The 125,822-nt window shown below is 35.6% G+C and overlaps 3 protein-coding genes across 8 annotated transcripts; 1 reads left to right on the plus strand and 2 right to left on the minus strand.

Moving 5' to 3' along the window:
- Nucleotides 1–1,318: 1,318 nt before the first annotated feature.
- On the minus strand, nt 1,319–75,781 carry LOC111518208 (ras-related protein Rab-37). Of its 6 annotated transcripts, none has more exons than XM_023174591.2 (7): nt 75,577–75,781; nt 67,235–67,441; nt 57,078–57,188; nt 17,580–17,688; nt 12,261–12,371; nt 8,884–9,025; nt 1,319–1,701 (listed from the first exon to the last, which is right to left on the minus strand). In XM_023174591.2, exons 2-7 carry the CDS (start codon nt 67,430–67,432, stop codon nt 1,593–1,595), a joined length of 780 nt encoding a protein of 259 aa, XP_023030359.2. In that variant the 5' UTR covers nt 67,433–67,441; nt 75,577–75,781; the 3' UTR covers nt 1,319–1,592. The 6 variants fall into 6 exon arrangements, with proteins under 6 accessions (XP_023030359.2, XP_023030389.2, XP_023030385.2 ...); XM_023174621.2 differs by lacking the exons at nt 57,078–57,188; nt 67,235–67,441; nt 75,577–75,781 and adding exons at nt 20,573–20,683; nt 30,577–30,843; nt 51,776–51,947; XM_023174617.2 differs by lacking the exons at nt 57,078–57,188; nt 67,235–67,441; nt 75,577–75,781 and adding exons at nt 20,573–20,683; nt 30,577–30,873; nt 51,776–51,947.
- Nucleotides 75,782–97,654: 21,873 nt separating this feature from the next.
- Hpd (4-hydroxyphenylpyruvate dioxygenase) lies at nt 97,655–116,022 on the plus strand. Its single transcript, XM_023174579.2, has 11 exons — nt 97,655–97,769; nt 101,572–101,598; nt 101,652–101,714; nt 101,770–101,874; nt 104,048–104,173; nt 107,881–107,970; nt 108,032–108,132; nt 111,825–112,017; nt 113,129–113,248; nt 113,385–113,624; nt 115,768–116,022. The coding sequence occupies exons 1-11, from the start codon at nt 97,767–97,769 to the stop codon at nt 115,840–115,842; spliced, it is 1,143 nt and encodes a 380-aa protein (XP_023030347.1). The 5' UTR covers nt 97,655–97,766; the 3' UTR covers nt 115,843–116,022.
- On the minus strand, nt 115,913–125,619 carry LOC111518199 (uncharacterized). The gene is made up of 8 exons (XM_023174564.2): nt 125,396–125,619; nt 125,252–125,336; nt 124,428–124,465; nt 123,875–124,370; nt 122,642–122,875; nt 119,247–119,337; nt 116,221–116,323; nt 115,913–116,080 (listed from the first exon to the last, which is right to left on the minus strand). Exons 1-8 carry the CDS (start codon nt 125,523–125,525, stop codon nt 116,052–116,054), a joined length of 1,206 nt encoding a protein of 401 aa, XP_023030332.2. The 5' UTR covers nt 125,526–125,619; the 3' UTR covers nt 115,913–116,051.
- Between the last annotated feature and the right edge of the window lie 203 nt (nt 125,620–125,822).

A 125,822-nucleotide genomic window follows, 5' to 3' on the forward strand; every position in this document is an offset into this window, starting at 1 on the left:
TGCGAATTTTCAATGGCCTCTTAGTTTCACCGATGTATGATTCTCCGCACTCGCAGGGTATCCGGTAAATGCAATTCTTGGAATCGCAGTCAGCATTTGGCGGCCTGGGTTTCGTGAGGCTGCTACGGATAGTGTTTCCAGATCTGAAGCAGGTCCTGATGCTATACTTGATGAATATGTTAATTATTTGCATTATATGCCAAAACGTAATTAGATAATTAAATAATTTCAGCAAAACAGGTGAATTTTGAAGAAACAATCACAATACAATGTTACTTCTAGAAAAACAGGTAATTTATGAATATGTTAATTATTTGGATATCATGTCAAAACCTGCTTAGATAAATGATACATTCTGGCAAAACAGGAAAATTTTGAAAAAAACATACTTCTAGAAAAACAGGTAATTCATGAATATGGTAATTATTTGCATATTATGTCAAAACCACATTAGATAAATGATACAGTCTGGCAAAACGGGAACATTTTGAAAAAAAAAATACAATATTACTTCTAAGAGAACAGGTAATTTATAAATATGTTAATTATTGACATTCTATGCCAAAACGTAATTAGATAGTTAATTAATTTTAGCAAAACAGGTAAATTTTGAAAACACAATTACAATACAATATTACTTCTAGAAAAACAGGTAATTTATGAATATGTTAATCATTTGGATATCATGCCAAAACCTGATTAGATAAATGATACATTCTGGCAAAACAGGAAATTAAAAAAAATACAATATTACTTCTAAGAGAACAGGTAATTTATAAATATGTCAATTATTGGCATTCCATGCAAGAACCTAATTTGACAGGTGAATATTTCTGGAAAACAGATAATTCATTATTATGGTATTTATTTGCATTTTATGCCAAAAATTAATTAGATAATTGATTGACAGCTAGATTTTGAAAAAATAATTACAATACAATATTACTTTTAGGAAAACAAAAAATTAATAAATATGTCAATTTTTGGAATTTCATGCCGAAACCTAATTAGGTGAATAAACAATTATGGCAAAACAGGTTATTTATGAACATGTTCATTATTGGCATTTTATGTCAGACTCAATTAGACTGATTCTGGCAGAACAGGGAAAATTTCATAATATGTCAATAATAAACATAATTATAAATGACCTGTTCTCACCTGTGTTATTGTATTAAAATCGTTTTTTCAATATCTATCTGTTTACCAGAATTTACCATTTATCTAATTGACTTTAATACTTACCTATTGTTAAATAGAAGGCATTGCAGAATAGTTTGATGTACCGTGTAGCCAAATTCGTCTTAAATAAAATTCATTGTGAAAATTGTATAATTTTAATCATGTAATTAATTTTCATCACGTGACGGATCAGTGTATTCATAATTCAATAAATCACTTACTTCTGATATTACTGTAAGCCTCAAATTGTTTGTTATCAATATATTGCAATATGTTTAATAGATATGCATGAATAAATAATGAATTCTTTTAAAAAATAAACAAGATATTTAAGACACAAACTGCTCTAGTAGGCAATATATCATCAGTATTGGAAATAACTAATTCATTTTTATTATCATGTTGGCGGTCTAAGTGTAACAAGGCGGACATTGAGGTTTTTCCGTTTGTTGTCTGACGTAGTCCTGCACGTTGAAGGTATTGGCGTCTTTTTGGCCGTTTTGTCGGTGTTTCAGTTCTCTGCAAAAAAATAATTGTTAAATGTATCATTATCAATTAGTCAATACATACAGTACATTCCAATTAAAACAAGCCACCGTGAATAACTCTTTCAATACTGTGAAGTCAGTAAATTAAGTCCAGTTTTTAAATCAATCAAAATGATAAATGTAATTAGCAATTTCTGTCTCATCAATAATTTTGCAAAACTATTCGAAAAATCTATCAGAAATTGACCAATAGATTTCTTCAGTGAACATCATATAATAACTCCACAACAACTTGGGTTCATAAACTAATCAAAAACTGAAAATACCGTGCTCGACTTCGTGGAATAAATGTCTTGCTGTATTTATGGCAAAAGTTTTTGATACTGTGCCTCATAAAACTCTAGACGAAAAATTGTGTAATTATGATATTGGATGCCATGCTTTGGAACTAATTCAGAATTATTTAAAAGAACGAACAGAAATTGTTAAAATTGGCAGCTAACTCAGTGCAACATTACAAATCAATGTGGATATACCTCAAGGAACAGTACTTGGTCCGATCCTTTTTCTTGCTTACATAAACGCAATAACGTAGATTAATACATTTTATTTCTGACCGGGATATTATAAGCTTATATCGTCATAGTTACGCTATCAATAAAGAGGGTCATAACTCCCTTGGGACATTATAGATTTTATAATTCCCTCTATGCCAGAAATACAGTTTCAGTGACATCTTTTGGCATAACATTTTTCCGTGTCAGCCAGTCCAGATATATCTTGTATTCTTTTTGGTATACGGCTTCACTTTTCGATGGAATTAATGATTCTCTTGCTTGTTCAGCTTTTTTCAAAATATCCTCCATTATATTTGGGGTAGAAAACACGTTTTCACCGCAAACACAGCTTGATAACAAAGTTCTGTTTATAAACAAGTAACATAGCAACAACCTAGCAACAAGAAAACTCTACTATAATCAACGGTACCTGATTCAAATATACCGGGAAGGTAATGAATTGGTACATTTTTCCGTTTCAAAAATGAACAAAATTTTATTGAAATCGGTCAGAAATAAAATTATCTATGTACCACGGGAATTAATGAGCCTTAATAACCTCAGGCAATTGCTGTCCCTCGGGCCAGAGGCCCTCAGGAGGCAAACTTTGCCATCGGTAATTAAGGCCCTCCTAATTCCCTTGATACATAAATAACTATTACTGTCAAATGGTGTGTTAAGCTGATGATATGGTTATGATATTCACTGGTGAAAGTCAGAAAAAAGTATATAAAACTTCTGAAATAATTGTGAGAAAATGTTTCTCTGGATGAATAGGCTGCCTGAATAGGTTTATTGAATCTAAATGTAAAAAAAATATGATTTTCTCACTCCATTCAGACGATCAGCCGCATATTAATGATCTCAATTTGCACAACTGGTACAAAAAGTTTTAATTCAAAATGCCCAGTTATAGAAGGAACATGGGAGATGAGATAAACAAATATCAAATGTAACACAAAACTTTTATTTCCTCCATTACATTTTGGTAATAAATTATAGCAATTGGTAATTTCTTTTCGTAATTTATCTATCGTTGACTGCTTCTCGTATACTTTTTATTTCGATCATTGTCATAGAAAAGGTCCAGAGGGGTCAAATCAGGGGATTTTGGAGGCCATCCTCCATAACTTCTCTTTTCAATGCATCGACCCGGAGAGTCAGTTATTATATAGGAACTGACGCACTTGTCTATCTTGTTGAAAAACTTCCTCATTTCACAATAGATGGAAGAATTGGTTGCCCTATTGGTATCGCTCAAATATAAAAAAGTTTCGAGTTTGAAAAAATGGATGCTTTTTTGAGTAAATTTTTAGGTTGAGACGTATTCGTAAGGATTGTTTTCTGAAATATTCTTAGTTGAATGCATGGTAGAGAGGATCAAATTCAATCAATGTTATAAATGACACAAATATTTCAAATCCATGACTGAGACTTTTATGGTATCCATTTTGTCTCTGTCCAGAAAAAGCGTTTCATAGTTTTAAAATTCTGTTGTGGCGGTATAGTTTTCAATTTCTTTATCATATCATCACTTAGAAGAAAATAATAGATGTAAATCTTTCCCTAGCCTTCAACTATTTTACCATTTTTATGCATTGGAGGAAATAATCTGAGATGGATATTTTAATAAATGTTGATGGCCGAATACCTAAAAATGTTCTTTAGGTTATATTTCGTGCTAAAAAATTTGAGAATCAATGAATTTGGTATGACGAATATTTGCGAAAGACGCATTGAAAGAGACAGAGATAATGAAATAAGCCATTTCATTAGGCAATCTCCTCCAATCAAAACCCTAACCAGAAGATCGCAATTATCATTTCAATACGTTGATGTGTTATTTCAATAAAAATTGTTTTTTTAGGGTATACCTAACTTTCATTTTAAAAAATAAAATCATTTTATATAGCTGAAATTTTGAATATGGACTGAAAATTACATTTATGAAAACTGTTTTTCATAATTTCTCAGATATTTTCAGGAGTAACCAAAATGTCAATATTGTTGAGTGAGTAATGAAAATCACAAGAATATTTTTCATTATTTCGCATCTCAGTCAAAGCAGAAATTATTATTGGAGTAGACTTTTTGATTGAAAGGGATATACTTACTGGGTGTCAATTTGAAAAATTTCCACCCTCAATATCCTCCTTCCAGTAAACAATATTAGGAATTTTTGGAAGATTCCCTCATCCTTTTTTTGTATCAAGATGGAGTAGTAGAAAGCCAAAAACTTTCTTTCCCAAAAATTAATCACTTCTAAAAATATAACCCCTTCAATTCAAATGTCAAAATGTGTTTTTATAGAAATAATAAATTCATCTATTTCATTATGAAAACAGGACAGTTGTACAAAAAACTTTGAATGATATTTGTGTTAAAATTAAGTTTTATTTTGTTCGTGAAACTTTTTCACTCACAAAATAAAACCTTACTTTCAACACTCATATAATAAAAAGCTATTACTAGCTTCTGAAAATAATTTCGTGAAGCATTTTCGAATCAAATCGAGTGTTCATGATGGAAAACGAAGCGTGATTGGATATGCATACAACAAACGAAAATTAAAAAGAACAAAAGGTATACTGGCTTTGGCAAATTATTATATACCCCATACTAGACACACAATGACTGACTATCGATAATCCTGATATTGATGGTGAAACGTGTTTGATGCCTTCGGTATGAATAGGCTTTTGTAGAGTTTGATAAAAACTCGTGAAAGTGATCATCAATATATGAATAGACTCCAAATGAATATTTCCAAAAGGTTGTTAGCATAAAGCTTTTCAATGAAGTTACATGGAGGTGAAAATTATTAGAATTGAGAAATAAATTGTAGGAATGGTGATATGCAGAAAATATACAGCTTTCGAATAGATGATAATAATGGTAGTATCTTATGTGGTAATTTTTTGCCCAAGGCAAAAATTTGCCGACAAACCGGTCGATTCAGGAGGTATTTTCGGGCAAAACATCGTGAAGTAAATCTTCTTTGCATGGTTGCTGAACTGTTTTATTCTCTATAGCCCAAAAATTAACATTACTTTTTTCCAGGACACATTTTTTATCTAAAACATAATTGAATACCAATCTCTATATTACAGGTTCTTACCCAACACGGAGAAGTTCAAGCATCTTTATATCATACTCAGTTCACAGAGAAGGACGTCGTCCAAATGACTCCAACTGTCCTTCCTGTATCATCGGATCACGAGTAACAGCTTCTCAGTTCCAACTATTGATCCTCTTGAAACTCAGGAGAGTTTCAAGTAAAGCAAACTAAGTAAAGCAATTCATCGCCTCCTTAAGAACACAATATTATATAAACCTGTCTTGTCTTGAACCAAATGCAGTGAAATCAGAATCTGCATCAGGAGAGGAAACAATCTCCACCTGGGTAGGTCAGCAAACAATCATGCTCAAACGACGATTCATCCACCTTGCAGCTTGATTTTCTCAATATCTCTAATATCTTCAGTATGCCGTTGGAGCTAAATAAAATAGTCCATAGGTACGATTTCAGAGCTCCACATTCCAGCTTGGGTGGCTACAGGATAGTTCTAGGTTACCTGAGAAGTTCAAGTAACTCGAAAGGATCGGGTAACATATAGCATGTTACCTGAGAGGATCAGGTAACAGGTGACAGATTACCGTAAGGGGTTAGGTAACCTGAAGCAGCTTACCTGAAAGGATCGGGTAAGCCGTAACCAGCTGCAGCGTCTCCTGGTTGGTGAGCGTAGTTTACTACCCAGCAACCATGGGAGAGCGCCTATTTCAGTTCCGATGATTATATCTTCACTAGATGGAGAAAAATGTACCATGGTCTATCAACCTTGGAGTGTGTAGTAGTAAGTAGTTGGAGGAGTAAATATATATTGAGAAAAATGGCATTTTGCCTTAGTTAAAATACATGTCTGATAAGCATCAATGTCCACAGAATGTGGTCTTCAGAAGAAAGTAGCTACCTTTCCACAAGTTTTTATAGCCAAAAAACCCATTGAATATTCGAAGTTTTGAATCTTCTGATTATCCATATTTTCAATTCACATAGAAAATATTTACTAAATTCATCTCAACATATTCTCTGATTGATCACACCAACAATAATGAATACTACACAATTGCATATGCAGATGACATAGTTATCATGTAGACCGGCAAATTTGTGAACACACTGTGCGATAGAACGCAGGATGGGCTCAAATTAATAGAAACATGGTGAAAGGAACACTCACTGTCGATCAATCCCAAGATGACTGAGATGGTCCTTTTAATCAGGAAAAGAAGTTTATCGGGCTTGAAACCTTGCGAAATCTTCAAAACCAAACTGAACTTGAAGAGGTGAAATACCTTCGTACTATCCTCGACAGAAAGCTAACATGGAACTCTCACCTACAGAGTAGAGCAAAGACTTATGAATAATGACTTATGAATGACTTATGAATAATGTCGAAAGACAGTGGGACACGCATGGGGTCTTTCACTCCGTGTGGTCACCTGGATCTACACTGCAATAATAAGACCTATGTTAACGTATGGAGCAATTGCATGGGGACTGAAAGTTCTACAAGCAACGGCCATCCAAAAATTATATCAAACTCAGCGATTGGCTTGTTTAAACATCACAGGAGCCATAAGAACAACACCAACCGCGGCAATTGAATTAATTACAAGCCTGACCCCTCTGGACCTGTACGTTAAGGAGGTTGCGTTAATGTCTATGTTACGATTGCGCACGGCTAATGTAAACCTCGAAATAGGAATGGGTCAATTGAGGCTGAGCCTATAGCGCTCACTGCGCAACTTCTGCTGCAGGCAACCAGTGATGCAATTGAACCCAGGTTTGTGTTTAATAAACCCTACAAAATACAAATAAAAGAGAGCACAGAGTCAGATGCTACAAATGCAATGATCATTTATACAGACGGCTCAAAAAACAAAGAAGGCTCAGGATGTGGAGTGTACTCCAGATCACTAAGCCTAAGAATTATGTGGGGAATGGGAAAAAATACCACTGTGGTTCAAACATAACTGGCTGGTATCTCAATCGCCACCAAAAGAAATAACCATGAAAGGAATTTCTGGCAAAAACATCTGCACTAATAGCAGACAAGCCCTATTAGCCTTGAACAGACAACGTATTACCTCAGGGCTAGGACTAGAGTGCCACCAAGATTCAGCCAAAGCCTCGGTAGATGATAGCATTATCCTGAGGTGGATTAAAGGGCACGACAGGAGTAAAGTTGATCGCATTGCCGACTGTTTAGCCAAGGAAACGGCTGGAAGGAAGCGGCTAGACTAAGAATTTTTGGACCCTTGACACCTATGGCCTAATGACTTTGACAATTGCGGAACTAGCCAAACGTTACACCCAATCCCTGGAGAGATGGGATGAAATCAAAGGATGCAATCTTGCCAGGATCACTCTGAGCGACCCTGGGAAGCTGGCGCCAAAGAAATGACCAGGAAAAATCTACGCTCAACAGTAGGCCACTGTCAACTAAGGAAACACCTCCATAATATGGGGCTAGTGGACACACCTCTATGCAGGATGTGTGAACAGAATGATGAAACTGTCAGGCTTGTCCTGAGCGAGTGTCCAGAGTTATCGTCAATAAGAAAGTGTGTGTTCGGCGAGTCTTGGCCTACACCTGCCGATATAAAGGAGATGTCTCCCAGCGACCTGTCCACCTTCCTGGAAAGGACAGGATGGACGATGACCTAGGAGGACAACTCCTCGGGAGGATGTACAATGGGTCACATGTGGCCTAAGTGCGTGGGCTTACACTCACCCTCCCTACTCTACAGATATAGACACGAATGTGATCTTGAAAAGAAAGCACCTTTTCACAAGTTATCACAAGAATATTTGAGGTTTTAACTTTTCTGAATATCCATATTTTCAATTCACATAGAAAATATTTACTAAATGTATTTCAACATATTCAATTTATTCGAGAAGAGACTTTAAAACATATTGAAAAAATAATATTTTCGAAACAGGTCAGTTTTTGACTTTCTACTTCACCATCCCCAAACGAAGTGTGAAAAACTTCCAGAGGAGAAAAAATAACTACAAGTTTCCCAGAGTATCTGTTTGATAAAGGGGAAATATGAATCCAAAACGCTTTCTCACAAAATTATCTGACTGTATTTGGTAAAAATTGAAGGAAATAGCGTCAATTTATATTTCAAGTAGATTAAAATTATCCACATAAACCCAGTAGATGTATTTCGGGTTGAATAAAAACTTTCACTCATTCAAGTGATCTGACCTGTGTTACTTGCGTAACTTCTTAATTTTTAAGATCACAAAATATACAGGCCGTTATTTTTAGCAGAACAATCACTGATATTCTTGAAAAGAGATTATTCAAGTTTCCCAAAATAGGAAACCTTTGTTCAATTCAACTGACCTTGTAGGTCTTACCGTTTTCGAGACAGCAATAGTGCGATCAACTGAATATACGCCCTGTATACATATTTTTCAGTGTTGTCAATACCAATACGGAACAATTCATCCCGAAATAACTTCCATATTGATTTTATTTTCACAATTGACGATATTCTCAAAGCTAATTCTGAGGCCATTGTCTTGACGAATACTGACCAGAAACTTTGTAAAACAATCCAATTTCTTTGACACTCACCTTGCAACCGCAACAAAGGCCAAATCAACGTTTTGTCCGCTTTTCGCCGAGGTTTCCATGAAAGCCACATTGTATTCCCTCGCCAACCTCTCCCCGTCCTCTCTTCTCACAGTTCTGTCGTGGCCGCAATCCGCTTTATTTCCTAAAAACATATTCATGAGATATTCAAAGAATTATCTGCCGATTAAAAAAAACTGAGAAGAACAAAAACGATGGGATATAAATATCAAATGTATTCAATAAACTGGGAGTCGTATGTTAAAAGACAAGACCTCGTTAATCATTAGCTCGTTTAGACTTTTGAAGGTTTTGGTTCGTTTGGATCAGTTGGTTAACGAAAAAACCCATTGTGATACTACGTGGTACAATGATCATCTATTTATACAGGGTGTATAGTCAGGTCTAGTCCTATTTGAATCATAAGATTTGACAAACAGCTTTATCCAAAATTTGACTTTGTCGTCAATCCAATAGAGATGAAAAATGATCATGAAAGGTAATTCTAAAAAATTCAAACGTGAAATTATCAAAATATCAAAAATATAGAAGTTTTTTCAAAATGCAATGTTCAGCCCGTGCAAAATTTCAACTGCACAAGGTGATTTTGAAGGAACTAGTTGTCCATTTCAAATTTATTATATAGCTACAAAAATTGTTTTTTTTTCATCGACTAATTATTGATTTTGAGTATAACAATCTCTATATCTGTATGTAGCGTACTGTTTCTTTGGATAGCTAGCAATAACGAGTCAATTCTCATATTAACATTTCTAAGAGCTAAATATTATGTATAGTACTGCTTTGGAAGAGCTCAGTGAGGGGAGCAAAAAAACTGCCTGATGGTGTGAAGGTTCAACGAAATAATTACTATACAAAATAAAAACATATACTCTGTTACTGGAAACTAAAATTTGTGAATGTGAATGCTTCAAGATAATTAACCACCAACATATCCTTGTAGCTGGCAAAAAAACACTACTATGCCATGAAATCTTTGCAAATAGGTGTTTTCAGCGAATAGGTAGGTTTTTTAAGCAATTTTTTCAAAGCCGGGCAGGGCACAGGATTGGGGATGAATAGCGGCTCAAATTGACTTCAAAATCTTGACACTCTGATAAAAGTCCATATCTTCTTCAAGTCCATTTTGAAATCATGAGATAACCCATTGGTTAGCCATTATTTGTGACCAATCGCACTATTTTGCAAAAAAACATTGGTTTTGTCAAACATTTGTTTTGATTAAAAGACACTAAAATATATTCGTGCAAAATTTCAGCGGTTTTAGCGAAATGAAAAATACTTGACATTTCCGCCATTTCGAATTTTTAATTGCTAATATCTGGCCAAATTTTCGTCGAATTTTCATTTAACTTATTTTTCAAATTGACCATCTTGAGAAATTCTACCGACCTTGGAATTTTAGTACTGCTATATTCAAGGAAACTTGAACACTATTGAAAAACTCGTTTTCATCGTTATATCCAAACATAGTTTAACAATATTTCCATTGTTTGCAACGGAACAACATTTTGGGAAGCCATTGAAAACATTAATGCCAACCGTGAAAGCCAACATTCCTATATTTACATATTTTTATTGTTTTTTTTGTTGTACTATTCTCAGTATGGTTTTTAGTCAATTTGTATGTTTCATTGTCTCCACTATAAACATGTAATGTTTCTTGGGATTAATAAGTTTATTATTATTATTATGAAGAAAAGAGAATTAAGACTTTATATGTTTTTTACCACTTTTATTTGTAACTAACGTTACTGCAGTTTCGTCCTACAAGGACATTTTCAAACTTATAGACCACTATAGTAAATTTCGACCTGGGTAAAAAAAATCATTTTTGGTACAGATATGTACACGATATTCTCACCTGTTTCAGAGGTACCACACGACAGCTGAACCAATTCATGACATTCATGAATAATCTCAATAGCAACATTCAGTTCACACTCGAAACAGAGATAGAGAAACAAATAAATTTCTTAGGGCTAACCATTACACACAATCAGAATAAATTTCAGTTCAATGTTTTCAGAAAACCTAGTTATACAGATATCACCATCCCAAACGATTTTTTCCATCCAGACAGTTAAAAATTAGCAGCCTACAATTCAATGTTGCACAGAGCATTCTCACTGCCTTTGTCTGCTAACAATCTAGCTAGAGAAATTGATATAATTACACAGATAGGTCATAATAATGGTTTCAACGCAGATACTATCCAGAAGTTAGTCAGAAAACAGAGCCGTAAATTCACTTACAGATTAATATACCCTCAAGTCAAACAACCAGAAATCAAGAAATGGGTAACTCTGACATATTTTGGAAACAACGGAGATAATTGCGGGTTTCTTCAGAAAAAACAATGTGGAAGTGGCATTCAGATCACATGCCAGGTAATCTGATTTCCTTTTCAATGCCAAAGATAGGCTGGACAAGTTGGAGAAATCTCGTGTTTATAAGCTTATGAGTTTATAAGTATCCGGAGTGTAATAGTGTTTATGTGGGACTATGTGGTCAAAATTTCCAAAAACGGTTTGCAGCACATGAAAGGTCCTTCAGACTAGGAAAAAATGATTCGACGTTTTCAAACCATTCCTTGGCATGCAACCACAAGTTCCCGAATCTAAACGATATGGAAATTTTGTACTTTACAAGGAAGGGTTACGAACTCAATTATTTAAAATCCTTGAAAATTCACAAGCATGAGCATTGCGGGTGCAACCGCTTAAATGACCAAATCGATTTAGTTCACTCACCGGTTTTCAAATTAGCTCATCCGCATTGTGAATTGTTAATTCAGGTACTCAATCAAGCCAAGTACCTCTATTATTACCTAAAAGGGTGCTACATATAATGTAATCAATCATCGTTAGTTTAATGTAAGTTTGAAAATGTCCTTATAGGACGAAACTGCAGTAACGTTAGTTACAAATAAAAGTGGTAAAAAACATGGATAGTTTCAGTTCTCTTTTCTACATTTAGATTTCCTACCACGTAGACACGGCTGTTATTATTACTATATTTTGTTTTTTTTGATACCATACTTGGTTTATAAGAAAACCGGAGATTCACGAACAAAAATGGCAGGTTTCTGACTCGTTTTTAAGTTCCACATCAACTTATCAAGTTCGGTTTTATAATCACTTGACAGTTAATTATCTTCCGTTGCACCCAAATCTCTAATTCTCTGTCCCACTTAGCTTTCCAATTAGTGGAATCAGAGCCTGCCAATTCCAGACAGAAATCAAACCCCGTTCCGCTTTACGCTTCGTGGTTTGTCAAAACAACTTCATTATACATTGACAACACCGTTGATGCAGTTCCAAACCGAATCAGAAACTAATTTCTAATTTTCCACTTACCTAGAAGCATTATGACGACATCGTCTTGTGCGTATTCTCGAATCTCCCCCAACCACGCTCGAATATTGTCGAAGCTTGTTTTATTGGTCACGTCATAGAGCAGGAGCAGTGCTGGAAAAATTTGGGAATCCTTTGTTAAGAACATATATTACAATATGCGATGCTAACTGCAATTGCACAATACTTAATGAAACTCCAGAACGTATGGAAGTAAGTATTTCAGTTGTTCACTGAACAGGCACAAAACCGCAACACGTGTTTCACTATACCATAGCTTCCTCAAGCGAGTTTATACACGCCTGAGGAAGCTATCGTATAGTTAAACACGTGTTGAGGTTTAGTAAACTGTTCAGTGACAATCTCCCAATAAAGTATTAATTGAATACAATTGCATTTTCAAGCATGTTCATGCGCTGTTTCATGAATTTTCATTTTTCTCAAAAAAAGTAGTCCCCCTCAGATATAATGCATAAGCGGTATGTCCTTGAGCTTTCTCAGCAATTCGGTATTCATCTCCTCAATCGTCGCCGTCCTTTCATGAGTTTCTTCAATATTTGGAACAGTAAACGTCGCAGGGGGTTAAATCTGGTGAATACGGTGGCCGATGCATGATTACGGTGTTGTTTTTGGCCAAAAATTACAAACAATCTCGAGTGAGCAGGTGCATTATTGTGATGCAAAATCCATGAATTGTTTTTCCACAATACCGAAAGTTTTCTTGGTATTCATTGTAGCAAGCGGCGCATAACTTCAAGATAACACCCATTATTGAACGTACGACCATGTGGCAAGAACTCCTGATGCACTATTATATATGAGGAGGATTACTTTGAATGAAACAAAATGAAAATTGATAAACAAATGAATATTTTTTAAGAAACATGAAAATTCGCCTTATTTTTTGAACAGACCTCTTAGACTATCGAGTGTGAAAAAATGAGACATGTCAATCTTTTGACATTTGTCTCCAAGTAAGACAATCTTCAGTTTCTTTTCAGGTTTAAAAAACGGGATTATTTTATGAATTGTTAACTACTTAAGAATGTTTATTTGTACTTAAGTGAAATGATGAGCAGAACGTGATTCGTTGAGAAATTATGGCAAATTTCACCTTTCTCTTGTATCAAAACGTACTCATGGTTCCAATCAACATGTCACCTTCACACATTGTTCCTCCTTGCTTCATACATGTTTCGCACAAATTCTCTTTTTTCCATAGGAAATATTTTTCAGGAAAACCAGCAAATCAGAAATAGCAGAGCATGTTTGGACCCATCAACATACCATGGAGTAGTCCCAAACTGAGATCTTACACAGGGAAGAACACTGGTTCAGTAGGAAATTCAAAGAAGCCGCATACTTGTTGTCCAACAAAGTATTCAGCCAAGCTAGCGTAGAGATACGCAACATATGGCCAAACAGTCCACCCATAAATAAAATCATCTAAAAGAACAATTCGTTCAGGCCAGTCTCAACACCCTACACAGTAGGTTAATGGACTGACACCTATTAGAAAACAACGACTCCCCTGGCTAATACCATGAAGGGCGTTGAATTATATCCGACAGGTGTCAGTGCAGGATTCTTCACTGAAGTTATTCCTGCATATGCTGTTGGCGATACAACTGCCGCAATAGATTTTCAATTATTGGAACACACTTGCAGACCGGTTTCGGGCTGTTTGGCCACTCGTCAGTGCAAGATATTGTATATCATCAACATAAAGTCGATGATTTCCGATAATTGAAAATCGAATTCCGTCAGAGTATCATTGTTGTAGTCTTCAGCTTAGTTCTTTTAGATGATTTGATTTATAGCCAGTCTTCAAGTATGCCTACTGACTATACGTGAAACACCCATAAATAGTCATCTCTCGGAGGAATAAGGCCAGTCATCATTCGAAGACGATTGGGGATACTATCAATCGAAACGTCGTGAAGTAACTTGAAATAAATTATTTTTTATTTATTGTTCAATTGTTCTATTTCATTTCAGGGTTTTTTTGCTCAAAATAATTTTTTTATTTTCAGCTATTGATTTTAATTTTTCATTTGTATCGTTTCTTTTAGGGCAGAAGTTCCCAACCGTTAGTATGCGTACCACTGGTGGTACGCCACACCACACACCTGCATTATCCCGTCTCACAATATTGGTAGTGATTGTGCAATGTTTTTATGTTGTTGTAATGGTTCGTTGGTTAAGGCGTCATACCTTCCTAGTTTAAGAATTGTAAAAGATGGAAAGCCTCTCACAATCGGTGAGTTGATTTTACTGCCGGTCGCTGTGGATATGGTCCAAGACTTGTTAGGAGAAAAGGCAGCCAAAAAAATTCAAAAAATATCACTCTCAAGTAACACAGTGAAGACTCGAATTGTCGATATGTCTAATAATATTGAATATGTATAATAATATTGTTAAACAGTTGTCTTCAAAACTCCAAGAATGCACTTATTTGGCACTTCGAGTGGACGAAAGCACCGATGTTACAAACATGGCGCAGCTACTTGTTTTCGTGCGATTTGATTGTAATGAAGAGGTGATAAAAGAGTTTTTGTTCTGCAAACTACTTGAATCAACTACCACAGCGAAACTCATTTTTAGGTGGTTGATGAATATGTGCTCAAAGTAGGCATTTGCTGGTCCAAGTGTATTGGCTTGTGTACAGATGGGGCAAAAGCTTTGTTAGGTTAGGTTAGGCCAGGTCGATTGGCAGGGCTAGCAGCAAAAATTAAGCAAGTTGCTCCTGAGTGCAAAAGTATGCATTGTATGCATTGTATGCATTGTATGCATTCATCGAGAAGCTTTAGCTGCTAAAAGTATGCCGGATAATCTTAACTCCGTTCTATCAGATGCTGTGAATGTTATTAACTTCATAAAGGCTAGGGCTCTAAACACAAGAATGTTCTCCTTGATGTGTGAAGAAATGGGTGGCAATTTCAAAACTTCACTCCTGGATACAGAAGTGAGGTGGTTATCTCTGGGAAAAATTTTGAACCTGTTCTTTGAACTGAGATGAGAAGTTTTTATGTTTTTAAGTGAAAAAAATCATGACATGAAAAAACTGTTGGCTGATGAAGAATGGTTGTCAAGATTGGTTTATCTATCCGACATTTTTGACAAACTCAACACTCTGAACTTGGGATTTCAGGGACCAAACACAACAGCCTTCACAGCCAGTGACAAAATAAACTCCTCCAAGGAAAGTTGGTTCTGTATTGTTCACAAATACAGGAGGAGAATTCATCTGCATTTTCCACTCTATCATCATTTTTTGAATGCCAGATGTGGTTGCAGATATCATTGTTCACTTGGAAGGCCTTTGAAAGTGGACTGGATCTGAAATTCTTTTTCAGAACCTCACCAAATGAGTTGGAACTAAAAGAAGGTTTTAACGATATTACAGAAAATAGTTCCATGAAAGATTATTTTGAAGAGAAATCTTTAATTAACTTCTGGATCGGATGTAAAACCGGGTACCCTTTGAACTTCCGGCAAGCTCTGCTATTTTTGATGACATTTGTTATGAGTTAATTGTAGATAGAGTGGATTTTCAGAACTCTTGTATAAAAAAAAATAACATAGAAGCAGAATAAGTGTTGAAGAAGACTAAAGAGTAAATTTGAGTTCTATTACTGTTAATGTCGATATTTTAATCACAGGCAAACAACAACTTTTGCACTAAAGATGATGATTAATTTTTTGCTGAGTTTGTTCTAATTTTTTATCTGTATGTTTTTAGACCTAAAAGTAATAAATGAAATTGTTGATTAATAACATCTCGATCTTTTTATTCATCCTTTATTATAGGCATGGTATGAATAAACAAATATCTAACCAATAAATATGAACTTTTCTCAGGAATTCAATTCAAAAAACCTTTGAACACTTTTATAAAAGTAAATATTATACGTTTATTAAAATATTTAGGTTTGGTGGTACGCCAAAATTGCTCAAAGAGTCAATTGGAACGCAGGTGCAAAAAGGTTTGGAACCCATATTTTAGGGTATTCAAATCAGTTTATATAATATTAGACAATGGAAGTCCGAACTAATGAAATTCATCATGGAACATTGTCAATCAGCTTCAAACAAAGAGCTGTTCAATTGTATTGTTCAATGGACCGATTGATTTCGGGTTGAAAACTGGCATTGGTTAGACTGTTTTGCTCGAATATGAAAAAAGGTGAATGGGGATTGAATTGAAGAAAACAAAATCTGGGCTAGTAGGACATGGCCGAATGGAACCTTCAGTACCAAAGTTTCGTCTGCAACTGCGGCACCATCGAATTAATTCAATAGTTTTAGCCTAGGCAGTATGTCGTCTAGAGTTAGTTATATGTCACTGACTACCATATATAGACAATCTGTCCATGAACTTGATATGTGAGCTGGAACTCTTGCATACATTATTTCCACAACTCGACCGCAGTATTCAAACAAAGAGTCCTCAATAATGGAGCAATCTCAAAAATATCAATATATCGATTACAACCGCAGTTTCGAATGAATAATCAAGAGATAGTGGAAGAAATGTTCGTCCTTTCTTTTCTTACCTCAGAGATACTGAAATATAATCATGCCACATTTTTGGACGTGTTCGGAAAGAATCATTTCAGTTTTTTTTTCATACATATTGCATCGCAAAAAGATCTTGCGCGTTGATAAAAATACGTGTTATTGCAATTTAAGAAATGTTATTCAAATAGTAGTATTCAAATAGTTGGAGATCAAAGTTATGAGTGAGTCTGAACATCACTGTCATTAGTCCATATTGAAAAAGAAACATTTGAAGTATCTGAAACAATTTATTATCCGAACTGATAAATCAAGTCATACATTCTATATTTTATCATGTTTTTAATTGAATCTTCTAGTATATTTCATGCTATAGACACTTTTTAAATACGTTTCAATAAATCTGAGCTTTGGGTCAAGTCAAAATTTTTGCATTTATCTGTTGTAAAGGTCTGTGGCCTGAGTCGTTTTACGTTTGCTTCGTAATAGGACTAAGGTTTAAAAAGCAGTGGAGTTTAATTTTACGATAATTTCTAGAGTTATTTATATTGCAAGAAGTGGTTACATAAGTGAATGACAAGTTTGTAATGATACAATTTTAATGCATACTTTTTATGATGTTCATATGACGCTATTCGCCATACGCAAAATTTCCATCACATTCTGTACGTACTTCCCGAGACGTATATATGATTCAGGTTATACAAGCCGGAAACTGGAACTTATCAATTGAAATAAAAGAACTATGAAACGTATCATAAAAAGATACAAAAACATACGTTCACCTGGTAATTTTACACTCACCATGGGCATCTCTGTAATACGCATGCGTAACACTCCTGAACCTTTCTTGACCGGCAGTGTCCCATATTTGTAATTTTACTTTTGTGTTATCGACTGCGACAACTTTTGTCTGAAATGAGAAAATACGTTTGAACATCATGTCCTCAAGAAACATATTACTAGAAAAAAGTGCACAATATCATAGTTCGAAAAACCTTTCACTGAATTAGTAATTGAAAACTTGTCAATTAGCTGAATTCCGGAAAACTCCTGCAACAGTATCTTAGTTTTTCTGTTTGAAACATTTAGATGGTTCGAAGGTGAATTCTCACACAAAAGTTTTAGCGATTATTAATCATTTGGAAAGTGATCTATGATGAATTTCATTAGTTCAGACTTCCATTGTCTAATAACAAATAAAATAATTTGAAATCCCTAAAAGAACCAATACAAATTGAAAATTCAAAAGAATATCTGATAATTACAATTATATTAAGCAAAGAAACTCGGAAATATAATTACAGTGAAATGAAATACAAGTAAAAAATAGTATAATTGAACAAAAAACTGAAATAACAAATTATGGCATTCCAAACCAAGTTACTTCACAAGTGAAACAACTTGGTTTGGTATCTCTTAATTTCTTATTTTTATTTTTTGTTTAACTGTTCTATTTTTTCCCTTTTTTATTTTTATTACTTGTTTAATTGTTCTATTTCTCTCAATATAATTGTTGCTTTCAGATATTCTTTTTGATTTTCAATTTGTATTGGTTCGGTCGGTAGCCGGTCGGCTCGACGTGGGTGCTTTATTTACTCACTCAAATCGACCGCCGTGTTGGTCGGCGGTTCAAGCCCCAGGCTGAACAATCGATTTTCACTTGCTATCGTTCAACCCGTGTTAGGAATCATACGTTAAAAGGTAAGACCTCGTTAGTCCTTAGCTCGCACAAGTTTAGACTTCTGATAGTTGTCGTTCGTAGGGATGCGACAGCTGGTTAACGGAAAAACAGATTTTGAAACTGAATTTTATAGGAATTTCCAATCATTTTATAAATTATTATTAGACAATGGAAGTCCGAACTGATTCGTCATGAAACATTGTCAATCACCTTCAAACATTGGTCTATGAGTTAATAACAACTATTTTGGGAAAAAAATGTATAGATGCAAATGATATTGCATTTCTTCAATATTCGGAAAAAATAATTTCATTGCAAGCAAATATTGATTTTCTGCTCCTATATTTTCGTGCACAAGCATTATTAGGTTGAATTCAAATTACTTCATTAACATTATTCATGACCTCTATCCTGAAAAGGAAGAAATCATCATATAGGAATACATACAGGGTGTTCAAAGATTTTCTGCTATAAACACATTCTAGGTATTCAGCTCTATTTACTAAATTTTATGAACTACACTTCATCAATTATGAAGTGTATAGTTACAGTATACCTACATGAATAAATGAAGAAGAGATATTATTCAATGAAATCGAAAAAGAATGACTTTTGGTAGGAATCTCTTTTGAATAATCTGCTTGGATAGCATATTTACAAAATTGATAAGTCGACATGAAACCCACAAAACGGAAGAGTTGGCAATCCATATTTTGAAGTGCTAGTCCATTGCAACGATATTGTATCATAATAATGATATGGATTCAAAAAATACCTTTGATTGTTCAAAAAGTCGAAATACAGAAAATACAGTGTATCAAACTAAGTCTATATAATCATTGTATGAAAAATACTAATTACAAAACTTCTCTTGAGAATGACAACCTTTCAATTAATCACCTTTCAAAAATTATTGTTAGAAATGTGTCTATCAGTTGAATTCCTGATAATAGTGGGAAGACGATTCAGATTCTACATTTTGTTTTTTTGTTAAAATACTGACCGATTAGGAATACTCCAGAGAATTGTGTTATTTCACTTGTGATTTTGGAAATTGATTTCAAAAATTATCGTAAAAAAATGTAAGATGTATTTCAAATAGTAAATCCCATTCGATTTCTATCAGAATTCGAAATATATGAAGACCTTGACATCTTCACCATTGACAAACTGCATATGCACCAATGCTTGCTCTATATGCATAAAAAACAAAACCAACTATTTATCCCAATAATTCAACCAGATTTATCACTAACCAACCGATTGATATACCGCTATTTAGGAAAAACCACAGCCTCTTTTATATTGGTCCGATACTATATAACAAACTATCACTTCAAATAAAAAAATATATATAAACACAGTTCCTTGAAATACGAAATTTAAAAAAGGTAAATGAAAATAGAATATACCTATAAAAGAAATGAAATAAATGAAATAAAAAATTAAACCAAACAGCACCCCTCAATTTTGCTCAAAATACCCATATATCATTCATTCGCCAATATTTTCTTAACAAAAAAACAAATTTCTCAAATCCATATAAAAGCAATCAGTTTTCACTTCTGCAAATATTGAAAAAAATACTTTTCCTCGTGCAGAAATATGCACTACAAGCATTTATGCTTAGGTACAGGATTATATAATCTATAACAACGATATAAATTGTAAAATTATAAATTATAAAATTGTATGTTCTGAATTTTGAAATTGTAAATTTATCCATTTATTCATTTTACAAAAGTAATAATTGATTATTCGTTCTCCTTAGCGAATTGTTCGTTTTGTTTTGGTAAATAAATGTATCATTTATTATTTATGTACTTCATTGGAAAACACTGAAACACTCACACTATCGGGCATTCCAAAAAATTTGGAATAATGTTGAATCATTATTCCAAATTCCCTTAGTTTTGTAAAAAAAATATTATTATCGTCAATGTCAGTATATGTGTTCATCTATGTTCGTTTTAACTACTGTCTTCATTAAAAAAAATATAACATTTGCTTAGACATATTTCCAACGATTCCAAGACAGTTTATATATCAAAAAACCAATATCACTTCCAAACTCACCCTACTCTCCATAATTTCATCACCTGTTGTTCCTTACCCTGAAGTCCACTCCAACAGTCGATATGAAATTCCCGCAGAGAAAAAGCCCCTCTCGAAATCTCATCAGAATGCAGGTCTTTCCTACGCCGGAGTCCCCCAGGAGCATAACCTAATCAATTATTTCAAAACATTTTGTTAGGCCAGTGAAGGTTGAAGAATAACGGTTGAAATGAAAATAAAAATGAATTATGAGATATCAAGTTGAAAATGGAGCCTACAACAAAGCATTTGTGACCCAGCACCAGAGGCCACTGTTTCGATCCGCCGTAAGTCTCATAAATGGTGTAGGCTGAACTACGAATGCATTTCTGGACTCAACAATTTTGAGTAAGTAGAGGCGATGATATATTTCCTTAAAAAACGCCATCTATGGGATAGACAGAAGACTCAACCCACCAGGCATTGTCTATAAATCTTTAGAGAATGCACCAGGTTCAATTCGAAAACCCAGGCATCGGTTATCTTCAAAAAGATAAATGTGTCCGAAATGGACAGACAATTCCGCTTCCTGCTTGGATATGTTTGTTGGGGGTAAAATGGACACCAATTTGTCTTAGCACAATCATGTCGATGGAATTGCAAAGGATGCTTCTCAAAGCTTGGAAACCTGTTCCGAAACAGAAAACTGTACACACCTCAGCGACTTTTGATGATTCATAAAGCTCAGATCAGACCTTCTTTGGAGTATTGTTCTCACGTATGGAGCTTCGCCCCAAAGCATTCCCTGAAGCTACTGGATTTCATTCAGGAAAGAGCCATTCACCTGATCGGAGACAGGAACGTCTCTTGCAACCTTGATAGTCTGGAATATCGAAGGTTGGAGATTTATCACTCTTTTATAGATACTTTCACGGGAGGTGTTCTAGTGACTTGGCACAGTTGATTTCACCAAGAGCGGTACATATCAGAAATACGCGACGGACTGTCACTGCTCATCGCTATGAGGTTCAACTCAGTACACCTCAAACTTCACTGTTCCTCTTTGATTTGGAGAACTGTTTATGTGAAATGAACTTCCTGGGAACGTTTTCCCAAATGCACTTAATCTCCAGCGATTCAAATCTAACGTGAATCCCTACTTTCGCACGGGCATCGCTTTTAGAACGCCTCAAGGATTTTCCTGTAGTGCTTGTGTTTTGCCTTTAAAAAAAATCAAAAATAGACAATACTTCTGCAAATTCTATTGATGGCGTTCTTCTAAGGGGATATGCTCTCACTTCTACTCAAAAGATATTTATTGCCTTAATTCAATTTTTTTTGTAGAGAACAAGTAAAATTCTTGGCTGTTTTTTGAGAAACTTGACAATCCCCAATCTGAAAATATTATGCCCGTTCTACTTAACAATATATGAGTCTACTCTAAGAAGTTTCTACCATGACCAGAAAAACTGACTTGCAATGAAGAAATTAGAGAATTAATTGTCAATTCGGGAAAGTAAGCTGGTTTTGGAGCCATTTTTGCGTACAAAAAGGTGTAATGTAGGGATTAATTCCATTTCTCTTATATCCTGATGAGTTTGAATTCCCATCGTAGATCAATGCGATATATGGTCGACTGGAACGACCAGTATACGAAAAGAAGCATTGTAAATGTCCTAAATAATTGTGTATTCCTCAATAAGGGAAATAAACACATCAAGAGGCTTCGTTTTGGTGTCTCTGGTTTCCTGTTGGGTTGAATTCGAGACTTTTCAACAAACAGATCTCAGTGAATTTCAAAGAAAAGGTTTCACTATTTGCCGATGACACAGAGGAAGGCGTATACAAATACCTGACTAATGACCTTCAGCTTGAACAAGAGTTATGACAAAAGTGTCTCCTGGGTCAGAATGAACAAAAATACGATGTTTTTCATGTTGATATCGATAAAACAGAAGAACAGAGGCTTGTACCCGTGAACGAACAAAAACAATCATGCCGTTATGATGAACCGTGGCCTAAAATGAGAAACATACACTGGAAAAACTAGGTATGAAGTAAGTCAGTCGGTACGACCAGTCAGCCTTACATCCTTCCTGTAGAAAGGACTTGAGAGGATACTGGACGGACACATCACGAGGGTAGCATTATATGCACCCCGCCTGAATAACCACCAGTATGCTTATCAAACCAGCAAATTGATAGATTTAGCATTAAACAACCTTGTAGAGAAAATATCCCAATACCTTGACAACAAGGAGATTGCGGTTGATGTATTTTTTGATATTGAGGAAGCATTTGACAATGCGCTACATAAATCTATAGGATCGCCTGTGGCTAAGAAAGGTATAGAATCGACCATAACTGTCTTGAACTATGACTTGCTGGTAGACAGAACTGCAACTGCGACTCTTCAAGACGAAGCCATTAGGTTCAGGGTCACCAGGGTCTGACCTCAAGGTGAGGTACTATGTCCCCTTCTGTGTTCTTTCCTGATGGATAATCTGCTTGATGCCTCTGACAGAAGAAAAGTAGATTTACAAGCTTATGCAGATGACCTTGTCATCTTGACAAGGTCCACGTCGGGTAGGGTAGCTTGTAATATCCTCCAAAGCGCGTTGGACGTTGTTCACAGTTGGTGCCTGAGGGAGCAGATGTCTGTCAACCCCAGCAAAACGGTGATAATCCCCTTCACCAAGAGGAAAAAACTGCATGATCTAACGTCACTTTCCCTCAATGGTGAGGTCATTCCATTCGGAACGGAGGTGAAATATCTTGGCATTGCCCTTGATAAAAGACTCAGCTGGAACGCTAACTTGGAAAAAGTTTTACACAAAGCCAGACTGTCAGCGGCCATGGAGATCCTTCTAGATCTACGCCCTCTTCACGTTTTTCTGAAAAGAGAGGCTAGATGGATTGCATACAGACTTGTGCATATTTCCAATTGCACAAATCAATTTAATGCAGAGTGCAACAGACTATTGGTTGACACATGAAGTCGCAGCATTCTGGGAATGACCTCTGAATTTATGCCTCCAAGTGTAAACTACTAACTGCCTTATAAAGTACTATTCCCGACTAGAGACTAGGATCCTCTGGTAGAAGGAAATATTAAGAGTAGTAGAGTAGTTGGTTCACAAATGGATCAAAAACACCTTCCGGTTCTGGTGCAGCTGTTTTCCGTCGCAGCCCCAGCACAAAGATATCTACGTGACTAGGAATCTATGCGATTGTATTTCAAGCGGAAATTTACGCTATTGAATTGAATGCAGGGCAGGCAAGCGGCGTTGGAAGCTCTTGGCTTCTACCGAGCAACGTCTAAATTAAAAGCAAATTGCCAAAAACGACTCTCCTCGACAGGAAGACTAAACAGATTGTCTCTGATCTGGATTCCTGGTCATACTGGCCTAGAAGGCAATGAGCCTGCTGACTCCCTTGCAAAAGAGGGTGCTGCAAGCAGCTTAATCGGACCAGAACCTGTCATTGGCATCGCATTAGTCTTTGCCAAACAAACACTGAACACCTGGATGGCAAGAAGATGTATGGACTTCTGGCAGAATTTTTCAGGATTGGGTCACTCCAAGGCATTTATTCACCCTTCGAAGCTTAATACCAAACAGTTATTGGACTACAGTAGGGATGAACTACGATGAGAGGTCACTGTCATTTGAATCATCATATGCAGAGACTCGGACTGTCGGAAGACAGTGTGTGTCGCCTCTGTTTGGAAAATGATGAAACAGCAGAGCATATACTTTGTGCCTGCCCCGCTGGGGACCGAATCAGGTTTTTAGAGTTCGTCAGAGCCGTACCTGAAAGACCACTCACCATACAAACTAATCGGCTTCGTTGAGAAGCTGTGTTTATTGGTTGAGTGTGAATAGGTGTGAACCACAATAAACCCTTGCGGGTTGCGGTGTAGGATCGAATAGACTCACTCACTTTAGACCTAACCTAACCTGAGTCAGTCGTATTTCCCTGACGGTAACTGTCTGCGAAAATTGAACTTTCATTCCATATTTTGAATAGTCCACGTATTTATCGTGAAAACACAATCGAAAAATGTAGTCGAATATTGCACCAGTACAATTTCCATTTGGGTATATTTGGTTCACGTTTCTTCTTCATTTGTTATCAAATCATATTCTTGGTTCTGTTCGCTCCAAAACTGACATTTTGTAAGTTGGGAGGAGGAAAGTTGCTCTCTTTGTATATTATGTCATACGAAAGTTCTAATTTATACACAAAACACTCAGTTATCTACCTGACTTTGTGAAGGCAAGAGTGTCTGAAAAAGTTATCGCAGGGTTCTGAGTTTCATCTCTGGCTGGCAAAAGCTAATTGAATAAAGAGAATCAAACGAGAAATTTAATGAAATTCCATGGATAAAGTTGATATATAATTAAGGGATCCTTTATTGAATAGAATAACTTTGAATTTTGTTGACTCATTTCTTAATTTATTCATTCATTATGCTATATTTTTCAGAAAAAAAAAACGAAAGAATATGACCTGCAGGTTTTTCTGTTGCTGATTTTGTAGACCTGTCAGAAACCGTTAATTGAACTACATAGGATTTGTAGATTCAACATCGTAACTGTTTATAGGTTATTTTAATGGGCTTTGGTTTCAACTAGGTGTATTGCAGTGAAAGCTACAGTGAAAGTAGAGGACGAATCTCATTCGGCGGTCGATGTCAAAGATTTGCTTCGCAATGGACCGCCTTGGGAAGCCTAGTTCATTTCTGATTTTCGTGGATCAAGTCTTCTGCTGATTTAATTGATGACATATCAATCAAGTTTGTCCTTCAAGGATAGTAGAGACCAGCAATGCATTCGTGATTCAGCCTAACATCACTGATAAGATCTAGAGCGGGTTGAAACAGCGCTGCGTGATGTTGGATACGCTTTAGCAATCAACCAGCGCAGTTTAGCAAAATTGCAAAAGGGCTAAAATGGATCTTTCCAGGCTCTCTCACAAAATCAGCAACCTAAGGCAATTCTAAGGTAAATACCTTCAGGTCATTACTACGAGGAATTGTCCAGAGAAAGGAGTGTTATCTATTTTGTTATGATGTCTTCTTGGTTGAAACTGCTCTACTTTGTATGGAATTTAGCCATTGAAATATTTCGAAATCATTTCATTCCCACGTTGAACCAGATTGGGTATATTGGAAGGTCCAAAAGGTCTGAGCTGTGTTTGGGTATGCAATAAAGAAGTGAAGACTTGGTGCAAACGACCCCTACTTGAAGGTCAAAATTCATCAAACTTGTATGGCTGTTAAGTTCCTAGGTAGACAACTAGGTATCTGCATGAGAAAATGTGATTTCCGTGTGATTGAATGTTCATATCCTCGAAAGTAGTTGTTTCAGATGAAATTTTAAGAGTTTTCAGAAAAAATTACTTCGTCTATTCCTTCGAAAGTTTCTCGCATACCCTTGTATAATGATGGAGTAGAACACCAAAAAGCTTCCTCCCCGGGAATATTACTGAATATCTCCTAAAATCTATTGCTTTTTCAATCTACCTGTTCTGTATTCTGTCGTACACCGTACACCGTCGTACACCGTCAAAAACGATTTTAATTTACGTATTTCATTGAAGTACAATCAATTATTCTGTTAGACTTTGCTCTGTAGGGAACAAATCTGTCGGGTCCTGTGTACATGGTCAGTTTCAAGTGTGAACATAAGGTAGATATTAAGGACAAAGAACTAACTAATACTTGCTAGCTTTCTCGAAAAACCTAGAGGCTATTACTACCTAACACACATACTCGGAAGGCTAAAAATGCACGTGGATCCTTCCTAGTTAACCAGTCCCTACAAGTATTGTATTCGACTGATGAGATCAAGCTCTCAAGGGTTTTAGACCCTTGTCATGAAAGAGTTGACTTTTTGGACCAAGAAACTTCGTCAGCAAATATATCCTCCTAAATAGAGTCCACAGAATACCGAGAACTTTTTTAATCAAACAACTTAGTCTCCAAAAACAAGCCCTTTTCCGAATCGCTAGAACTTCGATTTGTTTTGAAGATAAAACACAAGCACTACAGGAAATCCTTAAGGCACTATTAGGGCGGTGCCTGTACATTTGAAAAATGTATCTTGAATATCGAATATGAGAGAATGGTCCATTTCGCTCATGGAGTTGCTTTACTTGGTAATACTGAATTTCTAGCATGATATTTTTTGGTTGTTTTTTTGTCAGTTTGTTGATTCCTGATTCAAAATTGCTCACTATGAATGATCTGATGAATCCAATTCGATTCCTAAACAGATACAAAGGAGCGAATGATTTTAATAATTTTGGTAAAAAAAATTGTTATCCTACATTTCTAAAGGGAGGGTCGTACTTCCCGAAATCCCCATGTTTACAAAAATGTTAATGATGCCATAGACAGCATGTTTCGGTTATTTATTTGACAATTTTTGTACAAAATTCGCGAATCTTTTCCGTTTTTCCAATTTTTGGTTTTTCACACGTATTTGCATAAATTTATACAGTTGAAACGATAGAATGCCATAGGATTTCCAGAAATACATACGAAAAGAACTTAAATAATTATGTATCAGTCACTATGTCGGATGTTCCAACATTGCAAATTCGCTGGATATATCGATAATGCTCATACATATGAAAAAAGGTAATAAATATGATCACATTTTGTGAATAATTCGAGATACGCAGATTAATGATTTTGAAATAATCCCTTCTTTCACTAGTCACAAGATATGTTTTCCAAGTTACGGTGCTGAGTGTTTTTTTCGAAAAAATAGGAAATGATGCAGGCTTTGAATGAAATAACTGCAATCAAGCTGGTCTTCAAAGATCTGAATTTCATCTGGTGAAGTGACGATAACGTAGAAAACACTACTGTAATATGTACTGCTCTGATCATTATTTATTACCGCACAGGATGCTTCAAATAACCACTTCTAAATGTGACAATGTGATTTTTACAAGTGGAATACTCTGTACATGAGTTTGTTCTCCTATTCTACAGTGCTTTTCTTTAATGTCCTCTTTTATTTTTTGAACGGGTCAGCTCAAAAAATTGAAATTCGGGATAATGAAATTAATGCATGAATACTTTATTTTGAAGTGAAATTGACAGATGAAACATCCAAGATGGCGAATGGGCGCCATCTGACAAATGCTTCACAACCCTAGAATATAACGTCAATATCTTCAACAAAATGGCGAAACTTTTAATTATTGCCTGAATACATTTACATTCAACTGCACAATATGAGATAATAATCTTGAGGTCAGTTCAGAAGATGCTCGAAATGATTGCCTTGAACATCTTGACATATGAACAGCTTATCCGATATTTAACACCTAACATTTTAGAACACAGTAACGTTAATATCTCCACAAATATTTATTATTCTCTGCCGTATATCCAATATTGAAGCAGGTTCAGTTTCGTACAAATTTTGCTTCAAATAACCCCTCAAATAGTCCAAAGGTGTCAAATCTGGCCAGCGGACTGGCCATTCTGTAGGACCTCGACGGCTAATCCAACGACCGGAAAAAGTTGTATCCAAATAGTTTTTTACTTGTCTGGAGTAATATGGTGGTGTTCCATCTTGTTGGAATACAATATCCATATCGAATTAATTAGGATTTAGTTCGACGATTTTAGTGATGAGAGGGTCAACAGTAGTTTCCAGCATATTCAAATACAGTTCCCCTGTTAAATTTTGATCGATAGAAAGAAAGAAAGAAAGAAAGACAGAAATTTATTCATTCATGGACCAACTACATGGTATCGAACATGTCAACTTATACTAATAAATATGTAAACAAACAAACATGTAAATATACATTCAATACATATAAACATAGGACCATAAAATACAGATATATATACATATATGTATAAATAAAAATGTAAAAACGTATAGATGTACAAGTGTAAAAATGTAAGATTAAAACATAAAAGAATAAGATTATTCACACACAGATATCCACAAAAACTCAATCAGCGAAATACTCTTGTAATGTATAATAAGATTTAGCCAATAAGAAATCTTTTGATTCGATAGTATTACAGGCCATCATTAGATTAGGGAGTTTTATTTTTACCCCAGCATAAGTTGGCGATTTTTCAAATGCGGATGTTCTGTGAGTCATTGTTATTAAATTTGAAGCATTTCTAGTGCAATATTGATGGTGGTAATTGTTTTTTATTAGCTCATTTTCATGCTTTTTAATGTGTAAGCAACTTTTATAAATATAAATGCAGCAAACTGTCATAATCTTTTTACTCTTAAAAATGTCCCTGCAAGAATCACGTGGCTTCATGTTGAACATCATTCTAACAATTCGTTTTTGAGTAACAAATATCCTATTTATTTCTGTAGCATTTCCCCATAACGTGATGTGAAAAGATAGTGCAGAATATACTAATGCATAATAAACTTGGATAAGTATATTCTCATGAAGTTCATACCTCAATTGCAGAATTGCGAAGTATGATTTGGATAGTTTTTTAGATAAACCTTCAATATGCTCAGACCATGAGAGTGATTTATCAATCATTACACCCAGAAACTTAGTGGAGTTATGTGTCTGTAGGACTTTACTATCGATCAAATTGTTCTTATTGAAATATATAATTTTTGTTTTCTGTGCATTTAGCATCAGTTTATTGGAATGACAATATTTTGTCATTTCACTAATACAGAGTTCGACCGATAAAATCATATCCTCCATAGATGACTCAGCTATAGCAAATGTTGTGTCATCAGCAAAATTGATTAGATAAAAGCGCCTATCGACATTAATTGGGAGGTCATTGAGAAATAGTAAGAAAAGCAATGGTCCCAGAATTGAACCTTGCGCTACTCCAACTCCAATAAGTAGAAGTCCTTCAATATGGCTTCCTAATATTTCTGCCCAAACGTTAATTTTTTCTGGATATTGGATATGTGTTTCCCGGAAAACTTGAGGCTTGGTGTCACTCCAATAACAGAAATTGTATCTGTGAACATTGCCATTTGAAAAAATGTACATTCGTAACCAAAGCAAATATTGTGGAGATAGGTAGAATGCCTTGCAATGGTTTCCGTCATGATTCGCAGAATTCTGTTCTTCGATCAAGGTCATCTTCAGTTAATTGGTGTACTAAAATAATTTTGTATAGATGATACCTATTCCTCTCCAAAAGTCTTCACGCAGTAGAAGTAGACACCTCTCAAATATTCTCGACGGAATAAGTAGACTGTTCAGGATTTACTACCATCTCACCAATTATTTGCACTTGCTGTTCTTCCGGAATGGACGGATGACCTGGAGGCTTTTTGTTGTGTACACTACCGGTAGTTATGAATTTGGATACAAGTTTCCTCAAATATTTTTCACAGATAGGACGATTCGGAAAACGTTTATTGAAAATCCTTTAGGTTTCTTGAAAGTTACGCATCGCATCGTGAATAAAAATCGCTTCAATTTTTTCTCCCAATGGACAAGAATTGACCATTTCAGATATTGTTGACGTGGTACCTTTCTACAAGTAAAACCGAAAAATAAATGGGAATATTCTAACTGAACAATGATGTTCATTGTCATATTGACATTATTTGTCATTTTTATAAACAAAAAACAACTTAATAAACCTTATCGGGTTGTTGGAATTTCCATATGGCAGAGAAAGCGGAATATTTGTAGAAATATCGATATTAATGTGTTTGTCTTCAGGAAATTATTAAATGTTCCGCCATTTTGTAATAGGAGAAGATATTGACTTCATATTCTAGGGTTATAAAGTATTCGTCAGGAGCTTCAAAATGATGTATCACAAGGCTCCCCTTTTCATTTAATTTTTTTTCCCAGATGGCGTCAGTCGCCATCTTGGAAGTTTCAACTGTCAATTTCACTTCAAAATGAAGTATTCATGTATTAATTTCATTGTCCCAAATTTCAATTTTTTGAGTCGACCTGTTCAAAAAATATTAAAGAAATGCACTGTATGCAGACTTCTAATACAATATGAATTTTATATATGACTTTTCTCGTATATATCAGTAAATTAACAGTGTTGAAACATCCGGTGTATTATACTATTGTACCAACCTTGCCACAAATATCATACACGTCATTCTTCAAGGACTCCCTCCTCTTCTTAGTGAAAGGATCAACCTCTTCGTCGTCCACACCGTCCATTTCACTGTTCAGCGTTTCCTCACTCGGTTCATTTCCAACGTGCTGTTTAGACCGCACTTTCACAGTTTTTTTACAGTTGTCACTGTTCATGATACTCTTATTCAAAATTAGTTCGTCATTGTTTGTAGCTATTTTGCTATTGTACTTATGGACGCAAAATTGTCAGTGCTGAGGCCACTAATCAGTTGCGGAAATGATAAGTAAATGCTAAAATCGACTAGTTCTGTCACGATTGGAATTTCAAGTATTTGGTCGTTATATTAACTATGTCACTGGATGGAATTTTCAAATACAATTCAAGAATCTAGAAATGAATTTCCAGATAAACTACAACAGTTTCGCTTTCTGTAAAAATCATAGTTCGGTGAATTTTATTATATGTAAAAATCATAATTTCACTGGTAGAATATATTAGAATACAGAGTAAATCTTCTGAGTCTCATTCTATCTCATTCCAACAATCTTGTGCCCTGTACTAGTTTGTATAGCTGTTTTGTTAGATGTTTATCATAATCTTTTTCGTGATTCAGTGTCTCGCATTCTCATCCCATATTATGTATAGTTGAAGTAAATGATATTGTGCATATTTAAAGTTTGCGGCACTCTCGAAGGCCAAAGATACCAATACATAGAAATGAACCGGCTGCGAACTAATCTACGTGGACTATAGAATTGGCGATTCGTATTGGATATTTTTTACTAACCGAGTTTCATGATTGGCTGAAGAGTCATAAAATGAAATTTGTCCTGATTCGGTGACGAATAGAAATTGGGGAATGCGGGGATGGTTATCGCCGTCGTGTCATCAATGTTCAGTTCAGAACTGATCGCGATTTGAGTGTTGAAATTCGATATTGGCGCAGTTATAATTACTTGAAATTTTCGTTATTTGTCTAAAATGTGACGCTCTTGGACAAGTAATAATGAGTGTAATAACGAGTGTAATGACAACGCATACTTTTTCCAGTGTAGTGATTCCAATAGCGATGGTGAACAATGCGAAACGTTACGAAATTCATTCCTATCAGAAATGACAATACACCACACGGAACAAACCCGAAGAATAATTTCAACATATTCCTGTCTGTGAAAACCTTCGATTAACATTTAAAACCTTTACGGGGAGATGAGGTCATATCGAGAAGAACAAGAACTGAGGTACCAAAACATTCAGGGACCAAATTCAGGCAATCAAGAACGGTATATATGTAATAACATCACTGTACCCGCACAGTAAGAAGTTATCTGAGTAGAGTCAGATGACTTTCGAACACTTTACAAATAATCGTCAGACGATGACAAACGTGATTTTGACGAAACGTTGCGAAATTCATTCCTATTCAGCCCATTGGGCATCGTCAGTACCGGGCAGGCGGTCCTCGATTGAAGACAAAATGAGAAAAAAACAAGAAAGTACTTGATAAAAATAGCTGCGTCAAGCGAAACATAAGTGGAACCACCTATTGGTGTGACACCCAAGTCAACTTGCCAAGTTTTTATGTCAGTGTTGGTGGTTTGACCAATCACCCGACAACTGCGGTAGCAGAAATTTGGGAAACTAACCTAAAATGCCATCGGAAAATGATGTTATTTGAATCCCTACTTTCCCACCCACCTATATGAACGGAATATTTATTATATACATTTTTATTTTATATACATATCATACAGATGTTGTGATTCTTATATAATCAGAAATGATTATTGAATAACGAAATTATTTAGCTCCTTAACTATATTATTGAAGGGGAGCTGTTGAAAGGTATGTTGCATTATATCGTTTACTTGAGTCATACAGGTGTCAATGGACAATGTCCAGTGATTAGCCTTATAGCCTTTCATGTGATACATGTCCCTTGTAGCGTGTCATTACAGTTCTCTCAGTTTGACCAACATACATTTCATCGCAATCCTCACAGCATATTTCGTAAATCCCTGACTTTTTCTATTCCAATACTTGTTGAAGTGTAGGAGCAGCTTTGAGTCTTAGTCTCTTAAAAAATTTGAGGATTTATGAAGACACCAAATCTTTGTTGTGAATAATAGTAAGAGCTGTGAGAGTGAAGTGAAGATATGAAGTTGCGTGCTGAAGACATACTAGTGACCTTCGACGTGTTCTCCTTATAAACAATTGTTCTCAGCAGTGAGATGGTGTTTGTCACGAACAAACGGAAGGTACTGTAATGGGCTGTTCATTGTCCGGTGGAGAATTTTGAACAACGGGCCTTAGATCAAGCGGTCGTGGAACCATTATGTTGCTTGCGTTATGTTAATGACACCTTCGTAGTATGGCAAGATGGTGAAGAGGCAAGAAACGATTTTCTATCATATCTAAAGTCTCTCAAGCCAGAAGTTCAATTCCAAGGGACTCTTGCCTTCTTGGTTATTCTTGTGAACAGACGTGAAGATGGTACATTGGGTCACAGAGTGTACAGGAAACCAATACACACACACAGGTACCTGAACAAAAACTCTGACCATCAGCCACAACAAAAACTCAAAATTACCATCCAACAGTATATAGAGAGGCAAAAGAAATTCAAAAACACATGGGATAATTTGAATAGGAAGAAGAGGCAATGAACGCCCACTAATAATAATACAAAACCTTTGTCAAATATCAGCATTGCAGTTAATGCGTTAAGAATGACAGTTATAACAACACGAGCTCTTCAGCTTCCTAAAAGAACGTTCCCTGCAAGTGGCTGTCGATGGATATCTCTCGAATACCTTCACCATCAATGCTGGTGTTCCCCAGGGATCCATATTGCCTCCAACCCTCTTTTTATTGTATATCAACGACTTATTGGTAAAAATCAAGAATCCAATACAGGGTGTAACATAAATACGTTGAAATATTTCTGAGACAATTTTAAGAAAAAATGTTCATATGAACCGAAAATGCTTCGTTTCGCAGATAGTGGGTGTTGAAATTGAATTTTTTTGTTCGCTTTTTGAAAATAGATCTTGCAAAACATAAGTTATTTGCACGAAATTTGGTACGCGGGGTTTTTTTGACCTGGGAAATCATAATTTCGTATTGATTTTCATGTAACATCTATAGGGCGCTGCGTACGCTGTCATTATTTATTTCAAATTGCCCTAACTTTTTTAACGGTAAACTTTTGGTACTTTTCATGAAAAAACCTGATTCCCACACTTTTTCCAAGTAAAAAAGATAATCCTCCTCAACAACGCTGGAGGTGATCGTTTTCGAGATATTTACAGTTTTATATATCGATGCATATTACTTAGCATCTAGGGCGCTAAGTGAAGTTGCTGAGAACATTACGAGAACTAAGTATGTGATGGATCTCGTCAAAATGAACAACTTTTTCCTATAAAATATTTAACGAAAAATGATTCGTTTTCGAAATACACATTGTTGAAATTTTCCAAAACATTTCATAGGAAAAAGTTGTTTATTTTGACGAGATCCACCACATACTTTTTTTTTGTAATGTTCTCAGCAACTTCACTTAGTGCCCTAGGAGCTGAGTGATATGCATCGATATAGAAAATTGTAAATATCTCGAAAACGATCACCTCCAGCGTTATTGGGGAGGTGTACCTTTTTTACTTGGAAAATGTGTGGAAATTAGGTTTTTTTCATGAAAAGTACCAAAAGTTTACTGTCAAAAAAGTTAGGGCAATTTGAAATAAATAATGACAGCGTACGCAGCGCCCTCTAGATGTTACATGAAAATCAATACAAAATTAGGATTTCCCACGTCAAAAAAACCCCGGGTACCAAATTTCGTGCAAATAACTTATTTTTTGCAAGAGTTATTTTCAAAAAGCGAACAAAAAATTTCAATTTCAACACCCTGTATCTCCGAAACGAAGTATTGTCGGACACAAGTTCATATAGACTTTTTTTCTTAAAATTGTCTCAGGAATACATCGAATACTTTAACGTATTTATTTTACACCCTGTATATTGCTTTGCTGACGACGGCACACTTGTCTCGTCATTTCATTTGTATTCCAGAACATCGGCTACGGCACATCTTCACCGACAGCAGGAGGTTTCATATATTAATGAGGATCTAGATTTCGAATTAGGATGAAAGTAACCACGTCCAATACAATGCCACAAAAACCCAGGCATCGGTTTTCTCCAAGAAGATACATTTCTCGGAACCGAATATAATGTCAGGACAGACAATTCCGCTTTCTGCTTCAAAAAGTTTGTTGGGAGTTAAAATGGACACTAAAATGTCTTGGCACAATCACGTCGCTGAAATTGCGAAGGCTGCCTCTCAAAAACTTGGCACACTGTTCCGAACCAAAAAAACTGTACACACCTCAGCAACTTTGGATGCTTTATAAAGCTCAGATCAGACCTTCTTTGGAGTATTGTTCTCATATGTATGGAGCTCTGCCCCCAAACATACCCTGAAGTTGTTGGATTCCATCCAGAAAAAAGCCACCCGCCTGAATGGAGACGCTAACATCACGTACAATCTTGATAGGAAGTGTTCAAGTTACTTGGCAGATTTTATTCCATCAAGAGCGTTACATATCAGAAATACGCGACGGACTGTGGCTGCTCACCGTTTTGAGGTTCAACTCAATACACCTCGAACTTCACTGTTTAAGAACTCTTTAATCTGGAGAACTGCGTTTATGTGGAATAAACTTCCTGAGAACATTTTTCCGAATGGATTTAATCTCCAGCGATTCAAATCCAATGTGAATCGCTACTTTCGCACAGGCACCGCTCTGAGAGCGCCTTAAGGGTTTTCCTGTAGTGCTTGTGTTACTAAAGTGTTGATATTCTTCGTATATGCATCAAATTATAATTCCTACCAACGTCTCACCCTATAAAGGAATTGGAGTTGATCGTGCGAAACCCGTGTTCCAACTCTGTAGTCGGGTTAGTCACGTGCTAAAACATTCAGTGTTCCTGAAATATCATACAAATCAATTCACATGAAAGAAACATTTTCGAATGCGCGGTCGACTCTCGATCAGATAAAACATAATAGAGTCGTCGGATTCTTTGTAAAGGGGTTACTTCTCCAATGAAAGAATTTATGTTCGTGCGTAACATATTCGCCTAAGAAGATTTATTGAGTAGAATAAGGATGTACATTTTATTGGAATAAAAATGTAATTTTTCCGGTATTGAGTCACGTGACAACAAACATCAGTCAACGTGCATTAACGAAATTCAATTTACATTACAATAATGAATGAATGTTTGAAGGCCAAAGTTATTAGAGAATTGAATATCACTATCATTGAAATCCAAAACAACATTTGAGAAACCCAAATGAAATATCAAAACTTACTAATCATGTAATATATTTTATGCTCTGTCACGTTTCTTGGTAATTTTTTAATATATTTCATGTTATGGATACTTCTGTAACTGGAACTGAAAATGGAACTTTTAACGGGTGATGATCAACTGTATTGCCAAACATGCGCCGAACTAACTGACTATTATAAGAAAACAAGTATATCTGAGGCACCAGTCAATCAAATAATGACACTGATTTCCTTCAAACATGACTCAACCTCTGACGGAAGCACCAAACTCTTACGAAGGTTCGAAATAGATGAACACCTCAAACTAGCAGACCACTATTATAATCTTCATGCAGTTATTATGTGTTTCCGGCGTTGAATCTGGTAATTATTACACACTGGTCAAAAACGATACGGACTGATTTAAATTTGACGATATTCGTGTCACTAAGTGTTCTGATGGCGATGTCTTGAATTTATTAGAGCCTCTTAAGGCACTCTACATTTTGTTTTACGGAAGAGAGGACATTGGCAGATCAAGATATTCAGATGATGTGGTGCTGCAGGTTTTTCCGGGTTCTCCTGCAGCTGAAAAAGCAAATGCGCCACTGGAAACAATGAACTCGCCCCGGTGCGCCAATTAATTTTTGTTGTTTCATAATTTTATGACTTGTATTACTTCCTTTTTCAATTCAATACTTATATAAAGAATTACTACATCATATCTCCCAAAGTCACAAAAAAAATCACTCTACAAAAAACATATCTTCACCTAGAACTTCGACGTCGACGAAATAAAAACTATAAGAAACACAGATAAATTCAAAACTTATCTGAAAAAATAGATTTTGAGCAACAGCGTCTGATGATAGAAGACATTTATGAACTTTTTTTTTATTCAATTGAATTCAATTCATTTCGTATCTGCCTACAGTGGAGAATATGATTTTTACAATATGCATGTATACAAATTTATAGACATATAATGAGATGATTTGTGCTGGCGCCTCCGCCTAAACCAAAATGGCTTGTGGCGCAGTATCACCACCATTAATCTTATTTATAATAGTGTGAAAACAGATATGCAAGTCTGTTGAGTGAATGGAGGGGAGGAATAGAATCAAGAAGTATTACCTAGAAAAATTTGTTTCGAAAGTGGCTATGTTGAATAATATATGCTTATGAGTCTGCTTCAAATTTACTAGGATTTTTACATTCTTTCAGTTCAAAAAGAAAGAGAGTTCAAAAGAGTCTGCAGACAAAAGCAAAGAGAAGTCTGGAAAGCCCACTGTGAGGCAGTTGAAGACTTCCCACTAGCTTCTAGGCTACAGAAGACACTGTTATATGAACACCATAAGAGTATCGGCATCCAACCACCAAGAGAGTGCTTCCCAGGTTCAGTCTTTCATGAAATGACCTGGACGGAAGTACCAACAACACCCTCCCAATACGACTGCAGATGTGGAATTGGAAGCGGTGGTAGTGCACCCGACTCACCGGAAAACCGTGGGTTAGATTCCCGCCTGGACCAGATATTTTTCTCAAAAGAATTTATCTGGTTGAAGCTGGAATGATTCTGCAACCGTAGGAATCACATGTTGAAAGGTAAGAACTCGTTAGTCCTTAGCTTGCACAAGTTTCTCAACTTCTGAGAGTTGTAGTTCGTAGGGGGGGCAACAGCTGATTAACGGAAAAACAGATTTTAAACAGATTTTTTTCAAACAGTAATTGATAAGTACGAGATAAGATGGGCCATATCGGGCTTTTCCCCCTTCAAGTCACAAGGACCTGACGGTATAAGACCAGCCCTACTTCAATGGGGACTGGATATTCTTATGCTGCACCTGGTTGGAATATTCAGAGCCTCTCTAGCTCTGAGGTATATTCCCAGTAAGTGGAGTGAAGTTCGAACCCGGTAGGATGAACTATACCCTACCAAAAGGATTCTGACCAATTAGTCTCACATCGTTCTTTTTAAAAACTATGGAGAGGCTATGTGATCGGTACACAAGAGATGAAGTACTAGTTCATAACCCACTTCATCCAAATCAGCATGCATATACTCCAGGTAGGTCTACTGATTCGGCCCTACAACATGTGGTTGGCAAAATCGAAAAATCATTGGACAACAAACAATCCATCCTGGGTATAATCATAGATATCGAGGGAGCGTTTGATAAAACAACCTTTCCAATAATTACCCAGCAACTAAACTCCAGGAATGTATCTCTGGTAGTAGGAGATGGATACTCAAGATGCTCTCTAGTAGAGCAAAAAGTATCAATGTAGAAGACATCACAGTGAGAGGACTGGTCATGAGGGGATGTCAACAGGGAGGGGTCTTATCACCCCTTCTTTAGAACATATTTCTGAATACCCTGAATAATCACCTCAACAATAATGGATTCTACACAATTGCATATGCAGATGACATAGAGGTCTTGTAGGCTGGCCAATTTTTGAACACACTGTACGATAGAACGCAGGATGGGTTCAAATTATTATAAACACGGTGTAAGGAACACTCACTGTCGATCAATCTCAAGAAGACTGAGATGGTCCTTTTGAAACGCTCTGTATGATACAAATATTTTTCAAATGTATATCATCAGTCTACTCAGTGACTCATAATTCTTTGAGAAAAAGTGTTTCCGTTATTTGGCCACTATAAAATTCTGGGATTTGAATCAGGAGTAGATTAGTTCACTTGTGGTACTTGCCCAAAACTACACATTGGCTGAGCAAGGAGAAACTTTTCAAAACGATTAAAAGAGCATATGAGTGATTTCTTGAATGTGAAGAACCATCTTTTGGCAGACAGACATGAGTTCAATCATGACTATGACGTGTTACGAGGGAGGTTTGAGACTCACTCTTCTCGAATGCTTGAAAATCAGTAGATTCGAGAGTTCTTAAAATTTACTGAATGACCTAATTGAATACTTCCCCTCTATCATTTTTTTTCTAGTGTGGAAATCGGTAATACGTGAACTTAGGTATAGTCGAAATAAACGGTACTGTGTACTCTCAAAGGCCAACAAACCAATACATAGAAATGAACCGGCAGCGAACTCGTCCACGTAGACTGTGGACTTGGATAATTTTTACTAACCGAGTTTTATGATTGGCTGAATAGTCCAAATTCAAATCAATAGATATCGTGTTCAGGTAAGGAACTGATCACTATTTGTGTGTTGAATTTCGATATTGATGCAGTTATAACTACTTAAAATTTTTGTTATCTGTTTAAAATGTGGTGCCCTTGGAAAAGTACTAATAGTAATAACGAGTGTGATAATAACGCAGACTTTTTCCAGGGCAGTGATTCCAATAGCGATGGTGAACAATGCGAAAAAGAGATATAAGTGAATAAGATTCGGATGCATTTGAATATTGAAACACAGAGAGTATGTTTCAATGTATATAAGAATCTACATCTCAAGTTTGGTTTCGAGGGAAACAAAATATTACAAGCAACATCAGATTTGACAGAAATTCCTTTCTCAACTGAACGTAAAATAGTTACAAACAAACATTATGAACGCAAGACGCGATGTTACAGGATTACCAAAACCTTTAGATATTCATCTGATAATATCATTATAAAAAACAATATACGACTGTTACAAAAGTAATGAGATTCCTACAACTGTAATTTCAGTTGAAAAAAACTATATTAATGTTGGAAATAAATTCATTATTGATTTACATGACGACAGTGATAGTGAAACAAAGAATATGAAAGAGGAATTATCAGAAGCTTTTGAAGAAAATTAGTGGAATGTTTTTGAAGCCATCGATTGAATTTATATGTGAGTAAGTATTTTCAATTATCAACCTGTTATTGGAGTCCCTACTTTCCCACTCACCTATATAAACGAAATATTTATTATTTATATTATTATAAATATTTTTGTTGCACTATACTTGAACTATACCTTCATTCATTACATGTCCATTTTAATGAGTTTGCAAAATATCTTTGCTGATGTTTGAATTTTCAATTACTTCATACGAATACTCAGGTAAAATTATAAGTGATTAGAAAAGTTGAAGGTCATATGATTCAAATTGTTAAATTGTATTAAGCACTGAATAGGTAGAATTCAGTTAATATAAATGCACATGAAGAAGCTATTGTATAGTGAAACACGTGTCCTGGTTTCGTGAACAGTTGGGAGAAAATCAAGTGTTACTTGAATATAAATTTGCAAAACTTCAGATATTCAACGAGATGAAATCTTACTTCAACGTGGAACACACTCCTCAGCTGAATGAGCTGAATTTCAAAAAGGAATTTTGTCATAAAAACAATGAACTTTTGAAAATATTCGGATTTTCAGCAACGCTGAAACAATACTCTTGCCTCACACTGTATAAATCATTCACCACCAAAAACACTTCACAGCAAGTCCGTCACCGATAAAACAACACTTCCAATTCCGCTTCAACATGTGCCTCTTTGGATAAATAGATTGCCAATGGCAGATTAACGAAATCTTTTTGATTTTGCGCCATGCACTGTTCCCTCCAGACCCGTTTTCACGTTTCTATGGCTACTGTAGTCACCTGGAGCGGCTGAAGACCACTGGGGCTCATGTGAAGAGACGGAATGGGAATACATTAAAACTTGGACCGCGTTGGAGTTACATCGAAAGTTCCAAGGTGGGGGGAGGAGGTCCATTCTTGGATCCATTGAAGATGGTCTGGAACACGACTAAAATATATTTGAAGGGATAATTGTATCAAACATAGTGTTAAGCTAACCACATTTCCAACATTCTAGGCAGGTTAATGAAAACTATATACAATATCAATTAAAATTAACGTGAGTGTCAGCAAATTTTCCAAGTGCCTCATCGAAGTTTGAATCTGATCAATTCAAGAATCAAGCATAGTATAATTGAGGATACAATAATAGATTTCAATGTTTTTTTCAGGAAAAAAGGTTTTGCCTTTCATTCAAGAAAATGTGTAGAGTTGATATTTTTAAATTGATTTCTTCCTCCCTTCTTTCTTTTCAAGGATTTCCCCTTTTTTTGTTTATAGATGGAGAAGTCGAAAGCCAAAACCTTTCTTTTTGAAAAAAAAAAACGAATTCATAATGGAACATTCAAATCTATTTTTGTGTCCTCAATTACACTATGTTTGATACAATAATCTCTTCAAAGAAATATGTTAAAGTCATATTCCAGACCATCTTCAGTGGATACAATTTATCTTTCCTAAAACTTTGAACGAAATTGCAAATTGAAAAGCCTCCTCAGTCACCCGATTTGAGTCCTCCATAATTATCCCTGAAGACAACGAAGTGTATCGCAAGTACAACGGTTTGGATCAATAACTTCATTAATACGATTTTAAAAATGTCGAATGACAGACCCACTTATAGAGTTGAAAGTTTAGCAATGGTTATTTGTCAAAAGTATACAGCCTCACGAACGAAATATACGTGGTGAATTTTATTAGTTCGGACTTCCATTGTCTAATCTATGAAAGAACAAATATAATTAGAATAATTAGTTGAAATATCAATTATATTAAATATAACGTGAAACGACAACACATTAATACGATTGAAGAGAACATAATATAGGCTGGTAGGCTGTGTTCGAATAGAACCTTAGGTAACAAACGTTTCGTCTGCCAATGCGGCAGACATCATCAGTGGTAGGTGCGTTGACTGCGAAAATGAAAGTTATATGTCACGTAGCACTGATGATGTCTGCCGCAGTGGCAGAAGAAACGTTCGGTACTTTAGTTTCCCTTCGACTCCGGCCATGAAAGCCTATGTTGTTATAAGAGTGTTGATTTACATTGTTGCTAACGATGAAACAATGCTCCAGAGAGGGATGCTATGATTCTCTTTCGTTTTCTACCATTAGAAAGAAATCAAGAACAGTTTACGCGATAAATCATTTTATTCCATCATGAGGTAAACAAATGACAGTCTCTAATAGCAGCACTTTTCTATATCTATATCGAATAAATCTTGCAATAAATGCAATAAAATATGAACGGCCGCGTGATTTATGATTTGAAATCATTATGGTGACAGTTTTCCATTGGAAATAATGTATTCGAGACAAATAAAAATCGTTATTTGAAATGAATAAATCATATCTCTCACTCTTCCAACATTTCTATCAACTTAACGTAATCTTTGGAATGAAAAGCGAATCCAGAAAATTTACTTATTCGAAATGGTTTCAGGTGTTAGTGATTACCATTTCAGGATGGATATTTCTTGTGAGTTTTAATGTATCAACTGACGAAAGGAGAAAAATACTTCTCTGTCTTTCACCACTATTCTAAACTGTCTTTTTTATTGTAATCTTTTAATTTTAGCTACCGTTTTGTCTCCAGTGGTTAGATGTGTTCAACTTCAAATTATTTATACGCCATTCGAATATACATATAATGTTAATAACAAGTCGCAAAAATTAACTCCATATTTATATATATAGTTATATATATATATATATATATATATATATATATATATATATATATATATATATATATATATATATATATATATATATATATATATATATATAGAGAGAGAGAGAGAGAGAGAGAGAGAGAGAGAGAGAGGTAGTCTTTGCTGACTAGTTACGAACAATTCCTTGGAGTTATTTGGGATAGCAGCGAAACGCAAGTGTACTCTTATAACATTATATTTCCAATATTTCGACAATGGTTATTGTCATCATCAGGGAGCTACGATGATAGATTTTGAATTAATACAGAACTTAAGTTAACAGACAGATACTTACAATGTTAGTGAGATTGGTCGCAATTGAGTTGAGTTAAAATTAAAATATGAACGTTGTGATCATGATAAAAACACGTAACAACTGTAAAATTACAAGACATATGAAGGAAGTGAAAGCTACAAAATATATACGTTAAATGAGGAATATTCATAAAATTGTGTTTTTTTTTAAATTTGAGAATGAACGTGGTGATCTTAGGTTAGAAACACATCACTTGTCAATTTATTAAATTTTGAAGAAGAAGAAATCAAAGAGTTACAGTTGCCTCCAGAAGAAAGAGTTATGTTGTATAATTTTTTTGTTGATAAGTTGATAAATGAATTTAAGTAATGTCAAATGAGTTGTCTTTGAAGGAATTCCAATTTTTGTCTATAAAAAGAAAATAGGAATATATTTCACTTAAATGTTGTAAGTCTGTTTTTTTATTCAGACAATTTTGTGATTGCGAAATGTAAGTCATTTCAAGGAATAATCTTTTAGAAACATTCCTCTCTTTGGTCAAAATTTTTACTGAGTTAAAGTCCATTACATGTCCATTATTATAAACATGTTCACTAAGGGCACACCTTTCTGGATGAAGTCTACAGTCACTTTTGTGTGCAGATATTCTGTCTTTTAATAATCTGGCAGTCTGACAATGTATTCAGCACTGCAACTTATACAAGGGATACTATAAACCACTTGAGATTGAAATTTTGTTGGGATTTTATCTTTTAAGTTTGAAAAAAGGGAATTAATTGTTAATATAGGTTTGTGTGCAATTTTTATATTATCAATATTTTTGAAAATTCGTGTGAGTTTGGGTGTAATTTCAGTGGTATATGGTAAGGAAGTAAAAAGATAATTATTTATCTGAATTTCATTATTATTATTATTGATATCATTGTCCTGACTTGGAGAGATTGAAGAACGAACGTTATGATCTATTTCATTTGGGGACGTGTTAAACAATATTTTGTTTAATAAGGTTTTAGGATATGAATTTTGTACAAAGAGGTTTAAAAGGATTTTGAAATTTTTTAAATGAAAGGACGACTCCGAAATTCTGATAACACGTTGTTTCATCTGTTTGACCAAATTGACTTTTATTGATTGTTTATGTAGTGACCAATAGTTCATGTATCTACCTGAACTTATTGGCTTTCTGTACCAGTCAATAAGTACGGTATTAGTGGAAGTGCGAATGAGTTTAGTGTCTAGAAATGGAACACTTTGTTCATCGTCTTCCTTTTCGATGGTAAATTTTATATAGGGGTCATAACTATTAAAGATTTCAACGATTTTTGTGACTCCTGTATAGGGAAGGGCAAGGATTATGTCATCGACATATTTTTTTAAGAAAAAAACATGGTAAGGAAGGACATTTAGGACATTGTCTAACAGGTCATCCATTACATAGTTAGCTAGAATGGGGCTTATTTTGGCTCCCATTGGTGTACCAAAATTTTGTTTATATATTTTGTTATTGAAAGAAAAATATGTATTATTGAACAAGAAGGTCAGAAGATGCATGAAGTCATCTTCATGAATATTACAAAAATTACTGATACGATTCCAATTATTATGTATTGTTGTTGTGACTTGGTTGTCACAACCAATAGGTGTTTGCAGTCAATAGCTAGGCTGTTACAGAGAAAACTCTTTGTTATATGTCAAGCTTTCGGTATATTTCACACCTTCGTCAGGACAACTACAATAATAAGATTATATATCTTGTAAAAAATATATAAATATGGAGAACTTGAGATAACGTGAGAATAAAATACAAAAAGGTTTAAAAACAGATAGAAAAACATGCAATAATGACAGTTGATAAAAATTTTCATTTTATTTGGATGGTAGGAATGGTAATTAATAAATCTATTACTTGGTGTTGGTTTTCTGTACCATTCAGTGATGATAATATTTTGTTCTGATCTCAATAACTTCATATCGAAGAAAGGAATAGAGTTGTTTATTTCCTCTTCAATAGTGAATTGGATATTAAGATCATATGGATCAAATACGTTCAAAATTTCTTCTTTTCCATCTGCAGGTATGGTCAGAATCAAATCATCTACAAAACGTTTGATGAATGGAATACGGAAAGATAATTTTTGAATACATTCATCAATAAGCTCATCTAAAACAAAACTCGATAAAATTGGTGAAATGGTGGAACCCATAGGTGTGCCAAATATTTGTTTATAAAATTTGTCTTCGAATGTAAAATATGTTGAATCAAAAATAAAATATAAAATATTCATGAATGTAATTTTGTCTAATTCATAATGTTCTTCAATGTTAGACCAATTTTTGTTCAAAGTTTGTTTCACTACTTTTAACGGTAGGTTTGTGAAAAGTGAAACAACATCTAGACTCATCAAAACATAATTTTGAGGAAGCTGAACATTATTTATAAATCCACTTAATGAAAGAGAATCTTTAATATAATAAGCATTGTCTGTTTTATAGGAAGTTGTTAAAATATTCGTTTGAAATTTTGAGTTAGGTGCATCAATGGAAGATACAATTGGCCGCATGGATAAGGCAGGTTTTTGAACTTTAGGAATGTATGCTATGGATGCTATGGAATTGTATATCGTGGGTGGGGAGAACCAAAACTCTTCAAAAGCCTTTGCGAAACATGCCACCAAGACCAGCCTACCCAAGCTAAGGTGTAAGGAATCGTGCCAATCGCTGAATGGCCGCAGGGTGATATGCGGTCACGAACAATCCCCTTGGGGAACTGAGTGAAACCTCATTGTAATCAGTCTTCCTCTATTAATGCGGGGCTCTGCCAGAGTGACCCCTGCTACTCGTGGAAACACACATGAATGAAACAAATACAGAAATAGACGCAGGAAGAACAAAAACCAATCCCGAAGCTGGACATAAATGCTCACCTCAATCCATGGCAGTGGCTGGAGATAAACAGAAATGTCCACCCCAGTCTACCACTTGGAATGAGGCTGAACATGGCAAATCACCTCGTGATATAATACAAAGGCCAAGGCGTAAGCGCATTTGCGGCGCCGAGGCCAAAAGAAGAAAGAGAGCAATAGAGGCAGGAGTGGCAGCAACTATAAGTGCACCCTCTTCTTCCTCCACTCTACCTTCAACAGCAGAAACATTTCCTGCGGCGGGTGCCAAGAGCTTCGCCTTGAATAAAGGCAAGGAACAGGCTGCCTTGCAGAAAAGCACCCTTACTTGAGCATCTCCAAGGAGGGAATCTCAAGAAGGTGGAAGAAGCCACGCAACGACAGTAATATCGCTGCACCTTCCAAAAACTTTACGATGGTCGCCGTGACACACCTCAAGTTTGCCAAAGAGAGTGTGTGTTCAGCTAGTTTTGGTCTCCACCTGCCGATATAAAGGAGATACCTCCTAGTGACCTGTCCACCTTCCTGAAAATGTCAGAATGGACGATGACCTAGGAGGACAACCCCTCGGGAGGATGTACTATGCGTCACATGTAGCCTAAGTGCTGTGGGTTTACACTCACCCTCCCTACTCTACAGATAAGATCATTAATATCCTTGAACATATGTGGTTGAAATTAACTAGTTATTTGAGGTGATTAGAAGCTCATTTAGCCACAACTAGATTGAAATTATTGGCGTCCAGTGGCGTCGCAGAAAATGATATTGAGAAAAAAGTACGCTACTCTCTTATTTTTTGTAGTTTCTCATTTTTTTAGATAGAGCAACAGAAAAAACAACGTTTTGGTCTCCTGTGTTTTGTTCATACCTAGCTTCGTTTTCGAGACAGAAAATGAAAGTTACTTCAACTCATTATGAAAACACTCCATGGACAACATAAAATAAAAATGAACAATTTCAACTTCGAAGTTAATAATCGAAAGGTCCACCTACCGATGAAATGTACGACTGCAATCGATTCATCATCAATTATCTAGCACGTTAAAAATACCTGGAGTGTTCCTTGATACAGAAGTTTTATGAACAAGAGCGTCAGGATGATTCCATACATAGAAATCTAGAGGATTCATATCAGGACTGCGAGCAGTCCAATTTTAAAGTTATGCAATCCAGCGATTAGAATATGTGATGTCGAGATGGTGACAAGAAGAAGGCTGAGCTGTACCTCGTCGTGCATAAACCACATAATGACTGTCACAAGTACTTTCTCTAATAATATGTATAACAAATTTCGCAGATAGTTTATGTAGAATTCGACTGTTAATCTTGCTAATAAAAAAAAAGACCAATTGAGTAGTCACCAATAATTCCTACCCAAACTGCAGTTTAGGTAGAGCCTTGATGAAATGAACCAACCCCGGGAGAAATACTTTTTGTACTATAGTTAGGAAACATCTTGTTTTAACAATCATATTTTACATTGTACACACTATAAAAAAATATAATATGCAGCTGGAAAAGCTCTTCGAATTTATCTGGCAATAATAACAACGCTTAAAAATTAACCTTTAAAGTCAACATCAATCGCTGGGGAAAATTGTAAATCGATAACACACAATTCAATAGAAGTTTCTAAATATCCCATAATAAAATTCCTGTCTGTTATCTGACGTGTTCAACATTTCCATAACAGCGCGTGATAGGACAGCATAAACACAATTGTAAAGAACGTGGAACTTGTATATTCATGAGTGGAAAAGGTGACGTCACACACGGCATAATTCTGGTCAATTTCAAACGGAATTCAAGCTGAATATCCCCTCATTAATTCTCTGGATTCCAGTCCTGGCTACGTATTAAATTACAAGTTATATTCCGCTTGGGTTTCGATATTGTAGCGTCCCACAATGATTCAATTAAGTCGATATTAGCCTTTCATATTTGCCACAATATCGAGCTAGCTTTCCAGCCAAACGTGAAACTTTCAAGTTCGCAACTTCGTATGGTAAAGAAACCCTTGAAACGTGATCCTCTCTAATCTAGAGCCGTCAGTAAACACTACTCGCCAAAATGAATGCTTCGGGGTGTAACGGGATTTATTGGATTTCATCAGTTTTTCATCAAAAAAGAGTAACACAAAAATCAACGTGGCCTTCCAACATTAATAAGTTGTATAACACGAGGTTGGAGAGTAATTATGTTTCATCATCAAAGTAAAGAAAGTACACGTATTTGTTTACTAAACTTCATTCGAATTGAACAACTTTGTCAAGAGACAAAAAGACTGAAAAAGCTTGTTTGGCTTTCCGTTCGGTTTTTTCGCTATATGAAGTCACATGTCAGTCTGATAGACCTCATCAACCATATTTTATTACATAAATGATCACTAAACTGAAATAATAAAGGTTTATCCCGCTAAAGATTTGTGCAATACGGAGTGCCCCAGGGATCGATTTTAGTTCCAATTATTTTCCTCATTTTCATAAATGACCTGTCAACTGCTTCACTGGACATCGAAGACTCATCTACTCTCCGCTAACGAACTACAATCTTTAAATCAAACCGCCAATAACTTCATCTCATTTATGAATAATAAGTTTTTATGGAAAAGGCTCAAAATAAATGATTTTAAACCTCAAAATTAATACTTTTCATCGACCTCCTTTGAGCATTTACACATTTCACATCTATCGAGGAAGTTTAAAATGAAATTGATCAGCGATGAAAAGGGTGCGAATATCCTTAGCTTTTTTCCTTTTTTTTCCAAAAGTTGATCTCTTCTTAAAATACACCCCTTTCACTTCAAACAAGATTCTCATGGCTGGGAATCAAATGAGCGAATGAATGTCATTAGGTACTGTCATCGATGACATGAGTTAGGTTAGGTCCAGAGTGAGTGGGTCTATTCAACCCTCCACTGCAACCCGCAAGGGTTTATTGTGGCTCACACCTATTCACACTTGATCAATAAACACAGCTTCTTAACGAAGCCGAAGTCTAAAAACTGATTCGGTCCTCAGCGGGGCAGGCACAAAGCATATGCTCTGATGTGTCATCTTTTTCCAGAGGCCACACACACTGTGTTTCGACAGTCCAAGTCTCTGCATATGATGATTCAAATGACAGTGACCTCTAAGAAGGCCTGTTAGACATCGTAGTTCATCCCTACTGTAGTCCAACAACTGTTTGGTATCAAGCTTCGAAGGGTGAAGGGTGAAGAGTGAGCCAATCCTGGAAGATTCTGCCAGGATTGGATGTTTTGTCTTCATTATTTTTAACTACCTTTCCCAACGTATTACTTGTTCTATGTGCAATTTTAATATCTCGTTTCCTCAAAAATGAAGCCACTTTTTTCGTTGTTTGTCCAAAATACGTAAAAGCTCTATAATTTTGATTATCTACCTTATGAATAGGAAAAACGTGTGGAATCGCTTTTGCGTAGAATTTCTTAGAAAATATTTTGTTTATTAATTCGGCTTTAAACCCATTGTTAACCGCAATTTGCTTGATGAATTTAAGTTCTTTATAGAAATTATCTATTGAAAGAGGAACATTGACTAATATGTGAATCATGCTCTCAGAAGCTGCTACTTTGTGTTGATAAGGATGGGTAGAATCGTAATGTATATTAATATCCGTATAGAACGGTTTGTGATAAATTAAAAAAACATGTTTGTTGTTCATTCTACTAATTGTTAAGTCCGATAAATTGATTGAGTTGTCTGCTTTTACTTCAATAGTGAATTTAATGTTTTCATGAATTTTGTTAACATCCCTATGAAAAGTATCTAATTGTCTCTGTGTACCTGTAGTATACAACGAAAAGTATTCACCTTGCTTTTCTCCTTTTTTTGTAACTTAACGCAAAAATGCTCGGACAGGTCCATTTTGCTTTTGAGGGGGACACATTTTAGATGTATTTTTCTACCTGTGCCTTCAACCCCGTAGCGAGGGTGAGTAACAACCCTAAAATTTTAAATGGAAAGTGGGGTCGAGTGATATATCATTTGAAAGGGCACAAAGTTCTCTTTCCAATGATATCTAATTTGTTGTATTTACTTCAATAGTTATGAAAAAAGCAAGAACATTTACTCGATATTTTTGGTGTTAATGAAAATGCGGAAAAAACGGCATTTTTATCACTACTACATTCCTTAATTTCTCTCGTGCGTTTTTTGGTTCAAATAACACCAGCAGATAAGTGTACAAAAAGAATTTAGGCAAACGTTCATTGATTCAGTTCGGTTGCTTTTGAAATTATTCCAACTTTACTGTAAAAATGGTTTATTACATTCCTGAACGAGTTGCAATTGTTAAACTTTATTATCAACATAATAGTTGTGCTAGACTTACTGCTCGCCTCTTTAATAACAGTCATCCCGAGAAAAATTTGAATGATTCGTACATTGCCAAGTTAGTCCAAAAGTTTGTCGATACCGGATCTGTCTGTAATGTGAAACACCAGCCACGGAAACCGATCAGAAATGAAGCAGTGGAAGTCGCTGTTTTGGGACATGTTGAATTGGATCATACTCAAAGTACCCGTCAGCTTGCTGCAGCCTCAGGTGTCTCCCGTTCGTCCATAATACGGATATTAAAAGCCTATAAATTTCATCCGTACAAAATTAAATTAGTACAGGAACTCAATGAAGATGATCCTGATAGAAGGCTGCAAATTTGTGAACAACTGAGCCAGCTACTAATTGATGATCCGCACCTATCATTCAACACGTGCTTTTCCGATGAGAGAACATTTTTTTTGAATGGAGCTGTGAATAGGCATAATTGCCCTTACTGGGATGACAGTAACCCACACTTATTCCGAGAGGTCCATACCCAGTATTTTCAAAAAATCAATGTCTGGTGTGGCATATTAGGTAGTCATATCGTAGGGCCACTTTTTATTCCTGGGAATTTAACTGGTGAGGTCTACCTGATCATGCTTGACGATAAAATTGATCCTCTCATAACAGAAATAATTGAAAATGACCAAAATCATAATGATGATCGGCTTCATTTCCAGCAAGATGGAGCACCTCCTCACTTTGTTGCTTCGGTAAGAGAGTTTTTAGATGACCGGTTTCCTGGACGGTGGATTGGAAGGAAAGGCCCCATCGAATGGCTTGCCAGGTCACCTGATTTATCGCCTTTAGACTTTTTCCTTTGGGGACACTTGAAAAATAAATGTTTTGCTACACAGCCCGAGTCCATAGAAGATCTTCGCCAACGAATTACAGCAAAGTGCAGAAGTATAACACCTGATATGCTACAGAATGTTAGGAATAGATTTGAACAAAATCTGTATTACTGTATGGAAACAAATGGGTCACATTTTCAGCACTTGCTGAAGTCAATTACACATTTCAAAGTACTGGGTTGTAGTTGTTTTTCTTCATAATACCTACATGTTTGAGTGAAATACGACAAATTAGGTATCATTGGAAAGATAATTTTGTTCCCTTTCAAATGATATATCACTCGACCCCACTTTCCATTTAAAATTTTGAGGTTGTTACTCACGCTCGCTAGGAGGTTGAAGGCACAGGTAGAAAAATACATCTAAAATGTGTCCCCCTCAAAAGCAAAATTGACCTGTCCGAGCATTTTTGCGTTAAGTTACAAAAAAAGGAGATACGCAAGATGCATACTTTTCGTTGGACCACTCTGTATAAATATTAGTGTAAGAAGCAGATGTTTTAGCGAAACATGTTGTATTTTTCAAATGAAGTTTGTGGAGATTAAATCGTGAGGAGTAGTTTATGAAGTTTACTTTATCGTGTAGAAATCGTGTGAATGATATCTGATTCAATTCCAAAACGAATGTTTGGAATACAAATTGAATAGAGAAAAGTGTTTTTTGTATGATTCAATGTTCATATGAAAGTAGTCGTTTCGAAAGAGCTTTTTCTTCCATTTCGTTACTTCACAAAGTTACTTCTTTGCATTATCTACACATCTTTGTAAAGAGTTCATTTTGAAATTATTGCTTTCTTTCTCTCTTTGGAATGTTCTAACATTTTTTCACATGAAGATGGAGAAGTAGGAAGCCAAAACCTTCCTTTCCCAAAACTTAAATACGTTCACTATGAGTTTATCACTAAATAGAACTCACTAGTTAACCGAAACAGCAGTTAAATATGGAAACCATCAATAGATGGCAGCACATGAAAGAGAAAATAGCGAAAATTTCAAATTATATTTGATTATCCATACCAACAGAAATCCTCTCCTCTCAATAACTGATGGCAAAACTAGCACAACGCACGAGGATTGAATTGAATCGATAGTAGCTTATCACGTTTCGAAATACACCGAGAATACGAATGCCTCTAAACAACTGAAAGCACAACTTCCAAGCCGAAGCCTACATTAATTCATGAAGTATTGAACTGGAGCAACCAAAGGTTCTCGCCGATTCTGTTTTGTACTATTGACATAAGGGGGAAATTAACGTCGATGCTCTTGATTCCATTCAATTTTCGATAAGATATGGGCAATGGAGCTGCCATCGAGAGGGAAATTATTTTTATCGCTTTTTCATTACGGTGGTAAATATTTACTGCGCCTATTTTAGCTTCGATAACTTATTCTCAATTTAACATTTGTCATTATGGAATCAGATGGTGGATGACTTTGCATAGTTATTTTTTCATTTGAATAGGTATTTTTTACTGCATGATGTAAATCTATATAAGCGGTGGAAATATATCAAAAAACGTGTTGGCTTTATATTGCATGAGCATTTGACTATGAGAAAGCTCTGTTCAAAGTGGGTGCCGCGCGAGCTCACTGTTGACCAAAAACAAGAACGTTTTAATAACTACGACTACGACTACTACTAATAACTACGTTTGCGATGGTTAAAGTAAAATATTATTTTATTCATTGAGATCGAGGTCGATCATCCGATTCTTCGGTATCGATATTTCCCCAGATAAGAAAAGCGTTTGAACTACTTTATGACTGTCGGACCTTCGAGCGTCGTTGTGGTCATGTGCAAGTTGGGCTAGACTAAACAAATGTATATATTACACCCTGCCGATGATCATACGCTTGGGAAAAATAAAAACGCTGAGATGAGGTTTTTGTTGCTAGCGTTGCTGGGAGTTTTTTGCGGGAGACACACAAAGTCAGTCACCGGAGCCCATCGAGATGAGATCGGGGGTCTCATTCCTCAGCCTTCGAGGCTGAGGAAGGTGGCCTAGATAGGGAAGTTATTACGTCTAAGCGCGGGGTGCGAAATTTAAGGAAAATCGGTACGGAAATCGTAAGCCGGTATTGGGTACAGGGGAGTTTGAAATAAAAGTGTTGGTGTTGAAGACACCCCGGGTCAACGAAACCTATGAATGACCATGAACCACCCAAAGAGGCGTTATGTGAGTGTTTGTTTTTTTTACTAACCAGTTGATATTGAGAGAGAGAGAGAGAGAGAGAGAGAGAGAGAGAGTTCACATATTATTTTGTCTGAGCTCACTTTCTATTTGCAAAGAGGTTATATATTGTTGGGTTCCTAGTGCTGATAGTTTAGCTAGAGTTCAGATATTACAATTACAAAAAAAGGGCGCATTCTTAAACTTATACACCACTCTCCCTACAGTAAAAATAAAACTAAAAGTATTTTGTACTTAGTTGCTGCATTTGTAGTTGTTCAACAGTTTAAATTGAATAGTTGATGGAACAGTCAAATTGGCGGCGAATCATTCGTTCTATTTTCTTTTATTTTATAGAATTTAACATTTTTTCATAAGATTTCACACGTTGTTTGTTTTTCATTTTGTCCATAGAGTCGTTGTTTCACTTATTATACTTTATATTTGAAACCTGGGACTTTCACTTTCTCCTGGACTGAGAAAAATACCGTCCTCGTAGAGGAAGATAAAATTAAGAAAACAAAAACAAATTAGAGACTTCTTTGTCAATTTATCGAGAAGAGAATAGTAAGTGAGAAGCATTTTAACTAGATTAAAATTCAGTTAGAGCATATTCGGCATCGTTCTTGAACCATATAATGAGAAAGAATATAAGTAGGTATAACAAATGTGTAATGATGCTAATTCTTCGATTAGGTTAATGAAGTTAGGACAGCATTTCTGGGGTTAAGTGGAAGAACATTTCAGTGGAGGTCTTAGCTCCAAATGAAATGAAGTCACAAATATGAAGTGTGAAAGTTATATAAGAAATGAAGGAGCTTATTATTATCAGTTTCTTCCAAATATAAATTGCAAAGAATATCAGCTGTATGACGCTTCGACATTACGAACTGTTCGCTTTTCATTAACTTCCAGTATTCTTTGATAAAATTGGACAAAAATGTACAAGAAATACAAAACAAATGCATTCGTCTTTCTTATGGTGTGAGAAAATTCGACCATATATCCCCCAAGACTTCTAAAACCTGGCAGATCCACCTACTCGTGAATACACATAAATTCCTCATTTACAAAAAGCCAAACCATATTCATGAAAGATATGAAACTTTCAAATCTCAGAATATTTTGAGGACACGAAACCGTCACACTTGTATTATTCCAAGACACTCTCGTAGTTTCATTTACAACTCTATCAAACAATATAATGCTCTGCCCAGTGAATTTAGACACTACTAAATATATAATTTCAAGAAAAAGTTGAAAACATATCTGAAGTCTTCTGGATAGATAATATATCATGTTATGCCTTGCTCATATGGTTTTCCCTTTGTCTCACTTTTGTGAATGTTTTGGTATATATTTTACCTTGTTTAAACTATATAGATTTTTTATATTTACTTTGAAAATGTATAGTCTTTGTTTTTTGTCTTTGTTTTACAAAGAATCATGAACTACCCGCTTATTATTGTATTACTAGTTACTAGGTAAATATTTTTATATCTCTATTATAATACATGCTATTCTCTAGGTTAAGTTGTAAAACAGCATCGGCTGAACTTCGCCCTTTCATTGATTTTTGTATCTACTTCTTCTTTCTTAACAAAGTATGTCAATGAATAAAGGCCATTCATTATTATTGTTATTAATTATCAGTGTCTTTTTTTTCATATCCTAATGTATATTCATTCATCGTAAACCCACATGAACCTTAGATTCCTGTGGGTTTACGATTCATCCTGTACATACAGACGAGCGATTTCAGTTATTCGACAAGGGTGGGAGCATTACAAAAACCAAACAAAAATAATAACCGAATTTCGCTCTCGTACGCTTGACTAGTGCTGGTTATTAAATTCTTTCGGCAAAGAAAAATTTTCAGAAGGAAAGAGGAAACAAATTCCACCATTGGAAATTGCAGCTCGGATATTTTAATCAAATTCTAGGCTGAGAGAAAAGAGCGTTAATTGAGGGATGGATGTCTAATTTCTTCAGTGTTTGCGACGATAATAATTGATGTTGACTTGTTCAACGATACTCGATACTCAATCATTCAGTGTCTAATTACTAGACACTGAATGATTGAATGGAGAATCCGTAAAGTAACGGATGTTGAAGATGGAAATAGAAATGAAAAAAATGTCTACATTTTCTACGAGGGTGGTTTGGGAAGTTTCCGACCTAACTAAAATACAAGACATTTTTACACATTTTTTTTCAACATAGTCTCCTTTTATCTGTACACACTTCTCCCAAAGATACTCCCCTCTCTGTAACCCAGACAAATACTTCTCGGCGTTTTTCTTTGCAAAATAATTGTTCATGAAAATGACTGCCTCTTCATTTGACAAAAATCTCTGTCCTCCGAGTACAATTTTTAGATAAGGAACAAAAAGAAGTCGCTTGGTTTGGATCTGGTCAGTAGGACGGATGGTCAAGCAGTTCAAACTGCAATTTGTGTTTTTTTTTTGCAGGCAGCCAGTAATGCAATTTAACCCAGGTTTATGTTTAATGAACCCTACAAAATACAAATAAAGCAGAACATAGATTCAGATGATACAAATGCAATACGAATTTACACAGACGGCTCAAAAACCCAAGAAGGTTCAGGGTGTGTACCCCAGATCACTAAGCCTAAGAATTAAGTGGGGAATGGGAAGAAATACCAGCGTGGTCCAAACAGAACTGACTGCTATCTCAATCGCCACAAAAGAATTTACCAAGAAAGAAATTTCTGGCAAAAACATAATCTGCACTGACAGCAGACAAGCCCTATTAGCCTTGAACAGGCAACGTATAACCTCAGGGCTAGTACTAGAGTGTCGCCAAGATTTAGCCAGAAGCCTTGGTAGATAATAGCATTATCCTGAGGTGGGTTACAGGGCACGACAGGAGTGAAGGTAATCGCATTGCCGACTTTTTAGCCGTGGAAGCGGCTGGACTAAGAATTTTATGACCCAGTGGCACCTACAGCCTGATGACTTGCGGAACTAGTCAAGTGTTACACCCATGCTCAATCCTTAAAGAGATGGGACGAAACCAAGGGATGTAATCTTGCCAGGATCACCTTGGGTGATCCCATGTTACACCCATGCTTAGGGCATTTGCCCTAAGCATGGGTGTAACATTTGGCTACTTTCGCAATTGTCGAAGTCATCAGGCCGCAGGTGCTAGTGGGTCCTAAAATTCTCAGTCCAGCCGCTTCCTTGGTTAAAGAGTCGGCAATGCGATAACTTTTACTCATGTCGTGCCCTTCAACCCACCTCAGGATAATGTTATTATCTACCGAAGCTTTGGCTAAATCTTGGTGACACTCTAGTACTAGCCCTGAGGTTACACGTTGTCTGTTCAAGGCAAATAAGGTTTGTCTGCTGTCAGTGTAGATTGTGTGATGTCTGTCATCCATCTAAATGAAACACCTTCAAGGTTCATTCAATAACTATATTTTCCAAGTTTAAAATACCAAATCACAGAGCCCTGTCCAAGGACATCACAGATAACTTTTTATACAAGTATTATAGTCCAGGCACATTCCCACTGACATTACAGATTGTTATGTTTCTGCCAGAAATTCCTTTCCTGGTTATTTCTTTTGTGGCAATTGAGATACTAGCCACTTCTGTTTGGACCACGCTGGTATTTTTTCCCATTCCCCACTCAATCCTTAGGCTTAGTGATCTGGAGTACACTCCACATCCTGAGCCTTCTTTAGTTTTTGAGCCGTCTGTACATATGCGTATTGCATTTGTAGCATCTGACTCTGTGTTCTGTTTTATTTGTATTTTGTAGGGTTTATTGAACACAAACCTGGGTTCAATTGCATCACCGGTTGCCTGCATCAGAGGTTGCGCAGTAAGCGCTTCCCGCCATAGGCCCAGACTCAATTGACCCATTCCTACTTCGAGGTTTACACATAATATTTGAAGGGTGATATTTTGGGTTTTTATGATACCCCGATCAACCTTCTCTGAAAGTAGTTAATGTGAAATATCTCCACCACTGACTCAATTTCAAGGGTAATAATCCGAATAAAAGATTGATATTCACCCCCTTTCTACCACACGAGATTAAAAAAATAATATTTCAACACCCTTCAATTCGAAATATGTTATTGTGCACTTTTCCTAACCCAATTCCAAGACACTTACCGTAAATCCAATCCCGACGGTGGCAGAAAAATTTCCCGACTGAAATTTTCCAGTATCAAATTTGACTAATAACGACGTCTTTCCAACTCCGCTGTCGCCCAGAAGGATTGTCTGTAATTGAAATCAGCATAAAGTTAGATGAGAAGGTAGAGGTATGATTACGCTCTATGCTGAAGGGCGGATACCAACTATTCCGAGTCGGATAAAGTTTTAATATGTTCATGGTGGAATGACTTTCATATTCCAAAGGTGAAAATTCGTTTCGGTAAAACTGTATACGGAATATTTTGGTGTATGGAGTTGAGAGAAAGAAAGTCGAGATGTTTTGAACTTGAGTGAAAAAATATATTATCTCTTATCGTTTTAGAGAGTGTGTATTTATATAGAGCAGGGGTCTCCAAACTTTGAACCCTTCGGGCTATAATGATTTTTTCAGTTTGTTCCAAGGGCCAATTTCTGCCCTTAACTATATTTCTAGACTAGGATAGTCGCAAAGTGCGTGACCTAAGCAAACTTACGCTTTTTTGCATTTCAATTATTATTGTGTATTGTGACACCTAACGACGTCTAGTGGCGAGTAGTGGTACTGTGTACTATCTTTTTCAGCTACCCGCTAGGTAGCATTAGGCGTAATCAAATATTTGGAATTACCGCGTTGGTTCGAGAAAGTTCTGATTCTAGCTAGTGTATTCCGATCACCTCGAGATGGCATTAATAATTGCATATAAAAAAGCTAGCGGCGCAACTGCGAGTTAGTCTGCGTAGGAAAGGCGAAGGAAGCGAAACTGTCTATCGTGAAATAAAGTAACAACTGTCAATAAAAGTATTTTGATTTGACTTATTATTTTTATGCGTGATTTGTTAGTATGGAAAAGAAGCAAAAAATCGACAGTGAATGCAGAACGTTCCAAGAAAAATGGAACTTTCAGTATTTTGTGATTGAGTCCAGTAATAAGGCGCTATGTTTAATTTGTAATGAAACCATAGCTGTTCTCGAATACTATAACATTAAACGACACTATGAATCGAAACATCTTCAAAGTTACTCCAAGTATACAGGAAGTTTGCGGAAGGAAAAATTTGAAGCTTTGAAACGCGGACTCGAATCGCAGCAATCTTTGTTTACCACAGCGAATACTGAACAAAAGTCTGCAACTCGCGCCAGCTTTCGTGTGGCTCTTGAAATCGGAAAACGTGGCAAACCATTCACCGATGGAGAAATAATAAAAGAATGCTTGATTGCAGTAGCCGAAGAAATATGCCCCGAAAAGGTAAATTTATTCAAAAGTGTCAGTTTGTCAGCAAACACCGTGGCTCGGAGGATGCAAGACATCGCAGAAAATATATCATCTCAAGTGTCTGACAAAAATGGACATCATGAGTGGTTTTCTCTAGCATTGGATGAGTCAACGGATGTGTCAGATACTGCTCAGGTGTTGATTTTTATTTGCGGAGTAGATAAAAGCTATGAAGAACTTCTTGATGTTGATAGTATTCACGGCACGACAACTGGGGCAGGTATTTTTAAAGGAGTTGAAAATACCATTAATAAAAAGAACTTTCGATGGAGAAATTTGAAATCTATAACAACTGATGGAGGCAAAAATATGTATGGTAAAAATAAAGGAGTGGTTGCACTTATGTCAAAGGCTGTAGAAAATGATGATGGTTCAAAACCATTAGTCTTACATTGTATCATTCATCAACAGTCCTTGTGCGCAAAATGTTTGGATATGTCTGAAGTTCTAAAACCAGTCATATCAGTTGTTAACTTCATCAGATCCACTGGGCTGAATCACCGACAATTCCGCGAGTTTATTCAACAGATTGGAGAAAATGATTTAACATATCATACTGCCGTACGCTGGCTTAGTTGCGGAAAAATCCTTAAGCGCTTTTTTAAACTTCCAGCAGAGATTGAAATTTTTTTAAATGAGAAGTAGCGCCCTTTTGCCGATTTAGAAAATAGTGAATGGATGTGGAAGCTAGCCTTCTATGTCGATTTGACAAATCATATGAACGAACTGAATTTGAGATTGCACCAATATCAAATCCTTCAGGCAGAAAATAATACTATTTCAATCGCAATTACGTAAAAAATGTTTCACACATTTTGAAACATGTGAAATATTCAGCCACACTACAGAGACTGAATTTCCCGTCAATTTTGCAATCGAAACTTTGAGTGCTTCGAAGATAAATTTTGATACTCGTTTTTCAGATTTTGATGTCAAAGCGAATGAAATTGAGCTTTTTTAAAATCCTTTTGATTCTGACATTGAAACCCTGGCTCCGTAAGTCCAAATGGAAATTATTGATTTACGCTGCAGTGATATGCTTGAGAACAAATATCAAAATTCATCTTTGTTGGAATTTAATAAGAGTCTTCCACTGGAACAATTTGATAATTTGCATAAATTTGCTCGTGGGTTGTTTTCTGTTTTTGGTACTACTTACTTGTGTGAGAAAACGTTTTGCAAAATGAAGTACACAAAGAATATTTACAGATCTCAATTAACCGATGAGCATCTCAAATCTCTTTTGATAATTGGTACAAGTAAAATTGATCCACAACTACAAAGTATTGTCGGTGGAAAATCACAATTACATAAATCTTATTAGTGTTTTTGTTTTACTGTGATTCATTTCAAATATTTGTTAGTTATTAATATGCTTAAACTTAGATACTTCAGTTAAGTTTTCTTTGTCATCATTTCTGTCGTTAAGTTTTATCTTGCAAGTAAATAAAACCGAGTAATTATCATTCTGTGTTTTCTTCTTCAACTTATCACAGCAATAGTAACAACAATTAGGTAATCATTGGCTGTCGCGGGCCAGATTGATGACAGTAAATCATTGGCTGTCGCGGGCCGGATTGATGACACTGGCGGGCCGGATTTGGCCCACGGGCCGTATGGAGACCCCTCCAATAGGGACGAATGAAACATATACATGGGACAATTGAAACAGCATTCAGATTAGAGAAATATTTATTCTAATACAAAATAAATTACATTAATAATCAAAAATATTCATTCTGACAAGCAATTGTGACACATGTAAAGATCTTCTTGTCGAGTACATTCTTCGTGGGACCAGTGACGACATTCAATGACCCGCACCCATTTCTCTCCAGGGCGACTACTGCCATACAGTTCCAGGCAAACTAGACAATAAGTTTCTTCTTCGTCGCTTTCACTCTGTTCCTGATTGTTTTGGCGTTGTTTGGTTTTCTTGAGCTGGCTAACTGCCTTCGGCATGTCTTTGAACTCCGTAACTTTAATCTCAACTTTCCTTTTCTTTTTTGCGTCATACTCCTCTTGGATTGCATTTTTTTCAGGAGTGTCCGTACAGATAGCAGATTTTCTAGTTTTTCGTTTGTAACATGTTTTCCTAGGCGGAGCTTTCGGCAACGGTCTAACGATTTCTGGCAAGGATACGGCCTTTGAAGTGCTTGGTTCTGCATCAGCACGTGAAAATACAGATTTTGAGGTGCTTGGTTTTGCGTCAGCTTGCGAAAATATGAGTTTTGAGGTGCTTGGTGATGCTGACGGAGTGCGATGAGTGCTTGGAGATGTTGATTGAATTGAATTCACAGCCTTCTTAAAAGGACCGTAGACAGATCGGTCTAGCGGTTGCAATTTGTGGAAGCAATGCGGGGAGAAAGACAAGATGACAATGCCATTTTCTTTACAGAAGTCCACGCATCGTATACTTATGTGTGACTGATGATTATCAAGTAAAAGCAACACTTCATTTTCAATTGAAGCATTGTTGAGCTTTTGAAAATGGTTGAGGTATATCAAGAACTCATCTTCTTGCATCCAGCCGCTCGCGTTTCCTGCTCCAATACACCCCACTGAACCGTCACGGACGAAGTGATCCTTGTATCTCAACCGTGGAAATATAAAAATGGGGGGTACACTGTTACCGATAGCATTTACAGCTAAAGCTACGGTTACCAGCGTTCCTCTTTCTCCTGATGTCAGTGCGCCTACCTGTTTGGTTCCCTTTTCGGCTACTACTTTAACAGGTTTTTGGACCGTCGTGACCCCTGTCTCGTCGACCTTATATATATATCTTTCGGTTCAAATTTGTACCTGTCCATAACATCAGCTAGGTTGTCATAAAAAAATGTATGTTCGTAACGTTGAAACTAGTTGCTCTGGAAAGACTTGTTGCTTGAGCGCAGCGGATTGAAAGTTTTGGATTGCGTTTCATGAATCCATAAAACCAATCCTCTCCGGCCATGGCATTTTGTCTCCATGTATCAGGCATGTTCAGCGAATATTTCACGGCCAACTGAAAAGCTAATTTCTTTGGGTGGTAATCCGTAGAATATATGCGCTGCTTTGATTATATAGCCAACAATAATTTTTTCCTGGTTCACGTCAAATACTCGCCTCACACAATGATAACCCATAGTGACAGAACAGCGGATTCTTGCTCAATTGCTTGCTTTTTCTTCCTAATAAATCTTCTCAAAGAGACGTAATGTAGTTCATATTTAGCTGCTGCAGACCTTATCGAAGCATTATTTTCAGTAACCTCTTTGTAATCTTCTTCATATGCCAAAATGGATTTTAATCCTCTCTCAGTTTTTCTCGCTTTCACTCGTGGCATCCTAAAACAAAAGTTAACACCTCAACATACTCTTACACAACCTACAATATGAACCACATGAAAAATTCACGACAGGGATAATTGAAACATGTTTCAATCGTCCCCCATGTCATGTGTTTCAACTGTCCCTGCAGCACATTTTTGAGTGAACACTCAAATATTTTCTTACTCTTGGATTAGAGTAATAATTTGAAGTATCCCGACTAAAGGGCATATACCAAACAAAGTAATAAATATAGTCGAAGCTGGATACTTACGTTTTTATCTCTTGTTACACACTTTTTCAATAATTGTAAAAGTTTACTTCGATAGCGGGAAATCAAGGTATCGTGGACGTGCACATACACTCACGACTGCCGTCAGTGGCCGATAGATGGCTACGTGCTTCATCTAATGGCGCTTCGTTTGGTATAAGCGCGCGTGATTTAAACCGCGAAATCGGTCTACTATGGCGGTTGTTTCTATTGTCCCCTGTTTCAACTGTCCCCGGTCTACCCTACTATAGATTTGTGTTCATTAAGTTCAGTGGCCTGAAAGGATTTATATACTTGTTCGTTAGCATATAAATGCAGTGTTACAAAATTTCTGGGAGAAGACTAGTGTATAAGCAAACTAATAATGGACTCACTATTGAACCTTGCAGCACTCTCCTTCTCATTTACATTTCCAAGAATTGCATATTTCACCGTGGTGAGAAGATATATAACTATCTGCCAGATTAAACGATGGTGGACCCTATTACAGTTCGACTGAGTATTATGATGATTGATTTCAACTCAATACTGTTTTTTATCAAGCTCATTCTTTATGCATGTGTTCATGTTTGAAAATCCATCAATTTCATTATTTCATATTTCACTTCACTTCTGTTAGATTTCTCAACAATGATTTTTCTTTTCACCGTAAAGATATTATTAGTTGTAACCTGAACTTTTATCTTTATTAATAAACATATACATTTTTGAAGGTACAGTGAGGCAAAAGGAAATCATCTCCCTCTTCAACTTTAAACGGGACAATGTATCTAAGTCTCATGAATTCAACGTAGAAGGTATTGTTTGTAGTATTTTTCACATGAAAAATATTTGCGTGATGTCACTTACTACTAGGAGGTTTGTATCAACTTCTTTCGAGAAGCATACTGCTTGAACAAAAAAAATCACTTTTATAAAACGTTTTTATTATGGCAACATCGATACTAGATCTCTACATTTTTGGCGACTGAATTTTAAATTATGAATATTTTCTAATTGGGAGTACTTCAAACGAATGCACTTCAATGTACAGAGTGGGCCAAGTTGGACACTTTTGAAAGGAAACTTCTGTTTTCAAACTAGATAGATGAAAACTGATAGCTGTGTTTGACAGTCAAATTTCATGCCAAACGTACAGCATGTTTTTCGATAATGTGCATTTTCAAAATCCTTTTAACGTTATTTCTTGGTAGACCTGTCGATATTTCCAAATATCGCGTTTACGTGTCTAGGATTATTTTCAACAGCTCCAAAAACGACTATTCCCTCCAACTCCTGTTCCCTGTTTGATTCATACTCACAAAAAAGATGTGAACGTTGTATATAAAGACATTCTGTGGTATATTTAGTATCAGTACTATACCCGTGCGGAGTCGGGACGGTACGCTAGTATATCATATTGTGTAGCATTCCTATAAATGATATCTGATCCAATTCAATAACGAATGTTTAGAGTACAAACTGAATGAAGAAAGTGATTTTCCGATAGTTCAATATCAATATGAAAGTAATTAAATAAAACTGGCCGATACTTGATGAAAATCCGTATTAAAACTAATTAATACAGTATATTGTATGATTTTCGCTATAGAAGGTTTTACAAAAACCGCGTAAACTCTGTTTACACTTAAAAAAACGTGTCGCGGTTTTTGTAAAACCTTTTATAGTGAAAATCATACAATAAACTGTATTGATTAGTTTTTTTGAAAGTAGTTGTTTCGAACGTACTTTTTTCTTCGTGTAATTCATTGTTCATGGGAAAGTAGTCATTTCAGGAAGACTTTTTCTTCCAGTTTGTATCTGAAAGTAACTTCTATGTAAAGAAATCTCTCTTAAAATAATTATCCCCTTCAATTATATCCGTAATTTCATTCTACGAATAAAATTTTTACATTTGTAAATATTTATAACTACTCATATTTCTATACATATTATTTCTAACAAAATAATATTCATTTTGCCACAATGCTTGCTTGCTTTACAAAAGGGGAAACCGTGGGTGTAGATCAATCCATAAGTTTCTCCGTATTTCAGTAATTCATTTAAAAAGAGTCTCCCCAGCGGAAACATTCAGAGGCAAATTGAATGTTGCGATTGACTTTTCTTTAGAAGGATTAGATATGAGAAATTATGCAGCAGACAGTGTGGTTCCTTGTTATTACAATCTATATGTACTTTCGAATCACTTACAACGGGCATTACACAGCACATTGCAGACACCCTTATAGTGGCACGTGGAGTGAATACAATGATTCACACGTGTCCCCAGTTTCACCAAAATCGCTTGTGAGTGAGAAAGCATATATCATATGCTTTCTCTTTTGAGCAGCACTTTTGAGGTGTTTTTTTTCTTTTCCTCTTTAAATAAGCTAAATTCTGTTAATTGATTTGTATTCCATGATTCTTCTGATAATAAACTCAAAATATATTCATATATCCATAGAAAGCTGCCAAATATCATTTTGAGCAAGTAATTAATCAATATCGCATAGAACTAGCTTGACGACCCAATCGATTGCTGAGTGCATCTTCACACAAAACTGTCAATAAAGCAAAATCAGAATAGGTGATGATTTTCGTTATTAAAATTGATGACGTCGGTGATAAGATAATCTGATTCTGGTTTCAATTATCGGTCGACGTGAAATGTCGGAACTGGAAGCCTAATTGGATTTTACTCCACGTTGTTGTGGATGAAAGCTACGTTCTGGAACAGCGTATGTGCCCCATCATCACTGAAAAGCCTGCTGGGAGATGTAAGTATATGAAACGCGATGGAGATATGTAATTAATTTTCATCAAATACCTGCCTTCATGAATTCATGAAAGTTCTCAGAAAGGGCAGTGTGGAAATTTTGTTTGAATGTGGTTGATAATGTTTCGTGGTGCATTTCATTAGTTGAAATATGTTGGACTAGTTGATAATATGATATAAATTGATTTGAAATCACTTAAAGAAGAAGAAGCACTTCAAATCATACAGAGGAAGTCATCCGAAGATGGGGACCTGAAAGATAGAACAAACTTACCGATACAAGTAATCAGGGAATTATTAGGATGCTTTGTACGAAACTGCTACTTCCAACTGAAGTACGAATTCTTTACGCAAGATAAGGGACTGCTAATGGGATCGCCACTTTCACTGGCTATAGCCAACATATATATGGAGTAGTTTGAAACTCTGGCCATTGAAGAAGCCCACAAGAAGCCCCGAGTTTGGTTGAGATATGTTGACGACACCTTCATAATATGGAATCTTGGGAATGCAGAACTAGACACCTTTCTGAAGCACATCAACAACATGAGCCCTTCCATCATTTTCACAATGGAGAAGGAAGTCCACAACGAATTGCCATTCTAAGATGTATTGGTGAAGAGGACCGACACTAAATGGGAAACATCTGTATACTGAAAACCCACTCACACGGGACAGTATCTGAACCAAGAATCCAATCACCATCAATCGACTAAGAAAGGAATTATAAAGACTCTAGTAGGCATCATCAGAAGTGATGGTGGAACAGACTTTGGCTAGAAGACAGCAATAGCCTCACGAAGAGAAGCCGCCACAACGAGTACTTGTACTTCCCTACATCAGAGGATTGTCGAAAGGATAAGAAGGATTGGGTCGAAGGATAACATCAGAACCTGCTTCAGATCTGGGAACACTATCCGTAGCAGCTTCACGAAAACCAGACCACCAAACGCGGACTGCGATTCGAAGAATTGCATTTACCGGATACCCTGCAAGTGCGGAAAATCATACATCGGTGAAACTAAGAGGCCATTGAAAGTTCGCATTGCCGAGCACAAAAAATACACACGGCGAGGAGAAACCAGCCAATCAGAAATAGCAGAGCATGTTTCGACTCATCAACATAACATCAAGTGGTCTCAAGCTGAAACTATCTACAAGGAGGAACACTGGTTATGGAGAAAATTTAAAAAAGCCGCATGTATGTTGTCCAATTATCACACGAAGATGATTGTGGATACTAATAATCGAAACGTCGTGAAGTAATATTGGCTTGGAATCTTTAAAGTTTTAATGATTTTTTATTCTCATCTCATGTTAATAGTACAATTTTTGATTGTTGCTTGTATTTTATTTCATTGTAGTTTCAGTTTTCTTCGCTTAATATAATTGTTACTTTTCAGCTAATCTTTTTAACTTTCATAGATTCTTTCAGAGATTTCAAATCAATTTATATCATATTAGACAATGGAAGTCCGAACTAATGAAATTTTTATAGATTTTTTCCTTCGAATCGATAAAATGAAAAAATTTAAAGCTAGGCCACCAAAGCAGTTTCACAGCGATGTTGTGAAGCGCAATCTTAGCCAGCCATATAAGTTATCTGAATAAATTATATCATTCAATAAAAGTTTTCGTTTAAATTATTTTATTTCGGATGAACATGTGGCACGTTGATCTGAACTCCATAGTCAATTATAATTTGACACCTCACTCGACTACTTTTGCCCATCTTGCATTTTTCAAATGAAGTACATTATTACACCTGTATGTATGTATGTATGTTTGTTTATTTGTAACTTTCAAGCTCAAGATCTAAATTGACGAATCTAATAGCGAATTATCGCCATTATTGCTTGGTCTATTCACGGGCAGATGGCGCTGAATGTAACTATGGACATTATTGCTTGATCGATTCGCGGGCAGATGGCGCTGTACGTAACCTTACAGCGTAACCTTAAAATGAATAAATATAGTTTAGAAAAACTAAAAAAAACATGCTTTCAAAGAACATTGAAACAAAAAGTTAAAATTAAATATAGTTTTAAAAAACAAAAAAACATGCTTTCAAAGAACATCGAATTAAAAAGTTAAAAATATTTTTTTTAAATAGGATTAAAACTAGCGATCGAAAAATACCAGTATCATTGTGAAAAAAGCGTGGGCGCTTTGTGCCAAATTTTTTGTATATCTAGCGCCCACGCTACAAGTATTTTTCGATCGCTATTCTTTTTAGCTCATTTAAAAAAATATTTTTACCTTTTTAGTTCGATGTTCTTCAAAAGCGTGTTTTTCAGTTTTTGAAAACTATATTTATTTCCCTTCATTACATATGTGTAGGATTTTGAAGTTATCTGTATTTATCTTGTGTTTTGATTCTTGAAGATGTTCATACATTGTAGATTTATTGTCTGAACAGACGTGTTCACGGAGCCTTACGTCAACATTTCTCACGGTCTACATTCTTTTGATATGAGTTTTTGTTGACTGCATAGTTTTTAGTTGAATTATGAATAATACAATACCTTATGTATCCTTGGCTCTACATCAACTATAATATCACTCTGGCACAATTTCAGTACTTCAGCAGGCGGTTTATAATTTCGATACCCCGTTGGTGATGGTGCTTTATCCTTTTTCTCTGAGTCTTTGGCCGTTAATTTGAGTCGATTGTCTTCAATAGCTTCGAATACATCATCATCCATACTGTCATCCGTTGCCATTTTCCCAAACTGGAACAAGACATACTTGAATTGAGAAATGATTATACACAAGCACAGTGTATTATGTGTGTTAACATTCTTCATTAACATGTTTCCCATCACTAGTATCTTTCAGAAAAATATTTGCCCTTGAAGTCTTGAATGTGAAGTCCCGTAACATTCCAAAGCATAACATTATAAACCAGATATGAGACTGATTGCTTACGTTATTATCAACATTCTATTTTGAATCAGTTTCTGCAGAACAGATTCACAAATTATCATGTCTTTCACATGACATTCATTTTCATGAACACCAACTTCTAATAATATGAGGCCCAAGATAGAACCCTGCGTGTTCCCATACTAAACCTCATTGAGAACTTTATTGTAATGGATACTTTTGAAGGATGTTTTTGTTTCACACTAGATAAATCTGAGAGTGAGATAACTGACTCTTTCTAGCTCTTTTGAAGACTTCTGAAAGTTGCTCTCAGATAGCCAATATAAATATATAAAACGATTTATAATTCAATCATCCGAAATCTTACTTTGAGAAACATGGAATACCATAATCACTTAGTTTCAAGAGTAAACTCAATGGTGTTTCCGTTGTAAATTTCAGACCCATGAAAATGACATCATTCACAAATTTCGCACATATTATATATCCGAGATAAATATAATGATGAACGGAATGTCCTTTAGCATTTGTTTTTCATTGAGTTGATAATAAAGATAGTATTACAATAATACATTTATTTTCTTAACATACAGAACATAGGGGAGAAAAAATATATCTGAATACAATAATTGCGATTTTGTTCGCAAATATCTGATCACGAAACCCGTGGGTTAGGCTACCTATCGGGGGCATCCCCAGGTGGTGGATAGGGGAACGGCTAGGGGACTGAAGGCCCTGTCCGGGAAGCCAATGTGGCCTTACGGACGGGGTCGCCGGACTCCTGGTAAGTGGCAGAAATAAGTAGGATGAGGGGAACTAAAACCCCCCAGGAGACTTTGCAAAACATGCCACCGTGGACCAGCCTACCCAACCTAAGATGTAAGGAATCATCTTGGGGCGAAACCTCATTGTAATCAGCCTACCTCTGGTAATGCGGGGCTCTGCCAAAGGTGACCAACTCTTCCCTTGCTAGTCGTGGGAACACACATGAATGAAACAACAGAGACAACAAAAACAGAAACCAATCCTGAAGCTAGACAGAGGTGCTCATCTCAATCTAAGGCGGTGGTTGGAGATGAACAGAAATGTCCACCCCAATCTACCGCTTGGACTGAGGCTGGACATAGCAGATCACCTCCAACAGCAAGGATACTTCCTGCGGCGAGGACCAAGAGCTCCTCCTTGAATAAAGGCAAGGACCCGGCTGCCCCTGCAGGAAAGCTTCATCACTTGTGCACCTCCACGGTGGGAACCCCAAGAAGGTTGAAGAAGCCGCGCAACGACAGTAATGTCGCTGCAAAACCTTCGCGGAGGCCACCGTGAGACACCTCAAGGTTGCCAAAGAGAGTGTGTGTTCGGTGAGTCTTGGCCTACACCTGCCAATATAAAGGAGATGTCTCCTAGTGACCTGTTCACCTTCCTGGAAAGGACAGGATGGACGTGACCTAGAAGGACAACTCCTCGAGAGGATGTACAATAGGTCACATGTGTCCTAAGTGCTGTGAGTTTTAACTCACCCTCTCTACTCTACAGATACCAGAAATCTGATCACGAAAATTATTCGTATTTTAACATCAATCGGCCATCGAGATTAGTCTTCTGTCTTCTTCTATTGGCGAAGCAGTTTTCAAGATCAATCATGTGATATTCTTTGAATTTAGGGATTTGTCAAACAGAAATTTTTCTCTCTGTCTACACTCGTTCTTTATTGAAATAATTCCCTCAAGTGATAATAATGTAGAAAATGGTGTATGTGTGCAGTTCTTAAGCAGGTTGAAAGCTGGTGTAAAGGAGGCAATAAGGCAAGTGTCTTATTCCGAAAAATTGGATGTTCGCCATTGAGGATGACAGTGTTCCATGTTAGTGAAACTTTACCTTTTTCATATACTATATTGTGTAGCCATCTTGTGAATAATATCTGATTCAATTACATAACGAATGTTTGGCGTACTGAATGAAAAAAAGTTTTTTTTGTATAACTTAATGTTCATGTGAAAGTTGTTGTTTCAAAAGTATTATTTCTTTCATGTAATTCAATGTTTATATGAAATTAGTTGTTATAAGAGGGTTGTTTCTTCCAGTTTGTGTCTGAAAGTTACTTCTTAGCTTCGCTTCTGCCTAGTTCGAGAAATGATACTCTGAAAGGAATTCGATTTTCAACTATCGGAAATTATCGACTTCATATTGATGGACACCACCTTGCACAAAACCGATCTGAAAGTGTGTTCCAATAATTGAAAATCGATTTCGGCAGTTGAATCGCCAACAGCATATGCAGAAATTATTTCTGTGAAAGATCCTGCACTGACGCCTTTCGTGGTAATAGCCAGGGGAGTAGTTGTTTTCTGATACATCAACATACTGGGTAGGTAAGGAAGGACTGACCTGAACGAATTATTATAACCTGAATTCGTCTTTTGAGAAAAAATAGTTTATTGGATTTCCATTCATCCATCATCGACAGTATTTTCAAAAAGGGGTTTCCAGTTTGAATATTTTCATTAAATTTTTAGAAGAGATTAATTTTTGGGAAATAAAGGATTTGACTTTCTATTTATCCATCTTCATACAAAAAATGTGAGAATTTTCCGCCATGTATCGAATAATTTATTTATTGCAATCTTCTTTTTATATTTGTACTATCAATGAATAAACACTATTTATTATTATCATTGTATCTTCGGTGTTGAAGCTATTGGGATATTTCTCCAGAAACTGGGGTAACTTCTCCAATGGTAATACGCCGAAATTATTATATGTCACTTTCATAAGAAGTAAGGTAGATTATGCATTATTAATTTGGTCTCCATTATATCAAAATTCCCGTTCAGCGATTAGAATCTGTTCAGCGTAAGTGTTTGAAATTCATGTTTTTTAAGTGCAACGGATTCTATCCAGCTAGGGGCACAGACCAGAATATTTTATTAGACTAGAATAGAATGGGATAGAATATTTTATTGGTATTGAAATAAACATTCAGTTTTTACACAGATCAATACAACACAGATACAGAAATATAACTTATAAATTATATAAAATATCGAAATAGGTACGTAGGTTTCACAATATCAACAATTTGAAGTTTTTATTTCATTTTCTCAGAGACGAAAACAACAAACACAACTTTGTAAAGATTACATTTCATTTCAAATCTATTGTTAAGGAATTCATCGTAGCTGTAGAAGGCTTTGTTTGTTAAATAATCTTTCAATACAATCTTCAGTTTATTTGTTTTAAAATCCCTGATCTGGCAAGGTAGTTTGTTGTAGAATTCTGGAGCATAATAAAGTGAACCATTCCTAGATTTATATAGTCCAAGGTTATTCGTTCTTATATTGTCTCTTTTTTTTGTGCAGTGATTATGTACATTGCTTTGAGTTTTGTATTGACTAATATTTTCACGCATATAGACAATGCATTCGTATATGTATCTTGATGGAATTGTCATGATTTTGAGATCAATAAATTTTTGTCTGACATCGGCACGATACCCCACGTTGGAAAGAACACGCATTGCTCATCTCTGAATACCAAATATTAAACACATTCAACTTAGAAACCCTAGCAAATAGAAAAAAATGCAACGCAATTATATTTTCAGTTAAACTTTTGAATTGTAGTGACTTGTTGAGACAAATTCAGTTGCTTGTACCTAAATCACAATCCAGGCATGTGATTACTTTCTACAATAGGAGTACTAGGTAGGACAAATTTATTGAAAAAGCCACCGATATTTGTAATGTGTCAGTTGTTCTATAACGTGTCCGATTTGTGTGATATACATCATGACAGCAAACAGTTTATTTTAAGAATTATTAAAAATTCAATGTTATGATTGTTTTCAATTTTACAATTCGGTTTATTGTCCCAAGAAACAATGAATGCTTATAATTAGGGACTGTAACTAAGAAAATATAATGAGATAAAAGAAATAATATACTTTACGATGAACACATATTGTATCTAAAAAAAAATACCAATGAAATGCAGTCGAATAATTAAATTGGTTAGGTTAGGTTAGGTTAGGAAATTCACTTGCAAATTAATATATTCTCAGGTCAAACAACCAGAAATCAAGAAATGGGTGACGCTAACATATTTTGGGAAAAGAACAGAAAGGATCGCAGGTTTCTTCAGAAAAAACAATGTGGAAGTAGCATTCAGACCGCATGCCAGGTTATCTCATTTCCTTTCCAATGCCAAAGATAAGGTCGACAAGTTGGAAAAATCTGGAGTTTATAAGCTTAAGTGTCCGGAGTGTAATAGTGTTTATGTGGGACAATGCGGCTGAAATTTCCAAAAACGGTATGCTGAACATGAAAGGTCTTTCAGACTAGGAAAATATGATTCGACGTTTTCAAATCATTCCTTGGCATGCAACCACAAGTTTCCGAATCTAAGCGATACGGAAATTCTGCACTACGCAAGGAAGGGTTGCAAACTCAATTATTTAGAATCCTTGGTACTCAAGGTTCAGGTACTCAATCAAGTACCTGAATGGTATATATTAGCGAATGTAATGAATCATTATTATGAATCATTTATTGTTCAAGTTTGAAAATGTCCCTATAGGACGAAACTGCAGTAACGTTAGTTACAAATAAAAGTGGTAAAAAACATAGAAATTTTCATTTCTCTTTTCATCATGATCTCCTACTACGTAGTAACGGCTTCATCCATCAATTTATTAAATTGGTTAGGTTGGGTTTGGTTAGGTCTGAAGTGTGTGGGTCTATTCGACCCTCCACTGCAACCCGCAAAGGTTTATTGTGACTCACACCTATTCACACTCGGCCAAATAACCCCAGCTTCTTAACGAAGCCGATTAGTTTGTATGGTGAGTGGTCTTTCAGGTCAGACGGTAATAATACGGATATGCCGAACTCTAAGAACCTGATTCGGTCCCCAGCGGGGCAAGCACAAAGTATATGCTCTGCTGTTTCATCCTTTTCCAAACAGAGGCGACACACACTGTGACAGTGACCTGTAAGAAGGCCTGTTAGACATCGTAGTTCATCCTTACAGTAGTCCAACAACTGTTTGATATCAAGCTTCGAAGGATGGATAAACGCCTGGAGTGAGCCAATCCTGGAAGATTCTGGCAGAGGTCCATAAATTTTCTTGCCATCCAGCTATTCAATGTTTGTTTGGCAAAGCCCAAAGCGATGCCAATAACAGGTTCTGGTCCGATGAAGCCGCTTGCAGCACCCTGCAGTTCATTGTTGACAGTTGGAGGCATAAAGTCAGAGGGTTATTTCCAGAGTAATGTGACTTCCAGTGTCAACCAACAGTCTGTTGCACTCTGCATTTAATTGATTTGTGCAATTGACAATGTGCACAAGTCTGTATGCAGTCCATCTAGCCTCTCTCTCAAGAAAAATGTATAGAGATGGCACTACTGATGGCCAGACAAGCCTACCTCTGTAAACCAGAAGGCTTCGCCTGATCCGTTTTCCGTAAAGCCTTCGGTCACCAGGCAATTGCACCATAAGTGATCATTGGTCTGACAATCATTCCATAAATCCAATGGATTTGTTTGGGACCTTAACCCCAAGTTTTACCACAAATCCTTCGACTTGTCCATAGAGACAGTCTGGCTTTGTGTAAAACTTTTTCCAGGCGAGTCTTTTATCAATGACAATGCCAAGATGTTTCACCTCCGTTCCAAATGGAATGACCTCACCATTGAGGAAAATTGGCGTTAGATCATCCAATTTCCGCCTCTTGGTGAAGGGGATTAACACAGTTTTGCCGGGGTTGACAAACGTCTGCTTCCTCAGGCACCAACTGTGAACAACATCCAACATACTTTGGAGGAAATAAAAAGCTACCCTTCCTGGCGTGGACTTTGCTAGGATGACAAGGTCATCTGCATAAGCTTGCAGATCAACTTTTCTTCTGTCGAGGGCATCAAGCAGACTATCCACCAGGAACGACCACGGAAGGGGAGATAGTACACCACCTTGAGGGTAGCCCCTGGTGACCCTGAACCTGATAGCCTCGCCTTGAAGAGTCGTAGTTGCAGTTCTGTTTACTAGCATGGCATAGATCCAGCCAGTTATGGTCGATTCTATACCCTTCCTAGCCAGAGACAATCCTATAGATTTAGGTAGTGCATTGTCAAATTCTCCTTCAATATCAAGAAATACAGCACCGCAATGAAATTAGTTACAGAAAGTATATGTTGAAATAAAATGCAAACTATGAAATTCCACTAATTAGATTTGTTTTCAATTGATATTTAAATTTTGTAATGGAATTAAATTATATAGATATAATGATCCCATCATGAAATATCGACTTTTTTCCAAAATTTGTTTGTATCTTAATTTGTGACAGTAATTTGGTTTGTCTTGTGGCATGATTGTGAATATGTCCATTTGAAATAAAATTTTGATTTGATTTATTTGTATTATTCTTTACAGAAGGAATGAAGCCGCTAATTTTGAGTTTATAGAGTGAATTCAAGTCCAATAAAAAGTTTAATTTATATAAGTTCACTGTTGGTTTCAGATATGGTAATTTATAAATGCTTCTTATTCATTTGTTTTGTAAGGTTTTCAGAGGTTTGATTATAGATTTATCTACTGTTTCCCAAACAGAAATAAAATAGTGCAAATGTGAATAAATGAGACTAAAATATATATATTTTTTTCAATTTCAAAGGTGTAAAGTTTCTAATTTTGTAAAAAATTCCAATGAGAGGAGATATTTTCTTTCCAATTTTTCCAATATGTTTATTCCATGACAATTTCTCATCAATGTAAAAACCTGAAATTTTTTTTGTTCTTGTTTATTTAATAGAATTTTGATCAAACATAATCGAATAATTTGAAGTATCAATTAGTCTTAGGGAAATATTCATACATGAACATTTATTGAAATTAAGCCTCAACTAATGTTCATTAAGCCAAATGATAATTTCATCCAAATCATTCTTCATATATAATTTTTTAATTTTTCGTAGCTGTCTGAGAAATATATAATGATAGTATCATCAACAAATGGTTTAATTATAGCATTCAATTTCAAATTGGCTAGTGAATTAATATAAATAAGGAAGAAACAGGACCAAGGATGGATCCTTGGGGTACATCACAAGTTATATTTTGAAAATAGCTTTTGAGTACCATTTTCTTTTTGTAATCTGAATCTTTTTTTATTTATATATAATTATTTGTATTTTCTCCATTTGTGGATGTAAACCTGTTGAGAATAAACATATTATTATTATTATTGTCAATTGTGTGCAGTTCACTTGGATCAGCCAGTATTGATTACTGAACTCTCAACAAAATTTTCCACTTCATGGTATAGAAAGTAAATGCAAAATTTAGTGTACTGGCAAATTATGGATCCAACATTTAATCAAATGAAAGGTAAAACTACAAACTCTTCCTTGAAATAAATCCAAAACAAACACTTTTCCTTATAATCAGAACTGAATTACTCTTCTCGACGCGCGTTCCACCAACCAAGTTGACGTCTTCAGGATATGTCGGCGTCTTCAGAAGATGTTGGCGTCTTTATCTCCTGGAGATGCTAACTTGGTTGGTGAAACATGCATCGAGAAGAGTATTCCAGTTCTGGTGAATAGAAGTGCTTGTTTTGATTTCAATATATATTATTTTCAAAATGAAACGTTCAACTCATAGTTTCAGTTTTGTTATTGTTAAAAATATCAGAGAGAGAAAAAATACCTTTTAAAAAAATTTGCAATTTTGAATGAATCCATGAAAAAAAGTTAACACTAAAAGATATGAAATGAAACATTGAATACAACTTCAATAACATTGAGACTCATTCATCATGAAAAATTATTGTACTGGCCTAAAATCGTCTGGCTGACTGACCCACATTCAGACTTTCCACCATAATTTTCAAGCATCACACTCTAGAGTTGCCCATCCACTTAAGGTATCCCACACCGTGAAACACCCAGTATACTCTTACATCCGTCGAAGCGAAATTTGATACATACCAAAGGTAAACAATCCTCCCAAAGGTAATCCCAGTTGCAGTCCCAAGGGTCATAAGTCTCTATATGATTTTAGACTGAAATCACAGACTTGCGCACACTAAATCAGAGTCATCAAATTCGCGATGCAATTTATTTTCCTAAGGTAAACTTAGGTTAGATAATTCTTCGACATATTGAAACAGTGGAACGTCGGCTCGACGCCATGTTTTTCCTACTACTGTGATAAGGAATAAGGACAGAGTCGGCAGGATGCAGGATCAATGAATAGCAGCGGCGTAGGTGGAAATTTGGTGTTCATTCATATCTATTATGAAGTTCAAAACTTTTATATTGGACTTTCACTTTCACCCTGAAAAAAACTGTAACGGAAACTATCGAGTGAAATGTAATAAGACGAGAATGAACGCCAATGAACCAGATGATGAGCGGAAAATTCATTCTTATGTCGTCTTTCCTTCAATTCGGAGTCTTTCCAAAAACTAATCTTTTTTAAAAATATTCCATTTCCAATTCAAATGGAAATTCTATAGCCGAAATTAACTAACTATATGAATATATATATATATATATATATATATATATATATATATATATATATATACTGTCATTGAGATCAGAGCAGGGGCATAAAGACAATGTTATGAAAAAAATGCTTCATGTCTAATGTTATCTAAAACGGTGCTGATGAGGTGATGAGACAAGTGTTTGTCCCGAAACTTTAAAGTACACCATTGAGGATGATAGTCTTTCAAGAGCACACATGATGCAATATTCTCTTTTCTCTTTAAGGTGTATTCCAATATGAATGATGGAGATGCTGCTGCAGCAGTGTTTTGTGAGCTTACAAAAGCGTTTGACTGCGTTGATCATAAAATACTTCTACGTAAGCTGAATATCTATGGATGTAGAGGGATAACACTACAGTGGTTTGAGTCGTATCTCAATGGTCGCAGTCAGATTGTGAAAACGATTAAATGTTCATACAGTATTGAAATAAATACTGGTGTACCACAGGGACCGGTTCTCGGTCCCATATTGTTCCTGTTGTATATTAACGATTTGATGAACATAAGTATATCTGGAACATTCACTTTTTTTGCTGACGACACCACTATATTGTGGCATAGTAAAGGTTTAGATCATTGGTCGCCAACCTCTTCAATGTGTTGAGCTACTTTGTTAATTTGGGAATAAACAGCGAGCTACCCACACGGAAGTCACGTAACGCAACGTAAATGAAATAATCCACAGTTAATTTATCATTGTATGTATTTATTTTACTATTTATCTGGTAATAAATAATACATAGGTACTAATAATAAACTAATAGCAAAATAACTAATATTACTAGTACGTACTTGTTCATAGCTACATTCCTACCTATCAAACGAAGGTGTTTGAAAAATAAACACAAACTTTTATCCAGCCACAACGGCATGTCACGTATGATTTAAAAATAGTTATTAATAACAATAAAAAAGTAACGCACTATCATGAACATAAACATTGAAAAATAAAAAAGCACGTTCAATGAGAAGGCTGACACTCAGACTCATCGATAATTTTTTTAATGTTTGCAGTATAATTTGATGCAGCCATTCGAATACAATTATCCAAATGTTCATCTATGAGTCGATTGCGATATTTGTTCTTAATAAACTTCATATTGGAAAAAGAACATTCACACAAATAGGTTGAACTGAGTAATGCTTTCACTTTCAAGGCAACACGGCATAGAACTGAATATTTGTCTTTCCTTACAATAGGCCAGATACATTCACTACTTGAGACTAACGATTTTAAGGCTAAATCATTTTGAAACTCAATGACTTCCATTTCTGTTGCAGCGATGTCTTCGCCAAAGTTCTGCATAACACAAGTTGCAAACTGTTGGATATCAATTTCCATAAAGGGTGAAATAACAAACTGCGCTACTAAAGCCATTTCACTGAAATCCTTGAAACGATTTCTGAAGTTATTCTTCAGGGTAGAAATTATTTCTACAAGATATTTGTTGTCATAGGGTTCTAATGGATTTTGAGATATTTTTTCTGAAAGAATAGGATGCTTGGCATCGCTGTTAATTAGGTTTTGTTCCCAAAACTCCAGCTTTTTGATAAATGCTTTTATATCAGAAATCATTTCCGCTAGTTCTTTGTCTCTCCCCTGAAGCTGCAAATTAAGTTCGTTCTATTTCTCTGTAATGTCCACGAGAAAACCAAAATCTCTAAGCCAGATTGAATTTTCTAGTTCCGGAGTCGGTTCATCGCGTTGTTTGAAAAATTGAACTATGCCAGATAGGACATCATTAAAACGTTTCAGCACCCGTCCTCTACTTAACCATCGGACTTCAGAGTGAAGGAGTAGGTCCCCGTATTGACAGTCAACTTCATCGGCCAAGGTTCTGAATAATCTTCTTTGTAACGCTTGTGCTCTTGTTCACAATTTTTACCACCAGTTTCATAACGTTGTTTAGTTTCAGGAAATTTCCACATAATGCTTGCTGATGTATAATGCAGTGGTAACAGAAAAATTCCATCTTTACGACATAACGCCACCAGACCCTTATCACAACCCACCATAGCTGGAGCGCCATCGGTTGTCAAGCCTACCATTTTCGATATTGGAATTTTCTCGAAAGAAATAATATTTTTTAAATGAGAAAACAACTCATGTCCAGTAGTGTGTCCTTTTAGTGAAATGAACTTCAAAAGATCTTCTTTAATCGTAAAATCACTAAAAACCATCCTGACGAACACGGCCATTTGGGCAGTGTCAACGACATCTGTTGATTCATCTAGTTGAAGTGAAAAATAAACACAGTTATCTAAGTCAGTTCTTGACTGTAAAAAAATATCATTGCTCATTACTTCTACATGTCTCATCACTGTATTAGCAGAAAGTTGCATAGATTTTGTAGCTGAAACTATCTCGTCTTTATTTCTAAAGTTGGCAAATAACGAATCAGCAGCTTCTAGAAACGCTTGTTTTATCATTTCCCGACTTCATAGGGTTTCTTTTTTTGTGCAATTATCTGGGACACACGGTACGATGCTTCAGTTGCAGCCTTATTTTTGTTGACTGTTCTTAAAAATATTGATTGTTGTCCAATTAACTGCATTTTTAACTGTTTCAGTTTCACCTTTCTCGCGGCAGAATGTAGTGGGAATGATTTTTCAAAATTAGAATGTACAGTTTTATGATGTCTCTCAATACTTCCTTTTTTAGCAACGGAGACCGAAGTATTACATAACAAACACACATTTTTATCTTTAACTTCTGTGAAAAAGTATTGTTCTTCCCATTCCGAATGAAAGTGGTATGTCTTTACCTTCTTACAACTGCTTGCCATAATATTATTTTTGTTGTTCTCTACTAATCCAACCGCTGGACGTTAGTTACGCGTTCAGTTTTAAACTAAGCGTAGGAGTGCCGTAGGTGGTAATAAAACACTCTTAGGGCCGCGTTATGTCGATCGATATAGGCCGAGACCGCCTATGCTGGACATGCTGATAGCAAGTGCATTACGGTCTCGGGCGCCTCGCGGCAGGCCCTGCACCTTGTGTCAGGAACCTCTATACCCATCACGCGACTGCGGTAGACTAAAGTGTTGAAGACACCATCCTGGCAAGCCATGATGAACCCCTCAGTTTCCGACTTCAGCCCACTCGACCTGAGAAAAGCGAAGGTCAGGCGCTTTGATAAGCCAAGGTCTTCAATGTTATTGAAGAAGACCACATGCATCGGCTTATCCCTGTGTCTCCGCAGAAGTAAGGTGGTCTCTGCGGCTTTTATCTGAGCTTTTTGCTGAACGGGTTCCAACTCGGTGACAGAGTTGTAGTCACCTCGTTCAGAGTCGAAAACTATACCGAGTTCATCAGCTGCTCGAGCAGCTGCCCTAAGGAGAAATGCTACAATTTCTGCTCTCTCATGGTCACGGACCATGCAGAGAAGGGGATCCGAACTCCTGACGAATTTACAGGCTGTATCCAGTACCATTCTGCCATGAAGACACTCCAAACTCAAAAGTCCACGACCTCCCTGTTGTCGGGGGAAGTACAACCGTGGAACGGACGATTTGGGATGCAAACTCCTGTAGAGATGCATCATTTTTCGGGTCCTTACGTCGAGTTGATACAGCTCCTCCCGAGTCCACTTCACTACTCCAAACGAGTAGAGTGAGATTGGAACGGCAGGCATATTTGTTGCAGCTACTTTGTTCTTCCCCGACAGTTCCGATGACAAGATCTGTCGAAGTTTGTGCTGATACTTGCCGCGGAGAGAGTTTTTCACTGCAGTTACCTCTTGTGAGTGGCGTTGTTCCACCCCGAGGTAGGTATATGTCTCTCCGGCATCCAGATGATGTAGGATGCTTCCATCTACGAGCTGCACATCCTCTCCGTAGTCCCCGCATCGTCCTCTTTTGAGATGAACCATTGCACATTGTATATCCCGAATTTCATACCGATAGCATGTGTGTACTCTTCCACCACCCTCAAGGACTGATGGAGATCCTTCTCTCCAGAGGCATAAAGTTTAAGATCATCCATATAAAACAGATGGGTGACCTTGTGCCTCCGGTTTCCGGGGGTGCCACAGTTATACCCTCGAGTATTTCTAAGCGCAACGGCTAATGGCAATAGTGAGATGCAGAATAGAAGGGGACTGAGGGAATCACCCTGAAATACACCCTTTCTGAAAGTGACCCACCCTGTTTGGACTCTTGCTTGACCAGATGTTATGGTGAAGCGAGTTCGCCAAAGTGGTATCAGTTGTTCAATGCATCTCACTATGTTATCGGGTACCGCAAGGCATCTGAGCAAATGCAAGATGAGCTCATGCGAAATTGTATCAAATGCCTTACGGTAATCGATCCAGGTCATAGAGAGGTTACGCTTATATTGTATCGAGTCCTGCGTTACACATCTATCGATGAGCAGGTTCTCTTTACATCCAGCGACTCCTCTCTTCGACCCTCTCTGCTCATATATCCGTTCGAACACTCGGTCAACTGCGGTGAGTATTCGTGTGTATAAGATGCTTGTAAACAACTTATAACACGAATTCAAGCATGTTATCGGTCTGTAATTCTTAGGAACCGACAAATCTCTGCCCCTCGACAAACCAATCCGGAATCGGCTGCCCTCCATCCAGCCATGAGTTGAAAACTCTGGCCAGATGGCGGTGGGTACTTGGTAGTTTTTTCCACCAATAAGTGTTCAGCCCATCTGGGCCTGGAGCAGCAAAGTTCTTGAAACCAACAAGGACCCTTCGAACGTCATCCGGGGTTATCGGATTGCACAGTTCATTGGGCTCAGGCTGTCGAAGCTCTCTGTTGAAAGCTTCGAACTGCGCTAGGGCTGGAGTGTCTAAGTTGAGTGGCTACGGGTGTTCATAGATATCCTTCCAGAAGGATTCCACTTGATCAGCGGTCGGCGGATTATCCACAACACGTGGAGGCTATTGGAATAAGCGAGAAGGTTTCTCGCGGAACCCAATGTTTTCCGCGATACTTCTCGCTCGCCTCACTAGTGACTTCTTAGCAGCCACTAGCATTCGTATCTTATCAAGGAAATGCTGTCTGGTGGTCAACAGCACGCCTTGGCTTGAAGTGTGATGGATACGTCGTAGATTAGCGGCTATTCGCCGCACTGCGAGCGTGAAAGGCCTGTTGGCCGCCCTGTAATCCATCACACATTGGATACGAGACGCGTGTTGTCTCGCCGACGTGATCTTAGCCTCCATCTTGTGTACACGCCGTTCAATCTTCCGAACCGATCACATCGATCACATCTCCCCTTTGGTATTCGAGGATTGAATTCTTTTCTCGATTTATACATGGCGTCCTAGTAAAGGGATATGTCATTGCCCTCCCTTACAAATACGATTATTACATGAAAATGTTTTTCTTTGAACTCAGATGTACACCACTGATCTGAAGAGTTATGAGCTTGTTACGCCCACCTCCAATGTGAACTTCCGTGTGGCGGAATGGAGTTTTAACTAGGTCAGTGCACAGGCCCAACGTACAATTTATTAATAACCTTCGATACTAATTAACCAAAAGCATAATTCATTTCTGCCTGCCAGCTTGTCTGTTTCAGATGAAGCGCATACTTAGTTGTTTTGATCAGAAAGGAGATTCAAGATTCAACAAGTTTTGACTAGGTCAAGCGAAAATTTCGGGTCGAACTATCTTGTTCGTGGCATTTGAAATAAAATCCGTTCAGTAATTATCCGGTCTAATTAGACTAAAAGCTAAGAGTGAAGGTACATAAATTTACAACAAGTTGCAAATGCGTGTAATTGTTCAAAACATAGTTAAAAATAAGATTTTAAAATTCCGAATGATTATGATGCCTGGAAAAAAAATTATTCGAGGTCAAAGGTCAAAAATCTCGAAAAAAATTGGTTTTTCGCGATTTTCAGGAAAATGGTGAGATTTATCATAAAATAACTCAAGATAAAAATTGTAGATCATAAAATTCTCTACAAAAAATGTATTGATACTTTTTTTTCTTAGAGCCACTGTTTCTGAGATACGACGAGTCAAAAAGTTGTAATCGTCATTTTATGCAAGTATGTCACGTATATACATTTCTGAAGTTGTAATTTAAGTAAAAATGTTTTTCTATTGGTATACAAAACAGGCTAAACAGGCTAATAACGATGCGGACTTATTGATTATTGAAACAGCTATAGAGCAATTCAATTTGACAAATACAACTATTGTTGTTGGTGAAGATGTATACTTACTCATACTTCTTACTACTCGAACTTCACCTGAAAAAACTATTTTCTTTCCAAAACCAGGAAAAGCTCAAAGTCAAACCGAAATATATTCGTCAAAAAGTTCATCTACTTTTGGAAAGAGTCAAAATCATGTACTATTTTTACACGCAATAACTGACTGTGATACGACGTCTGCATTTTACAGGAGGGGTAAAGCAACAATCTTTAAAGTGTTTGAAAAACAAGATTCAGTTCAATGTGCTGAAGTTTTCAAAAAAAATATTTCAACTCAACAAGAAATTGTCACCAACGGGATTCAGTTTTTTCTTTCTATGTACAAAGCTCCGAAAAAAACCACCTGCTTAGATAAGTATCGATATGCATGTTTCGTAAAAAACACTTAGAATAAGAAACGGGTGCAATTAGCTTGTCTTCCTTCAACCTCAGTTGCTGCTCATCAACATCTTTTCCGGGTATATTACCAATTTCAAGTGTGGCTTGGTTATCAGCTAGACAAAAGACTGGGGTTGGAAGTTGGTCGACAATGCATTAGAACCTATTCAGACTTTACTCCCACCTGCGCCGGAAAAACTGCTGAACAAAATTTTTTGCAACTGTAAAAAGGGATACAGCGCTAAATGTGGACTGTTGGACTGTTACGTTCTCTGGCATGTACACATTGTCAAGGCCAGTCATGTTCTAATACAGAATCACCAATAGTGGAGGATTCATTTGATACCAAGGAGGAAACATGCGATACATCACTCTTGACGCAGTTTACCTACACCCAGGATGAACATCAAGAAGAAGAAGAAGGTCAAGAAGACGAAGAAGAAGAACGACAACAAGAAGTATTTGAAGGTTAGGACTCAGATGAATAAATTTTTACATTTTTTTAATTTCAATCGCTTTTATAATTTCCAACCCTTCCTAATATATTTTATTATGCAAGTTTTCAATTCGACAGAATCACAACAGACATGTGGAATAGGCCTACTGGGGAAACCACGTTGACAAAAACACGCTAAGTACACTACCTCATAGGTGGCGTGGAAAGGTGAGCATATAATGACGATTACAACTTTTACAATTTTTTGACTCGTTGTATCTCAGAAATTGTGGCTCTAAGAAAAAAAAGTATTGATACATTTTTTGTACAGAATTTTATGATCTACAACTTTTACCTGCAGTTATTTTATGATAAAACTCACCGTTTTCCTGAAAATCGCGAAAAACCAATTTTTTTCGAGATTTTTTATCTTTGACCTTGAATACATTTTTTTCCAGGCATCGCAATCATTCGGAATTTTGAAATCAAATTTTTAACTATGTTTTGAACAATAACACTTGTTTGCAGTTTGTTGTGAATGTATGTACCTTTCAATGTCTAGATTGACTGGATTATAAGGGGTTTTGCTGTCTTTTCATTTTAGTGATATACTCCAAAAGGTATTGATGAATAGATTCGAACAACTCTTCTTCGGTATCGGTGAACACATAGATATCTCTATAGTATAGCGAGTCCTATATTTGAATTGAAATAAAACAAAGTATGTGTTTGATATCATCGAATATAACATCGTTCAAGTGTCCGCGATGGCTTCTCTGGGTGGAGCGCACGCGAAACGTCCAATTTTCCATGACTTTGGCGCATAAATCAGGCTGAATATGACCGATGACATGGGTTATGTTGGCTTTGAGGACCACTTACTCGCATCCACCTGAGACTTAACAAAACCCCAAAAAAGTCTAACGGGGTCAAATCGCACAATCTCGGTGGCCAGTTTACATCACATACACGTAAGATGACCATGTCCTCAAATCGCTCGTGCAGAATATCCAAATGTAGCATGAGCTGTGTGGCACGTAGCGCCGTCCTGTTGAAACCAGATGTTGGTGTCCAGAAGGTCCAATTCAGGCCAGAAGAAGTTGGTAATCATCGATCTACAGTGCTCACCGTTGACAGTGATGACCTGGCCAACGTCGTTCTCAAAGAAATATGGACGGATAACTCCGCCAGCTTGAAATCCACATCAAACAGTGACTTTCTCAGGATACATTGGACGCTCTTGGAGCTCATGTGGATTCGTGTCGTCCCAAATTCGACAATTTCGTTTGTTCACGTACCAATTCATCCAGAAATGGTCCTCATCGCTGAACCAAATTTTTCGATGGAAATTAGGGCCACCGCCTTAGCCCGGCCATACACGGACCACATATTTGCAATTGAGGCCACCACAACATTGTGGCCACGTTGACTGCACTTCGCGGTTGACCCAACCACATTTTTGTGGTCCACTTGCGGTCATATAAACCGCACTTGCAGTTGAGGCAACTGATAGTTGCCTCAACTGTGTTGAGGAAGAAACACAACTACTTCTTATTTTGAGGAGAAGGAGAAGACGTAGGAAAGTAGGATCGTTTTGGGTACATCCACTTCTGGTTGCGCGACAGCAGGAAGGATATTTTTATATTTTGTTTGAAGGTGGTTGACAATGTTTTGTGGTACATTTCATCAGTTCGGACTTCCATTGTCTACTATGATATAAACTGATTTGAAATCCCTGAAAGAATATGTGAAGAAATTAAAAAGATTACCTGAAAAAACCATTTCATTAAGCAAAAAACTCAAAATACAATGAAATAACATACAAGCAACAACCGGTAAACTCCGGCAAGACGAAAAAAAAATTTTATTACTGCAGAATATCCATAGTCCTTTTGATGAATTAATAAGAATTTTGAAATCAAAAATTGAACGCTGTGAGACCAATATGAGAAAAAGTACACGACGGTGTACACGGTTGGGTACGACTGCAAGTTTGTTCGCCGCGATGACATCTCAGCGGATATCAGCAGCAAGTTGACTGCAGACGCCCGTTTTGACTTTTGTGAACGCCCGTGTACGTGTAGTACAGTATTTCTTATGGGCAGCCGCAAAATATGGCTCGTGTACGGGCTCTTTTAGATTGAGGTAAGCACTTCTGTCCTGCCTCGGGATTGGTATTTTTTTTCTGTATTTGTTTCATTCATGTGTGTTCCCACGAGTAGCAAGGGAAGAGTTGGTCACCTCTGGCAGAGCCCCGCATTACCAGAGGAAGGCTGATTACAATGAGATGTCGTCCAGTTCTCCAAAGGGATTGTTCGTAATTGTATATTACCCTGCGGCCATTCAGCTGTCGGCACGATTACTTACACCTTAGCTTGGGTAGGCTGGTCCACGGTAGCATGTTTTGCAAATGCTTTTGGGGAGTTTCAGTTCCCCTCATCCTACTTATTTCTGCCACTGACCAGGAGTCTGGCGACCCCGTACGTAAGGCCACATTTGTTTCCCGGATAGGGCCTCCAGTCTCCTGGCCGTTCCCCTATCCCCCACCTGGGGACGCGCCCGATAGGTAGCCTAACCCACGGGCAATAGGATGAATATGGCAACCGTAAAATGACCAAAGCGGGAAGTAACAAATTTATTATTTGCACGCGTTGTTGAATGCTATATCCGTCCTTGATGATTTGGCAAGACAGCCTGAATAAATGACAACTAGTTTGACAGATGATGCTTCAATAAAATGGCCGGTATCAATTGTCAAAGTTCGATAGTTCCATTTCTATTGCATGGAAACACACCCAAGCAACATATCTTCTTGATCGTGTAGGCCGAGCTCATTTTGGTCATTCATTTCTCGCAAATTTTCAAAAGTGCGTAAAAATGACGAAATATTATTTATCCAATCCATAATTTCCGTATTCAAATAAAATTTGTTGAATAGTGTTTTTGTGGTATCTCATTTCGATTTTGCAATCCACCAAATCTGCAGCGCTGTAGGGGTCTGAAGAAGATGTTCTGTGACTGTTTCTGATCCACAAATGAAAGAAAACTAACCAACGTTTTTAGATATATGGCCTTTTGCTTGAGGATTTTCACTGAATTGAAGGTTTTCCTCATTAACATAACTTAAGATTTGATCGAATACAATCCGGGGAAAAAAAACATGTTTTATTGAAAAAAAAGGTTTTTTGACCACAAACGCCCTCTAAATCTCAAGATACTATAATAATATAATGAATTGTTCATGGTTTGCCGGTAAAAAAATAACAGAACTGTAAAACTCAACCTAAAGAGGACAGAAAACCAAAAATAGTAGTGTTAGGTCAGTTGACTTATTCTTCCACACTTCCCTAAAAAAATTGTAAATAATGAATCATTAGTGAAAAATCCACCTACTTATAACAAGGTACGTACCCATAACCCATATAATTAATTAATTCTTATAATATATCACTGGTTAACATATATAAAGTATAAAGATACATTTTATTCAATAGGTTATATCATTAGTGGGTCAACATTTTTTTTGTTTTTTTTTTAATTCAAAGACAATGCAAAATTGGGAGTATCCTGTAAAGAGGCAGTTACAGCAATCTGATAAGAGAAGAAGGATTCAAATATATCTTTTTCATACATTGGAATATCCATAAGATTATTTCTCCTCAAATTGAGATTATAAACATCTATCCTATATATAACTCTCCTGCATAGATATTCAGGGGTATTGGTTTTGAGGATTTTATAAAACGCAAATGTAGTAACGACGATTAGACATACTTAACCAGCCAATTTCCTTAAGCTTATGTGAAATCCAATCTCTCTTTTTGAGACTGAGAATCAGACGTAGACATAGACCTTTTCGATACGAAAGGCATCAGATTTCCGAAGAAAAGGACCATAAACCAGGTCACAATGGTTGACATGTGATAAAATCATCGACTCGGTTAACATTTTTTTTGTTTTTAAATTCATGCCATTTCGATGTGGATATAACAATTTCAGAGCTGCGTATGCCGTTTTCAGTTTAGAAGTGACATGTTTGTTGAATCGCAATTTTGAGCCCAGATATAAACCAAGATTTTTTACATGTTCGCTGAAATTGATAACATCATCATTGATACAAATTCGCAGCCTATTCGTAGCTTCTATTTTTTGAATTGGAAAAATGATGAAAGTTTGAAGTATACAATGTGTATAAAAGAAGACCAAGACTGCTATCTTGTGGTACACCTCGTTGAAGGTTTAGGCCATCTGAAATTTAATCATCAATCTTCACATGTTGTTGACGATCTGTTAAATACGATTTGAGAAGTTCCACTGAAGTCCTGCTGAATCCAAAGGTAATGTGTAATTGATAATAGTATCTCATGGTTGATCGTATCAAAGGCACGGGAATGATCTATCATAATGAGAACGCATATTTTGTTGTTTTGTATTGCAACACCATATGTTTAATAATCAACTGAAAACAAAATACTCTTATACACTATTCACTGACTATGAAATACGTTTCAAAAATCTTTTTCATGGAATAGGTCACTCTTTTACATTTTCAATAACTAATGAATGATAATTGGAACTCTGTGATTATTAATTTCAATTCACGAGTCAAGTATCTCCTTGATTACCTTCAACAACTCGACGACTTGAGTCGATGAAGAAACCGGATATTCAAGTTAACTGAATTAATTGTAGAGAATTGAAATATTCCAGAGAGATAAAAAACTTGATGCAAATATCTTATGTAGTCCCCACAAAATTGGAGAACAACTCCGATTGGCCCGGAAAGCACACACCTTCACTTTCATAAACTACGTAATTTAACTATTTCTTAAATAAAGAGGCGATCCAATTTGTAATAGTTGGCTAGTCGATGGAATATGTGTAGTCATAGAAATGTATTTTATGAATACGAAATACCTTGCACAAATAATGAATTCGAATCTCGAACCTATCATTCTGAAATAAACACAGCATCTACACGTGGGTACAACTAATTAAATATTCATTCAAAATGCGTTATTCAAATCTATGTTTGTTTTCGTCAGTATATATTATTTATTGTTACCGCATGACAACTAAATATTTTTCTACGAATGGCAAAATAATAAAAAACAATCAGCATATTCTTCATTAGGTACGTAAGATATTTTATTTTCTACCAAATTTAAACGACGTCATGTTCATGATTATCCTTCATTGTTCTATTGTTTTTTTTGTAGCTTGAGAGCTGTCTTACTTGTTCATTTCTTCAAAGTCATCTTTTCATGAAACTCATTTTCCTCTGCACTAGCTTGTGAAGGTCCTTTGAATGAATAATATTCATATTCTTCTGGTGGAATTAATTTGGATCGTCTATAAATTGCTTACCTACTTTAAGCCAGTCTCTCACAATGTCTTCGTTATATGATTTTCTTCAGGTGTCTTCTAAATGAACAGTTTGATCCCTGCTGTTTCGATGGGGATGCAAAATCACTGCAGAAAAATTCTTGAAACAATGGTAGTGACGCATAAATCGTATCAGATTAATTAATTAATACGAAGGAACAAGTGAAGAACGATACAAACCAAAAATTAGATTCAAAGCCAGATAAATGCCAATACATTTCACTTCACTTTCAGGTTAAAGTTCATCAATTACACAAATGTCTTTTATAATATCTCTTACAAAAAGAAATTTCACAGAAAGTCATTTGGATATGTAAGGAATAAGCTCAATTTTCTGACGGAACAGGTACTAACTTGTGATGCACTGTTTGGAACCTTTGGTGTAGTAATGGATATTACTGGAGTTTTTCCCAACACCAAACCGTTATTTTAACACCTCAACACGTGTTTCGATCACCAAGTGATCATCTTCAAGATCATCACCAAGTAATCATCTTGTATTCTAGTAGTATTCATTAACAGGTACTAAACTAACTAACTCAACTAAACTAAACTCGACTAACTAAACTCAATCATAACCTTTTCTTATCTGGTAACAACTTGTTCAGCATTATGGTCTCATCTACTAGTTTTTTTTTATTAAAATAGTCCTCTTTCAGTATTGCTTCGACGGAATTTTGAATAGTGTGGTCACTGAATAGTATAGTTACTTGTGATGCACTGTTTGGATCCTTTGGTGTAGTGATGAAGATTATTGGTGTTATTTTTCAACACCTCGACACGTGTTTTAATAACCAAGTGATCATTTTCAAGAGGAAGATCAAACTAGTTTGGGCGAAAGATTAAACTAGTTTAATCCTCCTCTTGGAGATGATCACTTGGTAATTGAACACTTGTCGAGGTGTTAAAAATAACGGTTTGGTGTTGGGATTAAACTCCAGTAATATTCAATATAGTTACTAAGAAAGGTCCACAGATAACTAATGATCTAATACTTTCATTAGTTCACCTCGAAAAATTCAAATTACTAGTTTTTTCGTCGATTAAAATGAATAATTTTTTATCTTTGCCTACTCTCACTATTCGTTAAAGACGGATATACACGAAATGTACATTTTTCATATGCAGAATAGCTATTCATTATATAAGTGTTGAAAGTAGGGTTTTATTTTGTGAGTGAAAAAGTTTGCGAAACGAGTGTAGCGAGTTGAGCAATTTTACGAATAAAATAAAACTTGTAACATAAATATCATACAAAGTTTTTTGTACAACTGTCCTGTTTTCATAATGAAATAGATAAATTTAATATTTCAATAAAACAATTTCGACATCTCTTGTCAGTTAATTATTTTCATATCATCAACGTTTTTTTTTTCTGAAATACTCAAATTATAAGTGCAGTGCCAACCCAGTTGGTATAAACACGTTTGGGAAAATGCCCTTCACCATTGTTGAGTTTCTGGACCTCTCGGAACCAAAGGAATATACAGGTCACTGTTTCAGAAGGTCTTCTTCTTCCCCTTTGCTAGCAGAATCAGGAGCAAATATAACGGATATTATAAGAAGCACGGAGGATTGAAGTCTACAACAGTAGCTAGGGTTACATCGATCAATCTATTTCTTATAAAAAGGCTGTTTCTGAAAGAATAATCCCAACAGCTAGCTCCAGCGTTACAGCGTCGTCCTCTTCCATGAAATTGTCAACTCAGCTAGTTCAAATATATTACACGGCTCTTCAACATCGCAAGGTATTATTATCAACAGCTTTTCTAATTGTACTTTTCATATTAATATTCATAAATGATAATGATAATATAATTAATGTATGTAACACATTTGTAACAGAATTTAACTGTATATATCTATATCTATTGTTCATAATAAAACTTCCTTGAAAATTGAATAATTATGTTTTGTTTATTGCTATTTGGTCGAAAAAAATCGTGTTGAGATAATTTCAACACTAGTGTTAAAAATATTTTCAACACGCTACTTTCTATAACATCATCCTAATAATTTTTACCACCATTAAAAATATCACTTCTAATGACAGTTGTACAAAAAATGCTTTATCCCGTGGAGGGTATAAACACAAAGCGTATGTGTGAAGTTTCATGAAAAGAAAAAATCAAAAACAGTTTGAACAAGAAATTGAAAGCTGGTCCAATATTCTTCTTCACTTTTCGATCTTAATTGACCTTGGCGGCCAGGACTAATTATTGAACCGATATGGATTTCTTCATGTCATTGATCAGATTTGAAATTGTATTTTCTAAGTACAACACATCATGAAATAGTGTAGCATGTACAATTGTACAACATTGAGTAACACTATTTCTCATCCGGATCCAGAGCAAATGGCTCTCCCCTAATCGTCCTCATCGTGACTAATTCTGAGTCCGCTTCTGGGGTCTCCAATACCGTAATTGTCCAGGGTCCCCAACAGAGTGAATACTACACATATGGATAAGGACATCTCAGATCATTAAAAAATTTAATTGAAAAAAATGAAAATGTCAAAATATATTCCAAAGTTGTGAACTCAATGTTCCAGATTACTGAGAAAATAAAGAATGAAAACGGTTCACCATTCAGACTCTCAGATACCACAAGGAATTCCTAAAGGTTTCCTCATCGTGTTTGTTTTGAATTACCGATCGTTGAACTCTGATAGTAGTAAGAAACAGCTAGGAAATAGTATTGCATCAGCCAACTGGGAAGTCACGGTTAGCCATTCATGAAGAATAAGTAAAGGTGATGAAATCCTTATACCTCCTTCAACATAGTAGTCTGGTTCACATGTATTCGATTTAGCTCTTTTTGGTGACATTTTTCAGCAAGGTCCAAAAATTACGATCAAGGTGTCATTCGATTTGTATTTTTGTCTAAAAAGTTTAAGGAAAGGTCCGAAAAGGCGCCGATAAAAATTACAAAAGTTATAAACGATCAAGTGAAAAAAAATGGGGCTTTAGTTTTTACTTAATATCTCGGAAAATTTTCAAAATTTTGGAAATTTGAAAAAAGATTTGAAAAGATCAATGAATTTGCGTAAAAAAAGTCTCGACTCCCGAAACTGTATCTCGATTATTTATAATTTTTACAGAGCCCTGAAAATAGAGCCAAAAGTGGGTAGTCTGGCTTCCGCGCACCTTTCGCGCGGAAGCGCGAAAGGCGCGCGCAAAATTATAAGAGGTCTTAACTATATCCATCCAACAAAAAAGCAACACAAACAATAATAGATGTGTGATCAAAGCATGATCACCACACAAATTTGCATCTATTGAGTAAAATAAACAATCCTCTTCACGTTGGCCAATCAGATTTAACTGCAACCGGCTGGCGGAATCCATTGTTACAGTGCTACAGTGGTCAGTTACATTTTGACGCATGTGGTGTGTACATATACGGTATTTTAAAGTTTGTAATTTTTAAAATGTCAAATACTGATACGGCTGAAGAATCTGTTAATTTGTGTCTCTACACTCCACCTAAAAATTTTTCCTTTACCTAGCCGCATATTATTAAAAAAATCGTTCGTTCCTTAGTGCGATTCTGTACAAGCAGCCTTGTCTGGGAGACGTGTGCACTGTGCATGATAATGTTTTGGATCATTCTGTTGCTTGGTTGCACTAAAGTATAGGCTTGCAGATCCATAAATAAAAATGATTATTGGGAAAGAAAGTTTTTGGCCTTCTACTTCTCCATCTTGATTGAAAAAATGTGGGAATCTTCCAAAGAAAGGAAGGAAGCAATCAATTTCGAAAAACTATATCCATACAAAAATAAATTTCTCCTAAAAATATACCCCTTCAATTCAAACATATTTGTATATTTTTCCTGTATTTCATTTCAATGAATTACCAGTACAATTATTATTATCATTATATGGAGCTCTGTTCTAAAAATATCTGAAGGCTAGTCATATAATCGAATGGTCACTTCATAGTTTGACTCGACTTATGCCCCTCTCATGAATTCAATCATAACTTTAATGTATTACATTTGGAAGTTGAAATTCAATATTTTAGAAATGTTTGACAACGAGAGATTCAAAAATACGGTAATCAAGTGACACTTCATTTGGAGATTTCCACTGAAATGTTCACAAAACCGCAACACATATTTGGCCATAGACTTTTTCTCTAGGGCAAAACACATGCACTACAGAAAAATCCTTAAGGCGCTCACAATGGATTTGAATCGGTGGAGATTAAATCCAATTGTAAAAACGTTCTCAGGAAGTTTATTCCACATAAATATAGTTCTCCAAATGGAAGAGTTCTTAAACAGTGAAGTTAGAGGTATACTGAGTTGAACCTCAAAACAATGAGCAGCAGCCACAATCCGTCGCGTATTTCTGATATGTACATTTCTTGGTGGAGTCAAATGTGCCAAATCACTTGAGCACTTCTCGAAAAAGTATCTATAGTAGAGTCAAATCTCCAACCTTTGTTCGATATTCCAGACTATCAAGGTTGCAAGTGATGTTCGTGTCTCCAATTAGGCGGATGGCTCTTTTTTGGATGGAATCCAGCAGCTTCAGGAGCTCCATACATGAGAACAATACTCCAAAGGTCTGATCTAGGATTTATGAAGCATTGTAAAGTTGCTGTGGTGTTTACAGTTTTCTGGTTCGGAACAGTGTTCCAAGTTTTTGAGAAGCAGCCTTTGCAATTTCAGCGATATGATTGTGCCAAGACATATTGTTGTCCATTTTAACCCCCAACAAACTCATCGAAGCAGAAAGCGGAATTGTCTGACCTGACATTATTATATCCAGTTTATCTTCTTGGAGAAAACCGATGCCTGGGTTTTTGTGGCACTTAATTGAACCTGGTTACTTTCACCCCAATTCGAAATCACTTCTAGATCCTCATTAAGATATGCAATCTCCTGCTGCCGGTGAAGATGTGCCTCCGTAGCCGATGTCCTGGAATCCAACTGGAATAACGAGATAAGTGTGTTGTTGTCAGCAAAGCAATATATTGGATTCTATTTTTTTCCAATAAGTCGTTGATATACGATAAAAAGAAGATTGAAGACAATATAGATCCCTGGGGAACACCAGCGTTGAGATATCCGTCGACGTTCACTTGCAGAAAACGTTCTTTCAGGAAGCTGAAGTGCCATACACGAAAATGTTCATGTTTCTCGATTGCGTTATTCCAAATATGGGTGACATACGATAGAAGGTCACCTGTTGATCTTTGTTTCCGAAAGCCATATTGATGATCGCTCAAGATGTTGAAGCCTTTCAAATATTTGAGGATATGGTGATTTACGACTTTCTCCATGATTTGTGATATCACTAATAGCAAAGCGACTAGTCTATAGTTATTCGGAAGATTTTTCTTGTCCTTTTTGGGAATAGGCTGAACGAGAGCAATCTTCCAACAAGAAAGAAAAAATCCTTTCTTGTAAGACAGGTTAAAAAGTCTACAAAATACTGGTGTGCCCCTTTTAAGTAGGATGACGGGCACTTCATCAGGGCCAGACGCCTTGTTGATATTGAGCTGTTTTTAAATTCGTCTGACCTGTCTGGCATTGTGGATTCTAGTGTGTGAATAGTGGATGGTGCCTTTCCCAGAAAATCGACTGTGGAGCTTTCTCAAGCGTGTTTATACTGCAGTATTAACACGCCTGAGGAAGTTATTGTATACCGAAACATGTGTTGCGGTTGATTGAACTGTTCGTAGGCTAACACACAGATGACGCTAGTTGTATTAGATCCAAAATATTTTCAGTTAGCCCTAACCTTCAAAAGACACGTGTACAAATTTTACAGCTGTTGGCCTATTATTTTGTGGGATAGAACATTTTGAGTGAAGCAAATGTTATCAGTTTGAAGAAAATAGATAAAAAGGAATTTCGTGTATTATTCGTTGAGAAGTGGTTATCTAAATTTAAACGAGGGGAAACGAGCACCGACAACGATACACGCCGTGAACGCCCAAAAGAGGCTGTTGCCGATGAAAACATCAAAAAAGTCCACAAAATAATTTTGGTTGACTGAAAAGTGAAGTTGATCGAGATAGCTGAGACTCTAAAGATATCAAAAGACGTGTTGGTATCATGCATGACTATTTGGGAATGCGAGAGCTCTGTTCAAAGTGGGTGCCGCGCAAGCTCACAATCGACCAAAAACAACAGCGAATTGATGATCCTGAGCAATGATTGAAGCTGTTTCAGCCAAAAGAACCTAATTTATGCGTCGATATGTGGCAATGGATGATACATGGCTCCATCATTTCACACCAGAATCAAAACGATCGTTATCTGAGTGGACTGCATGGTGAACCGACTTCAAAGCGTGCAAAGACGCAACAGCCATCAGCTGGCAAGGTTATGGTTCAGTATTTTGGGAGGCGCATGGTATGATATTCATCTTGAAAAGGAAAAAACCATCAACAGCGACTATTGCATAGCGTTATTTGAAAAAAAAAAGTGCTATTTCATCAAGACAATACACCGTGTTTCAAACACATTTTTAATATATGCACACAAAAATTTCAAAGAAGTCATTCTTTTTTTCAAAAATAACGGTTTATAACACAAGAATTCAGCCACACTTTGATTACTGCTACACAAGAATTCAGCCTCAGATTAATGCTCATCACTATTATTTTTTCTTGACCTTAATGAGCTAAATCAACTCCAAAAGTTGCAAAACCGTGGGATGAGAATCGTTTTGATTGTTTGTTGATATGTTTAATACATTGAAATGGTTTCCTGTCTCACAAAGAATCTACTATCTTGGTGTTATTTTTGTTTACAAGATACTGAATAATTTGGCACCAACTTATTTCCAAAACTGATTGATTCTCCATAAAGATGTACATACCCACTTCACCAGAAACCGGGATAATTTATACATCCCTAGAACAAATCGTAAAAGCTCAATGAAATCTTTGTTTTTCAAAGGATTCCATGAATTTAACCAGTTGCCTGCTTCACTGAAAAATAGTTCCTTCGTGAGTGTTTCATAATTAATCAGTGAATTTTTATTGTTGTCATTCATCGGGAAACTACTCTTGGTTTGTTTTTAGTTTGTTGTTAAGATTTGTAATCTTGGGTAAACATATTTGATGCACTTTCTTTTTTTTATTACTCTTAGTAACATATAACATTTCATACAACAAAATGTAGGTTGTCTCCAGAGGTTCCAATAAATTCAAAACATCGCCAGAACACTTCGTGACGTGACATTCGTCAAACTTAAACCAGTCCGTTTCGTCTTTGGCCAAGGCGTAATAATGACAAGATTCAATTCCAGAGCCACAATGAACAATGACTGCATAAAGATTATAATAGTGGTCTGTTAGATTGAAGTTTTCATCTATTTCGAACCTTCCTAAGAGTTTGGTGCATCCGTCAGAGGTTGAGTCATGTTTGAAGATTGTCAGTGTCATTATTAGATTGACTGGTGCCTCAGCTATACTTGTTTTCTTATAATAGTCAGTTAGTTTGGCGCATGTTTGGCAATACAGTTGATCATCACCCGTTTAAAGTTCCATTTTCAGATGATTCGACAGTAAGCTTTGCACGGACTGGTTATTAGCCATATCAGGAAACGCTAGTTGAAGTTCCAGAAAATCACATACGTTTTTGCTACCTCTTGAACATTTGCTACGAAATAAACAAGTGAGGATTTTTCCAGAAAATGATCTTTACGGAATGACTGTATGGAATCATTCACTACAGAGCGGTCAAAAGTATCGATTCTGCTATTTGTTTGCTCACGAATAGTATTCAACAAGAACCCCAAGAATTCGGAGCAATCCTCTTGTTGTCCTAACGAGTATCTAGTGGACTTCAAAGACTCCAGGAAATCGTTTGGTGGAAAAGATGATATATTCTTTCGAAACTGCAACTGCATGAACAATTATTTGAGTTTGGGTCGTTCTCGTTCGTTAAAACCTCGTTCTTGAAATTCTTCGTCATGAACATGTAGCAAGTGTTTCCTAAATCATCTAATTCAATTTTCTTCTCAAGATTTTCAGGACAACTGTCTACTGATTCGTAAGGAAGAACATGTTTCACAGAATCTATATAAGAACCATTTCTCAAGCTGCAATCGATCCTTCCAAGTGATGAAGGGTTTCGTAGAGGGATCGATTCGGCTCTTGCTTCTAAAGCTCTTTCACTGAAAAGTAACCGGAACCACGAGGACTGCAGCTCATATTTGGGGGCAAAAATGACCTAAGTCCATTGACCTCACTGTAAAAGAATCAATCACTTGTGAATGAACCTTGATCGGAGACTGATGAATATACAAATATCTTGGCTTGTTTCGATGCAATTATTTTCAGTTTTTCAATTTCAACTTAACAAATCATTGGTCGATTCATGTAGGAATATGTATACGTGATGCACGTTTCCGCGCACATAAATCTGTTTATTTTGTGAATATACTCACTTTCAATTACTTTGGAAACGTCAGTAATGAATAAAAATTGTACTATATATGTATTTCATTTATGCCTAAATTGTTTTCAAGTGAATTTGTATATCAGTATTCCTTTTTCAAAATAAAGATATATCTATAATCGATGAAACCGATGGAAAAATCGCTTGAATTGGGATTCGAATTGTTTTCGCATCCATCGTATTCTCCAGATCTGACCCCCAGTGATTTTTTTTGTTTTCAGACCTCAAAAAAATGCTCGCTGGGAAGAAATTTAGCGCTGATGAAGAGGTAATCTTCAAAATTGAGGCCTATTTTGAGGCTAAAGACAAATCATACTATAAAATGGTATCGAAAAATTATATGACCAGTATAATAATTCTGGCGTCCTAAAAGGCAACTATATTGAATGAGAAAATCGAATTTTATCGAAAAAAAAGTTTTTCTTTGTTACCCTTCTAACTTTTCAGCCCATACATGAATTTTCATCAAGTGTCAGAATTTTATCACGAAACTTCTTCCATTAATTTTAATACTCACAAAATAAATGTCTGGATCTTGTTCCCAAACTTAAATTCAACTGGGATAATTTTCAATTGCGAAAATCAGTCTTGTTAATAATTTTCATAATTGGAAATCTGAATCTATACAAACACAATTTTGCTCACATTCCAAAGCCAAGGCGACTCGGTATCTCCGTCGTACCAATAAACAAGAATTTCTTTGAAATTAATTCAAATTATTCATAGCTGTTATTTAGCTGCGAGTTTATAAAAGGTGGAGCCTGCTCGGTTTCTTCCATTTGATTCTAGAAATTTCCAAGAATTGTGTTTTGTGAGCATGGTAAGTTCTAAGATATTCTACTCTATTTTATTATATTGCAATTCCTCTCGCCATTTTATCTGTTTGTACAGAGCGAAAAAACGTTTTTTCTCTCGCGGGGAAGGTTGGAATATTTACGTGAGGATACAAAAAAGCGTCGCGACGGGGCTTCGAAAACTCTGGTCAGACTTTTCAGAATAAAGCTGCATTGCATCGTTTTAAATTTGGCTGATGCAATATGTTCGCATGTGTTGCATCAGATTCTTATCCATTCATATGTTTCTTGAAATGAAAGTCCCTGCACAAATTCAACTAATTGCTAGCAATCTTTTGTCAAAAGAAATTTGTGATGCTGGAAGATCAAGAACAATTTTTCGAGATAAATCTTCAAATATTTCACTCAATAACAAGAAACTTCAAAAAAGTGATTCAGCGTATACGTAACTCGAAAATCATCAACGTCTGCTTTTGTCAATTAATCTACCTATGAAAAGTTTCCATCAGAAACTACCATCATAATTAACCAGTTCCCTGTGAATACTTTAGATTTTTTATATGAATAGTTCACCGTCAGGGGGATTTTTCCAAAGTTGTTCTCAAAGATCCTGCTTTCCTCCAGTATTGAATTCATATTCAACAGTTCTTACATGAATAATAGAATGATTTTGGAAAATTGTCAATCATTATTAAAGGACCTCATGGACTATACCTTTTGGTAGATCATTATGCTGATGGTAAATATCACAATTCCAAAACTAGTTTGTTGTTTTGATCATTGAAGCAACGAATCAAAATAATCAACTTTCATTTTCAGTATTTTTTAACAATACATATTTTATCAAGAAGAATTCATGAAATTTCATATTTTATCAAGAAGGTATTCATGAAATTTTATTCATAATGAAAAACTAACATAATCTTGGATACCTTCCTTGTATTTTAGAATTCACAGCAGAATATCTATTCCAAAAATGGAAAAATGATGTTTTATTCAAAAAATGCACAAACCTGTTTTGTTCAGTTTTTAACGATATATCAAACCTTTAAACCATCTTTATAATTGAATACATGTTTTTCAACAGACTAAGAAAATTCAAGTCGATTAGAATTCCAATCCTTCACTTTCAGCATGAGTAATATTTGTTGGGAAAAAACTGTATCGGCTTTTACTTCTCCGTCTATATACAAAAAATTGTTGTCGAAAACTTCATAAATAATATCTGGTTCAATTTCATAAAGAATAATTGTATCTGAAAGCAATTTCTATACATGATCTTCACTTCTTTGTGAAGAGTTTATTTCAAACGTCATTGCTTTCTTCTTTTCTTCGGAATTATTCCACAATTTGGAGATGGAGAATTGGAAGCCAAAAAATCTTTTAAAAAAATACACCCCTTTCAGTTTCAGTGTATAATACATAATATATTCAATTTTGGAGCTTACTCTTCATTTTCCATTCAAAAATTCTTTAGTAGTAAAGAAAAGACATCACTTCAGAAAAATTTTCTGAAAACCTCCTGAGTAAGAACAGTATCCTGAGTTAGGGCACTTGACTGTATTGAAATTCGTAGGGTTTTTGTGTGTATGCCTAACTTGTGAATTCGTCAATATCGTCACAAAATTTCTCTGGTATTGGTAACTACGTGTAATTTTGAATTCAGGCTATTTCAGGTGGTTTTTCTGCTTGCAATCAATCACCAATACTGGATTCTGGCTCAAATTGAGGGCGAGTATTTCATTTATTTCACATGAGAGAGAAATTTGGGTAGTTCGTTCTTCAAATTTTTAAATCTTTCCTTGGAATAATTAGATATTAGGTCGATTTTTGAAGACTTCACCTAGACTTCCTACCATTTCTTTGTTAGTCTTTCTTGAAACTTATTATTTGACTTGACTCCACATTGAAATATTTTGAGGTTGGAGAAGAAAAACATAAATTTCTCACGAGATTTATCACAATTTCGTCGTTAAAGATGAAAACGAATTCAAACCTGAAATTTGTTAGAAAGTTACAATAAAATATCTAGTTTGCATTTCCACAATATTGAAATAAGTTTCAAATGAATATCTGAAAATAAACGTTAATTTCACAAAATTGAAAGAAATTTTCGAAGTTTCATCATTTTGTGAAAACAAATCTCAATCAGGACTTCATTCAAAATTTCAACTGAGTATTGATTCCACAATAAATGTGCAATATTTTGTATGAGTTTTGAATTATTATCTGAAAATAGTCCCTTCGTTCACAAAATTGAAAAAAAATTCGAAATTTCACTATTTTCTGAAAAAAAAAAGGTTCTGGCTTTCTACTCCTCTATTTTTATACATGAAATGTGGGAACATATTTCTTTCGAAAAAACTAACCTTCCTTAAAAATATACCTCTTTCAATTTTGTGGAGGGTCTTTGTAAATTTTGAGAGAAATAAAAATTTCAGTTTCTCAAAATATAATGAAATTTCATCTCACTCCATGAAAACAAATCCAAAATAGTCATATAATTGACAAATCTAAAAGATATTTTCAAATTTTCAACAGAATATTCTTTCCAAATATTTCTATCAATTTTTCAACGAATTTGAAATGAACATTGAAGAAGATTATCAAATTTCATAATTTAGTGAAGAATTTGTGTTTTAAACCTATTTGCTCAAAATATGATGACAATTCGTTTTTTTTTCCATAAAAACAAATCCGAATCGGAAATTCATTCAAAAACTTCAACAATATCTAGGAATAAATAATCACTTATTTCACAAAAATGAAGGAAAATTCAAATATTTCGTTGGGGATTTGTGTGAATCAGGTAAGAATATGAAATTCTCCTGTAGATTCTCAAAATATGAAAAATTTTCATCGCTATCGGTGAAAACAAATCCGGATCAAGCTATTTTTAAAATTCATTCGAAGGAAATTTAGGCAATTTCGACCTTTCCTGTGTGAAAAACTTGTGAAAATTATATGAGAAATTCAAAATATCCCTCTTGTTGCTCAAATATCATCTTGAAATATTCAACAATTGGGATATTGAGTTGGCGGCTGCTGTTGCGACTTTACAAAAGTTAACGATATTCAGCAACTGGTTCCCAGAAAAATTATAAACTTGTTTAGAAGTAATCCTTCTACAGTGGATTTGAGTCTTAATAAAAGACATAATGAGAGATTCAAAAGCATTTTGGCCCGCCTGGTATAGGATGTTTCTTGTAGGTCTACGTATATTGGGAATGTCTTTCTTCATAATATTATTTGTTGCCTGTCAAAATTGACATTTTTCCAAATAAAGAAACGACATTCTTCTCCATATCATAAACACTTTCATCTCAAAACTTTTCTTTTTCATTCCCATGGCAGTAGTTTTTTTTTAAATCGTGAAACTATTTTTGCAACACTCATGCAATTGTATTTTGGACTACGGCCCTCCAGCACGGATTTTATTCTCCTTGATAATCATATTTTTGATTTTCATTATTTTTAATACAGTTCCAAATATTGAAAAACATAATCAAAACTGAAAATACGACATGTTCATGAAGAAGTAAATTTGAGCTGAACATATCAACTTTTGTTTTGAACTAAATTTATTATTTTTGTCAAATAGAAACAGTTTTGAAAATTCAAAAATGCCAATTCCACAGGCTAATCCTATGGAACTGTGTCAAACAAAATAATATTTCAATGATTTTCTATATAATTTTTTGAAAAATTGCACGCATTCCTTCGCCAAAATTTGCAATGACAAACTTTTTAATTGTTCCCGAGCAGATCTTCCACCATTTTTGTCAACTTCACTGAAACATTTTCATTTTTTTCTATTATATTTTTCAGACCAGTTATTCTGACAAAGGATCTAAGGTAAACGCATATGACAAAATCGATACACAAAACTATAATACTTTTTTTTCTAGCCCACCAACGGTAGATTTCTGTATTTTGACCACCTTACTTTTTACGTAGGCAACGCCAAACAGGTAAGAATGAAAAAATGATAAATTTCTAAAATCTGAATTTGAAAATAAATTTCAGGCGGCTTCTTACTATATCACACGTCTAGGATTCGAGCCTGTAGCATACAAAGGACTCGAAACCGGAAGTAGGGAGTATGTACACTATGCGGTTCGTCAAAATCAGGTAAAGTAATGATTTTATAATTTTTTAGTTTTCCTAGATCACAACATAGCCTTTCCTACCTTTTATCTTGGTATTTTCTTTGTTACGAATGTGTGAACACGTTCTTTATTATTTTTTCTGATAAGTATGTGAAATGATCTACTGAAATAACTTTTCCCTCACCGGAACAAAAATACGCGCGTTACGCTTATCAAGTTGACGTCATCGGGAGATGTAAGACTGATTCTTATGGCTACATTTTCATGCATCTATATAAAAAAAGTCATTAAATTCATTTCCAGTATTTTATTATTGTTTCTTGTTATGTGTTTCTGTTTGATGCCTAACCTTATTGTAATACCTTAAGATCAAGCCGTGAATTCAATCACGATACTTGTTTGTTGCTCTTTAACTCCATTGTTCGTTCTAAGCTGGATTATGGTTGTATCATTTGGAATCCAAAGACCTTTTTATATTCTGATACTATAAAAAAAGTCCAGAAACGATTATTAAGAATAGTCTTCTTCAGAAAACACAATGTCTGGCCTTTATTTATATCGTATTCCAGCCAATTACAAGAATTTAATATGCAACCATTGGAAGACCACCGTGAGTCCTTGGAAGTGATTTTTGTTTTCAACATTCTTATGAAACTGAAAATACCTGAAATTTTCTGTACTATTGATTTTATTGTACCTGGCGTAAGACTGAGAAGAAGACTATTTCGTGTCTCAAACAATTTGTCTCCTCTTCAACAATGTCTCGAAACCGTTAACAAAATGGTGGGGAACTGTGAACTAGATATATTCAGTATTACAGAGGGACAACTCCTTCGAAAGCTCAAATGTGTCTGAATTTTTTTAAGTTTATTTGATTATCTATTGTTTTAACTGTATCAATGGTACTCAATGAACACTATGTGCAAGAACAAGGCAATCGTGTACGGCTAGGCTATTAGGCGGCATACAAAGGCTGGCGTGTCTAGGTGTCGCGGGAGTCATGAGAACGACCCCAACTGCAGCACTTGAGGTCCTACTCTGACTTCCACCATTGCATATTTATATACAAAGAGAAACTCGACTGGTGACACACAGACTAATGCAGGGACAAACCCCAATCAGCCAGTCACGTGGTGCAGAATACTTGAAACTGTACAATGAACTGAAGACAGATCCACAGGAATGCCTGTGGATTACACAGTACACCTTTCAAAAAGTTTTCAAAATCATCATACCAAGTGGAGACGACTGGCAAAACGGCCCTCCGGTAAAAACGGAAGAAACTTGGTATACAGATGGCTCAAAGAATCAAGAAGTACTGAGAGTCGGTATATACGGAGGCAGAACAAAGGCGAGAATAGCACTCAACCTTCTTAAGACTGGTGGAAAGCTGTCTGAGCGCAGTCAAGGAGCTTAGTACCCAAAATAGAGTCACTCTAGCTTGGAGACCCAGACGTGAGGGTCACACGGGCAATGAGGCCGTGTGACCCTAAACTTTCTTGTTGTCATGTACCGGTCACTTTCAAGCATTCCTCACTTATACTGAATATGTGAAAGTGAAACATGTTCCTTGTATCGCGCTGTCGCAGTCCACATAGTTTGACCAACATATTCTTTATCGTTTTTACAGCTCGTAGAGAAAAATTGGCGAAAAATCGCTTAACGACATCATATAGTTAATAATAACCTGAAAAGAGGCGACATATCAAAATCTTGAAAAAAATTAATAGCATCAAAGTATAGAGTACGGAATTCTTAATCGATTAGGCTGCCTGTCGGTAGCTGGGCGATTCGACGTGGGTGCTTTGTTCGCTCAGTCAATCGGCCGATGTGTGAGTCGATGGTTCAAGCACCAGGCTGAATGCTCGATTTTCACTTGCTATCGTCCAACCCGTGTTAGGAATCACACATTAAAAGGTAAGACTTCGTTAGTCCTCGCACAAGTTTCGACTTCTGAGGGTTGTCGTTCGTAGGGGTGAGACAGCTGGTTAACGGAGAAACATATTTTAAACATATTTTAAAAAAATATTCAGAACGTCACAGTAAAATAACTATTTATTGAGATATGGAGCTGCAAAAACACAGGTCATTAAAACGGACAAAATTTTTGAAACAATCTAATAGAAATATCTGTCCTTTTCCACGTAGTAAATCAATGATGGAATAAGTCTTGAATTTGAATCGTTAAATTACAGATTGTCTTTGTCTTTGTTTCCCCTTACAACCCGGAAGAGAAGGATCTGAACTCGCACCTTATGAAGCATGGAGATGGTGTCAAAGATATAGCATTTGCTGTGGATAACTTGGAAGGAATTGTTACAGTAAGTGTCAAAACATTTTACCCAGTATAATAATAATCATAAGAGTGTATTTATGCAATAAATCCGATCCAACGCCCTTCGCGGTATTAGCCAGGGAAGTAGTTGTTTTGTTATAGGCGTCAGTCCATTAACCTACAGTGTAGATGAGTTGAGACTGGCCTGAACGAAGTGTTCTTTTATATAATTTAATTTGTCGTCTTTCAAGAATACCCATTTTTGTTTAATTGAAATGGTATATTTTCAGGAAAGATCGATTTTTGAGAAAGACAGGTTTCGGCTTTCTACTACTCCATCTGTGGGAATCTTCCGAAGAAAGGAAGGAAGCAATCTATTTCAAAAATCAACTCTATATAAAGAAGTAACTTTCAGACACAAACTGGAAGAAAAAACGCTCCCCAAACAGCTATTTTCATAAAAACATTGAATTTCACGAAAGAAAAATACTTTTGAAACCAATACTTTTATATGAACGCTGAATTATACAAAAAACACTTTTCTCTATTCCGTTTGTCTTCCAAACTTTCGTAATGGAATCGAATCAGATATCATTCACAGGATTCCTACACAATATAATTAAGGAAAGAAGTGAAATTTCACTTAGATGGAACACTGTCATCCTCACTGGTAGACATCCAGATGTTTCGCCATAAGACACTTGCCTTATTGGCTCTTCAGAACGAATTGAGTGTTTTTTTATGTTATCCGTATTTGTTTCGAAAGTATTTTTCTTTCATGTCATTCAATGTTTAGGTATATGAAAATAGCTGTAATGAGAGGGTTTTTTCTTCCAGTTTGTGTCTGAAAATTACTACATAATCTACATATCTTTGTATAGAGTTGATTTTTTTTAAACTGATTGCTTCCTTACTTTCTTTGAAAGGTTCCCAAAATTTCTGGTATAATGATGGAGAAATAGAAAGCTGAAACGTTTCTTTCTTTGATATCCAAATATTTCTTAACATTCTCTCCATGAGTGATGACTTCTTTACGGCAGATACAACGTTATTTAATGAAATTTCAGATTGATGAAGTAGAATTTGAACTAGGGAGATATTGATGCAAAATTCAAAATTTACCATATGTTGCAATTAATTATGGAAAATAAAATACAAGACATTAAAATCATAACCAATTTCATTATTATTAATAATGATCAAAAAGTTTATACTGAAAAAATGAAATATAAGAAATGAAAAATAAATGTTTTTAGGATTATATTTGACAATTTTTTACAGTGCATTTCTTTAATAAATTGAAATTTTGGGTAATGAAATTAATTCATGAATACCTTATTTTGAAGTGAAATTGACAGATGAAACTTTCAAGATGGCGACTGGACGCCATCTGGGAAAAAATTAGATAGAAAGGGGAGTCTTGTGATACATCATTTTGAAGTTCCTGACGAATACTTCACAACCCTAGAATACGTCGTCAAAGTAAAAATGGCGGAACATTTAATATTTTCCTAAAGACAAACACATTGATATCGATATTTCTAGAATTTTTCCTTTTTATCTGCCATATGGCAAATTCCAACAACCCGATAAGTTATTTTTTGTTTATAAAAACGACAAAAAATGTCAGTACGACAATGAACACCATTGTTCGGTTAGAATACTCTCATTTAGTTTTCGGTTTTACTAGTAAAAAGGCACCACGCCAACAATCTCTAAAATAGTCAATTCTTGTCCATTGGAAGAAAAGATTGAAGCGATTTTTATTCATGGTGCGACGCGTAACTGTTACGGGACCTAAAGGATTTTCAATAAACGTTTTCCGAATCGTCCTATCTGTAAAAAATATTTGAGAAACTTGTACTTATCCAAATTCATAACTACCGGTAGTGTACATAACAAAAAGCTCCCGGGTCATCCGTCCATTCCGGAAGAACAGCAAGTGCAAATAATTGGTGAGATGGTAGTGAATCCTGAACAGTCTACTTATTTCGTCGCGAATGTTTGTGAGGTGTCTCCTTCCATTGGGTGGAGACTTTTGAAGAGGAATAGGTATCATTCATACAAAATTAAATAGGTACAACAATTAACTGAAGATGACCCTGATCGAAGAACAGGATTCTGCGAAAAAATGACGAAAACCATTGCAAGGCATCCTACCTATCTCCACAATATTTGTTTTAGTGACGAATGTACATTTTTTTTGAATGGCAATGTTCACAGACACCAACCCTCACGTTTTCCGGGAAACACATACCCAATATCCAGATAAAATTAACGTTTGGGCAGGAATACTGGGAAAACACATTTTAGGACCTCTATTTAGTGATCAAAATTTAACAGGGGAACTGTATTTGAATATGCTGGAAACTACTGTTGACCATCTCATCACTGAAATCGTCGAAGCGAATCCTAATGAATTCGATATGGATATTGTATACCAACAAGATGGAGCACCACCACATTACTCCAGACAAGTAAGAAACTATTTGGATATTAATTTTTCTCGGTCATTGGATTGGCTGTCAATGTCCTACAGAATGGCCAGCCCGCTCGCCAGATTTGACACCTTTGGACCTATTTTTATGAGGCTATTTGAAGCAAAAAGTGTACGAAACTGAACCTGCTCCAATATTAGATATACGGCGGATAATAATAAATATTTGTAGAGATATTGACGTTACTGTGTTCGAAAATGTTCGGCGTGAAATATCGGATAGGCTGTTCATATGTCAAGAAGTTCAAGGCAAACATTTCGAGCATCTTCTGAACTGACCTCAAGCTTATTACCTTATATTATGTAGTTAAATGTCAATGTATTCAGGCAATTATTAATTTATTTTTCCCCGATGGCGGCAAGTCGCCATCTGGGAAAAATAAAGTATTCATGCATCAATTTCATTATTTCAAATTTAAATTTTTTGAGTTTACCCGTTCTAAAAATAAAAGGGGGGTGGGGACCTTAAAGAAATGCACTCTACATATACATTCACGGAATTTTGCCAGTAATGGCAACCCATGTGAGATTTTAACTGTGATTTTGATTACTCTTATTAGTCGAAAAATACATAACTCGGAAATATAGTGACTCTGCAGATGGCGACAAGTGTTGACGAAAACAGTTGGCAAATGGGTTTTATAGATTGATTAAGGCTTTCACGGCCGAGATTTTCAGTGTCACTATCTTCATACGGGTTTAAAGGCTTCTGAAGAAGCCAGCCACTCGAACCGGCTAAACGTTAGGATGCAGTTCCAAACCACGACGGCCTTCAAACCCGAATGAAGATAGTAACACTTGATATGTTTTTATCGACCTTCTTTGGGTATCTTCACCACCCCCCGCGATCTGAAAAATATGAAAATTGTAAAGGAAAACTCTATACACGTGTAGAAAAAGCAAAATTTTCAACTCACCCCGATAAACTACTGCGTAAAATTAAAAAAAAATTGTGTATAATGATAAAATAGCAACAAACTAACATCAGAGAACACAACATTTGCGTGTCTATACAGGCGTCTCACTATAGACACGCCTGAAGAAGCTATTGTATACCGAAACACATGTTGCAGTTTTGTAAACTGTGTAGTGGAAATCTCACAGTGAAGTTTTTCTTGAATTTGAAGTAAAATTTCACTAGAGCCTCAATTGTACAAACCGGTTAGCGGTTTCATCAATGACTGTGTGTATATCTATAGTTTGGCAATATAATTTGGTAAACTGTAATGACTCGTAGGCATCCATTCATTTTACAGAAAGCAAAGGAACGTGGAGCAAAAGTTGTGCAAGATATCTGGGAAGAATCAGATTTCAACGGATCTGCACGGTTTGCAACAATTCAAACTGTGAGTAAAATATCAATATCACTCATTGCAGATTTTCAGTGCTGATCATTTATTTTCACAGTATGGAGATGCCACCCATACATTCGTGGATCGAAGCCTCTACAGAGGAGCATTCTTACCAGGATACATTCAGTGTGCTGAAGATCGATTAGGGAAGCAGCTGTAAGTAGTGTACCATCAACCGAACATTTGGTAATCATAATAATAATAATAATATCGTTTATTATGCATAAAAATACATTTATACATAAAAGGAAAAGGGTTAGCCAAAGGCTATCTTCCACCCCTTTCAAAAATTATTCAGTGAGTATAAGAAAATAATTATAAACATACTTATTTACTATCATAACAATGATAGAGAAGTGGAAAAAATAATACATCATATAGTTGCTTATAACTCTTAATATTCATAACATTATTTTGGCCAATTTAACAATTTCATTGCACTACCCTACATTGATTTTTTTTTTAAATTAGCACTGAGCAGTAAGAGTCTGTGATTTTATTTCTTTCTTAAATTGATGAATATTATGATTCAAAACGGGGAAAATTTCATTCAGATAAGAAGGGGCTATATAAGAAAGACATCCTTGAAATTTGGAAGTACGGTGCCTAGGTATGTTGAATGAGTTAATTCGCAAATTGACCATATGTATGTCAGAATGCCTGCTTAATAAACTATATAAATAACTAGGTGTTTTAGTTTGAATCGACTTAAACAAAAATATTTTTATCAAATATTGGACTCCGTACCTCACATTCAGCTCCTTCATTTTTAACAAAAATGGGGTGACATATTCACCATATGGTATACAGCATACGAATCGCATGCAAGCATTTTGTATACGTTGTAACTTCTGTTTGTTATACTGCGGCAAAAAATTGTAATACACCGAACAACAATACTCGATATGGGAGTAAATAAGAGTTTTACCTAACCTGAGTTTCGTTTCTTCTGCGTTATCGAAAGTGAGCCCAAAGTTGCAGTGAGTTTCTACTATTTGTATTTGAGAACCTTTGCATAAGACCAAAGTTTCATTTGGACTGATTTTCAGTCCATGATTATCCGAGTATAAGAATGTTTTGTGCAAATCTGTGTTTATATTGGCCCCCCAACTTTCTGTGTCGGTGTTATGAGAAGACAAATATAATAACAAAATTGGATGAAATTCCAAAAATCCGCGGCCTTCAACTCTGAAAAATAGTGACACTGAAAATATAAAAATATGAGATTAAATAAGTAACGAATAACCATAATATCATCTGTTGACTATTGTCTGTCCAGAATGTAATTTTTTTACTTTCGATTGTTCCTTCTGTTAACAATCTCTTCAATAACGTCGTTCGACGAATCTAATTTTATACGTTTTTTATACATTTTGATAGTGCTTGTCATCCAGAATACAATAGCAAAAATGTCAAAAGGATAGTATTCATGAGAAGTGAGTAATTTATCAAATAATAGTGAAACGATATATATTCAAGTGTATTGATATATTCCGGTAATTAATACAGTTTTTTCCCCGAATACTTTTTGTGTTTTTTCAATTCTTCATATTTCCAGAATATAGATAGATTAATACAAACAACCAAAAATTAAGTAAATTGATAAGTGTATCCGTTACTACGTGGTAGAAAATCATCATTAAAGATGAGAATTGAACCGCTTTTATTTGTATCTAACTAACGTTACTGCAGTTTAGTCTTATAAGGACATTTTCAAACTAGATGAACACTTCAGCATATTCCTTCACGGATAGGAATATGCTGAACTGGTTTTTCCGGGTATTTGATCCGTGTATGTGATATTATCTCTAATTTCACATATATATATATATATATATATATATATATATATATATATATATATATATATATATATATATATATATATATATATATATATATATATATACTGCATGAGAGGAAAGGAGGAACCTTGAGCATGTCATAATGCATCTCTCCGGAATATTAATCATTATTCCTACTCCCACACCGGAGTATGCTTGTGGAGTTGTTTCCTGGCTCTGTCTGCAGGTTGCGCAGTGAACATCCCACTGAATCAATTGCAGAGAGATTCTCTGACTAGCTGGAATTATATTCGTTTGGTCGTCTGGCTGAAAGAGTCGTTCTGCAAAGACTCAATGAAGAAGTCGAGGACCGAAATGTTCTGCCTGACGAACAGTTCGGCTTCAGGAGAGAACACTCCACTGAGTTACAGGCTCTGAGATTGGTCGAAAACACCATCGCGGAACTGAACCAAAACAAAAAAGTCCATGTCGCTTTTCTAGACATCTCGAAGACATTCGACCGTGTATGGCACGAAGGCTTTCTGCATAAACTAATCGCGTTCGACCTGCCCCGGGGCCTGATCCAATGGATTGGGTCTTTCCTGGAAGACAGAACATTTCAGGTTAGAGTAGAGGGCTCTTTGTCTGACAACAGAGATATACTCGCTGGAGTGCCACAGGGGGCCGTGCTCTCCCCTACGCTGTACTCACTTTACACCAGTGACCTTCCGAAGTGTGAAAATATCTCTGTACGCCGATGACACGGCTCTCCTCTCATCTTCCGGTGTCGTCTACGTGTAACGTGCATTGGACTACCTCGAGCGCTGGTACCTCGAATGGTAGATCCGAGTGAACCCGTACAAAACCCAGGCGATAACCATGGGGAGAATGATATCTTCTCCGTCCAGAAAAGTGAAGATCTCTGGAAAGGAGATCGACTGGCAAGCGCGGGTAAAGTACTTCGATCTTCTGATAGACCGTAGGCTCACCTGGAACCAGCACATCACAACCCTGAAGGTAAAGATCGAGGGTCGGATCAAAAGTCTGTACCCTCTGATCAACAGACGTTCCAAACTATGCCTTAAGAACAAGATGACGATCTATAAAACGATGTTCAAGCCTGTCATCATGTACGCTTCAGGCGTCTGAGAACAAGCGGCTCCGTCTAATATATCCATTCTTGAGAGATTACAAAATAAGTTAATACAGATGATAGTGAATGCTCCGTGGTTAGTACGGAATGAAGCCATCCGCAGAGATTTGCAGCTTCCTTCCGTTAAGCAGTCCATTCAGTCGAGGAATCGGCAAGTTTTTGATTGCGCAGAAACCCACGATAATCCGTTAGTTACGGAAGCTATGAATTATGCTGTGGACGACCCTTCCCGATATAGAAGGCCCAGACACTCTGTCGAGTGAGGCCCCCATGTCCCCCGTTAAAAGATGAACAATATCTTCATCCAAACATCCCAGTCAGGTAGTGGTTCATGTGAAGGGCGGTACTGATGTCTGAGGATATTCATGCCGTCATCCCATAAATCAGTCTTGACCCGTTTGTCTTCCTGACGAACATCAGTCCAAAGGGTAAGGGAGCCAGGCTCCAACCTGTCCGAACAACGAATCTTCCAAGTCGAAGACGTTGCACAGGTACCTGATGGTTTTACTTCAACTCTCTGCGCGGCATTAACTGGGTAAGTTGTTGTTTTTCCGTTGGGTATCTGCCACACGTACCTACAGAGTCGTCGGTCCGCCTGAGAGGAAAGAGGCAACCTATATATATATATATATATATATATATATATATATATATATATATATATATATATATATATATATATATATACATACATATATATATATACATACATATATATATATATATATATATATATATATATATATATACATATATATATATATATATACATATATATATATATATATATATATATATATATATATATATATATATATATATAATGAAATTGAATGATTTTATAGTCGATGTTATTTTGATGGATGACTGGGAATTAATTGATATTGAAGTAAGAAGAATCGGATTTTCAGGCCTCCAGGGAAGCTGGACTTCATTGACCATGTTGTTGGCAACCAACCAGATGGTGAAATGGAATCGGTTGCTAAATGGTACGAGAATGTTCTGCAGTTTCACAGATTTTGGTCGGTGGATGACAGTCAAATCCACACCGAATTTTCATCTCTGAGATCCATCGTTATGGCCAACTGGGAGGAAAATATCAAGGTATCAATATTATACTTTTATCAATCATGCTTGAAAATCATATTCAGGAATTAACTATACTTCTGCATAGTCATACAACACAGAGTGAATCATAAGGGATTGTCTTATATCCTATGGAAAAATTTCATATAAAAATATGTCCTCACTTGTTTCGTTTTGAAGAAACCAGGGTGATCAAGATGTTTTTAATTTAGTGTTGGGACTCATGAGCATACATAAAACCACTTTGTATATTTTTCTCTAAAACCAAACACAATTCTACCATTTTCGATGTCTGTTTCTATTACAAACTCAAAACCATTGAGAATACAACTATTTAGGCCATAAAAAACGATTCGAAACAACCACCGTCCCCAAACACCAAAATTGTAACACTCTTCTCGACGCGCTTTCCACCGAAACGAAGTTAGCGAAATGTATTATACCAATCTCGACAATACTGGACAGTTTTCATTCATTCAATGGCGTTTTCCCAAGGTCATAGAATGACAATAAATTTTTCTTGTCTCCAAAATCGAATCTGTTGTGTGTTCTTTAAAACGGGATTTAATAGCTCGCTTAGTCTGACCGTTAGTTAGGGAAGCCACAGATTATGCTGTAGACGACCCCTCCCGATATAGAAGGCCCCGACACTCTGTCGAATGAGGCCCTCATGTCCCCCGTTAACGGATGAATAGCTTTCTCATCCATCCCACCCCAGCCAGGTAGGGGTATCCCGTGAAGGGCGGTACTGATGTCTGAGGACTTCATGCCGCCATACCATCAGTCATGAACCCATTAGTCCTTCTCGAGACCAAAAATCAGCCGAAAGGGTAAGGGAGCTGGACTCCAAGCCTGAATGACACGAAGATGACTTTCCAACGCTTAGTCTGACAACTTATTTCATATATCACCTTCATTTGCCAACATCTTATAGAGGTTGCTAACATTTGTTGAAGTTAGCAAGAAGTTTACAAGGTTATTACTTTCGCATTCAACATAATGTTCATATTCCCTTCATATATTGCTGCTTATATAGCAGTTATTCAATAGTTGTTCAACATTTGTGAAAATTAGTTACACACCTATATGTTTCAGGCTGTGAATAATTATTATATGTCGTTAATTACAGTTGCCGATCAATGAACCAGCTTTAGGAAAAAAGAAGAGTCAGATTGAGGAGTTTGTGGAATACTACGGGGGAGCTGGAGTTCAGCACATCGCATTGAATACCCAGGATATCATTACTAGTGTAAGTTTTTCCCAGGACACATCAATTTTCACTTCAATCATAAATTATTTTTACAATTCAAATATTTATTATATCCCGTTTATTTCCTTACCATATACCTATATCAAAATTAATCCCTGTCTTTACTTTTTCACAGGTGAGGAACCTGAAAGCACGAGGAATTGAGTTTTTGTCAGTTCCTGATAGCTACTATGATGCACTTAGAGAAAAACTAAAGCACAGCAAAGTGAAAATCGCTGAAGAGCTGGACATTCTACAAGAACTTAAAATTCTGATCGACTATGATGAAAATGGTTACCTGCTGCAGATTTTCACGAAGAATATGCAGGACAGGCCTACTCTGTTCCTTGAAGTGATTCAAAGAAGAAATCACAATGTAAGGATGACTTTTTTCTACTGATGTACTCAAAACATATACCAACTTCACTGTTTTTAACTGTTTTTGAAAATTCAACTTGCTATCCGCCCCTGCTCCACACGGGTGCAATGCTGATACTAAATATACATATAAACGCGTGCGATCGCTGCTAATCATAAGTGCTATAGGGAAAAGCACCACCTTCGACGCGCTATTTATAGGCAGGCGCCTTCGGCCTCCCGGCCGGTACTGCCGCAACCAATATGTCCCTGTATTTTAAATCTGTAATATCTTGGAAAATACTTATTTAAGTTCCATGCTGTAAAAGGTCATATTGATCTATAAAAATGCACAATAAGGTACTTAATTGGATAAGGATTAATGCTGTATTGCTTAAAATTGCTTCGTAAATAAGCCATATCACCGCGGACTTTTTTGTAAACATTCGTAGGGTTCAGCCAGCTTTTGAAATGTAAGCGCAAAGAAATGTTTTTATTTTAAGGTATCGCATTAGAAACCTCTGAAATTATCAGTGTTCCCCTACTATATTATGCATGTTACATATATATAAACATTAACCTTCCTCTTGAATCACTTTATCTATTTATCAAAATCCGTGGCGTACTTTTAAAGATCAATCAATCAAACATTTATTGAATCAGTTTTCCTTCACAATCACATTAGACAAAAAACATAACATCATCATAAAATACTGGCTGATTCAACAGGTCAAACAAACATAAAAAAGTCAATATAAAACATAAACATACATAAAAAAAAGTTAATAAGCTACAATCAAATTAGGATTCAAGGAGAAACTCATCCACAGAATGGTATGCTTTTTGCAATAGGAAAATCTTGAGTAGCCTTTTAAAGGCATTGATATTTGAGATCATTAATCATTTACTTATTCATAAAAGAGTAATAGTCTATTAGACTCAAGCTGCAGAGAAGTGCAGCTCGCTGAATTTTTCACAAGACCTTAACGTTTTTTTTTAAATTCGTCATTATGTGAATTTTTTAAAAAACCTCAATAATCTTTAAAATTCGTCAATCAACATTCACCTCCAACGTCTTTGTGAACACTAATGAAAATATATTGAATTGGAAAGACCAAATTCCAAACTCTTTTAGCTGTGAATTAGGTAATCAATTACTTCTTCCACAGAAACATCAATTTGTCTATGAACAGCCATTAAATGAGAATCAAGTGAAAGTTGAACAAGTGTAGACACTATTTTTAATGAGGAATACCATTTTCACAGCATTCACAATGAATCTCTATTGCACAACTAAGTCCATTACTTTTTTCTTCATTCATAATGAACACGAGTAAGATTCAAGAAATGAATAACATTTACTTTAAAAAACAGTAACATCACAAAAATGTTTCCTTACATATTCAACATGCTTTCTGATAATAAATTAATTTCCAAATGTTTTTTATTATGAAAATGAAATTGTAAAATGGATAATAGGATAATAGTTAATTTCAATAAACTTTGATATATCTCATATTATACATAAATTGTTGTTCAGTAACACATATTGTATGTTTATTTCTGTATTTATTCATTAACTACTGATATTTATTGTTACATTTTCCCCGTGGGCTTGACCACACTGTACAAATGAACTCAACTTCATTTCACTACTACATTGCCAATATTACACAAAAAACTCAACAGAACTTCAACTAATACTCAATTGTCTATCGCCTTATTAGCCCACTTCGTACCGCACTTTCAACTATTTAGCTCAATCTGCCTGTTGGTAGAACTTATATATGCTAATGGAAATCTTAGGATAGAATTATTTTCGAAGCAACACGATACCTAGAACGATTGAGAAACTTAAGTGGAGTTAGCGCGACCTTACAACACTTTTTTTGATTCGCCCTTCTGAAATACTTTGAATGAATGAATCAATCAATACACTTATGTCACATGAAAACCTAATCTTACTTTTGATGTATGAAAACCGCCAAACTCACTTTTGATATTTGCTAAACCAAAGCAAATGCTACTGGCCCACTATATGTTTTCTACTACTTGATGTGTGCCTTCAATGACATGGATTAGTTTACATTCATTACTCATCCAATTAATAATCTATCTGTTAAAAAACCACGATTTTCAACATATAATACATATTTTTACAGGGATTCGGAGCTGGTAACTTCAAAGCCTTATTCGAAGCCATAGAGGTTGAGCAAAACAAGAGGGGAAACCTTTAAAGGAACAAAAATCAGTTCAATTTTAATTCTATAACTAGTTTAGGACTAATTTAAGAAAAAAATCGCTGAGTTAGGCTAAGAGTTATATTAGTGTTAAGTATATAGTAGTAAAAATATAATTTAAACAAAATGATATGCTTTACATTGGTGATGGAGGAAAATATCACATTGGTTTCAAGACTGAGCAGATTTATTTCTCCCTTTCCTTTTCAAGGTGCAAGCGTTAAGTCCCAAATACCTAAAAAAGAAACATTCATGGGGTTCACAATGCAATTATGGCTACAGTTTTGCAAAAACAAAAAAGATTATAACTTTTTTGTTCATAGTTACAGTCAATACAGTTGATCACTTATTTTATTATTTTATTTTACAACCAACCTGGCAGTGTGTCTTCTGGTGGTTGATATTTGTAGCGATGTTTTGAACATTCATCCATCTTTTTCTGCAATTCTTCTGGAGACAAGTTCATTTGACCATAAAACTGTAAAAAAAGTACTATTAAAATATTCAATGCTAACAATAAAAGTGTTCAGAGAATAAAACTAAATTAATATATCACAAGTATATAACATAATAAATATTCTCAAAAACCAGAATCTGAATCTGAATGAATGTATTTATTTGTATGCAAGACTGTCAGAGAAGTATTGTCCAGTCATTTTAGGTCGATTTAGCCCTGTATTTCGGAAAGTTGACATACCCAGCTGTAAATTTGTGTAAACTTTGTATTTTGGCATCATAACAGTATTCTCAAAACTCACATATGATTCGACGGCCGCAACTTCAAAAATTGGGGGTCAAAAGAAAAAAAAACGACTTTTTGCACGATTTTTGCCAATATCTCGTTTCCAATGGGTTTTATGCTAATTGCATTTATTATCAATGTTGTAGAGAATTGAATTCTCTACAACTTTTGTTTCGAACATTTTTTCACACGTTGATTCGTTTTTGAGATAGAGGGCAGCGCGAGCGCAGATTAAATATTATTTGAAATCAACTGGTTCTCCCGATCGAAATCAGCTCATTTAAGGTTTATACATTATTACTTAATAAATAATTTTCATTTTTTATTAACAAATACATTATATTTAAATTTTTTTTTTCATCAATGAACCGATCTATGAATTCAATAATGCAATTTACTCCTGAACGAACAGAGAAATGGACTGATATGGTCATAGAACAAAGTTTCATGAAGTCTATGAAAACAAAAGGAGGAGTATCTCATGGTCGAAGTACGAAAGAAAGTGTTTTGCGCAAGTGGGTTTATGCTATGTACGCTACAAATACTATATGTGAGGAAATAGCAAATTTCTGCAATATTTCCTTGGAATCTTCAGAACAACACGTAGATTCCAGAGATTCAAGAATAGAAAAAGATAATATGGACGTAAAGAATACTACTTGAATGGTTTAAACTTCATGAACCTTCTCCAATTACCACACAGTTGATATCGTTAGCTTCTGGGATAGTTGGAAGTGAGCAAATCAACTGTCATAGAGCTTTTGACATCGGATTAGAAACTATGACAAAACCATGGTTGTACCAAATTTCTAGCTCTCTTCTGTAATACAAATACAGACTCCAGCAAATTAAGGCTACACACACCCCAAAAAGATATACCTTTTTGCAGGCAACTGTTTATAGATAAAAAAAATTGACGGTTGTAGCTCTTTTTATTCTGGAGACAGTGTGTGATTAAGAAACATCTTGTGAAACTTGAGGTTACCACCCATCACTATACAACTCGTCAGAGCGTACAAAAAAAATTTAAAATTACCTATTCCTTGCAACTCTCTGGTGGGAGTATGCATTCGCAAAGTAAACATTTAGTAAACCAAACCTATCTAAACAATGTTTTATGCGGATGTTCTCATTATTGAGACAGCTATTGAAGAATTTAAACGTCAAAGAACAGCAATTATAGTCGGTGAAGATATTAATTTACTTCTGATTTTAATTGGGCTCACACTATCTCTTGAACATGATTTTTTTTTAAAAAAGTTGTCAAAACTGAAATACACTCCTCTAAGAGTTTCGACAAATATTCAAGTTCTAAAAAACACATTTTGTTCCTTCACGCTTCAAGCGGCTGTGATACGACTTCTGCGCTCTTTAAAAAAGGAAAAAAAAAGGTTTTTAAGAACTTCTATTTCTATTTCTATTTCTTTCTATTCATTTTTATTTATTAAAGAATAATTACTATAGATTAGATTCAAATTATAATGTAATATATATTTTTCCCTCTATAAATTTATAATATTATTATATAAATATAATATTATTAAATAAATTGATACTTAATTGAAAACAAATAATTAATGAAAAAAATATTCAAATATAATGTATTTGTTAAAAAAATTAAAATTATTTACAATTATTTATTAACAAATAATTTATGAACCTTAAATGAGCTGATGATCAGGACAACCAGTTGATTCTAGATAATATTTAATCTGCGCTCGCGCTGCCCTCTATCTCAAAAACGATTCAACGTATGAAAAAATGTTCAAAACAAAAATTTAGAGAATTTAATTCTATACAATATTGATAATAAATACAATTAGCATAAAACCCATTGGAAACGAGATATTGGCGAAAAACGTGTCGGTTTTTTTGACTTTTGACCCCCAATTTTTAAAGTTGCGGACGTCGAATCATATGTGAATTTTGAGGATACTTTTATGATGCCAAAATACAAAGTTTATACAAATTTACAGCTGAGTATGTCCACTTTCCTAGGCAAACTCCCTAAAATGACTGGACTAATAGTTTAGTATAGGGAATAAAATTTTTAATGAAAAATTTTGTTGTATAACTTTAGAATTCTCACAGAAGTTGATTTTGACATAATTCCTATAAATGCATTCTTCATTGAAGTCAATCTCTATTGTAATGCTTCTGGGCCTTTCTTTTTCATTATATAACTAAATGGAATTGAATCGTTATGGAGTGGAATCAGATATCTGATTAAATTTCATAAAGAATGTTTGGAATACAAACTGAATAGAGAAAAGTATTTTTTGTACAATTCAGTGTTCATATAAAAGTGTTTAGTGTTTCGAAAATATATTTCTCTTGTGTAATTCAATGTCTTTATGAAAGTAGTCGTTTCGAAAGGGCTTTTTCTTCCAGTTTGTGTCTGAAAGTTATTTCTTTGCATGATCTATAAATCTGTAAAAGAGTTTGCTCTCTTCCTTTCTTTAGAAGATTCCCACATTTTTTGTATCAAGATGGAGAAGTAGAAAGCCAAAACCTCTCTTTCTCAAAAATTCAATCTCTTATAAAAATATACCACTTTCAATTTACAAAAGAATCTAATACCAAATATTGCATAAAGGATCATTGTGACCTTAACATCAATAGATTTCTTACTGGATTAAAAAAGGAGTATTTCACTTACGTTTCTACATTTTTCACAGGCAAATCCGTTCAAATCCTTACGGGCATTTCCTCTTACTACAGGCTCTGGTAAAACAGCCAGTTTCAATTTTCTGTAAGGTAAAACAACATATTACATATTTACATCATAACATGAACCTCGCATTCATTTTTTTTCTGCCATGAATTAGATAATGAATTCAGAAACATTGCCAGCTCAGATGCTAAGATAATATTGTATCATAACAAGTTTGAGGAAGCAATGACGAATGAAGTGGAATAAGTCTAATGTAACACCAAAGAAACTAGCAGTCTGGAATGAAGTGAAATACATCTCTACACGAAACATTTGCCTCAGAGAAATTTCATGAATATAATAGTATATTATTCAACGAGCGAAAAATGTGGCCACTATTGATGAGAAAAAATATTGTTGAAGGTGAGCGTCCTGAATCATTTAACCAATAATGGCCAGTTTTCGTGAGGGGAATACTACACTTTTTCTATGACTTATAACAGAGTATTTTGTTGAGAATGTAATGGAAATACCATTATATTTCATAACAAGATCTAGTCAATTTCAAGAAGTTTCAATATTGAGTGGTTAAAAAAAAATTGCGTAGGTGAGACTTCTGGAGTGTTAGATCATACCAGCGTTCTAACAACGACTTCAAGAAGCATTGCATATAGCATTTAGGTTTCTAATAACTCTCATTTTCATATCAAGCGATGAACTTTTGAAAAAATTGTCAATTTTTTCGACACATTACAAATTTCTGGTAAGGTACACTTCATTTCACCTACATTACCTTGTTTTAATTACTGTTTTTTTTTAGAAAGTACATATTTCAAAACAAAATGTCAGTTCAATGTTTATGTTTGATATTAAGGAAGATATTTTGAATCAGGAAATTATTCACCTCGTCAACTGTAATTGATTCAAAGTTGTGAGTTATGAATTGTTTTGCCTACCTACCCAACAAGAAATGGTCACATAAAAACAAATTAATTAATACATTTTGAATTATAAGAGAGTTGAGAATATTCTTTATGTTATTTTATATATTTTTGCCAGAGGTCATTTCCTTTCAGTAAATTTATTCCTGTCATCCCACTAATCGAAAATAATGGTTCATTTGATTTCAAATCTGTAAAAAATTGTGAAATTTAACAAAAAGGAAAGTGAAAACTCTTAAACAGTTCTTGTAGATAAAGAAATAATTAAAATAGTTGTATGTATTACAGGGAAGCTAAAATAATACAATATATTATTTCTAGTAAGGTTTACCGAATTTTGAAAAAATCCTCCATCAGAAATGACATGAGGCTACTTCTAAATTCAAGGTTCTTAGACAATAAGGTTATCTTTGTCATGTTCAAGTCAAATATACATTCATCTATGTCAATGTGCAATGTTGTTAATTGAAAGAGAATTCAAAGCCAAAAAAAAGCCAGGAAACAGTAATGGGCTTGTTTCATGCTATGGAAAATGATACTGGTTTGCTTATAGACTGATCGAGTTAGGGGTATACTGGGACTCCAACGGACCTCCCTGTAAATTTAATCCAGGAGCGAGTCTACAAAGGAGATGGATGTCGAGTTTACGACTCTAACTGACCTCCCTGTAAATTTAGTTCAGGAGCGAGTCTACAAAGGAGATGGTTGTCAAATTTACGACTCCAACTGACCTCCCTGTAAATTTAATTCAGGAGCGAGTCTCCAGAGGAGATGGTTGTCGAGTTTACGACTCCAACGGGCCTCCCTGTAAATTTAGTTCAGGAGCGAGTCCACAGAGGAGATGGATGTCGAGTTTACGACTCCAACTGACCTCCCTGTAAATTTGATCCAGGAGCGAGTCTACAGAGGAGATGGATGTCGAGTTTACGACTCCAACTGACCTTCCTGTAAATTTAGTTCAGGAGCGAGTCTACAAAGGAGGTGGTTGTCAAATTTACGACTCCAACTGACCTCCCTGTAAATTTAATTCAGGAGCGAGTCTCCAGAAGAGATGGATGTCGAGTTTACGACTCCAACTGACCTCCCTGTAAATTTAGTTCAGGAGCGAGTCTACAAAGGAGATGGTTGTCAAATTTACGACTCCAACGGGCCTCCCTGTGAATTTAGTTCAGCAATATTGAGTTTCAACTTTTTCTTGGCTGACAGCTCGCGTAGCAACAATTCGTTTTTTCATCGAGTTTAGTTTGTGTATGTTTTAAACGTGTTTTAGAGATATATTTGAATATTAATATGGTGCATTCTTGTGCTGATTTTAATTGTGCGGAAAGGCACAAGAAAACAGAAAGTGCATTGGTTTATAGATGAGTTATTTCATTTAATGAGTTTAGGTTCCCAAAGGATAAAATGATGAGAAAAAAATGGGTGAAAGTATTGAAAAGAAAGAACTACAATCTTTCTACTCTTCCAAGACTTTATAGAAATCAGTTAAAAAGTGACTATAAATGAAAGGGGGACGAAAATATTGAATTTGATGACACAGTTTTTTATTTCAACTCCAAGTATTCTCCACCGAAAGTATTATCTGGAGTTAATACTGTTACTGAAAGTATGATACATTTTACTTCATTAAATTTTATCATATGATTAATGGTATTATCTCAGAAGCTTTTGTTGGATCAGTTCGAGTACAATCAATTCTGTCTATACTTGATCTCATTCAACCTTCCTCTCAAGTTTTGGAAGACTCAACAGATTAACCAAGCGAGCCTACAATGCTTGAATTTAGTAGGAATATTAGAGAGAGGTATGTATGTAAGAATCTTCTTTTTTATAATTGCAGTTGTACAGATTGAGGATTGTAGAATAAATTGAATATTTGAAATGATTCTTCAATCCAGTTTGCTATATTTTTTGATTTTCATAACTGTATATTATTAAATAATGCATAAAATCATAGTTTGGGTAAATATTTTGTGACCTTTCGACTTTGTTTACTGATTTTAAATATAGAACCTATTTCCAAACATGATTTTTCGTGTACATTTTATTTCATGTGGAAAATTTTTCATTAATTGAAACGTTAACGGTTTCATATACACTTCCATAATTGAATTGATAATTATAGGCTTCCTAAATTTTACGATTTGGCAATGTTGATTATTTCTATTGTTCCTATTGGTCAATAGAACAAGAAGCGGGAATAGGGCTGTGACGTCACCGCCCTACCACATTCGATTTTTAATAATTAATTACCGGAAAACTACGGTACTTAGAGAGCTGATACAAAGTGCACTGTTTTTCAATTTGAAATTTCTATCAAGTGAACTATAACCAAAAATCATGAAAGAAGCTCATTTCTATGTTGTTGAAATTTCAACAACAAAAATTATCTTGTAACTATTTAAAGAAAATAATATGAGAAAAGATGAACCAATTCGTCCATCAAATCAAAGTTCTTACTTCTGGGGTGATGCTTCTTCAAAACATATGCTTTCATCTAACAAAGCCCCTTTCGAAAACTGGTCAACTTCCTGTGTGGAATCTAAATCATCCATATCACTGAAAGTGTTATCTTTGGATGATTCATCTTTATTTATGTAACTCAGAAGATCAGTAATGCCCATTCGAGAAGTACTTTTGTTATTTTCGAAGTATGTTTCGTCTGAATCTTCTCCAACATCAAACTTCTTGTCACTGAAAAGTAGAAAAAAAAAGTATTTTCATAAGTTGGGTGAAGCTTGAACATTTTCATTTACCGCTAAGCTTATTTTTTCAACAGACCTCGTAATCATCTTTCAAACCTTATAAACAAAACAAAACTCATCAGGCTAGTCAAGAAATGAACAGATATGAAATTATTGAAAATTATATTGAAATATATGTGACATGCAATAGCTCTGGATGGTAATAATGCGGCAGGTATTTCTCTTTTATTTTTCTTCATAGTTCCTACATATGTCAGGCTTTTTTCTTTCAACTTCCGAGCTGCCTCGATTGATGTATACCAATTATCTGCAGTGAGATTTCGTTTGGAATTGTAGAATGATTCCGTCATTCGCATAACAACTTGTGTAGGATGAGAAAGTGATTTTTCTTTGCATTGTTTGCTACTTTTTAGTGCATTGATTTCTTTTCCGGTATACACCTCAGGAATACATTAATTTGCAATCTTAAATAATTCTTCAGATATATATTATGTAAATTTCAAAATATTCACTTTTGAAGTTGGTCTTTCTCCAAAAATTCATTTGCTGAATAAAAAGCATTTGCAATTAGGTATTTGTAGATCAGTCTTGCATCACTGATTAAATCTATGCTGGGTCGAAACACCGCTGCCTGAATCACAATACTTGCTCTGGTTTCAATATAATAATGAAATCAAAGTTCAATCGTCTTTAAATTTGTGAATATCACGCAACTGTCTGCAACTGTGACAATTGAATGTAGTCAATATTCGAGGAAAAAAGTTGGAAGAGGTGAATTGTATAAGTGTTTCCTGCAAGAATTAAGGTGAGGATTCCAATAATTTTCTTAGGAGATTTTTGAGGTTCTCAGATAAATATTATCAATTTTAAGAAAACATTCAGTGAACAATATTGTTTCAAATTAGTGATATACCTACAAGCCTATGAAACAATTACACCAGGTATTATATGTATTTCGATCCATAATTACAGAAAACCAAACACTTACTTATTTGAATTGAATTTTATGCTGTTGGGAAATATTTGCGTCAGTGTTAAATTTCTTCCTTTTCTCTTGACTTTCTTCTTCCTTAACAATTGACTCACTTTGGAATCGGTTTTCAGTTTCCTACTTGCCAAATCTGGTGTTGAATCTATGACTGACATTTCCAAGTCAGGTCCAGGAGTGTGAAAAATATTTTTTCTCACCAAGTTTATATCTTTGCTATTATTTGAATTTGAACTATTTGCTCCACTATTTTTTGACTTACTTTTCCTAAGATCTTTTCTATATTTGGATATGAGTGTCGGGCTAGTATCAATTTCTCTTCTATCATCATCAGACAGAGAGAGGTCAATAATCATAGAGTTTGAAAATTCATGTTTATCTGATTTGGAGTGTGAATTGGGATCAATATTTTTGAAAAGGTCTGGACTTTCCAATTCTGTGACATTACTTGAATACTTGTTAGATTTCGTTTCCACCTGAGAAGTCGATCTGTTCTCTGAAATGAAACAAATCTTAACAATTGCAATAAGAACGCTATTAGTAATATTCCAACCTTTTTCATGGCTTGGTGACTTTTTCTTGGCGCTAGTCCTAGAAAAAAAAATATTGTTTCTGAAAAAACGATCAATTGAAAACTACAGTACATTTACTGAAGATACAGCTCTTCGCCATAAAAATTAGGTCAAGGTAAGACACACTGGGTCATGCATTACTAGATACCTATTAGAATTGGATACATTCTAACGGACCATATTTCACCAGATATTTCAAAGTGATATGTGATTAATATACAGGTATCAGTCCCAGTAACATCATTGTAAGGGAAAAAGCTAGAGAAACATGTATAATTTCCATATCAAAAAAATTTTCATCAGGTTATTATTTGACTTGTACTACCTACTAAAAAAACATATAGAAATACATGCATGGAAAACAACTTCATGAAGATAACATGCCTCTTTCTATATCCATTATCAACAATCACCTATTATAACACTATGAATCTGAGCACACCACATGTAAAAAATTCAGCATAAAAAGTCCCCTCTGTATGCTGGAGCACACCTAATTAACCTGCTGCTTGAGGACTTGAAACTTCTAACTGATTTGAAAAAGTCACACATTTCAATTGCCAGACCAGTATATCCAACTTCTCCACTAGAATGTTATTATAATTACTATTGTTCCTCACAACATCCCCAACCCAGTCTCGCTGTCATGTCACTTTTAGGTTCATCAATGCCTCCAGTGCAAGCTGGCTGTGAAAATATTATTGTTCTTTTCAAGGTTGCAACTTTATGGCTTAGAGATATTTCCTCAACAAATTTACTGGAGTGAGCTAGAGTCTACTTTAAAAGTTCTATCCTGAATACCTACAATTTCATTTTTTTCTCTAGTCGATCTTTATCATTCAGCTGTTGCCTTAAGTTACTCACTTCATCTTCAAGGCTTTTATGAACGTCTGAAATCATTAAAAAAGGTGATGAAGATTATACCCTTTTATTCAAATATAAACTCAACTATTCAGTTCTTTTTTCAATGTCCAAAGTAGCATGACAGATTTTTGCAGTTCTTTTCTTTCTGATTTCCAAACCTCCGAAACACTGCTGTCGAATAAGTCGGTCCATTCTTTGTATGCATCAGAATTCATTTTTATTTTTAAAATTACTGGAAAATAGAGATGAATTCAAAAAACATAAATAAAAGTTAACATAACCTCAAATCTTCTTCTCTTTTTTATGATCTTACGCCGCAGTAGACCAGTCTCCTCCTATTGCATAACGGATATACTTATACTGCAATGGACGCTTCGTCCGTGAAGGTGTGTGTCTTGCTCAAAGCAAAATTCTTTAACTCATAATATTTCATTAAGATTCCTTCCAGTTTTACAAAAAAATTTATGAGTCGGGCAATGTCTTCTTCAAATCACGGTTTACTATATCTTCCT

The sequence above is a fragment of the Leptinotarsa decemlineata genome, unplaced genomic scaffold, assembly GCF_025532065.1.
Source record: "Leptinotarsa decemlineata unplaced genomic scaffold, Ldec_3_MD MMD2_tig00001064_RagTag_RagTag, whole genome shotgun sequence".
In the NCBI taxonomy this organism is placed as follows: Eukaryota; Metazoa; Arthropoda; class Insecta; order Coleoptera; family Chrysomelidae; genus Leptinotarsa; species Leptinotarsa decemlineata.

Bases quoted from the DNA above. Each gene is read 5' to 3' on its own strand.
- LOC111518208 (XM_023174591.2), bottom strand. From the start codon at position 67,432: ATGGCAACGGATGACAGTATGGATGATGATGTATTCGAAGCTATTGAA. The intron at 12,372-17,579 runs GTGAGTGTAAAA...AAATTTTTCCAG, and splicing joins GTATTACAGAGATGCCCATG to CACTGCTCCTGCTCTATGAC. The intron at 1,702-8,883 runs GTGAGTGTCAAA...ATTTTTTTGCAG, and splicing joins GCCTTTGTTGCGGTTGCAAG to AGAACTGAAACACCGACAAA.
- Hpd (XM_023174579.2), top strand. The intron at 101,715-101,769 runs GTAAGAATGAAA...AATAAATTTCAG, and splicing joins ACGTAGGCAACGCCAAACAG to GCGGCTTCTTACTATATCAC. The intron at 112,018-113,128 runs GTATCAATATTA...CGTTAATTACAG, and splicing joins ACTGGGAGGAAAATATCAAG to TTGCCGATCAATGAACCAGC.
- LOC111518199 (XM_023174564.2), bottom strand. From the start codon at position 125,525: ATGAATTCTGATGCATACAAAGAATGGACCGACTTATTCGACAGCAGT. The intron at 122,876-123,874 runs GTAAGTGTTTGG...TCTACTTTTCAG, and splicing joins ATAAAATTCAATTCAAATAA to TGACAAGAAGTTTGATGTTG. The intron at 116,081-116,220 runs GTTGGTTGTAAA...TTTCTTTTTTAG, and splicing joins ACCAGAAGACACACTGCCAG to GTATTTGGGACTTAACGCTT.